Source organism: Somniosus microcephalus, chromosome 6, assembly GCF_052327205.1.
Source record: "Somniosus microcephalus isolate GS21.2 chromosome 6, FLI_Smic_1.0, whole genome shotgun sequence".
Lineage (NCBI taxonomy): Eukaryota > Metazoa > Chordata > Chondrichthyes > Squaliformes > Somniosidae > Somniosus > Somniosus microcephalus.
Window position 1 is genome coordinate 139,040,303 of NC_140992.1, and position 144,179 is coordinate 139,184,481.

Here is a 144,179-nt window from a genome sequence, read left to right on the forward strand (position 1 = left end):
AGCATCCACTGCTATTAAGAACATTGAGTCCATGAATGGACCAGCAAAATCAATATGCACCCGTTGCCATGGGGAGGAGGGCCACTCCCATGGGTGTAGAGGGGCATGTGGTGGTGCATTTTGGACCTTCTGGCATCCTGAGCAGCTCTTGGTTAGGTCCTCGATTTGTTGATCGATTCCCAGCCACCACACATAAGCCCTAGCAAGGCTTTTCATTTTCACCCCTCCCAGATGACCTTCATGAAGCTCATTTAGCACTCTCTCCCTTAACTTGGGTGGAATCACCACTCTGGATCCACACATCACTGTCCCCTGGCATACTGACAGCTGTTCTCTTCTGGATGAGAATGCTGGCAACAGTGAGTCGCCATGTGTTGGCCATCCCCTCACCGTCAAATCATATACCCGAGACAGCGTCGGATCATTGCGGGTCTCCTTCTCTATATCCGCGTTAGTTACTGGCAATCGTTCAATTATTGACGAATAAAATATCTCGATAAGGTCCACTGCTTGTGCTTCCTCCACAGTAGGCAGTGGCAGGCGTGATAGCCCATCAGCGTTTCCATGCTGTTTCGTGCCTTTATATTCTATTTCATATTGATTCGCCCCTAGAAACAGGGACCATCTTTGTAACCGTTGTGCAGTTATCACCGGAACGCCCTTCTTTGGATTAAAGATGGAGACAAGTGGTTGGTGGTCAGTCAGAAAGGTGAACTTCTGCCCGTGCAGATAGTGGTTGAATTTTTTTACTCCCCATACTAGGCTGAGGGCCTCCCTGTCAATCTGGGCGTAGTTGCGCTCGGCTGAGGTTAGTGACCGAGACGCAAAGGCTACTGGCCTCTCCAACCCATCTGGGAATTTGTGTGACAGCACCGCTCCAATACCATTGGGTGAAGCATCACATGCCAAACGAATTGGTAGTGCTGGGTTGAAATTGGCCAACACCTCTTTTGATGTGATCAATTCTTTACACTTCTGGAAAGCTCGTTTACGTTCGTCATTCCACTTCCATGGTACCCCTGTTTGCAGTAGGGTGTTCAGTGGGTGTAATACCGTAGACAAATTTGATAAGAACTTATGGTAGTAGTTTACCAGCCCGAGGAACGACCTCAGTTGTGACACATTTTCTGGTGCTGGAGCCTTGACTACTGCCTCAATCTTTTCAGGGGACTTATGTAACCCCTCTTCATCGATCACGTGGCCACAATACGAGATCTGCTTCTGGAAAAACTCGCACTTGTGGTGATTAGCTCGTAGCCCATATTCCTTTAATCTGGTGAGCACCTTCTCCAGGTTGGCGAGGTGATCACTATCATTTTCACCCGTGACCAGGATGTTGTCCAAATAACACTGGGTCCCTGGAATCCCTTGCAGGACATGATCCATCGCCCTTTGCCAAATAGCCGGAGCTGATGCTACCCCGAACACCAGCCGGTTGTATTGGTAGAGACCTTTATGAGTGTTGATCGTGAGGTATTGTTTCAAGGCTTCTTCTACCTCCATTTGCAAGTACGCCTGGGCTAGATCAATTTTGGTGAAGCGTTTACCTCCAGATAGCGAGGCGAAAATATCCTCAATTCGTGGAAGCGGATATTGTACCATGTGAAGGACTGGGTTCACTGTCACCATAAAATCCCCACAGATGCGGACCTTCTTTGGTTCCCCAGGCGTATTACTCAACGACCTCTTCATTACAGGAACGATGGGTGTAGCCCACTCGCTCCAGTCTACTTTGGACAGTACTCCTGAACGTTCCAACCCTTCCAGCTCTGCTTCGACGGCTGGTCTGATCGCATAAGGCACTGGTCTGGCCTTAAGAAACTTTGGGCTTGCATTATCCTCTATTTTAATCGTTGCTGTTATGCCTTTTAGTGTTCCGAGTCCCTCCTGGAGCACTTCTTTTGCGTCAGTTAGCATTTTTGACAGTCGTCCAGGTGTGACGTCGTCATCCTTTTTGGCCTCAACCTTCAGTCCCTGTATGGAATGCCAATCTAATTGTATCTTCCGGATCCATTCACGTCCTAGTAGTGGTGGTCCTCCATCTGGCAATACATATAGGTCCATTTTAGGTATTTCCTGGCCTTTGTATATCACTTTCACCCTTATTTTTCCTTTGGGGTAGTCTTCAAGACAATCTCTGTAGCTTTCAAGGGTATATGTGAAAATAGCCGCTTGTAGTCCCTTTGGTTTATGACTGTTAGGGCTGATCCTGTGTCCGATTCCATTTTCACTTGGACTCCGTCTATCTTGAGTGTAACCCAGATAGTCTGGTGATCCTCCATTTTGGTTACCTTATGTAGTTTCAGACAACCCAGCTCCTTGCTTCCGGAGTCTGTATCACTTTTCTGTTCGTCTGAACTACTGTCCATCACCTTATGTACCTTTTTGTACTTCTCCTGTGGAAATTTCTTGCTGTTGGTTTTCTTCCCTGACCTGCAGACTCTTGCTATGTGTCCTGCTTTTCCACACTGTCTGCACACTTTGTCCTTGAACCAACAATCCTTCTGGTCGTGTGTTGTTCTGCCGCAGCGATAACACTTCCCTGTTCCATAGGACATTTCATTGGTGCCATATTCTTGCAGTCTCCGTTGTATCTCTGCAGCGCCCCTTGCGGCTGCTTCGTGTGATACTGCCATGCTGAAAGCCTTGTCCAGCGTAAGATCCTTTTCTGATAGAAGCCATTTCAGGGTTCCTTCACTTTGAAGCCCACACACAAACTTGTTCCTTAACGTATCTGCTAGTCCCACTCCAAACTGGCAGTGTTTCGATAGCTTGCGCAGTTCCGTTAAGTACTCAGCATTGCTTTCGTCTTTATGTTGGTTCCTTTTATGGAACTTAAATCTTTCTGCTATCAGCAGCAGTGTGGGGTTTAAGTGGTCCTGTAGGATTTCTACTATGCTTTCAAAATTCTTATTCACGGGTTTCTCTGGGGTTATTAGGTTTCGCAGTAACCCATAAGTTTTTGCACCCATGGAATTTAACAAAACCAGTGCTTTCCTAGCATCTGGCACTTCATTCGCCCTGCAGTACACCTCAATACGTTCCACATATGTCGCCCAATCTTCGACTTCATTGTCGAATGTAGAGATACTGCCACTCTTTGGCATCCCTGGGTGTGATTTAACTGTCAAAAATGGCGTCTCCCACGCTCTCCCTTCTTCTCCGCTGGCACAAAATGGCGTCTCCCGCGCTTTCCTTTCTTCCTGCGCTTGCCCTTCTTCTCTGCTGTTGCTTCTAAAAATGGCGTCTCCCGCGCTCTTCCTTCTTCTCCGCGGCTCAATGGCATCTCCCACGCTCTCCCTTCTTCTCCCCGCGGACACTATTCAGCCCTTGAGCCCTGGCTGTGCTCTGCGCGTTTGTTTTTTCTGTGCGCCTTTCCCGTTTCCGCCACTCGGTCCTGAACCCGGCTGCTGATTTACCCTCTCTCTCTCTCCATTTTGCTTTTCCTCGACGCTGCTCGGTTTTCAACCCCCGGCTGTGCCCTGTGCGCTTCACCCTCTCTCTTACCCGGTCGACGCTGCTCGGCTTTTTCTCTGCCGTCGGTCGGCTCCAGCCGCTGCTGTCCGGGAAGGGTCTGCGCTGTACCTGTTGTCAGTCTGTTGCTGATCGTCATGGCTGGGGAATCAAGCCCGGCTCTCCACAGCCTCCGCTGCGATGTTCACTCTCTGCCGGACGACTGGGCAGTTGCTCGCGGTCGACGCCCGTGCTTCTGGCCTCGACTTTCTTCCACCGCCCTCCCGGAGCGAATCCTCAAAGGGAAATGCAGAGTTGCAGGTAGATTCGAATCGACACTCGTCGCCACTGTTAGATCCGTGATTCTGAGAGTATGATGTTTTTCAATAACCACACGGATGCTGTAACTTAACAATCAACAGGTGTTTACTGGAGTAGAGTAGTCTCAAGACTGGGGTACAGAGGCATGCTCAAGGCTTATATACAGGTGTGGTCACTGCCGGTACTACAGTATACAGGAGCTGCAAAAGTAGTTCTCTCTTAAAGATACATACACTACAGAGGTCTGCCACCAAACTCCCTCTCATGGGTCAGGTCCCCCTCAGTGTCTGCTTGAGAGCACCTTGCTGCACATCAGGGGGACCATGGGGACCCGTATCTGCAATGGCAGTCCTACTCAGAAGGACTTCCATGAAGGTCTGGTTTCTCTGTTCAATAGATGCCCATCGCTCCTCGAGAGATGTCATTCTATTTTGAACACTCACCATGTTTTCCGTACCCTGGCAACTAACCTCCTCCATAGCCGTAGCCCTCCTCTCCTCTACGGTAGCTAGCCTTACCACGGAGGCAGCAATCATTTCCACGTAGGTAGCCATCCTTTCCATGTTGATGCGTTCATGCGCCACTGACTCCACAAAGGGTCTGCTCATGTTCACTATGGACTCCTCCATTCGCTCCACACTTGCAGCAACCCTGGAGGCAAAACCTGCCAGAGACTCCTGCATCTGTGCATGGAGTTCCATCACCTCTGATCTTATGGATGGACCCAGAGGCAGAGGGTCGACATGCAGCTGAGCTGAGCTGGCAGAGTCCTGCGCCCTCCGACGAGGACTCTCCACTGCTGTCCCTGTCTCCACAATCTGCTGATGCTCACTTGTGAGCTGTGATACACCAGGTGACAACACTACTTTATGTCCCGAAGGTGCCCCCGAGGTGTGAGTGTCTGCACTGGTGCTGGGTGCGCTTATTTCTGCTGACGCTGCGCCCTCAGATGTTGCAGATTCCTCTGAGGAGTCTGGATTCTCAGGCTCTTCCTCCTGCACATTGGGGATGGGGGCTCCCGATGGTCCTGTGGGGGAGTAATGGAAAGAGTTAGAGATGTGATGCCAAGGTTACATGTACATTGCATTTTGCAGATGATCATAACTCCATATGATGTAGCTTCAGAATCATTATCAGCGACTCATGCAATGTCAATGAGAGAGATGGAAAACTACTCTGTCACCAGCTTGCGGGGATGCACCTGTCTGTCCTTCCCCAACTTCCACATCTGCATCAGCCCTGACTATCTCCAGGATGGCTTCCTCCCAGGGGGTCAGGTGGGCTATTGAGGGTGGCCCTCCTCCTGTCCTGGCTCGCTCTCTTTTGTTGTGAGCTCTCTTCTCCTGCAATGAGGGAGACAAGTGGAGGTTGAGTGAGAATGAAGGAGTGAGTGTAGAGATTGCATAGCATAGATACTTAGAAGGAGACAAAGATGGAGTGAGGTTACAAGACCAAGGGCCCTCTCTGTGTGTTGTCAGTTGTGATCAAAGCATCAGAGTGAGAGGGAGTGTGAAGCCTGCATGGTGGAATAGTTATGTGAATGTGAGCATAGAGAGAGAGGGAATGGGTAAGGGTGCATGGATGTGAGTGTCAAGTGGGATGTGGAGGAAGAGATTGCAAAAGCTGAGTGCTGGTGAGGAAAGGCAATGGGGATCAGATTGAGGGTGATGGAAACTTCATACTTACTTTTCCAATGCGATGAAGGTCATGGAATCTTTTCCGGCACTGTATCCACGTTCTTCCTGTGAGCCCCAAGGACTTACTTCCCCAGCCACCTGTAACCCCACAGCCTTGGTCTGACTGGGAGGCCTCTTCCTCCCTGAAGAAGGGAACAGGACCTCCCTGTGGGCCCTAGCCCCATCCAGCAATGCCTGTAGTGATGCCTCATCAAATTTTGGGGCAGCTCTTGCCCTCCCGCTGGTCATTGCTCCTGCGAGCTCCTGTGCCATCATAATGGGAAAGCTTGGAAGCCTGCAGAAGGAGCAAGGCTTGATGTGGACCTTAAAAGCAGCAGCAATGATGACGTCATATTCTACGACTTTCTGACTAGAAATACTCAATTGCCAAGGGTTCTCACATGTTGAAAATCAATTGGCCAATTGAGTTAAAATTGCATCAATCTCACAGACCCATTTAGATTCATGTGGGAAACAGGAAATTCGGGGAACCCGACAATTCCCCGCACCTGAGTTAAAATCGACCCCATTGGCTTTATTAATAGACATGGTGTGGAGATGCCGGTGTTGGACTGGGGTGGACAAATGTCCACGAAGGAGCAGCGCTCCAAAAGCTTGTGATTTCAAATAAAACTGTTGGACTATAACCTGGTGTTGTGTGACTTCTTAAATTTATTAATAGAGGCATAGAATACAAAAGCAAGGAAGGAATGCTAAATATTTATCAATCTCTGGTTAGGCTTCAGCTGGAGTATTGTGCCCATTTCTGGGCACCACACTTTAGGAAGGATGTCAAGACCTTAGAGAGGGTGCTAATGAAATTTACTAGAATGGTACCAGAGATGAGGGACTTCAGTTATGTGGAGAGATTGGAGAAGCTGAGATTGTTCTCCTTAGGACAGAGAATGTTAAGGGGAGATTTAATCAAGGTGTTCAAAATTATGATGGGTTTTGATAGAGTAAATAAGGAGAAACTGTTTCCACTGCCAAGATGGTTGGTAACCAGAGGGGACAGATTTAAGGTAATTGGCAAAAGAAGCAGAGGAGAGATGAGGAGAAATGTTTTTATGCAGCAAGTTGTTATGATCTGGAATGCACTGCCTGAAAGGGTGGTGGAAGCAGATTCAATAGTAGCTTTCAAAAGGGAATTGGATAAATACTTGAATTGGGAAAAAAATAGCAGGGCTATGGAGAAAGAGCAGTGTAGTGGGATTAATTGGATAGCTCTTTCAAAGAGCTGGCACAGCCACGATGAGCCGAATGGGCTCCTTCTGTGCTGTAAGATTATATGATTTTATAAGTTCTTCCACCATGCATTTGGCAGATGTCTGTCATTTAGCTGATAAGGAAACTCTAACGCTTGAGATGAATATTGCTGGAGTTTATGGGGTGAAAACGCACTCTCGTGTATCTAGGGCTTAGTTCCTACCATGATTGGGTTACACAGCAGCAAGGATTGTGCTGCTGAAACACTGCATCTCCAACTGATGAAACCAGTTCTCTGGGGTAAGGTTTAGTCTGTGTTCAGGAGACGTTGACAATGCACTGAGACATGTTATGCTGAGTTGTGCTGCTCACCAGCCTATCCGTGAGGCGCTCCAGGTGCCTGTTGTTCACCTAGTGAGGGATATCACCTATCAGCTTCATAGAATCATAGAATCATAGAATGATTACAGCACAGAAGAAGGCCATTCGGTCCGTCGAGCCCGTGCCAGCTCTCTGCAAGAGCACTTCAGCTAGTCCCACTCCCCTGCCCATAGTCCTGTAGCCCTGCAAATGTTTCCCTTCAGATACTTATCCAATTCCCTTTTGAAAGCCACGATTGAATCTGCCTCCACCATCCTCTCGGGCAGTGCATTCCAGATCTTAACCACTCGCTGTATAAAAAAGTTTTTCCTCATGTCGCCTTTGGTTCTTCTGCCAATTACCTTAAATCTGTGTCCTCTGGTTCTCGACCCTTCTGTCAATGGGAACAGTTTCTCTCTATCTACTCTGTCCAGACCCCTCATGATTTTGAACAGCTCTATCAAATCTCCTCTCAACCTGCTCTGCTCCAAGGAGAACAACCCCAGCTTCTCTAGTCTATCCACGTAACTGAAGTCCCTCATCCCTGGAACCATTCTCGTAAATCTTTTCTGCACCCTCTCTAAGGCCTTCACATCCTTCCTAGAGTGCGGTGCCCAGAATTGGACACAATACTCCAGTTGAGGCCGAACCAGTGTTTTCCAAAGGTTCATCATAACTTCCTTGCTGTTGTACTCTATGCCTCTATTTATGAAGCCCAGGATCCCGTATACTTTTTTAACTGCTTTCTCAACCTGCCCTGCCACCTTCAACAATTTGTGCACACATACCCCCAGGTCTCTCTGTTCATGCACCCACTTTAGGATTGTACCCTTTAGTTTATATTGCCTCTCCTCGTTCATCCTACCAAAATGTATCATTTCGCACTTTTCTGCGTTAAATTTCATCTGCCACGTGTCCGCCCATTCCACCAGCCTGTCTATGTCCTCTTGAAGTCTATCACTATCCTCCTCACTGTTCACTATACTTCCAAGTTTTGTGTCATCTTCAAATTTTTAAATTGTGCCCTGTACACCCACGTCCAAGTCATTAATATATAGCAAGAAAAGCAGTGGTCCTAGTACCAACACCAGCCGAAAAGTCAAAACCAGGGTGTGCCTGGTCCGGAAACTCACTGGAACATCATGGGGGAGCACAGCCAGAACACTTCGCACTGCAACAGTGACCCTAGTCTACTCTGCTGCAGAATACTGCTCATGGACCTGCAGCAGCCACACACAGATCATGGACGTGCAGCTAAATGCTGTTGTGAGGTCATTGTAGGGATGTTTAAGTCCACTCCAACTGAGTGGCTCCCGGCGCTGTCCCACATTGCCTCACCTGCCATTCACTACGACACCACCGTGCTCCGTGAGATGGAAAAAATCATCAGCAACATCGACCTTCCCATTCACGAAGACTTGAAAAACCCACCATGAAGGCGCTTACCATTGCGACGGCCTTTCTGGGAAACAGCCAATATTCACACAGCTGATATCGACCCACTGTCCAGATGGATGGAATCGTGGGACGCACACAACATATAGTACCAACACCTCATCACTGACCCAACAGCAGAGGTCCCTGCCATCGCCCTCCCTCGAAGACAGTGGACAGCGCTCAACTGAATCCGCACAGAGCACGGACGATGCTGCCACCTGCTCCACAGGAAGATGAGGGACGACTCGAAGTGCGACTGTGGCCATGAGTCACGGACTATGGAACACATCAACCTGCCCACTAAGATCTGTTGCTGGAGGCACCTCATTTCTCCACTCGGCCTTTCAAAAGTAGTAGTGAGGGCTAGTATCCATGCAGTGACCAATTAGTGACTAATCACCTTGTGGTGAAAGGGGGGAGACAGGTGAGTTGAGTCTCTTTGGGGTTGGGGTAACTCCAAGATGAGACAATTAGTGGCGGAAGTTCAGAAACAGGTCAATCCTTAGTAGCAGACTCAGCTAGCTGACACCTGAGACAGACAGGTCTATCTGATACCTGAGACAGGCAGGTCTATCTGACACCTGAGACAGACAGGTCTATCTGATACCTGAGCCAGGCAGGTCTATCTGATACCTGAGACAGGCAGGTCTATCTGATACCTGAGACAGGCAGGTCTATCTGATACCTGAGACAGGCAGGTTTATCTGACACCTGAGCCAGACAGGGCTATCTGATACCTGAGCCAGGCAGATCTATCTGACACCTGAGCCAGACAGGTCTATCTGATACCTGAGACAGGCAGGTCTATCTGACACCTGAGCCAGACAGGTCTATCTGATACCTGAGACAGGCAGGTCTATCTGATACCTGAGACAGGCAGGTCTATCTGATACCTGAGACAGGCAGGTCTATCTGATACCTGAGACAGGCAGATCTATCTGACACCTGAGCCAGACAGGTCTATCTGATACCTGAGCCAGGCAGGTCTATCTGATACCTGAGACAGGCAGGCCTATCTGATGCCTGAGACAGGCAGGTCTATCTGATACCTGAGACAGGCAGGTCTATCTGATACCTGAGACAGGCAGATCTATCTGATACCTGAGACAGGCAGGTCTATCTGACACCTTAGCCAGGCAGGTCTATCTGATACCTGAGACAGACAGGTCTATCTGATACCTGAGACAGACAGGTCTATCTGATACCTGAGACAGGCAGGCCTATCTGATGCCTGAGACAGGCAGGTCTATCTGATACCTGAGACAGGCAGGTCTATCTGATACCTGAGACAGGCAGGCCTATCTGATACCTGAGACAGACAGGTCTATCTGATACCTGAGACAGACAGGTCTATCTGATACCTGAGACAGGCAGGTCTATCTGATACCTGAGACAGGCAGGTCTATCTGATACCTGAGACAGGCAGGTCTATCTGATACCTGAGACAGGCAGGCCTATCTGATACCTGAGACAGACAGGTCTATCTGACACCCGAGCCAGACAGGAGTGAGGTGTTTAAAATGTTAAAAGGACTTGATAGGGTAGTTACGGAGAAATTATTCCCTCTGGTGGGGGAATCCGGAACAAGGGGTCATAATCTTAAAATTAGAGCTGCAGGAGTGAAATCAGGAAGCATTTTTTCACACAAAGGGTAGTGGAAATTTGGGATTCTCTTCCCCAATAGGCTGTGGTTGCTGGAGTCAATTGAAATGTTCAAGACTGAGATCGATACAGTTTTGTTAGGCAAGGGTAACAAAGGATATGGAGCAATGGTGGGTAAATGGAGTGAAGATACAGATCAGCCATGATTTAATAGAATAGTGGAACAGACTCGAGGGGCTAAATGGCCCACTCCTGTTCATATGTTCCTGCGACTTAGGTACAGTAATTGGGGTGTAACCTTACGAGCAGAGAATATGCAATCCAAGCAGAAACCCTACCTGTGTGGATTTCTTAGAAACTTGCTCTGGGAACCCTTAAACAGGGCGGCCACTTTCACTCATGTCATGCACTCAGCTGGCACAAGAAATCATTCTTGTTGTGAGAATCCAGTAAATTCAGTAAATGGCACTAATCGAAGTAAATGGGTATGATGTCATTGCCATTACAGAGACATGGTTGCAGGCTAACCAGAGCTGGGAACTGAATGTTCCAGGGTACTCAACATTTAGGAAGGACAGACAAAAAGGAAAAGGAGGTGGCGTAACACTGTTAATAAGGGATGAGATTGGTATAAAAGATCTTGGCTCGGCAGATCATGATGTATAACTGGAATCAGTTTGGGTGGAGCTAAGAAACAGCAAAGGGTGAAAAACATTGGTGAGGGTTGTGTATAGGCCACCAAACAGTAGTGGGAATGTAGGGCACAGTATCAATCAAGAAATTAGAAGTGCATGTAACAAGGGCAATATGGTAATCATGGGGGACTTTAATCTACATATTGACTGGGCAAATCAAATTATCACTAACTAGCTGGAGTACCCGGCATTGCCGAGGGAAATGAAGAAACCTCTGCCATGTTTATAAAACTGTTTATGAAACTGTTGGGATTGAAGAACTCTTCCTAATCACCCAGGAGAGAGAGAGAGAGAGGGAAAGAGAGAGAGAGGGGGAAAGAGAGAGGGGGAAGGAGAGAGAGAGAAAGGGGGAAGGAGAGAGAGAGAGAGAGAGGGGGAAGGAGAGCGAGAGAGAGGGAAGGAGAGAGAGAGAGGGAAGGAGAGAGAGAGAGAAAGAGAGAGTGGTAAGGATAGAGAGGGGGAAGGAGAGAGAGAGAAAGGGGGAAGGAGAGAGAGAGAGAGGGGGAAGGAGAGAGAGAGAGAGGGGGAAGGAGAGAGAGAGAGGGGGAAGGAGAGAGAGAGAGGGAAGGAGAGAGAGAGAGAGGGAAGGAGAGAGAGAGAGAGAGAGGGAAGGAGAGAGAGGGGGAAGGAGAGAGAGGGGGAAGGAGAGAGAGAGGGGGAAGGAGAGAGAGGGGGAAGGAGAGAGAGAGAGGGGGAAGGAGAGAGAGAGGGGGGGAAGGAGAGAGAGAGAGAGGGGGAAGGAGAGAGAGAGAGGGAAGGAGAGAGAGAGAGGGAAGGAGAGAGAGAGAGAAGGAGAGAGGGAAGGAGAGAGAGGGGGAAGGAGAGAGAGAATATGCAATCCAAGCAGAAACCCTACCTGTGTGGATCACTGAGAGCAACCTCTTCCAGCTTCCCCCCAACATAAAAAGAAAATGAAAAAAAATCGCTCAAGCAACGGCAGCTGAGAGCGAAGCCAGAAACTCTTTTTGCTGACTGGTACGCCAATGGGAACATGAGTAATCTCATTTTTTACTCAGATCAGTCAGCGGCTTGGATCAAAGCAATAAACATACGCTATCCCAGGGTTAAGCAGGAAAAAACCGCGAATGGGTCCAAACTGAAAATAAAGAAATCAGGGGACCCTGGTAGTGAAACCATGACGGTCAACATGTACAGAAACGGTACAATAATGGTGCAAGGCAACCTCAAAGACTTTGAAATGGCCTTCCAGAAGCTGAGAGAAATAATTGACAAAGGAAAGACCAGCCCCAGGGTAACTACCAGGGAAAAAGCCACACACACTCCCCCCCACCACTTACAGCTCACCTGGAGTAATTCAACCTGGCCAGGAGGTGAGCAAGCCACACAGTTCTGACCAGGCACACACCCTGGGGCCCCACAACCCCATGGTACATTTGACCAGCCCCAGCGGAAATATCAGCGAGAAAGCCACACACTCTCCCCCTACCACCTCCAACTCACCAAGAGAAAAGCAGCCTAGCCAGGAAGTGAGTGAGCCCTCCAGCTCCGACCAGACACATACCCTGAGATCCCACAGCCCGGTACAACTAAAGGAGAAATTTAACCAGCTGGAGACACAGCTGGTTAAACTTACAGAGGAGGTCCTTAAACTGAAAACCGACCAAGAAAACATTGTAAAGTCTGTAGGTTGTGCAGTAAATAACTTCAGAGACTTTAGAAGTACAAACAAAACAGGTCTTTACTATTCAGAGGTCTGGGCGATTTCTGCCCTAGTTAACGTATCACAACCCTTATATACTGGTGTGGTCACTATCGGTATTACAGTATACATGAGCCAATAGATAGTGCCACCCTAAAGTAGTGCTCTTAAAGGCGAACGGTTACATTCTATAGTTCCCTTAAAGGTAAACGGTTACATACACAACAAACATCATTTCAGCAATGAAACAGGAACAAAAACAAGAGAGGGAGAGACACAGGAGGGATCTGAACTTACTTGAGAAGCAGGTGAAAGAGCTACAGAAAGACAAAGAGAGACACAGGGGAGAGAGCGGCATTAGCCCAGCAGCCAGAGGCTAGAGATAAGACAGTACAGAGCCCGACTGGGCAGCTGCACTCTCACACTGAACAACAGCAGCAGACCCACAATACAGGGGAAGCCACACAGACCGACCAGCACACTGAAGCCCAGTCTGCCCCCACCACTTTGGAACCACAGCCAAGCCGCTCACAAGAGGAACGCACACACCAGACATGACCACCCCAGTCCAACACACGACCTGTGAGCCCAGATGAAAGCCACAAACCAGTAAACACCAACAAGGCTGACATCGTAATACTCATAGACTCAAATGGGAAATACCTATGGGAGAAAAGGCTCTTCCCTAGACGTAAAGTAGAAAAGCTCTGGTGCCCAACAACAGACAGAGCCCTAGAATGGCTGACCAAAACCCAATTAGGCTCCCCCCAACACATAATAATACACACCGGCAAAAATGACCTAAGGGCCCAGCAGAAAAGGGTAGCAACATCGCTCGGATCAGTGATTGAGAAGGCAAGCGACACCTTCCCAAAAGCTAGAATCACTGTAACCACACTATTGCCGAGAAGAGACTTCAACAACAAAACAATCCATGAGATAAATGCAAGCATAGCAAGAGACTGTGAATTAAAACATAACGTGCACCTGACCCAACACCCCACCCTCGATGTGGAATGTCTTTACGACCAAGTCCATATCCACAGGAAACGAATGTCAGTCTTTGCGAAGGCCCTGAAGGACATCGCTTTTAACCGGGTCCACACCCAGATCCCAAAAGGACCCCCCCCCCGATCACCAAAGACCAACGGGACACAGACCAGGACTACTACAGAGACCACCACCACACCAACCGGGACCAGAGAGGACCCCCACACACAACAACAATGTCGGACCTGCACCACTCCTGCCTTACAGGGGAACAGGACCACCCCCAGCCAGGCAGAGGGAGAGGTGCTCAGGGCGTACGCAATACCACAGGCAGAGACAATCCATTAAGAGACATAATGCAGGCGATCAGTAGCATCTACTCCCGCCTTATGGATCAGAAAAAAATAAGGACTAGTTATTAGAAAGAGTTGTAACCAATTATCCTCAGCATTTATAGACAATTGAAATGTTCTTTTTTCCCCATTTAGACACGACAAACACATATCACTATTTATCATATTTTAACCCATCACAGTAAAAGATGAATTTTAGCATGAAATCCTTATATATCTCAACCTGGAATATCCAAGGTTTACGCTCTTCTATGCTTGGCATGAAGAGTGGGACCCCAGAGTTCCTAGATGAGATTAAAGATCTAGATATTATCTTTTTACAGGAAACCTGGTGTAGAGGAGAAGGGCACACTGGCTGTCCCATTGGGTACACAGAGCTGGTGGTCCCCTCCAATAAATTGCCAGGAGTAACCCAGGGTAGATAATCTGGAGGCATACTGATTTGGATTAAAGCAGAGCTTAGGAATTACATTAAATTTATAAAAAAGGGCGAAAACCACTTATGGCTCAAAATTAAGAGGGGCATCATCTCTAGCATGAAAGATGTTTTCATTTGCACACTCTATATCCCCTCGACAGAATCCCCGTACTTCAAAGAGGACACCTTCCCCAACATAGAGAGGGAGATTATCCAATTCCAGGCCCAGGGAAATGTGCTGATCTGTGGTGACCTCAACTCAAGAACTGGCGAAGAACCAGACTTCACCAATAATCAGGGGAATAATTACATATTTGGGAATAACCACTTTGATCTCCCTTCCCATCCACACAGGCATAACTGCGACAAACAGACAAATGCTAACGGAAAACAGCTCCTGCAGCTCTGTCGAAGCCTGGGTCTGTACATTGTCAATGGTAGGTTATTGGGAGACATCCTAGGAAGATCCACCTATTGCTCACCTCTTGGCTTCAGCACCGTAGACTATATGATTACGGATCTGGACCCATCCTCTTTCAGAGCATTCACAGTCAAACCACAAACAACACTGTCAGATCACAGTCAAATTACTGCATATCTTAAAAGGACAGAAACAACCAACACAGAAACACAACCCAGTAAGCTGTACAACATTAAAAAATCTTACAGATGGGCCAAAAACAGCACAGAAAAATACAAGAAAGCAATTAGCAATCAATCAACTCAAGCTCTCTTGGACACCTTTCTGGAAAATACATACACACACAATAAAGAAGGCGTAAACCGGGCAGTGAATAACCTAAATAATATTTTTGATAATTTGGCATCAATGTCAAACTTGAAAGTTCGCAAGAACAAACCCAAAACAAAAAACTACGAAAAATGGTTTGACCCCGATTGCCAGAACATGAGGAAAAAACTCAGAAAAATATCAAACCAAAAACACAGACAACCAGAAAACGAGGAATTACGCTTTACTTATTGTCAGGCACTAACACAATACAAAAACACACTCAAAACCAAGAAAGAGCAGTATATTAAGAATACACTCATCTCCATTGAGGAATCCATTGATTCCAATTGTTTCTGGGACAACTGGAATACATTACACAAAAAACAACACGACGAACTGGCCATTCAAAACGGAGACACATGGGAAAACCATTTTGAAAAATTATACCAGAAAAACACACTAAGCCCAGAGCAATACCAAATATGCGAAAAACTGGAAAAGCTCGAATTTGCCATAAAAGATAACCAAAACCCGATAGACCCCATAATATCTGAAAAAGAGCTATTTGAAAAACTCAAGGACCTGTGACCAGGAAAAGCTTGCGGGACAGACGGCATCCTAAGCGAGATGATTAAACACACGGACGATAAAATGAAATTGGCTATACTGAAACTCTTCAACTTGGTTCTGAGTGTCGGTTACTTCCCCGATATCTGGAACAAAGGACTCATAACGCCCATATACAAAAGTGGAGACAAAGTTGACCCAAATAACTATCGAGGCATCTGTGTAAACAGTAACCTGGGGAAGGTTTTCTGTAGTATCATAAACAAAAGACTTATAAACTTCCTTGAGGAGCACAATGTCTTGAGTAAAAGCCAAATTGGATTCCTACCAAACTATAGAACATCAGATCATATCTTCATCCTACACACCCTAATTGGCAAACATGTTCATCAAAACAAAAGCAAAATTTTTGCCTGCTTTATAGATTTCCAGAAGGCTTTCGATTCCATCTGGCATGACGGTCTATTCTTGAAACTTATTGAAAGTGGTGTAGGGGGAAAAAACATATGATGTAATTAAATCAATGTATACAAACAATAAATGTGCAGTTAAAATTGGAGACATACATAGAAACATAGGAGCAGGAGTAGGCCATTCGGCCCTTCGAGCCTGCTCCGCCATTCAATGAGATCATGGCTGATCATCCAAACCCTAGCACCCGGTTCCTACACCGACAGACATCCCACCCAAGCCCTATCCCCGTAACCCCACATATTTAATCCCCCCTAACACTAAGGGCCAATTTTTATCATGGCCAATCAACCTAACCAGCACATCTTTGGACTGTGGGAGGAAACCGGAGCACCCGGAGAAAACCCACGCAAACACGGGGAGAATGTGCAAACTCCACACAGACAGTCACCCGAGGCCGGATTTGAACCCGGGTCCCTGGCGCTGTGAGGCAACAGTGCTAACCACTATGCCACCGTGCTGCAAACAAACAAACAAACAAAATACTTCCCACAGGGGCGTGGTGTGATGCAGGGCTCGCCCATCTCACCGACACTCTTTAATATTTACATAAATGAATTGGCAAAACTACTTGAACAATCTACAGCACCCGGCCTCACCCTATATGAATCCAAGGTTAAATTCCTCCTCTATGCAGATGACCTGGTTCTGCTGTCACCAACTAAGGAGGGTCTACAGCAGAACCTGGATCTGCTAGAGTCATTCTGTCAGACCTGGGCCCTGACAATAAACTCCCAAAAAACCAAAGTCCTTGTGTTCCAGCAAAGATCCAGACATCAGGGACCCAGAATAAATTTCACACTAGGAACAACTAAAATTGAACAAACCACTAACTACACATACTTGGGCTTAAAAATCAGCTCTACGGGAAATTTTCATCTGGCTGTGAATGAACTGAAAGAGAAAGATAGAAGGGCTTTCTCTGCCATTAAAAAATCAATCCAAATTGAAATCCCAATTAACATTTGGCTCAAAATTTTTAAATCAGTAATTGAACCAATTGTACTTTATGGCAGTGAGGTGTGGGGACCGCTAACACAACAAGAATTTGCAAAATGGGACAAACACCCAATTGAGATCCTACATGCAGAATTCTGTAAAAGTATCCTCCGGACTCAAAGGAAAACCATAAACAATGCATGCAGGGCAGAACTAGGCCAATATCCATTAATAATTACTATCCAAAAAAGAGCCACCAAATTTTGGAAACACCTAAAAATGAGCAACCCCCACTGCTATCATTACGAAGCCCTGAAATGCCAAGAGAGGACCATAAAGAAGAATACCCTCAGTCAACTAGTCCTGGGACTCAGTGAAGTAACTACTAACACTACTAACAATAACCAGCCCCAGGACAGTGACATCGTAGCACAGAGAATTCGACCCAACACAATTGTCACTAAGCAAAAGGAAAAATACCTCTGTTATTGGGCAGAAACAACAAAAACCCAAAACAAACTCAATTGCTACTTGGCCCTAAACAGACAATACAACATGGCTGAATACCTGACCATGGTAAAGGATAGCAAACTGAGAAAGACCTTGACAAGGTACAGACTTAGTGAACATAGCCTGGCCATCGAAAAAGGCAGACACAGACAGACCCGGCTGCCAAGAGAGGACAGGATATGCTCTCACTGCAGTCAGGGAGTGGTGGAGACAGAGAGACACTTCCTCACAGCTTGTGGAAAATATCAGGGCATCAGGGAGAATTTCTACCAAAAATTCACCAAAATATGCCCTGAGTTCAGAAATTTGAATGACGACCAAAAATTCCCATACCTACTAGGGGAACAGAGAAATTGTGTAACCTTAGCGGCACACTATGTTACAGCTTGCCATAAACAGAGGGACAACCAGTAAACCTAAGAAAAGAGTATATACAAATTATACGAATGTATATTTATACACTCAGGGATATATCTGTTTATACACTGTATGAATAGATCTGCGTTTATGTGTTCAACCATAAATGTTTTTTGATGCTTTGGCAACATAAGATGTACCTTATCATGCCAATAAAGCGATTTGAATTGAATTGAATTGAGAGAGAGGGGGAAGGAGAGAGAGAGAGAGAGGGAAGGAGAGAGAGAGAGGGAAGGAGAGAGAGGGGGAAGGAGAGAGAGAGAGGGGGAAGGAGAGAGAGAGGGGGAAGGCTGTAGTACCTGGCGTTGCCGAGGGAACTGAAGAACCCTCTGCCATGTTTATAAAACTGTTTAGAAAACTGTTGGGATTGAAGAAATCTTGCTAAGCACCCAGGAGGTGGTGCTTTAACTTCGGCCTAGAAATTGAGTAGCCTTAGCGCCGCATTTGAGGCGCTAGAGGGCCTAGCGCCGGAGTTATGGCCAGTTTAGAAATTCCCTGGGGCCCTAGAATCGGCGGGAGACCGGTTGCGCTGCGCCGGCACCGATGACGTCATCGGTGTGCGCAGCATCCCGGTTGCCATGCCGACGGGCCCCAGCGCCGAAATTCAGTTGCGGCCGCCTCGCCCGTGGCAGCCGCAACTAAGACTCTGGCAACAGAGTCTTACATCAGTTAGCGCCTGCGCCTTAAGGTCGCGCGGCGGCCGGCCGCTTTCCCGCCGGCCGCCTGCCCGCACCTCCCTCCCCGGACTCCTCCACCCCCCCCGCCGTGGAACAGATGCTTCCGGGCTGTGAGCCCGGCACTTCCCCGAGGTGCCGGGCTCATTTTTCTGATGAGTTTACCGGCCAGCGGGCGGGTGCAGGCAGCTCCTCCTTAACTGAAGGAGGAGGCCTGCACTTCCCGAGCCTGCCGCACCGCATCGGGCGCCGCAGCGCCGGAATAGCGCCGCAAAGCGGCAGGTAGCGCCCATTTTCAGGCGCAAAGACCCTTCAGTAGCGCCGGCAGCCGTTTGGGCGCGGCGCTACTGAATTTTTGGCGCGCGCAGTGGGACTTAGCGCCGGCGCTAACTTTCCGGCACTAAAGCCCTGGCGCAGCGCCAACTGAATTTCTAGGCCTTCGTGTTTTGTTAATGGGGATCGCCAGCAGCCATATACTCCAGGTTTTACAGTTTTCCGTCTATGTGAATTTGGAGGTAGCATGCAGAATTATAATTTTGCAATGTTATCATTGACATTAATGAGAGAGAGAGAGAGAGGGGGGGAAGGAGAGAGAGAGAGAGGGGGAAGGAGAGAGAGAGAGGGGGGAAGGAGAGAGAGAGAGGAGAGAGGGAAGGGGAGGGAGAGAGAGAGGGGGAAGGAGAGAGAGAGGGGGGAAGGAGAGAGAGAGGGGGGAAGGAGAGAGAGAGGGAGGGGGAAGGAGAGAGAGAGAGGGGGGGAAGGAGAGAGAGAGTGAGGGGGAAGGAGAGAGAGGGGGAAGGAGAGAGAGAGAGAGGGAAGGAGAGAGAGAGATAGAAGGAGAGAGGGAAGGGGAGGGAGAGGGTGAGGGGGAAGGAGAGAGAGAGAGAGGGGGAAGGAGAGAGAGAGAGGGAAGGAGAGAGAGAGATAGAAGGAGAGAGAGAGATAGAAGGAGAGAGGGAAGGGGGAGAGGGAGAGGGGGAAGGAGAGAGAGAATGAGGGGGAAGGAGAGAGAGAGGGGAAGGAGAGAGAGAGGGGGGAAGGAGAGAGAGAGAGGGGGAAGGAGAGAGCGAGAGAGGGGGTAGGAGAGAGAGAGAGGGGGAAGGAGAGAGAGAGAGAGGGGGGAAGGAGAGAGAGAGAGAGAGGGGGAAGGAGAGGGAGAGTGAGAGAGGGAGGGGGCAGGAGGGAGAGAGAGGGAGGGTGAAAGAGCGAGATAGGGGGAAGGAGAGAGAGAGAGAGGGAAGGAGAGAGAGAGATAGAAGGAGAGAGGGAAGGGGAGGGAGAGGGAGAGGGGGAAGGAGAGAGAGAGAGAGGGGGAAGGAGAGAGAGAGAGGGAAGGAGAGAGAGAGATAGAAGGAGAGAGGGAAGGGGGAGAGGGAGAGGGGGAAGGAGAGAGAGAATGAGGGGGAAGGAGAGAGAGAGGGAAGGAGAGAGAGAGAGGGGGAAGGAGAGAGAGAGAGGGGGAAGGAGAGAGCGAGAGAGGGGGTAGGAGAGAGAGAGAGGGGGAAGGAGAGAGAGAGAGAGGGGGGAAGGAGAGAGAGGGAGAAGGAGAGAGAGAGAAAGAGGGGGAAGGAGAGAGAGAGAGGGGGAAGGAGAGAGAGAGAGAGAGGGGGAAGGAGAGAGAGAGAGAGAGGGGGAAGGAGAGAGAGAGAGGGAGGGGGCAGGAGGGAGAGAGAGGGAGGGTGAAAGAGAGAGATAGGGGGTGAAGGAGAGAGAGAGAGAGGGGGAAGGAGAGAGAGTGAGGGGGAAGGAGAGAGAGAGAGGGGAAGGAGAGAGAGGGGGAAGGAGAGAGGGGAAGGAGAGAGAGAGGGGGAAGGAGAGAGAGAGAGGGAAGGAGAGAGAGAGAGAGGGGGAAGGAGAGAGAGAGAGGGGGCAGGAGAGAGAGGGAGAGGGGGAAGGAGAGAGAGAGAGAGGGGGAAGGAGAGAGAGAGAGAGGGGGAAGGAGAGAGAGAGAGAGAGGGGGAAGGAGAGAGAGAGAGAGAGGGGAAGGAGAGATAGAGAGAGAGAGGGGAAGGAGAGAGAGAGGGGGAAGGAGAGAGAGTGAGAGAGAGGGGGAAGGAGAGAGAGAGAGAGAGGGGAAAGGAGAGAGAGGGGGAAGGAGAGAGAGAGAGAGGGGAAGGAGAGAGAGAGAGGGGGGGAAGGAGAGAGAGAGAGAGGGAAGGAGAGAGAGAGAGGGAAGGAGAGTGTTAGGGAAGGAGATAGAGAAGAGAGGAAGACACCCTGGGGAAGGGGTTGGACTCAGAGCCCGGCCGCGGTGACCCGGAGCCCCCGTGCGCGGCCTAGCGCCTCAGGCCCGGCCTGACTCACCTCAGCCGAGCTTCCGCTCAGTGTATCTGTTTTCCCGGTCCCGCACTCACGGCAAGAGAGAGGGGGAAGGAGAGAGAGAGAGAGTGGGAAGGAGAGAGTGAGAGAGAGGGAAGGAGAGAGAGAGAGAGAGGGAAGAGGAGAGAGAGGAAAGGAGAGAGTGAGGGAAGGAGATAGAGTAGAGAGGAAGACACCCCGGAGAAGGGGCTGGACTCAGAGCCCGTCCTTGGTGACCCGGAGCCCCCGTGCGCGGCGCAGCGCCTCAAGCCCGGCCCGAGTCACCCCAGCTCAGCTGACGCTCCGGCCTGACGCCGCCGCCGCTCGCCCGCTCGCTGTCTCTCAGACCGCGCGGTTCTCTCTGTGTAGATAAATAGGAGAGAGAGAGGAACGGGGGAAGGAGAGAGAGGGGCAGACGCGCGGGTGTATGTGTCTGTGTGTGTATGCTCACTGTCTGTCGGGCTCTCGGGCCGCGTGGTTGTCTCTGTTTTCCCGCTCCCGCACTCATGGCAGGCGGCAGGATTAGGCCCAGCCCACACACGCCATGAAATGCTCCCCATGACGCACCGCGCTTCCCCCGTAGGATTGGTCAACCATCACGTCACTCAACGCTAATGAGTGGATTTTGTCCATTTTTTGAACGTTTTTTGTAGACTGTCCGAGCAATTTTTATCTGACCAAAAAGTAAATAAACCTATGACACTCCCCTAATCATAAGCTTTCTTTTGATATAATATATGTGTAGGTACGCTCTATAACTTTTGAGTTAAGCGCAGACATACACACAGACAGACAGACAGATCCATTTATATATATATATAGATAGATAGAGATAGATAGATAGAAGATAGAAGAGAAGATAGAAGATAGAAGATAGAAAATGGTGTGGAGGACGAATTCTAGGAATGCATGCAAGATGGCTTCCTGGATTAGTATGTGGAGGAACCAACCAGGGAACAGGCTATTCTGAATCTGGTACTGTGTATTGAGAAAGGGCTAATCAATAATCTTGTGGTAAAGGGGCCTTTAGGGACAAGTGATCATAATATGATTGAATTTTACATTAAGTTTGAGAGTGATGTAGTCCAATTTGAAACTCAGGTCTTCAATCTAAACAGAGGAAACTACAAAGGTATGAGGGACAAGTTGGCCATGGTAGATTGGGAGACTGCACTAAAAGGTATGAAGGTGGACATACAATGGCTAACATTCAAGGAAATAATGCATAATTTGCAACAAACATATATTCCTCTAGGGCATACAAACCCAAAAGGAAAAGTGATCCAAACATGGCTAACAAAAGAAAGTAAAGCTAGTATTAAGTCAAAGGAGGAAGCTTAAAAAGTTGCCAGAAAAAGCGGTCAGCCTGAGGACTGGGATCTTTTTAGAAATCAGCAAAGGGGGACCAAGAAATTGATAAAGAAAGGGAGAATGGAATATGAGCACAAACTAGCGAAAAACATAAAAACGGATTGTAAAAGCTTCTATAGGTATGTGAAAAGGAAAAGACTGGTGAAGGTAAATGTAGGTCCTTTACAGTCAGCGACAGGAGAATTATATTGGGGAATGAGGAAATGGCAGTGAAATTAAATAAATACTTTTTTCTGTCTTCACGGAGGAAGACACACAAAACCTCCCAGAAATATGAAAAAACCAAAGTTGTGGCGAGAATGAGGAACTTAACAAAATTATTATTAGTAAAAAAACGGTACTAGCAAAATTAATGGGACTAAAAGTCAATAAATCCCAAGGACTGGATGATCTACATCCTAGGGTTTTGAAAGAGCTGGCCATTGAGATAGTGGACGCATTGGTTGTCATCTTCCAAAATTCTATAGATTCTGGAACAGTTCCTGAATATTGGAGGATAGCAAATGTAACCCCGCTATTTGAGAAAGGAGGGAGAGAGAAAACGGGGAACTACAGACCTCTTAACCTCACGTCAGTAGTTGGGAAAATGCTGGAATCTATTATAAAGGATGCAATAACTGATAATAAGATTGGGCAGAGTCAACATGGATTTATGAAAGGGAAATCCTGTTTAACAAACCAATAGGAGTTCTTTGAGGATGTAACTAGTGGAGTAGACAAAAGGGAACCGGTAGATGTGATGTTTTTGGATTTTCAGAAGGCCTTCGGTAAAGTCCCACACAAGAGGTTGGTGAACAAAATTAGAGCACATGGAATTGGGGGTAATATACTAGCAGGGATTGAGAATTGGTTACCAGACACAAAACAAAGAGTAGGGATAAACAAGTCTTTTTCAGGATGGCAGGCTCTGACTAGTGGGGTACCGCAAGGATCGGTGCTTGGGCCCCAGCTATTCACAATCTGTATCAATGATTTGGATGTGGGGACTAAATGTAACATTTACAAATTTGCTGATGATACAAAGCTAGGTGGCAGTGCCAGTTGCGAAGAGGATGTGAAGAGGCTTCAAGGGGATCTCGACAGGCTCAGTGAGTGGGCGAGAACATGGCAGATGGAATATAATGCGGATAAATGTGAAGTTATCCACTTTGGTAGAAAAAACAGAAAGGCAGAGTATTTCCTAAATGGTGAAAGATTGGGGAATGCAGATGCTCAAAGGGACCTGGTTGTCCTTGTACATGAGTCACTGAAAGTGAATGTGCAGATGCATCAAGCCTTTAGAAAAGCAAATGGTATGCTGGCCTTCATTACAAGAGGATTTGAGTACAGGAATAAAGAAGTCTTACTCCAATTATATAGGGCCTTGGTGTACTGGAGTACTGTATACAATTTTGGTCTCCTTACCTAAGGAAGGATATATTTGCCATAGAGGGAGTGCAACGAAGTTTGACGAGATTGATTCCTGGGATGGCGGGACTGTCTTATGAGAAGAGATTGAGTAAACTAGGCCTGTATTCTCTTGAATTCAGAAGAATGGGAGGGGATCTCATTGAAACATACAAAATTATTACAGGGCTTGATAGGGTGGATGCTGGGAGAATGTTTCCCTTGGCTGGGGAGTCTAGAACCAGGGGCCACAGCCTCAGGATAAAAGGTAGACCATTCAGGACTGAGATGAGAAGAAATTTCTTCACACAGAGGGTGGTGAATCTTTGGAATTCTCTACCCCAGAGGGCTGTGGAGGCTCAGTCATTGGATATATTCAAAACAGAAGTCAATAGATTTCTGACTACTAAGGGCATCAAGGGATCTGGCGATAGGTCCGGCGAATGGAGTTGAGACAGAAGATCAGCCATGATCTCATTGAATGGCGGAGCAGGCGCAAAGGGCTGAATGGCCTACTCCTGCTCCTATTTCTTATGTTCTTATGTTTATTGTAAAGCCTGGTATTACTTGCCAATTCAGATCTAAATATGAAGTATTTGGAATGATCTGAATTGATCTGCTCAACCACACCCTCGCCACCACCTTTGATGCCCTAGTCCCTATTAAAACAATTACTCTCTCTCACCCTGGCTGTTCCCCCTGGTACGGCTCCCATCTTTGCTCCCTTAAGTCCAAGGGACACAGACTTGAACGGATATGGTGGACAACTGGTTTAGCCATTCACCGCCAGATCTGGCTGGACCACATAAAGCATTATCGGGTCCTGCTCTCGTCTGCCAAAATTGCTCACTGTTCCAGGATCATTCTGGAGTACAAAGATAGAACCTGGCTTCTATTCTCCACTGCTAAGCGTCTTCTTAAACCCCTTTTCCCTGTTTCCTTCACCCTCACCTCCGAAAACAAGTGTGAGGAGTTCATGGACTTCTTTGTCTCTAAGATTGAGACCATCCGTTCAGCTGCCTCTGCCACTCCCTTCCTTCCCCTAGCCCACCGGGCCAAACTTCCTCTAAGGTTCCCCCCCGCCCTAGCCCTGAACTCACATCTTTCTCCAGTTTCTCTCTGATCTCCCCTCATGATCTCTCCACACTTATCTTGTCCATGAGACCCACTTCCTGCTCCTTCGACCCTATTCCCACCAAACTGCTGACCACCCAACTTCCTTTTCTGGCTCCTATGTTAGTTGACATTGATAACGGTTCCCTCTCCTCAGGTACTGTCCCCCTCTCCCTCAAATCTGCCGTTATCACCCCTTTCCTCCAAAAAACAACCCTCCGTCCTGGCAAACTACCATCCCATCTCCAACCTCCTTTCCTCTCCAAAGTCCTTGAATATGTTGTTACCTCCCAAATCCATGCCCCTCTTTCCCACAGCTCCATGTTTGAATCACTCCAATCAGGTTTCCACCCCGCCACAGTACCAAAATGGCTCTTATCAAAGTTTCAAATGACCTCCTATGTGACGTTGACCATGGTAAACTATCACTCCTCATCCTTCTCGACCTGTCTGCAGACTTTGACACGGTTGACCACACCATCCTCCTCCAATGCCTCTCCTCCCTCGTCTAGCTGGGTGGGACTGCATTCGCTTAATTCCATTCTTATCTATCCAGTTGTTGCCAGAGAATCATCTGCAATGGCTTCTCTTCCCGCTTCTGCACCATTACCTCTGGTGTCCCCCAAGGATCTATCCTTGGCCCCTCCTATGTCTCATCTACATGCTGCTCCTTGGTGACATCATCTGAAAACACGACGTCAGGTTCCACATGTACACTGGCGACACCCAGCTCTACCTTACCACCACTTCCCTTGACCTCTCCACGGTCTCTAAATTGTCAGACTGCTTGTCCGACACAGTATTAGATGAGCAGAAATTTTCTCCAATTAAATATTGGGAAGACCGAAGCCATTGTTTTCGGTCCCTGCCACAAACTCTGTTCCCTAACCACTGACTCCATCCCTCTCCCTAAGATCTGTCTGAGGCTGAACCACACTGTTTGCAACCTTGGTGTCATATTTGACCCTGAAATGAGTTTCCGACCACATATCCGCGGCATAACTAAGACTGCCTATTTCCACCTTTTTTAACATCGCCCGTCTCCGCCCCTGCCTCAGCTCATCTGCTGCTGAAACCCTCATCTATGCCTTTGTTACCTCTAGACTTGACTATTCCAACACACTCCTGGCTGGCCTCCCACGTTCTACCCTACGTAAACTTGAGGTCATCCAAAATTTGGTTGCCCATGTCCTAACTGGCACCAAGTCCCGTTCACTCATCACCCCTGTGCTCGCTGACCTACATTGGCTCCCGGTTAAGCAACGCATCAATTTCAAAATTCTCATCCTTGTTTTCAAATCCCTCCATGGCCTCGCCCCTTCCTATCTCTGTAATCTCCTCCAGCCCCACAACCTCTCGAGATATCTACATTCCTCTAATTCTGCCCTTTTGATCATCCCTGATTATAATCGCTCAACCATTGGTGGCCATGCCTTCTGTTGCCTGGGCCCTAAGCTCTGGAATTCCCTGCCTAAACCTCTCCGCCTCACTACCTCTCTTTCCTCCATTAAGATGCCAAGCTTTTGGTCACCTGCCCTAATTACTCCTTATGTGCCTCAGTGTCAAATTTTTTGTCTTATAATACTCCTGTGAAGCCCCTTGGGATGTTTTGCTACATTAAATACAAGTTGTTGTTTTTGTTGAATGGGCTCACTGTGGGAGAATTTATTGACTGCCTAATATTTACTTTAACAACAGTCTATTATTTCAGTGCTCTGGGAGATGCTCACCGTTCTGGACAGAAGAGAAGCAATGGCAGTGACCACAGTGCAAAATATTTACTATCTGAAAGTGTTCAGCTTTATAGCACTGAGGGAATTGTGCAGTTAACTTTCCGGCATGGATTTTCATGTGTTTGGTGGTAAGGGTTCAATGCCAAAAGATTACCATCATGGATAATTTATACACCAGAAGTGACCTCACATTGTAAATATTTATACTTTTCAATGCTTGCTGTTCTATAAAATGGCGGCACCAATTCAGTTCCGGATGCTGCATCTCAGGAAGGATATATTGGCCTTGGAGTGGGTGCAGTTCAGATTCACCAGAGGTCAGGTTCCATAGACTAGCCTTGTATTCCCTTGAATATGGAAGATTCTAATTGAGGTATTTAAGATGATTAAAGGATTTGATAGGGTAGATAGAGGGAAACTATTTCCTCTGGTGGGGGAGTCCAGAACAAGGGGGCATAACCTTAAAATTAGAGCCAGGCCATTCAGGGGTGATGTCAGGAAGCACTTCTTCACACAAAGGGTGGTGGAAATCTGGAACTCTCTTCCCCAAAAAGCTGTTAAGGCTGGGGGTCAATTGAAAATTTCAAAACGGAGATTGATAGATTTTTGTGGGGTAAGGATGTTAAGGGTTACGGAACCAAGGCGGGTAGATGGAGTAAAGATACAGATCAGCCCTGATCTAATTGATTGGCGGGACAGGCTCGAGGAGCTGAATGGTCTCTTCCTGTTCCTATGTTCCTCTGGTATCACACCGCTAACCTCTTCACTGATGCCAGCCCAACCCAGCAATTGACTTGTGTGCCCCTTCAAATATACAACCCTATGCTCAGGCACTGCAAGCTCACGTGGGGAGCTGCTGCTGACTCCCCTCACCCGTGTGTTGTGGCACAGACTCTAACCCCCCCTCCAGTAAGCAGGATCACCCCCCCACAGACCCAGCTCAAGCCCTGCTTATTCTGCTCGTTGATAACGGGTGACTGTCAGTGTGTGCTGCGATCTGACCTGAGCAGGGGGAGGTGGGTAAATGAGCAGGTAATGGAATAGAGGGTGGCCATCTACTTACTCTTCCATGGGCGCTAAGGAGGGATGTGTGGCCAGTTCCTCAGCGATGCCTGAGACACCCCATGTTTTCAGGGAAGCACTTTAAAGGGAGGCAGTGAGATGGGCTATTATGGCTCCTCAAGCTGTGCGGCCTGTGCTGAACATTCGCACCACCCATCTGCAGAAAGAAAGACTTGCATTTATATAGCGCTTTTCACAAAGTCGGGACATCCCAAAGCGCTTTAGTACCAATGAAGTGCTTTTGAAGTCACTATTGTAATGCAGGAAACGTGGCAACCAATTAGCACACAGCAAGCTCCCACAAACTGCAATGTGATAATGACCAGATAATCTGCTTCAGTGATGTTGGCTGAGAGAAAAATATTGGCTAGGACGAACTCCCCTGCTTTTCTTCGAAATAGTGCCACAGGATCTTTTGCGTCCACCTGAGAGAGCAGACGGGGCCTCGGTTTAACATCTCATCCGAAAGACGGCACCTCCGACAGTGCAGCACTCCCTCAGCACTGCATTGGAGTGTCAGACTAGATTATGTACTTAAGTCTCTGGAGTGAAACTTGAACCCACGACCTTCTGACTCAGAGGCAAGAGTGCCACCCACTGAGCCACAGCTGACACTTGCAACTTAAGGGTTATTTCACCAGTGACAGACTAAAATTCAAAGATTTTACTGATGCAGGATTCACAAAACAGGCAACTGGTCCAGCATGAATTACATGGGTTTCACTGATTCAGGATTCTTGAAACAAATTCACGACATTGGAAAGAGTTTCATGGAATTTATTGATACAGGACTCACGACCCACCGGCATGGCATGTCTTTCATGGATTTAATAAACAGTGCGAATCTCAGTCAGCAAGAATGGCAGCAAGAGGAAGTGATAGAAACATAGAAACATAGAAGATAGGCGCAGGAGTAGGCCATTCGGCCCTTCGAGCCTGCCCCGCCATTCAATGAGATCATGGTTGATCATCCAAATTCAGTACCCTGTCCCTGCCTTCTCCCCATATTCCTTGATCCCTTTAGCCTTAAGAAATATATCCAACTCTTTCTTGAATATATTTAATGAACTGGCCTCCACCACCCTCTGTGGCAGAGAATTCCACAGGTTCAACACTCTCTGGGTGAAGAAATTCCTCCTCATTTCAGTCCTAAATGGCTTACCCCTTATCCTTAGACTATGACCCCTGGTTCTGGACTCCCCGGCCATCAGAAACATCCTTCCTGCATCTAGTCTGTCCAGGCCTGACAGAATTTTATAGGTTTCGATGAGATCCCCTCTCAATCTTCTAAACTCCAGTGAGTATAAGCCCAATCAACACAATCTCTCCTCATACGTCATTCCTGCCATCCCAGGTATCAGCCTGGTGAATCTTCGCTGCACTCCTTCCATGGCAAGAACGTCCTTCCTCAGGTAAGGCGACCAAAACTGCACACAATACTCAAGGTGCGGTCTCACCAAGGCCCTGTACAACTGTAGCAAGACATCCTTGTTCCTGTACTCGAACCCTCTTGCTACGAAGGCCAACATACCATTTGCCTTCTTAACTGCCTGCTGCACCTGCATGCTTACCTTCAGCGACGGGTGCATAAGAACATCCAGGTCTCTTTGCACTTCCCCTTCTCCCAATCGATTGCCATTCAAATAATAATCTGCCTTCCTGTTTTTGCCACCAAAGTGGATAACCTCACATTTATCCACATTATAATGTATTTGCCATGTTTCTGCCCAATCACCCAACCTGTCCAAATCGTACTGGAGTTTCATGACATCCTCCTCACAGCTTACCCTCCCACCCAGCTTTGTGTCGTCTGCAAATTTGGAGATATTACATCCAATTCCCTCGTCCAGATCATTAATATATATTGTGAACAGCTGGGGTCCTAGGACCGATCCTTGCGGTACCCCACTAGTCACTGCCTGCCACTCGGAAAATGACCCGTTTATTCCAACTCTTTGCTTTCTGTCCGCCAACCAGTTCTCTATCCAAGTCAATACCTTGCCCCCAATCCCATGTGCCTTAATTTTGCACGCTAATCTCTTATGTGGGACCTTATCGAAAGCCTTCTGAAAGTCCAAATACACCACATCCACTGGTTCTCCCTTATCTATTTTACCAGTTACATCCTCAAAAAATTCCAGTAGATTAGTCAAGCATGATTTACCTTTTGTAAATCCATGTTGACTTTGTCCGATCCTGTCACTGCTTTCCAAGTGCTCTGCTATTACATCTTTTATAATGGACTCTAGCATTTTCCCCACTACTGATGTCAGGCTTACCGGTCTGTAATTCCCTGCTTTTTCTCTACCATCTTTTTTGAATAGTGGGGTAACATTAGCTACCCTCCAATCCATGGGTACTGTTCCAGAGTCTATCGAGTTCTGAAAGATGACCAGCAATGCATCTACTATTTCTAGGGCCACTTCCTTAAGTACCCTGGGATGTAGATTATCAGGCCCTGGGGATTTATCGGCCTTCAGTCCCATCAATTTTCCTAACACCATTTCCCTACAAATACTGATTTATTTCAGTTCCACCCTTTCATCAGACCCTATGTTCCCCGGCATCTCTGGGAGGTTATTTGTGTCCTCCTTTGTAAAGACAGAACCAAAATATGTATTTAGTTGGTCTGCCATTTCTTCGTTCCACATTATAAATTCCCCTGATTCTGACTGCAAGGGACCTACGCTTGACTTCACCAATCTTTTTCTCTTCACATATCTATAAAAGCTTTTACAGTCAGTTTTTATGTTCCCTGCAAGCTTACTCTCATATTCTATTTTCCCTTTCTTAATTAATCCCTTTGTCCTCCTTTGTTGAATCCTAAACTGCTCCCAATCCTCAGGATTATTGCTTTTTCTGGCCAATTTATATGACCGCTCCTTGGACCTTATGCTATCCCTAATTTCCCTTGTTAGCCACGGTTGATTCATCTTTTTTGTTTTATTTTTATGCCAAACTGGGATGAACAAATTCTGTATCTCATCCATTCGGTCTTTGAATGTTTGCCATTGCCTATCCACCGTCAACCCTTTGAGTGCCATTCCCCAATCAATCCTACCCAACTCGCTCCTCAGACCATCGTAGTTTCCTTTATTTAAATTGAGGACCCTAGTCTCTGAGTCAACTACTTCATTCTCCATCTTAAGGAAGAATTCGATCATATTATGATCGCTCCTTCCCAAGGGGCCTCGTACAACAAGATTGCTAATTAATCCTTTCTCGTTACTTAATACCCAGTCTAAGATGGCCTGATCTCTGGTTGGTTCCTCGACATTTTGGTCCAGGAGACCATCCCGTAAACACTCCAGGAATTCCTCCTCCACAGTATTGTTACTAATTTGGTTGGCCCAATCTATATGTAGATTAACGTCACCCATGATGACTGCTGTGCCCTTATTGCACGCTTCTTTACTTTCCCTTTTAATGCCATCCCCAACCTCCGCCTTACTGTTTGGAGGTCTATATACCACTCCCACTAATGTTTTTTACCCCTTAGTATTTCTCAATTCTACCCATACAGATTCCACATCATCAGAGCTAATATCCTTCATTACAATTGTGTTAATCCCTTCTTTAACCAGTAATGCTACCCCACCTCCCTTTCCTTTTAGCCTATTTTTCCTGAATATCGAATACCCCTGGATGTTGAGTTCCCAGTCTTGTCCATCCTTAAGCCACGTTTCCGTAATCCCAACCAAATCATATTCGTTTACCTCTATTTGTGCACCCAATTCATCCACCTTATTACAAATGCTCCTCGCATTAAGACACAAAGTCTCCAGGCTTGTTTTTTGTTTCATCCTAGGGGGTGCTGCGCATGCACAGAGAGCAACATGTGGCAATGTGATCAACCATGATCTTATTGAATGGCGGAGCAGGCTCGAGGGGCCGAATGGCCGACTCCTACTCCTATTTCTTACGTTCTTAGGACATCATTGCGTGACACCAGGTGACCGATGGAGAGCCAGCAGGGCCTGCTCCGTTGCTAACCACGCTGCTTCTAAAGTTGAGGCTGCAAACGTTGCTTTTGTTCTCATCAGGCTGGAGGTTGCACCTAGGGGAAGGGGGGATGGAGGGGAAATGGTTGCATTGACTCCTTCAGCTCACTTCTAGTAAACCTGTTGCACTTACTCATACAGGAAGCTGTCACTGGGTTACTGCATGGGCTATATGGAGAATATGGTTTAATCTTGAGGACAGCAGGTTAAACCAGTGTTAAATCAGGCAGTTAACTTCCCAACCCACACAAACATCCCCATCTTACTGCAACTGGTAGCATTTAAAGTTTACCTTTGTAAGAAAAAAATGCTATTAACAGTTCTAAGCACACTGGCTCATTTTCACCCAGTGGGACTCCATCCCGGCCGTTGAGGGGAAATTTTCACTCCAATCAATCGGCAGGAAAGGGAAGCACTTCAGAACACAGGAACAGGAGGAGGCCATTCAGCCCTCGAGCCCATTCCTCCACTCAATTAGATCATAGTTGATCTGTATCTTAACTCCATCTGCTTCTGGGAAAGGTGGGACTTGTACAAGTTGGACGGTTTACACCTGAACCAGAGGGGGACCAATATCCTTGCGGGGAGGTTTGCTAGCACTGTTGGGGGGGGTTTAAACTAACTTGGCAGGGGGATGGGATACAGAGTGGAGCTATAGTAGGGGGTGATTTACAGCCAAATACGGAGGAAAAAACAAGTCAGCTGGGAAGGCAGAGCAAATATGTGAAGGCAAAAGGGAATATGGCAAGGCTGGAAGGCATTTATTTTAATGCAAGGAGTCTTGCAAATAAGGTGGATGAACTGAAGTTGTTGTTGAACACATGGGAGTACGATATTGTTGCTATCACGGAGACATGGTTGAGAGAGGGTCAGGACTGGCAGCGCAATATTCCGAGGTATAGAATCTTCAGGCGAGACAGAGGGGAGTGTAAAAGGGGAGGGGGTGTTGCAATATTAATTAAGGAGCCAATTACTGCTGTAAGGAGGGATGATATATTAGCGGGTTCCTCTAATGAGGCCATATGGGTAGAACTTAAAAACAAAAAGGGGGCAAGCACTTTGCTGGGAGTGTACTATAGGCCCCCAAACAGTCAGGGGGAGATAGAGGAACAGATATGTAGGCAAATCTCAGAGAAGTGCAAAAATAATAGGGTAATAATAGTGGGTGATTTCAACTTCCCCAATATTAATTGGGATAGGCAGAGTGTGAAAGGCTTAGAGGGTGCAGAATTCTTAAAGTGCATCCAGGAGAGCTTTTTGAGCCAGCGTGTAGAAAGTCCTACAAGAGAGGGGGCGGTACTGGACCTAATTCTAGGGAATGTAGCCGGGCAAGTGGTGGAAGTGTCAATAGGAGAGCATTTTGGCGACAGTGACCATAATTTGGTGAGATTTAAGGTGGCCATGGAAAAAGACAAAGACGGCCCGGAAATAAGGGTTCTAAATTGGGGGAAGGCCGATTTTAATATGATAAGGCAGGATCTGGCCAAAGCGGACTAGGAGCAGCTACTTATAGGAAAATCCACATCAAAGCAGTGGGAGACTTTCAGAAGGGAAATAGAGAGAGTACAACGCCAACATGTTCCCGTAAAGGTCAAGGGTGGTACCAACAAGCAAAGGGAACCTTGGATGACAAGGGATATACAAAAATGCATTAGGAAAAAAAGGGTTTTCTTTGGCAGTTACAAAAGACTAAAGACGGAGGAAGCCCTAGAGGAGTATAAAAAGTGCAGGGGCATACTTAAAAAAGAAATTAGGAGAGCGAGGAGGGGCCATGAAATAACACTGGCGAGCAAAATAAAGGAAAATCCTAAGATGTTTTATAAGTATATTAAGGGCAAGAGGATAACCAGGGAAAGGGTAGGGCCCATTAGGGACCAAAGTGGCAATCTGTGTGTAGAACCAGATGATGTAGGCGGGGTTTTAAATGAATTTTTTGCATCTGTGTTCACTATGGAGGAAGACGATGTAGACATAGAAATCGGGCAAGGGGACTGTGATATACTTGAACATATTAGCATCGAGAGGGAGGAGGTACTAGCGGTTTTAGCAGGCCAAATAGTGGATAAATCCCCAGGCCCGGACAAGATGTATCCCAGGCTGCTGTGTGAGGCAAAGGAGGAGATTGCAGGGGCTCTGACACAAATTTTCAGAACCTCTCTGGCCACAGGGGATGTACCAGAGGACTGGAGAACAGCTAACGTAGTACCATTATTCAAGAAGGGTAGCAGGGATAAACCAGGGGATTACAGGCCAGTGAGCCTAACATCTGTGGTAGGGAAATTATTGGAAAAAATTCTGAGGGACAAAATTAGTCTCCACTTGGAGAGGCAAGGATTAATCGGGGATAGTCAGCATGGCTTTGTCAAGGGTAAATCATGTCTGACCAATCTGATTGAATTTTTCGAGGGGGTGACTAGATGTGTGGGTGAGGGAAATGCTGTGGATGTGGTATACATGGACTTCAGTAAGGCTTTTGACAAAGTCCCGCATAGGAGACTGGTCAAGAAGGTAAGAGCCCATGGGATCCAGGGTGCCTTGGCACGTTGGATCCTAAACTGGCTGAGTGGCAGGAGGCAGAGGGTGATGGTCGAAGGTTGCTTTTGTGACTGGAAGCCTGTGTCCAGTGGGGTACCCCAGGGATCGGTGCTGGGTCCCTTGCTGTTTGTGATCTACATAAATGATTTGGATGAGAATGTAAAAGGTATGATCAGTAAGTTCGCAGATGACACGAAAATTGGTGGGGTGGTAAATTGTGAGGAGGAAAGCCTCAGGCTACAGGACGATATAAACGGGTTGGTCAGATGGGCGGAAAAGTGGCAAATGGAATTTAACCCTGAAAAGTGCGAGGTGATGCATTTTGGACGGACAAATAAGGCAAGGGAATACACAATGAGTGATAGGGCCCTAGGAAGCACAGAGGGTCAGAGGGACCTTGGTGTACATGTACATAGATCCCTGAAGGCAGCGGATCAGGTAGATAAGGTGGTTAAAAAGGCATATGGGATACTTGCCTTCATTAGCCGAGGCATAGAATATAAGAGCAGGGAGGTTATGATGGAGCTGTACAAAACGCTGGTAAGGCCACAGCTGGAGTACTGTGTGCAGTTCTGGTCGCCTCACTATAGGAAGGATGTGATTGCTTTGGAGAGGGTGCAGAGAAGATTCACCAGGATGTTACCTGAGATGGAGCGCCTCAGCTATGAAGAAAGACTAAACAGGCTGGGGTTGTTTTCCTTGGAGCAAAGAAGGCTGAGGGGGGACCTGATTGAGGTATACAAAATGATGAGGGGCATAGGTAGGGTAGATAAAGAGGAACTTTTCCCCTTAGTAGGGGGGTCAATAACAAGGGGGCATAGATTCAAGGTAAGGGGCAGGAGGTTTAGAGGGGATTTGAGGAGGAACTTTTTCACCCAGAGGGTGGTTGGAGTCTGGAACTCACTGCCTGAAAGGGTGGTAGAGGCAGGAACCCTCACAACATTCAAGAAGCATTTGGATGAGCACTTGAAATGCCATTGCATACAAGGCTATGGACCAAATGCTGGAAAATGGGATTAGACTGGACAGGGCTTGATGGACGGCGCAGACACGATGGGCCGAAGGGCCTCTTTCTGTGCTGTATAACTCTATGACTCTATGACCCGCCTTGGTTCCGTAACGTTGAATACCCTCGCCTAACAAAAATCTATCAATCTCAGTTTTCAAATTTCCAATTGACCCCAAGCCTCAACAACATTTTGGGGAGAGAGTTCCAGATTTCCACTGCCCTTTGTGTGAAGAAGTGCTTCCTGACATCACCCCTGAACGGCCTAGCTCTAATTTTAAGGTTATGCCCCCTTGTTCTGGACTCCCCCCACCAGAGGAAATAGTTTCTCTCTATTTACCCTATCAAACCCTTTTAATCATCTTAAACACCTCAATTAGCTCACCCCTTAATCTTCTATACTCACGGGAATACAAGCCTATTTTGTGTAACCTGTCCTCATAATTTAACCTTTATAGTCCAGGCATCATTCTGGTGAATCTGCGCTGTACCCACTCTGAGGCCAATATACCCGTCCTGAGTTAAATTGGAGCAGTTCCATTTCTTGCTGATTCCCCATTTTAGTCCTGTTGGTTTTAGCGACAGGTGACTTTCCCACCAGACTCATTGATAAATGGATCCCTGCTGGCGGTTCAAACTGCCCCTGAGCAGGGGCCTGGGGTAAAGCTGTCGGAAAGCTAGCGCGGCCCATCCAAGGTAAGTTTAGAAAAACTCTCCGGGTCCTACAAGGAAGTTCAATGCCACTGCTGCCTCGGGCACCCCCTCTCCCCAGCCACGAGCCCCTCACCATCCCGCCCCTCCCCTCCCCGCCTCCCCCTCTCCCCAGCCTCGAGCCCCTCACTAGCCCTCCCCTCCCCCTCTCCCCCTCTCCCCAGCCTCGAGCTCCTCACCATCCCTCCCCTCCCCCTCTCCCCAGCCTTGAGCCCCTCACTATCCCTCCCCTCCCCCTCTCCCCAGCCTCGAGTCCCTCACTATCCCTCCACTCCCCCGGACTCCCCCTCTCCACAGCCTCGAGCCCCTCACTAACCCTCCCCTCCCCCGGACTCCCCCTCTCCCCAGCCTCGAGCCCCTCACCATCCCTCCCCTCCCCCTCTCACCAGCCTTGAGCCCCTCACTATCCCTCCCCTCCCCCTCCCCCAGCCTCGAGCCCCTCACTATCCCTCCCCTCCCCGGACTCCCCCTCTCCCCAGCCTCGAGCCCCTCACCATCCCTCCCCTCCCCAGCCTCGAGCCTCTTACCATCTCTCCTCTCCCCCTCTCCCCAGACTCAAGCCTCTCACCATCCCTCCCCTCCCCCCAGCCTCGAGCCCCTCACTATCCCTCCCCTCTCCCGGACTCCCCCTCTCCCCAGCCTCGAGCCTCTCACCATCTCTCCCTTCCCCTCTCCCCAGCCTCGAGCCTCTCACCATCCCTCCCCCTCTCCCCAGCCTCGAGCCCCTCACTATTCCTCCCCTCCCCCGGACTCCCCCTCTCCCCAGCCTCGAGCCCCTCACTATCCCTCCCCTCCCCTGGACTCCCCCTCTCCCCAGCCTCGAGTCCCTCACCATCTCTCCCCTCCCCCTCTCCCCAGCCTCGAGCCCCTCACTATCCCTCCCCTCCCCCTCTCCCCAGCCTCGAGCCCCTCACTATCTCTCCCCTCCCCCTCTCCCCAGCCTCGAGCATCTCACCATCTCTCCCCTCCCCCACTCCCGAGCCTCGAGCCCCTCACCATCTCTCCCCTCCCCACTTCCCAGCCTCGAGCCCCTCACCAACCCTCCCCTCCCCCTCTCCCCAGCCTCGAGCCCCTCACCATCCCTCCCCTCCCCCACCTCCGCCTCTTCCCAGCCACGAGCCCCTCACTATCCCTCCCCTCCCCTGGACTCCCCCTCTCCCGAGCCTCTCACCATCCCTCCCCTCCCCCCAGCCTCGAGCCCCTCACTATCCCTCCCCTCCCCCGGACTCCCCCTCTCCCCAGCCTCGAGCCCCTCACCATCCCTCCCCTCCCCCTCTCCCCTGCCTTGAGCCTCTCACTATCCCTCCCCTCCCCCGGACTCCCCCTCTCCCCAGCCTCGAGCCCCTCACCATCCCTCCGCTCCCCCACTCCCCAGCCTTGAGCCTCTCACTATCCCTCCCTGTTGTGTATGTCCCTTTAAGGGAATAACTCTTCTCAGACTGCAGTACCGGCAGTGACCATCCCTGTATAAAAGGCCCTGGCAGGCTTCTGTAGTTTCAGTTTCGAGATTGTCTCCATTCAGTAAAGACTTGTTAAACCAACTCCTGCATTCCGTGTCTCCATTAACACATGGATTTAACACTGGCGACGTGTAAGAAACGAACTTACCTGCAACTCGGCAGCACCTCAGACGACGTTATTGAAGGTCGAAGCCAGAAAAGAAATAAAAATAATCCAAAGAAACTTGAGAAACGGGCGTCGACCGTGGGCAACCGCCCTCCGAATCATCGGATTGAAAACTTGCAGGGGAGACTGTCCAGAGCCAGGCTGGGTTCCCCAGTCTGTGGTTTCCCAGCTAATCGGGCTGGTGGCAGGTAGTGCACTGATCCTTCCTGGGCTGCGGTGGGCTAGAGCTCGATCGGGTAGCTCTGCAACGGGGCCGGGCAGCGAGTCGGGAAGTAGAGAGAGATAGAGGGTGGAGCACGCAGGGCGCGGCCAGTGCTTCGCAGTCGGGCAGCGTTCGGACCTAAGAAGTGTCCCAGAGGGTCCGCTCCACGACGGGAACGGGTAAAAATAAAAATACCGCCGAGAGCGGCATTGACAGCAGCGGCAGCGGCGGGAAAGCGCAGGAGGCGCCATCTTAACTCGGCGGGGACGAAGGAAAAGCACGGGAGAAGCCATCTTAGATTTTCAAGATGCCAAAGACTGGCGATATCACTGCCTTTAATAATGCAATAAATAATACTGGACAACGTATGTGGAAAGAGTCGAGGTATATTGCGAGGCAAACAAAATAGCCGAGGGGAAAAAGGCATCGGTATTGCTAAATTTAATGGGCGCAAGAACGTACGGCCTATTGCGGGGCCTGATTACTCCAGCCAAACCGAAGGCGAAGAGTTTTAATGAAATTGTTGCTATCCTACAGGAACACCTAAATCCTACACCGCTGCTGATAGCAGAAAGATTTAAATTCCACAAGAGAAATCAGCATAAAAATGAGAGCAATGCTGATTACCTTACGTAACTACGCAAGCTATCAAAGCACTGCCAGTTCGGAGCAGGACTGGCAGATACCTTATGGGACAAATTTGTCTGTGGACTCCTGAGTGAAGGAACCCAGAAGAGGTTACTCTCAGAGAAAGAGCTGACGCTAGATAAGGCTTTCAGCGTGGCAGTATCGTACGAAGCAGCAGCAAGGGGAGCTGCGGAAATACAACAAAAGCCACAGGAATACGGCACCCATGAAATGACACGGGGATTTGCAAAATGTTATCGCTGCGGCAGAACAACCCATGACCAGAAGGACTGCTGGTCCAAGGACAAAATATGCAGGCAATGCAGAAAGATGGGACACATTGCATGAGTTTGCACGTCTGAGAAGAAGACCAACGACAATAAAAAGTCTACTAAGGAACCGTACAGGAAAGTACAAAAGATGACGGACAGTAGTTCCGAAGACCAGATGAGCGATAGTGAATCCAGGTACAAGAGACTAAGATGTCTCAAACTTCACAACGTAATCACAAAAGAGAATCACCAAACCATTTGGGTCACCTTCACGATTGCAGGGTCTCAAGTCAAAATGGAATTGGATACAGGATCAGCTCTAACCGTCATGAATCGACGAGACTACGAGCGGCTATTCTCACACATACCCTTCAGAGAGACATCCATTGTCTTGAGGACATATGCGGGGCAAAAAGTATACCCCAGAGGAAAAATAAGGGTGCCTGTCGAATACAACGGCAAGAAAATACGGAAATTGTATCTCTACATTCTACAAGATGGTGGACCACGGTTATTGGGACGTGAACGGATCAGAAAGATAAGTTTAGACTGGCACTCCATTCAGGCACTGACGGTGGCTGGTAAAAAGGATGACGACGTCACTCCTGGACGATTGTCAACAATCTTAGCTAACGCCAAAGAGGTATTTCAACAAGAACTGGGCACTCTTAAAGGCGTAACCGCCTCGATAAAAATAGAGGAGAATGCAATTCCCAAGTTTTTCAAAGCAAGACCGGTACCATATGCAATTCACCCAGCCGTCGAGGCAGAGCTGGAGAATCTGGAGAATGCAGGCGTGTTATCTAAGGTAGACTGGAGCGAGTGGGCGACACCCATCGTTCCTGTCATGAAGAAAACGTTAAACAATAAGTCTGAGGAGCCAAGGAAGGTTCGCATCTGTGGGGACTTCAAGGTGACAGTGAACCCAGTCCTTCACACAGTACAATATCCTCTTCCAAGGATAGAAGATATCTTCGCCTCACTATCCGGAGGGAAGCGTTTTACAAAAATTGACCTAGCGCAAGCATATTTGCAGATGGAGTTTGAAGAATCCTGTAGGAAGTATCTCACGATAAACACTCACAAAGGTCTTTACCAGTATAATCGACTGGTATTCGGAGTAGCATCAGCTCCGGCGATATGGCAAAGAGCGATGGAACAAGTCCTGCAAGGGATTCCAAGGACTCAGTGTTACTTGGACGACATCCTAGTGACAGGTGAAGATGACAGTGAACACCTTGCCAACCTAGAGCAGGTGCTCACTAGACTACGTGAACATGGGCTACGAGACAATCGCCCCAAGTGCGAGTTTTTTAAGAAACAGATATCGTATTGTGGCCACGTGATTGATGAAGAGGGGTTGCATAAGTCCCCTGACAAAATTGAAGCAGTAGTTAAGGCTCCAGCGCCTGAAAATGTGTCACAACTGAGGTCATTCCTCGGATTGGTGAATTACTACCATAAGTTTTTGCCGAATTTGTCCACAATTCTGCATCCACTGAACGCCCTACTATGAACGGGAGTAGCATGGAAATGGAGCAATGAATGTAAGCGGGCCTTTCAGAAGAGTAAGGACCTAATCACTTCAAGAGAAGTATTGGCTCACTACAACCCATCACTACCGATAAGACTGGCGTGTGATGCGTCTCCCTACGGCATTGGGGCGGTACTGTCGCATAAATTCCTTGATGTTTCTGAGAGGCCGATAGCTTTTGCGTCACGCTCGTTAACTTCAGCCGAGCATAACTATGCCCAGATTGACAGAGAGGCCCTCAGTCTGGTGTGGGGGGTGAAGAAGTTCAATCACTACCTGCACGGTCAGAAATTTACTCTACTAACTGATCATCAACCTCTCGTCTCCATTTTCAACCCTCAGAAGGGCGTAACGATAATGACGGCACAACGGCTACAGAGGTGGTCCCTTTTCCTAGGGGCACACCAATATGACATCGAGTACAAAGGAACTAAACAGCATGGGAATGCTGATGGATTGTTGCGCCTACCGTTGCCGACGGTGGATGAAGAACTGGCAGTGGATCCAGTGGAGTTAATCCACTCGACTGTTGTCGAATGTCTCCCTGTGATGAATGCAAACATAGAAAAGGAAACACAAAATGACCCGACACTCTCCTGGGTCTATGATTTAACGGTGAATGGATGGCCAGCACATGGCGAACCACTGCTGCCAGCATTCTCGCCGAGAAGAGAACAGCTGTCATGTGTGGATCCAGAGTAGTAATTCCACCCAAATTGAAGGATAGAGTGCTCAATGAGCTTCATGAGGGTCATCTGGGAGGGGTAAAAATGAAGAACTTAGCCAGAGCGTTTGTGCGGTGGCCGGGAATCGATAGAGAAATCGAAGAGATGACCAAGAGCTGTACAGGATGCCAGAAGGTCCAAAACGCCCCACCACAAGCCCCTCTACATCCATGGGAGTGGCCCTCATCTCCATGGCAAAGGGTGCACGTTGATTTTGCTGGTCCCTTTATGGACTCGATGTTTTTAATTGCGGTGGATGCACATTCAAAGTGGCCAGAGGTAATAAAAATGTCCTCAACCACCGCAGAAAAAACCATCACAGTCTTACGAACCATATTCGCCAGGAATGGGCTGATTGAACAGATTTGCTCTGACAATGGACCACAGTTTGTGTCTGAAGAGTTCCGGAGGTTTTTAAAGAACAATGGTGTTAAGCATTACACATCCGCCCCATATCATCCAGCCACTAATGGATTGGCCGAGAGGTTTGTTCAAACATTCAAGAAGGCTATCAAGGCAATGTGTAATGAAGATATACCCCTACAACACAAGATGGATAACTTCTTGTTTGCATACCGGAATGCGACACATGCGGTTACCAACCAAACTCCAGCCATGATGTTCTTCAATCGAAGACTACGATGCCGCTTGGATTTGATCAAGCCAAACGTCAGAAGAGATGTGGAGAACAAGCAGTTTCAGAATATGAATGAAAGGCCGACCAGGAGTTTTAAGATAGGTCAACCAGTTTTGGCCTGGGACTACCGCACAGAGAAATGGCAGCCAGGAACGATCTGTACACGGCAAGGACCTCTAATGTATTCCGTGGACTTTGGAGAAAGCATTGTAAGACGCCATGCTGACCAGATTCTAGAGTCACTGGAAAACCTCAACTCCACACCATGATCTGATACACCTGGCGATGAAACCAAAGTACCAATTGCATCTACCGCAGAATCGGTGATATTGGAAGCAGACGAACCAAACAACGACATTGATCCTGACTCAACCTTGCCAGAAGAACCTGATATCCCAAAGAGGCGTTATCCAGACAGAATCAGGAAGCCTCCTCAAAGACTGAACTTATAATTGCTTAACTTCAACTAATGTATCTAGCAACCGTAATTGTAATTGTAATTAGTTATTATTTAGTTGTTAAATGAATGTTATGTACTGTTTATCTAAAAGGGGAGGAATTGTTGTGTATGTCCCTTTAAGGGAATAACTGGTCTCAGACTGCAGTACCGGCAGTGACCATCCCTGTATAAAAGGCCCTGGCAGGCTTCTGTAGTTTCAGTTTCAGTTTCCAGATTGGCTCCATTCAGTAAAGACTTGTTAAACCAACTCCTGCATTCCGTGTCTCCACTAACACACGGATTTAATACTCCCCTCCCCCGGACTCCCCCTCTCCCCAGCCTCGAGCCCCTCACCATCCCTCCCCTCCCCCTCTCCCCAGCCTCGAGCCCCTCACTATCCCTCCCCTTCCCCGGACTCCCCCTCTCCCCAGCCTCGAGCCCCTCACCATCCCTCCCCTCCCCCTCTCCCCAGCCTCGAGCCCCTCACCATCCCTCCCCTCCCCCACCTCCGCCTCCCCAGCCACGAGCCCCTCACTATCCCTCCCCTCCCCCGGACTCCCCCTCTCCCGAGCCTCGAGCCCCTCACCATCCCTCCCCTCCCCCTCTCCCCAGCCTCGAGCCCCTCACCATCCCTCCCCCCCACCCTGCCTCCCTCTCTCCCCAGCCTCGAGCCCCTCACCATTACCCCCCACTCTGCCGGAGTCACCTTGGAAACGGTTTTTGTGGCCCTTTCTTGAGCGGCCTGCCTTTCAGGACTGCTGGCTGGTCCGCTCGAGGACTTGTACAACGAGGCGGATCGCAGGCTCCGTCCACTCACACCTGAATTTTGCATCAAGGTCTTACAACTGGTGAAGGACTTGCTTTGCACAGTGAAGCTGCCTCACGCTAATTCAGCTGCTCGCCCCTTTACAGCATCAAGCCCAGGCCTCGGGCATTAAGGGGGCGGCTGAGATCACCACCCCCCGATTTACAGCTCCTCGCCGCCTGTTTTATAGGCACGATATGGACGGTCGTGAGTTAAATGTCTGTTGCATAATTCCAACATTCTCCCACCACTCCTGACTAACGGGGCCCTGTTGAAAGCACAAGCCACAGTCTGTATCGAATGCAAGAAATTTCTTATAAATCTGCTGCACCTTCCAGAAGATTAGGGCTCATGGGGTTGGGGGTAATATAGTAGCATGGATAGAGGATTGGTTAACGGACAGAATACAGAGAGTAGGGATAAACGGGTCTTTTTCAGGTTGGCAGGCTGTAACAAGTGGGGTGCCGCAAGGATCAGTTTTGGGGCCTCAGCTATTTACAATCTATATTAATGACCTAGATGAAGGGACCGAGTGTAATGTATCCAAGTTTGCTGATGATGCAAAGCTCGGTGGGACAGTAAGCTGTGAGGAGAACACAAAGGCCTAGAAATTCGGTTTTGGCGCAGCGAGGGCTTTAGCGCCGGAAGTTAGTGCCGGCACTAAGTCCCCCTGCGCGCGCCAAAAATTCAGTAGCGCCGCGCCCAAATGGCTGCCGGCGCTACTGAGGGGTCTCAGCGCCTCAAAACTGGCGCCACGCGCCGCATTGCGGCGCTATTCTGGCGCTGCGGCGCCCGCTGCAGTGCGGCAGGCTCGGGAAGTGCAGGCCTCCTCCTTCCGTTAAGGAGGAGCTGCCTGCACCCGGCCGCGGCCCACGATAATCTTTTTAAAAATGAGCCCGGCACCTCGGACAAGTGCCGGGCTTGCTTCTGTTCCGGGGGGGGGGTGGGGGAAGTCCGGGGAGGGAGCTGCGGCCAGGCGGCCGGCGGGAAAGCGGCCGGCCGCCACGGGGCCTTTAATGCGCCGGCGCAAAGTTCTGTAAGGCACCTCTGCCAGAACGTTGCTTGCGGCTGCCACGGGCGAGGCGGCCGCAACTCAATTTCCGAGTTCAGGCGGGTTACCATGGCAACCGGGACGCTGCGCACACCGATGACGTCATCGGTGCCGGCGCAGCGCTACCGGCCTAACGCCGATTTAGGGCCCCTGTCAATTTCTAAACTGGCCATAACTTCGGCGCTAGGCCCTCTAGCGCCTCAAAAGCGGCGCTAAGGCCTGTGAATTTCTAGGCCAAAGAGTCTGCAAAGGGATGTAGATAGACCAAGTGAGTGGGCAGTAAGGTGGCAGATGGAGTATAATGTAGGGAAATGTGAGGTTATTCACTTTGGTAGGAAGAATAGAAAAACAGAGTATTTTTTAAATGGTGAGAAACTCTCAAATGTTGGTGTTCAGAGAGATTTGGGTGTCCTCGTGCAAGAAACACAGAAAGCTAGCATGCAGATACAGCAAGCAATAAGGAAGACAAATGGCATGTTGGCCTTTATTGCAAGGGGGTTGGAGTATAAGAGTAAGGAACATAGAAACAATGGCCCAAAATTCGGGTCTCCATGGGTGAGTACACACGGGGTACTCGCCCGTAGGCCCAATGGAAGTGCCGGTTTCCTGCATGCACAGCGCATGCGCGGGAAACCGGCACTTCCGTTCCTCTGAAAGAAGGGGTTCAGAGGTCGAACGCGTGCGCGGGGGAGGCTGCGAGTGCGCATCGAACTTCGTTTTTTTTTTGCAGGTTTTCCCGGGAACGTAAGCCTGCAGAATTTAGAAATGTAAAAAGCAGGCGTAAGGTCTGCTTTTTACAAGGTAAGTGGTGAATTAATTAAAATTAAAACATTTTTTCCACAGGTTTATTATTTTTAAATACTTTAAAGCAAGGTAAGTTTATGTTTAGCCCCGTTAGAAAATAAAAAATTATTTTTCAAAAATTTAAATTATTGTTTAAAATAGTTATTTCATGTAATTTATAGTTTATTTAAAAAATGTGATTTAAAAAAAAAATTATTTGAAGATTTATTGCTATTTTGGGGCCGTAGTATTTATAGGTCTTGACAGCACTTCCTGTCAGACTTATGAATGGAGCATTCCCTGCTCCGATTGGCTCCCCATGGCCCACGTGATCCCAGGGGACGCATCGAACTAACTGCACCCCTGGGATACGCAGGCACTGCGCGCCAGCAGCTAGACCAGGCCCCGGATTGGAATTCCACGGGGGCGCACAGCTCAACAGCCGGCGCGCAAGGTAAGTGCAGATCGGGGGCTTGCACCCGCGGGAAGCCCCCGACCCGAATTTCTGGGCCATAGAGTCATAGAAGATAGGAGCAGGAGTAGGCCATTCGACCCCTCGAGCCTGCTCCGCCATTTAATGACATCATGGCTGACCATCCAAATTCAGTACCCGGTCCCTGCTTTCTCCCCATATCCCTTGATCCCTTTAGCCTTAAGAAGTATATCCAACTCCTTCTTGAATATATTTAATGAATAGGCCTCAACTGCCTTCTGTGGTAGAGAATTCCACAGGTTCACCACTCTCTGGGTGAAGAAATTCCTCCTCATCTCAGTCCTAAATGGCTTACCCCTTATCTTTAGACTGTGACCCCTGGTTCTGGACTCGCCCGCCATCGGGAACATCCTTCCTGCATCTAGTCTGTCTAGTCCTGTTAGAATTTTATAAATTTCAATGAGATCCCCTCTCATTCTTCTAAACTCCAGCGAGTATAAGCCTAATCGACCCAATCTCTCCTCATACGTCATTCCTGCCATCCCAGGTATCAGCCTGGTGAATCTTCGCTGCACTCCCTCCATGGCAAGAACGTCCTTCCTCAGATGAGGTGACCAAAACTGCACACAATACTCAAGGTGTGGTCTCACCAAGGCCCTGTACAACTGCAGCAAGACATCCTTGCTCCTGTACTCGAATCCTCTTGCTATGAAGGCCAACATACCATTTGACTTCTTAACTGCCTGCTGCACCTGCGTACTTACTTTCAGCGACTGGTGCACAAGGACACCCAGGCCTCATTGCACTCCCCCTTCTCCCAATCTATTGCCGTTCAGATAATAATCTGTCTTCCTGTTTTTGCCACCAAAGTGGATAACCTCCACATTATACTGCATCTGCCATGCATCTGCCCAATCACCCAACCTGTCCAAATCATACTGGAGTTTCTCTGCATCCTCCTCACAGCACACACACCCACCCAGCTTTGTGTCATCTGCAAACTTGGAGATATTACATCTAGTTCCCTCGTCTAGATCATTATTATATATTGTGAATAGCTGGGGTCCTAGCACCGATCCTGCGGTACCCCACTAGTCACTGCCTGCCACTCAGAAAAAGACGCATTTATTCCAACTTTTTGCTTCCTGTCTGCCAACCAGTTCTCTAGCCAAGTCAATACCTTACCCCGAATCCCATGTGCTTTAACTTTACACGCTAATCTCTTATTGCGTCTTGCTACAAATGTAGAGGGCCTTGGTGAGACCACACCTGGAGCATTGTGCACAGTTTTGGTCTCCATATCTAATGAAGGATGTACTTGCTTTGGAGGCAGTACAACAAAGGTTCACTAGGTTGATTCCTGGGATGAGAGGGCTGTCCTATGATGAGGGGTTGTGTAGAATGGGCCTATACTCTCTGGGAGATTAGAAGAATGAGAGGTGATCTCATTGAAACATACAAGATTCTGAAGGGGATTGACAGGGTAGATTGTTTCCCCTGGCTGGAGTGTCTAGAACTAGGGGGCATAGTCTCAGGATAAGGGGTAGGCAATTTAAGACTGAGATGAGGAAGAATGTCTTCACTCAGAGGGTTGTGAATCTTTGGAATTCTCTGCCCCAGAGGGCTGTGAATGCTGAGTCATTGACTATATTCAAGGCTGAGATAGATAGATTTTTGGACTCTAGGGGAATCAAGGGATATGGAGATCGGGCGGGAAAGTGGAGTTGAGGTCGATGATCAGCCATGATCTTATTGAATGGCGGAGCAGGCTGGAGGGGCCGTATGGCCTACTCCTGCTCTTACTTCTTATATTCTTATGTTCTTTTGATGTAAAATAACAAACTGAGTGAAATCCTGTCAGTGATTACATTATTGAACAATGTTAAGCAGTGTCCTGTCCCCTCCCACTCCCCACCACCTGACAGCATTCTATCACAAAACTAGTTTCCCCTCTTTCATTTTTCCCCCTTTTCCCCTGAAAGTGGAGTTTCATGCTGGAGTAGAGGCCCATTGGGTGTTGGCCACCTCCAGGTACCTCAACCCAAGTTACCTCAACCCCAGGGTACCTCAGCCCTCAGAAATCTCAGCCCCCAGGAACGTCAGCCCCCAGGAACCTCAGCCCCCAGGAACTTCAACTCCAGGTATCTCAGCCCCCAGGAACTTCAACTCCAGGAACCTCAGCCCCCAGGAACTTCAACTCCAGGTGCCTCAGCCCCCAGGAACTTTAGACCCCAGGTACCTCAGCCCCCAGGAACCTCAGCCCCCAGGAACCTCAGCCCGCAGGAACCTCAGTACCAGCAACCTCAATACCAGCAAACTCAACACCAGCAACCTCAACACCAGCAACCTCAACACCAGCAATCTCAGCCCCCAGGAAATTCAGCCCACAGGTACCTCAGCCCCCAGGTACCTCAGCCCCCAGGTACCTCAACACCAGCAACCTCAACACCAGCGACCTCAGCTCCCAGGAACTTCAACTCCAGGTACTTCAGCCCCCAGGTGCCTCAGCCCCCAGGTACCTCATCACCAGCAACCTCAACACCAGCGACCTCAGCCCCCAGGAACTTCAACTCCAGGTACCTCAGCCCTAAGTACCTCAGCCCCCAGGTAACTCAGCCCCCAGTAGCCTCAGCCCCAAAGAATCTCTGCCCCCAGGAACCTCTGCCCCCAGGTACCTCAGCCCCTAGGTACCTCAGCCACCAGGTACCTCAGCCCCCAGTAGCCTCAGCCCCCAGGTACCTCAGCATCCTGATACCTCAGCTCCCAGGTACCTCAGCCCTCAGGCACCTCAGCATCCTGATACCTCAGCCCCCAGGTACCTCAGCCCCCAGTTACCTCAGCTCCCAGTAGCCTCAGCTCCCAGTAGCCTCAGCCCCCAGTTACCTCAGCCCCCAGGTACCTCAACCCCCAGTTACCTCAGCTCCCAGGAACCTCCGCCCCCAGGAACCTCAACCCCCGGGAAACTCAGCCCCCAGGAACCTCAGCCTCCAGGTACCTCAGCCCCCAGTTACCTCAGCCCCCAGGTACCTCAGCCTCCAGGTACCTCAGCCCCCGGGAACATCAGCCCCCAGGTACCTCAGTCCCCAGGAACCTCAGCCCCCAAGAACCTCCGCCCCCAGGTACCTCATCCCTTGAGTACCTCAGCCCATCACCCTTGTGCTCGCTGACTTACATTGGCTGCCGGTTCAGCAACGCGGCAATTAAAAAATTCCCTACCTTGTTTTCAATTCCCTCCATTGCCTCGCTCCTCCATATCTCTGTAATCTCCTCCGACCTATAACCCTCCGAGATCTCGGCGCTCCTCCAATTCTGGCCTCTTGCACATCCCCGATATTAATTGCTCCACCATTGGCGGTCGTTCCTTCAGCTGCCGAGGCCCTGAGCTCTGGAATTCCCCCCCTAAATCTCTTTGCGTCTCTGTCCTCCTTTAAGACGCTCCTTAAAACCTACTTTGATGACCAAGCTTTTGGTCACCTGCCCTAATGTCTCCATATGTGTCTCGGTGTCAAATTGTCTTTGATCACGCTCCTGTGCAGCGCCTTGGGACATTTTACAACATTAAAGGCGCTGTATAAATGCATGTTGTTGTTGTTGTAGTACCTCAGCACTCTAGTAACTCGGCTCTCAAGAACCTCAATACTTTGGTACCTCAGCCTCTGGCACCTCAGTGTCTAGTACCTCAGCCCTCTAGTACCTCAGCCTCTGGCACCTCAGTGTCTAGTACCTCAGCCCTCTAGGACATCAGCCCTCTAGTACCTCAGCCTCTGGTACCTCAGCCTCTAGTACCTCAGCTCTCTAGTACCTCAGCCTCTAGTAACTCAGCCTCTGGTACCTCAGCCTCTAGTACCTCAGCACTCTAGTACCTCAGCCTCTAGTACCTCAGCACTCTAGTACCTCAGCCTCTAGTACCTCAGCACTCTAGTACCTCAGCCTCTAGTACCTCAGCACTCTAGTACCTCAGCCTCTAGTACCTCAGCACTCTAGTACCTCAGCACCTGGTGCCTCAGCCTCTAGTACCTCAGCCTCTGGTACCTCAGCCTCTACTACCTCAGCCTCTAGTACCTCAGCCTCTGGTACCTCAGCCTCTGGTACCTCAGCCTCTGGTACCTCAGCCTCTACTATCTCAGCCTCTAGTACCTCAGCCTCTACTACCTCAGCCTCTAGTACCTCAGCTCTCTAGTACCTCAGCCTCTGGTACTTCAGCCTCTAGTACCTCAGCCTCTAGTACCCCAGCTCTCTAGTACCTCAGCATCTGGTGCCTCAGCCTCTAGTACCTCAGCCTCTGGTACCTCAGCCTCTGGCACCTCAGCCTCTGGTACCTCAGCCTCTACTATCTCAGCCTCTAGTACCTCAGCCTCTACTACCTCAGCCTCTACTACCTCAGCTCTCTAGTACCTCAGCCTCTGGTACTTCAGCCTCTAGTACCTCAGCCTCTAGTACCCCAGCTCTCTAGTACCTCAGCATCTGGTGCCTCAGCCTCTAGTACCTCAGCCTCTGGTACCTCAGCCTCTGGCACCTCAGCCTCTGGTACCTCAGCTGCTAGTACCTCAGCCTCTAGTACCTCAGCTTTCTAGTACCTCAGCCTCTGGTACCTCAGCCTCTAGTACCTCAGCCTCTAGTACCTCAACCTCTAGTACCTCAGCCTCTAGTACCACAGCCTCTAGTACCTCAGCTTCTAGTAACTCAGCCTCTGGTACCTCAGCCTCTTGTACCTCAACCTCTAGTACCTCACTCTCTAGTACCTCAGCCTCTAGTACCCCAGCCTCTAGTACCTCAGCCTCTAGTACCTCAGCTCTCTAGTACCTCAGCCTCTAGTACCTCAGCCTCTAGTACCTCAGCCTCTGGTACCTCAACCTCGAGTACCTCAGCTCTCTAGTACCTCAGCCTCTAGTACCTCAGCCTCTCATACCGCAGCCTCTGGTACCTCAGCTTCTAGTACGTCAGCCTATAGTGCCTCAGCCTCTAGTGCCTCAGCCTCTGGTACCTCAGCTTCTGGTACCTCAGTGTCTAGTACTTTGACCCTCTAGTACCTCGACCCTCAACCTGGACAATGTGCTCAAGTCACTTCTGCCTCAGAGGGGAGAGAGCGACCACTAAAATAAGGCTGACATCCAAGTGATAGTGATTGTGATCATGGTGCAGGGGCCAGGAACTTTACAGGGGGAAGAGTCACCTTTGGGACATTACATACCCCTGCTGGCTGCCAGTTAGAAAGCAGCACCAGCAGAAATGAGGAAGTGCCTGTTATCTGGACAGCTGTATCTGGTGCAAAATACCCAAAGAAAGGGTGAAAATAAAATACAATTATTCAAACAATTATTTAGTCAAATAGCATAGATGCATTTAAGGGGAAGTTGATAAACACAAGAAGATTTACTGAACAGGCTGAAGCTTTTTTCTCTGGAAAAGAGAAGGGTGAGGGGTGACCTGATGGAGGTCTTGAAACTTGAACCAGTCCCCACCCACCACCACCCTCCTCCGCCTGGCTGAACTTGTTCTCACATTGAACAACTTCTCCTTTGACTCCACTCACTCCCTCCAAATTAAAGGTGTTGCTATGGGAACCCGCATGGGCCCTAGCTATGCCTGCCTTTCTGTGGGACATGTGGGTTTGATTGGGTAGACATAGCGAAGATGTTTCCACTCGTGGGCGAGTCCAAAACTAGGTGTCATAAGTATAAGATAGTCACTAATAAACCCAGCCGGGAATTTAGGAGCAACTTCTTTACCCAGAGAGTGGTGAGAATGTGGAACTCACTGCTACAGGGAGTGGTTGAGGCCAATAACATACATTTAAGGAGAAAGTACATAAACATGAGGGATAAAGGAATGGAAGGATATGTTGATGGGGTGAGATGAAGTAGGGTGGGGAGAAGGCTTGGGGGAAGCATAAACACCGGCATAGACTTGTTGGGCCAAATGGCCTGTTTCTGTGTGGCACACTCGATGCACGGGAGTACTATGGTGTAATGGTGAGGTGATCGCACTGTTATTTGTACTCTCTAGCGTGTGCTGCTTTTACACTAACTGGGGTAGGAAGAATGGTTCGTTCAATCCCTCTACACCTCCATCCCTCACCAGGATGGCCTTAGAGCTCTACGTTTCTTCCTTGAACAGAGGCCCAACCAGCCACCACCCACCACCATCCTCCTCCGCCTGGCTGAACTTCTTCTCACATTGAACAACTTCTCCTTTGACTCCACTCACTTCCTCCGAATTAAAGGTGTTGTTATGGGAACCGGCATGGGTCCTAGCAATGCCTGTCTTTCTGTTGGATATGTGGAACATTCTTTGTTCCAGTCCTACTCAGGTTCCCTCCCTCACCTCTTTTTCCGGTACATTGAAGACTATCGATGCCATTTCCTGTGCTCGTCCCGAATTGGAAAATTTCATCAACTTTGTTTCCAATTTCCACCCTTCCCTCGCCTTCACATGGTTCATCTCCGACTCTTCCCTTCTCTTCCTTGACTTCTCTGTCTCCATTTCTGGCGATAGGCTATCGACAAACATCCACTACAAGCCCACTGACTCCCACAGCTACCTGGACTAAACCTGTTCGCCTCGCTACCTCTCTTTCCTCCTTTAAGACGCTCCTTAAAACCTACCTCTTTGACCAAGCTTTTGGTCACCTGTCCTAATTTATCCTTATGTGGATTGGTGTCAAATTTTTGGTCTTAAAATACTCCTGTGAAGCGCCTTGGGACGTTTTACTACATTAAAGGCGCTATATTAATACAAGTTGTTGTTGTTGTTGTTGGACTACACTTCCTCCTACCCTGCTTCCTGTAAGTACTCTATTCCATTCTCCCAGATTCTCCGTCTCCTTTGCATCTGTTCTGACGATGCTACCTTCCATACCAGTGATTCCGATATGTCTTCCTTTTTCCTTCAACTGAGGATTCCCCTCCACCATGGTTGACAGGACCCTCGACCGTGTCCGTTCCACTCCGCTCAATGCTCACCGGGGGATCACTCGACGTTACTGCTACGAGCAACACAAGTTCACTGGTGTATCCAATTTAACAAGCACTAAATTCACTGTTGATTTCCTCATTTAAAAGCCTTCTTTTTAAATAATATTTTCTCCAATTTTCATCCTTCAGGGCATTGACTTTTTTTGTGGGGTGGGGGGAGTGGGCGATGTAGTCCCTCAGGCCCCTGTCAGCCCCATAGTACCTTATAAAAGGCCGCGATTCATGTGTCAACCAAGGCAGTGAGTAGTGGCAGGTTAGTCGACTGTGGCGAACATCGCAACCATGATCCCCACCCCGCCCTGTTGAGCACAAATGCACGGCGGGGTCACTGGACAGAGCTAAAGAGTGAAGCCAGGCTGATCCTTCCTCTTCCTAGCCCAGGGGAGGTGCTGCAGCCCCAAATGCTACCTAGGCTGCGATCACCTGACTCTGCACAGTCCGGGGATCGAAACTGTGTGACCCCACGTCGCTTTAACCATCAGGCCCCTTTCCACATTTTAATTTCTAAATAAAATATAGATTGCCTTTGGTAGTTTCTGTTAGTGTGGAGAGGTATTTAACACATTATGTAGTCTTTGTTTAAGTACGTAGTGTGGAGTTATTCGATGTTAATCAGTCCCATGGTGCCCATACTCTACACTCATTCTTTACCTACTTGTTGGACTGTTTGGCCCTCTAGTTTGAACTTTGAATGAAATGTGACTGACTCTGACTACTAGTACCAGAGCAGGAGAGAAACTAGTTTTAATTAACAGACACAAACCGATTTAAACAGATTATAAAAAAGTGCTTTGGGGGGAAAATTGGCTCGCGCCCCCTTTGAGGCGATAACTTCGCCGGGGCACTACTTTAAGCACCCTAAAAACGTTAGCATCCCTGCGCCCGAAATTCGATGGTAGTGTCCCAAGCAGGAGGTGGGGCACTACTGGAAGCACTCCCCATCCCTCTTGGGGTGCTACCATTGAATATCGCGGCACTACGTGCAACAGCTCCATGCCTAGCGCAGCGCGAACCGGGGCCCAGATGGACCACCAGGGAGTGGGCTGCTGGCAAAAGAGCCCAGCACTCAAGAGGAGTGCCAGGCTGACCGATTGTGGCCGGCACCCTGCGGGAGGAGGCATAGAAAAACATAGAAGATAGGAGCAGGAGTAGGCCATTCGGCCCCTCGAGCCTGCTCCGCCATTTAATGAGATCATGGCTGATCATCCAAATTCAGTACCCTGTCCCTGCTTTCTCTCCATATCCCTTGAACCCTTTAGGCTTAAGAAATATATCCAACTCCTTCTTGAATATATTTAATAAGTTGGCCTCAACTGCCTTCTGTGGTAGAGAAATCCACAGGTTCACCACTCTCTGGCTAGCGCAGTCTGTGCGGGATCTCGGGACTGATGAGCGGTCTATGCCGGACCTCGGGACTGGTGTGCGGTCTGTGCGGGACCTTGGGACTGGTGTGGGACCTGTGCGAGACCTTCGGACTGGTGCGGGACCTGTGTGGGACCTCGGGACTGGTGCGGGACCTCGGGGCTGGTGAGCAGCCTGTGTGGGACCTTAGGACTAGTGAGCAGTCTGTGTGGGACCTTGAGACTGGTGAGCAGTCTGAGCGGGACCTCGGGTCTGTCCCGAGGTCCCGCACAGGCCTTGCACCAGTCCTGAGGTCCCGCACAGACTGCTCACCATTCCCGAGGTCCCGCACAGGCTGCTCACTACTCCCGAGGTCCCACACTGACTGCTCACCAGTCCCGAGGTGCCACACAGACTCCTCACCAGTCCCGAGGTCCCACACAAACTACTCACTAGTCCCGAGGTCCCTCACTAGTCCTGAGGTCCCTCGCCAGTCCCGAGGTCCCGCACCAGTCCCGATGTCCCACACAGACTGCTCACTAGTCCCGAGGTCCCGCACCAGTCCTGAGGTCACGCACAGGTCCCGCACCAGTCCCAAGGTCCCGCACAGACTGCTCACTAGTCCCGAGGCCCCTCAGTAGTCTCAGGTCCCTCACCAGTCCCGAGGTCCCACACAGACTGCTCACTAGATCCGAGGTCACCCACCAGTCCCAGTCCCACTCCAGTCCCGAGGTCCCACACAGACTGCTCACCAGTCCCGAGGTCCCGCACAGACTGCTCACTAGTTCCGAGGTCCCACACAGAATGCTCACCAGTCCCGATGTCCCACACAGTCTGCTCACTAGTCCCGAGGTCCCGCACTCTGAGACTGCTCACCAGTCCCGAGGTCCCACACAGACTGCTCACCAGTCCCGAGGTCACGCACAGACTGCTCACTAGTTCCGAGGTCCCACACAGAATGCTCACCAGTCCTGATGTCCCACACAGTCTGCTCACTAGTCCCGAGGTCCCGCACTCTGAGACTGCTCACCAGTCCCGAGGTCCCACACAGACTGCTCACCAGTCCCAAGGTCCCACACAATCTGCTCACTAGTCCCGAGGTCCCACACAGACTGCTCACCAGTCCCGAGGTCCCACATGCAGACTGCTCACTAGACCTGAGGTCCCACACAGACTGCTCACCAGTCCTGAGGTCCCACACAGTCTGCTCACCAGTCCCGAGGTCCCACACAGACTGCTCACTAGTCTTGAGGTCCCGCATAGACTGCTCACCAGTCCCGAGGCCCCACACAGACTGCTCACCAGTCCCAAGGACCCACACAGACTGCTCACTAGTCCTGAGGTCCCTCACTAGTCCTGAGGTCCCTCACCAGTCCCGAGGTCCCTGTAGGGGGTGGCGGGTGGGGCGTGCCCCCAGACAGTTATGCCCCTGACTGCCTGTGAGCAGTTCGAATCGCTCCCATGCTCCTGGGTTCTAGACACCGGACTTAGATGCAGGCGGCGATGCAGAAAAATCGAGTAGACAAGTGGTTTGGTGTAAGAAAACCAAAGATTTCATTAAAATAGAAAATCAAACACAGTCTTATGAGAAATTACTGGTAAACAATTACGGGTATGAAAAAATAACTATACTTATGTAGGGAATGGGGAACACAGCACATCAAGGGAAAAACAACTACTTTAACAATCCCCTTGTCCTTATCCCACCCCCTATACCTAACTAGATTAAGCTATGAGGGGCCAGGAATTCATGTTCAGCAATCCAAGGCTTGTTGCCTTAACCATTGTGAGTTTTGAGGTTTGGCCTCCTGTCCTTAGGGGTACTCCGTTGCCACATGTTCTCAGGGCGCGGTGCTGGAGCTGTTGCTGCAGCACACTTTTCCTCTCCTCACCGTCGTCATCTCGTCGCGATGGGTTCTCTTCTTCTTCTCCCTCGGACAGTCGGTGGCGGTAACGTTGCGTTGGCAGTCTTTACTGCTTAGATTTTTCTACCCATTCTTAGAATGCCGGTATTATTCATTTAAGCTCTTCGCCAAGCGCCAGCTTATAACTAGGCGCTCGGCCTTTATCAATGCGTCTTTTGCTGTCCTTCTCTGCTCTTGTCGGGTCTCTACCTTGTTCTTCGTCTCGTTTCATTTCGCCTCGATTCCTCTGCCCTCTTTCGTGGCCCGGGTGTCCTGGGTGACTTTGGACTCGGGTCTTGTTCCCCTACTCCACGCTTGGTATGGATGTCCTTCGTTGCAAACTCATGCGGGGAGCGAGAAGAGAACCCTCCACGAGGCCAGGGCACGAGTACGGGCGGCAGCAGCCCAAGAGGTCAGAGCAGAGCAAGGGACAAGAGTTAAGAGTAAGAGAGCAATTGGTACTGATGGGCCTACAATTATACTCCTTCGGAAGGCCCTAATCTGCGCAACAAATCAGGTCAGTTCATTGTTTAACTTCCGGCGGGCTGTTTTAAATGGTTATACCAATCTAAACTAACTGGATTTAGATGGCCGTTTATTGCACTTGATGGCCTGATGTCCGAGCTGTATTGTTATTAATGCATTTTGATCGGCCTGTCCAGCCTTGTTGGCTTCCTTAAGCTGTTTCCGATTATTTATGCGGACAAACTAATGGCTTTACGCTTAGGCCTAACTGGGTTGATCTGGTCCAATCTGACAAAATGCATATTCAGTGTTCGCTTAACTGTCTGGGTTTTCAAACACAAAAGTCCTTTTCACAGAAGTGCATTTTAAGTTTCAATTTCCTGAAACTGCCTGCTCTGTGCTGCAGCATCCAACCTTTTAAAATCTTACAGGCTGTTGGTCACGAGGTGCGGACGCCATCTTTTGGGTACCCTTTTTAAATTGTCCATGCAGTGTCCCTTTTATTAATAACCTTGGGGGAATTTGGGAATTTTGCGAATGCTACACTCCTCCCTGTGATACTTAAACTTGCTTGAAGTATTGTGGCGTACCGATCACAGAAAGGACACAATCCGCTTTTCGGTCCGTAGACTATAAATCAGGCGTCATGCCTTTAAGAAGGATCACACCTTTAAGAAACTCGATCTGCAACATAGTTAAGCCCAGAGCGGGGGAGGGGCAGTCAAAGCTGGGGACTGAGTAAAGGCAGTCGGACTTGGTGTAGTCTCTGACGCCATTTTTGTGTTCAACATGTGGTCTCAACAATTAAACCTTTTCTGTTGAACCTCTCTGAGTTCAGTATATTTTGTTAGGAGTACGTAGACTCCTACATTGGTGACCCCGACGCTCAGGACGACTCCTAAGCGTAACCATGGCTGACACAAACGCAGTTTCTGTGAAGCTGCCAGAGTTCTGGGAGAACCTAGCCACCGCCTGGTTCCTTCAAGCCGAATCGCAATTCCGACTCCGCGGCATCACCGCCGACGCAATGATGTACGACTACCTCCTCGCCTCCCTGGGCAGCTCCACAATCACGAAAGTCTGGACAACACTACAAAACCCTTCGGAGGAAGGCAAGTATGCACATCTCAAGGCCGTGCTCCTTAAAAAATTCACAGCCTCCCAATTCGTGCGCAACTGCCACCTCCTCGACCTCCCGGGCCTTGGTGACTCCACGCCTTCAGACTTGCTCTCACACATGTTTGCTCTGACCGACGAGAAACCGCCTGGCTCCCTCTTCCACACGCACTTTATCTGCCAACTACCCCCCAGCATCCGCCCGGCGATCGTGGCGTCCAGCCTCACGGACCTCGAGGACCTGGCCGACGAAGCCGATAAGCTCCTGTCCGCCGGCTCCAACCACGCCGTCGCCCCCGACCTGGCCTCCGCAGCGTCGGCACGCGCTCCCCCCTCTATCGCGCGGCCACAGTGCTCGGCCACGAGGCCCCCCAGGCCCCCACGTCCCCCAAGCCCTCCGACCCTGGGCTACTGCTACCTCCATACCTGGTTCGGCGCATGGGCACGCCGCTGCAGCCATCCCTGCACGTTTCCAACCGCCCCCACATCGGCCTACACGATGGCCGTGGGGCAAGCAGGCGCGCTGATGTACGTTACGGACAGCGCCTCCGGACGCTGTTTCCTATGCTACACGGGCGCGCAGCGCAGCATCATCCCCGCGTCCGCCCTTGAGATCCAGCGAGGAGGCCGCGGCCCTGCGCTGGCTGCCGCCAACGGCACCGACATCCGGACGTACGGCACCCGCACCGTCACCATCGACCTCGCAGGCCGCCGCTACCACTGGGAGTTTATCACCGCCAAGGTGCTCTCCCCGCTCCTCGGTGCGGATTTCCTGTGCGCCCACGGCCTGTTGGTCGACATGCCTCGGCGCCGCCTCGTGGACATGAACACCATGTCACCTATCCCGGGCGCCATGCCCCCCCCCAACCCACCAAAATGGCGTGGCAGTGCCGCGCCCGCTCAACGGACGACTACTCAGCACTCCTGGCTGAGTTCCCAGCCCTCACCAACCCGACCTTCTCGCGAAAGTTGCTAAGCACGGGGTAGAACACTTCATCCCCACCACAGGCCCACCGGTGTATGCCCATGCCCGCAGGCTGGACCCGGCCAAGCTGGAGATCGCGCGGGCCGAGTTCACCACAATGGAACAGCTCGGCATCATCCGCCACTCCAACAGCCCCTGGGCCTCCCCACTCCACAACGTCACTAAACCCGACGGGGGATGGCACCCCTGTGGGGACTACCGGCGCCTAAACAATGCCACCACGCCGGATCGGTACCCCATACCGCGCATTCAAGACTTCTCTGCTAGACTGGCCGGCCGCTCAGTCTTCTCCAAAGTCGACCTGGTGCGCGGTTACCATCAGGTGCCAGTCCACCCCACGGACGTTCCCAAGATGGCCATAATCACCCCTTTTGGGCTATTCGAGTTCCTCCGAATGCCCTTCGGCCTCAAAAACGCGGCCCAGGCCTTCCAGCGGCTCATGGACTCGGTCCTCCAGGACCTGAAGTTCCTCTTTGTCTACCTGGATGACATCCTGGTAACTAGTTCCTCCAAGCAGGAACACATCGAGCACCTCCGCACCCTGTTCCAGCGGCTCAGTGAGCACGGGCTCATCATCAGCCCAGCCAAGTGCCAATTCGGCCTCAGCAGGATCGAATTCCTCGGCCACCACATCACGCAGGACGGAGCCATTCCCCTGCCCGCCAAGGTGCAAGCCGTCCAGCAGTTCCCCCGGCCTACCACCATCAAAGGCCTCCAGGAGTTCTTGGGGATGATCAACTTTTACAACCGCTTCATTACCGGAGCGGCCTCCCTCATGCGGCCCCTATACGAAGCCCTCCGAGGTAAGAAAGACAGAATGGCGATCGAGTGGTCGGCGGACATGTTGACCGCTTTCGACTCGACCAAAAAGGCGCTCGCCGACGCCATCATGCTCGTTCACCCACAGCCCAATGCCAGGGTGGCCCTCACCACGGACGCCTCCGACCACGCGATCGGCGCCGTGTACAAACAGTGGGTCGACGGGGCCTGGCAACCGCTGGCCTTTTTCAGCCACCAACTGCGCCCCCCGGAGGCCAAATACAGCGCCTTTGACCGTGAGCTCCTCGCACTGTACTTGGTAGTCCACCATTTTAGATTTCTTCTGGAGGGCCACCCCTTCACCGCGTTTGTCGACCACAAACCCCTGACATTCGCGATGGCAAAATCTGCAGACCCGTGGTCAGCCAGGCAACAACGCCAGCTCGCTGCGGTGTCCGAATTCACCACGGACATCCGGCACGTCTCCGGTCGAGACAACGTGGTCGCCGACTGCCTATCCTGCCCCGCCGTCCACGGCGCCCACCTGGTAGTGGACTATGCTCAACTGGCAGCAGAGCAACGCACCGACCCCGATCTGCTCTCCGCGCCCACAGCCCTCCCAGGGCTGCGACTGAGCGACGTCGCCTGCGGCCCGTCCGCCGTCAGAGTCAAATGCGACACCTCCTTGGCGCAACCCCGCCCCGTAGTCCCGGCGTCCTGGCGAAAACGGGTGTTCGACATCGTCCACGGCCTCTCACACCCCGGCACCCACGCGCCCATTAGATTGGTGGCCAACCGATTTGTCTGGCGCGGCCTGTGCAAAGATGTGTGCGTCTGGTCCAGATCCTGCATGGCTTGCCAGCGTGCCAAAATCCACCAGCACGTCAAAGCCCCACTCGAGGAGTTCACCGTGCCAGAAGGAAGGTTTGACCACGTCCACATCGACCTCGTCGACCCCCTGCCGCCATCACAAGGTCACACGCACCTGCTGACAATCATGGACCGTACCACCCGCTGGCCCGAGGCCATTCCACTGACGTCCACCACCACCGCCGACATCGCAAGGGCGTTCATCGGGACCTGGGTCGCTCGGTTCGGCGTCCCCTCCGACATGACGTCGGATAGAGGCCCGCAGTTCACCTCTGATCTGTGGGCCGCCATCGCCTGAAACCTCGGGGTGGCCGTTCACCGCACCATGGCTTACCACCCCCAAGCCAACGGACTGTGCGAGCGATTCCACAGGTCCATGAAGGCGTCCCTTCGCACCAGCCTCGAGGGCAAGGCTTGGATTGACCGCCTCCCGTGGGTGCTACTTGGCCTACGCTCCGCGGTCAAGGAAGACCTGCAAGCCTCGGCGGCGGAACTCGTGTACGGCCAGCCGCTGCGCGTACCCGGAGAGTTCCTGCCCACCGCCACGACCCCCTGGTCGGCTGACCAGCAACGCCGTGCTTTCGCCAACCGAGCACAACAGTTCGCTACGGTACCCACCGGCCGGCACGGCGAACCAGCAACCTGCGTACCACCTAGCCTGCACATGGCCAAATTTGTTTTCGTGCGCCATGACGCCCACCGAGGACCTCTACGGCCCCCATACGACGGACCCTACAAGGTACTCCAGACGGGGAACAAGTTCTTCCTCCTCCAAGTGAGCGGCAGAACTGACAAGGTGTCGGTCGACCGGCTCAAGCTGGCGCACCTAGAGCCCGATGAACCCGTTCAAGTGGGCCAACCCCCACCGCGGGGCAGACCGCCTAAGAGCCCGACGGGTCCGACCGACCCGCTCCCGACATCAACCGCCAAGAGCCGTTCCGGCCGTGCCATCAAGCCACCATGCCGGTTCATACACTCCCTACTAGCGGATTCTGGGGGGAGCTGTGTGGCGTACCGATCACAGAAAGGACACAATCCGCTTTTCGGTCTGTCGACTATAAATCAGGCGTCATGCCTTTAAGAAGGATCACACCTTTAAGAAACTCGATCTGCAACATTGTTAAGCCCAGAGCGGGGGAGGGGCAGTCGAAGCTGTGGACTGAGTAAAGGCAGTCGGACTTGGTTTAGTCTCTGACGCCATTTTTGTGTTCAACATGTGGTCTCAACAATTAAACCTTTTCTGTTGAACCTCTCCGAGTTCAGTATATTTTGTTTGGAGTACATAGACTCCTACAGTATCATCCTTATAAGGTGAGCAAAATTTCTGACCCTCCATATTTAACCTTTCCCTGCAATTACCTATCTAATATACCCACAACACATGCACTTCCCATTCTGTGAAAATGTAGTGTACATAAGTATACATAGAACAACTACAGTCTTTGACACACATCCAAGCATGGAGGGGGTCCAACACCCCTGCACCAATTGGTACACATACATCTTTACTAACAACGCATCGCAAAATCTTTATTAAAAACAACAAACACAAAAAAAAACAACAATCTTTAATCAAAATACAAAAACTTCAAACAGGCATATCTACCTCCACCTTCACATAATGTGCCTTCCAGATCCTCTGGTTTTGGAATTCTAGCATCTGACCTTTTCTCTTACATTGAATGCAAACTAGATACAACACTATCCCTAACTGGCAAACCACGAGAATGTGGGAAGCCAGTCTGATCCACGAAGGGACCTCTATGTTATTGAAAATGTCCCACCAGGGTGGAATCACAACATACAATATCTTAGTCCCTATCTCTGATGTTTTCTGCTCTAGAGTGTAAAAGTGTTTCTGTGAAACAATAATGGCTTTGAGTATTTTGGTAAGGTGTCCAGGGAGAGGGGGAATTTCGTAGCCGAAATGCGCTACGTACTTTTGCAAATTGGTAAAATTCTCCTTCACAGTGAGGTGAACAGTGGAGGGTTCAGGAATGGGGACAATTCTTTCCTGGGCCACTTGAACTTCTGCCTCGAGTTTAAAGCAGAAACTGCTGTCACTAATTATGCTGTCCATGCTGGTAGTGGGACGCACCGGTGGTGACTCAATATGTCCCACCTCCTATATATGCTACCTGTGGGGGAACATGGCCTTGTGCCATTGCCTCCATGGTACAATTTATAGGTTTCGCGCCAGCAGCTCTGAACCCGCACTGCGGTTTTGAATAGGCATTCAAGTGCTGGGGACACAGGATTATGTGTGCTCCTTGGCTCTGGCACCCTCAGAGGTCAGTACCTATTATAGCGTGCTCCCACTTTATGACGTAAGATGGGACCGCTGTGAAACGAATGTGTGCACCCCCTTGAATGACTCCAATGTTCTCAACCCTGTATACCGGTGCAGGTCGGGCTGTCCTACCCATGACTGGCATCGTAACTAGTACTCCCATGATGGTGTGGCTGGACCGTCCACAATCCACAGGGACTGGGTAGGCTTCGGAAGCTAGCCGGAGTTGGCATAGGCTTAATGCATTCTCAAATGGATGGAGGGTGTGAGGTGTTTATTGCTTATCCAGGAGGGGACTAAACCCTGCTTTAAATCCTCCAGATTACTGCGGCCTTCGCCCATCAACCATGCCCCATATAGCATGCACACCTTGTTCTGCGCAGCCTGGTCAGAAGCATTTCTGTCCTCCCTTTATGAGGGCATTTACCGTCTTTGCGTGCTTCTCCAACTCCGCTATAATCTCCTTTAAATGGACCGTCATGGCCTGGACCTCATGCAACTCCGAGTCCACTACCTTGTTCTCATCCATTAATATCTTCCTTAACTATGTTTTTAAACCATTTATCTGGGCCTGCAGCTCTATGTCATCCAGACTGTTGATGACAGAGGACCCAGTGTTAAACGCAGTAAAAACATTATTCCATACTCCCCTTCTTTGTCTCCGTGCGTTACCCAAAAACTCGCGGTGTGTGGTATACAGTTCAGTATTGTCAACATGGGCGAAATCGAACTCATAAAACTTCTTGAACATTGTGGCGACACGCCACCACTGGACCTAATCCGCTCACGGTGGCACGGACAGTCTAAGCAGAAGCCCCCAGCCGGGGGCCCTTTCCTCCAGCAACTTGTTTCCCGCAGGGACAGGCTGCCGGGAGCACTTCCTGTCTGGGAAGTATTTAAGTGGATGCGCGGGCTTTTCTAGTTCCTGTTTGCCATGTGGTTAGAATAAAGCAGTTGTGTTTTCAATAGCTCTGGTCTCGACTCCCATGTTTGCCGCGGTATCTCAACACTGGTGACCCCGACGCTCAGGACGAATCCTAAGCTAGCATGGCGGATACAAACGCAGTCACGGTTAAATTACCAGACTTTTGGGAGAACCTCGCCGAAGCCTGGTTCGTTCAAGCTGAGTCCAGATTCCGGCTGAAAGGCATTACAGTCGACGCCACGAAGTACGACTACCTCGTCGCCTCGCTCACCTACGCTACAGTCCCCAAGGTTTGGGCAGCGCTGCAGGATCCACCAACAGATGGCAAGTACGAACATCTGAAGGCTGCGCTACTTAAAAAATTTCAAACGTCCTCTTACCAGCGCCACTGCCAACTCCTGGACCTCCCCGGCCTTGGTGACGCTTCACCATCAGACCTGCTCTCCCACATGCTGTCCCTCTCAGACGACAAAAATCCCGGCGCCCTTTTTCGCACGCTTTTCATTCGGCAGCTCCCCGCCAGCATCCGCCCGCTCATTGTGGAGTCTGGCTCCACGGACCTGAATGATATAGCCGAAAAGGCCGACCAGCTGCTCTCTGCACAGGCCGCTCGCGACGTCGCGCCTGACCTCACGGCAACGACCACGCAGTCTTCCCGGCCCGTTAGGCCCGACCGCCCTACCACTCTGGGTCACTGCTACTACCACACCCGTTTTGGCGCTAGGGCTCAACGCTGCACGCCGCCGTGTATCTTCAAAACCCCCCCCGCACCGGCCCCCGCGATGGCCGCGGGGCAGAAGGAGCCCCTACTGTACGTCACTGACGACAGAACCAACCGCCGATTTCTGTGCGACACAGGGGCCCAGCACAGCATCACCCCCGCCTCCGCCCTCGAGATCCAACGCGGCACACGGGGTATCACACTGGCTGCAGCCAACGGCTCTGAAATCTGCACATATGGCATCCGCATGGTCACGCTCGACCTCGCGGGCCGCCGCTACCGCTGGGAGTTCCTCACAGCCAAGGTCCTCTGCCCACTCATCGGCGCCGACTTCCTACGCGCCCACGGCCTCCTCGTCGACGTTCCGAGGCACCGCCTCGTCGACATCAACACTATGGCCCCCATCCCCGGCGCTTTTACCCCGGCCCGTTCGGCCAGCCTGACGACCTACTGCCTCGCCAACGCCACGGACGACTACTCGGCACTCCTAGCTGAGTTTCCCGCCCTCACTAACCCGACCTTTTTGGCCAAAGCCGCAAAGCACGGTGTGGAACACTATATCCCCACCACCGGCCCCCCAGTTTCTGCCCACGCCCGCAGACTCAGCCCGGCCAAGCTGGAAATCGCGCGGGCCGAGTTCGCCACCATGGAACAATTCGGCATCATCCGCCGCTCCAGCAGCCCTTGGGCCTCGCCCCTCCACATCGCCCCCAAGCCCGGCGGAGGCTGGCGCCCTTGCGGGCACTACCGCCGCCTCAACGACGCCACCACCCCCGATCGATACCCGGTGCCACACATCCAGGACTTCTCGGCCCGACTGGCCAGATGAACCGTCTTTTCCAAAGTCGACCTGGTGCGCGGTTACCACCAAGTCCCCGTACACCCCGCGGACATCCCCAAAACGGCCGTCATCACCCCATTCGGCCTGTTCGAGTTCCTGAGGATGCCCTTCGGCCTCAAGAATGCAGCACAGGCTTTCCAGCGCCTTATGGACTCAGTCCTCCGGGACCTGAACTTCCTATTCGTCTATCTAGACGACATTCTCGTGGCCAGCTCCTCCAAACAGGAACACCTCGAACACCTTCGCATCCTGTTCGGGCGCCTAGCCCAACACGGGCTCATCCTCAGCCCGGCGAAGTGCCAATTCGGCCTCACCGAGATCGATTTTCTCGGTCACCACATCACCCCTGCTGGGGCCGTCCCCCTGCCCAACAAGGTGCAGGCCGTCCAGCAATTTCCCCGCCCCACAACCATCAAGGGCCTCCAAGAGTTCCTCGGGATGGTGAACTTCTACAACAGGTTCATCCCCAGAGCTGCAGCCCTCATGAAGCCCCTATACGACTCCCTCCGAGGAAAATCCGGCAAGATGGATGTAGCCTGGACCACTGACACGGCAGCCGCCTTCGACGCCACCAAAAACGAACTCGCCGACGCCACTCTGCTCGCGCACCCGAGGGCCGATGCCCGGGTCGCGCTCACCACAGACGCCTCCGACCACGCGGTCGGGGCCGTGTTCGAGCAGTGGGTCAATGGCACGTGGCAGCCACTTGCCTTCTACAGCTGCCAACTGCGCCCCCCGGAGGTCAAATACTCCACTTTCGACCGCGAGCTTCTCGCGCTCAACCTGTCGGTCCGCCATTTCAGGTTCCTCCTGGAAGGCCGCCACTTCACCGCGTATGTGGACCACAAGCCACTCACGTACGTGATGGCCAAGCACACCGAACCCTGGTCCGCTAGGCAGCAACGCCAGCTCGCGGCCGTGTCCGAGTTTACTACGGACATCCAGCACGTCTCCGGTAGAGACAACGTGGTCGCCGACTGCCTTTCCCGTCCCGACGTCTGTGCGAATCACCTCGCGGTCGACTACGCACAACTAGCAGCGGCCCAGCTCACGGACCCAGACCTCCTCTCGGTGGCTACCAGCCTGCCAGGGCTACGCCTAGCCAAGGTCGTGCACGGGCCCGAAGCCACGGCAGTCACTTGCGACGTCTCACTCGGCCAACCCAGGCCGGTCGTCCCTGAGACCTGGCGCCGCCGTGTTTTCGACGCGCTCCACGGGCTCTCTCACCCGGGTTCCCGCGCATCCGTCAAACTCCTCTCCAAGCGCTTCGTCTGGCGCGGCCTCAGCAGAGATGTTCGGACTTGGGCCACCTCCTGCCTCGCCTACCAACGGGCTAAGGTACAGCTGCACACCAAAGCACCCCTGGGAGACTTCGAGGTACCCAGCTGCCGCTTCGACCACGTACACGTCGACATCGTCGGTCCCCTGCCGCCATCGCAAGGCCAAACTTATCTCCTCACGATGGTCGACCGCTACACACGCTGGCCTGAGGCAGTGCCGCTTACCTCCACCACCACAGCCGACATCGCCAAGGCGTTCGTTAACACCTGGGTTGCGAGGTTCGGCGTACCGGCCGACATAACCTCCGACAGAGGCGCCCAGTTCACCTCCGAACTCTGGACGGCCACAGCACGCAACCTCGGGGTGACGCTCCACCGCACCACGGCGTACCACCCGCAGGCCAACGGGCTTTGTGAACGCTTCCACAGGTCACTCAAGGCCTCACTCCGCGCCGGCCTGCAGGACAGTACCTGGACTGACCGCCTACCGTGGGTGCTACTCGGCCTACGCACCACGGTCAAGGAAGACCTCCAGTCCTCGGCAGCGGAGTTAGTCTACGGACAACCGCTGCGCGTCCCAGGCGAATTCCTCCCGGAGCCTAACAAGCCTTGGTCGGCCGAACAGCAGCGGCTCAACTCTTTCTCTTCCGCTCAGCAGTTCGCCCCACTTCCGGTCAACCGACACGGCGAACTCGCACCTCACGTCCCGCCAAATTTACAGCAGGCGTGCTTCGTCTTCGTGCAACACGACGCGCACCGCGGGCCCCTGCGACCCCCGTACGACGGACCGTACGAGGTACTACAAACCGGGGACAAGGTCTTCAAGCTGCGACTCGGCGACAGGGTCGACACAGTCTCCATCGACCGGCTCAAACCAGCACACACAGAACCAGGGGAACAGGTCCCCGTGGCCCAGCCTCCAACTAGAGGCCGTCCCCCCGGCAAGCCAGCACAGCCGGCGGCAAACTGCCCGACCCAACCAACTAGACCGGCGACCACTCAGAGCCACTGCAGCAGAACCATTAGACCACCGTCACGACTCGTCCACTCCTCCTAAGCGGATTCTGGGGGGAGCTCTGTGGCGACACGCCACCACTGGACATAATCCGCTCATGGCGGCACGGACAGTCTAAGCAGAAGCCCCCAGCCGGGGGCCCTTTCCTCCAGCAACTCGTTTCCCGCAGGGACAGGCTGCCGGGAGCACTTCCTGTCTGGGAAATATTTAAGTGGATGCGCGGGCTTTTCTAGTTCCTGTTTGCCATGTGGTTAGAATAAAGCAATTGTGTTTTCAATAGCTCTGGTCTCGACTCCCACGTTTGCCGCGGTATCTCAACAACATGTCCTTTAATAGGGCCTGGTATAGCTGCTCTGTTTCTTTGGGGCACCACTCCGTTAAATGTACCTCGGTGAGATTTAAAATCACGGAGGCAACCGCGTAGTTTACCCCCTGGTACAGCATCTTGTCTGTACGCACTAGTACCAACCCATTCCCTGGTCCCTTGGTGGTGGTGGGGCACCCTTCCCTGGGTAGCCTCATCGCCTGCGCCATGGGCAGGGGCTTTCGGGGGTGGCGGGTTACAGGCTCAGTGGCATTGACTGGGATCGGGGAGTATGGGACCGCGCACACCTTCAGGATGGTATCCCACTTCATCCCCTCCCCAGTGTCTCACCACTGTCGGTGGAAAACAATGGATATGCCTGAGGGGCAGACCTTCTCTGACCCCCACATACAGATGTAAATCCCTTGATCCGGTTCCCACCACTTGTCCCAACACACGCTTAATCCCCCGTGAGTCCTTGTAATCATCCAGTGGGTATTGTTCCCCAACCGTTCCCACTCGACTGCGGGGTTTCTCATATCTTTGCTCAGCTTTCTAAGCCACCACCACCTATCCAGAGGAATGTGTCCCTTGCACGTTAAACATACACGCTTCCCTACGGTGACGCTGACCCTTGTGGTAACGACCCACACCCTGGGGCACAGGAGGGAGGCCTCCCCGTACATGAACCTGGTCTGGCTGGAGTACTGAGACGAATTGGACCCCAGCCACCCTGGCCACCTTCCCTCGTGGATGTAGACGGCGGTCTCCTCTGCATCCCGTTCGCCGCTTCCGTCGGTTGCTATCGGCGCTCTATCTCCGGAGCACCCATAGATGTGGGATTCTTCCACGTCACCCCTCTTTTCAGGCTCAGTCCCATCAGGGCGAGTAGGATTACGATCCCCTTCATTCTGAAAGTCTTTCTGCAACAGATGCAAAAACATGCAGCCAGGTCCCCAAGAGATTCTCTGTCTTGGGTGAAGCATAGTCGGGTCCCGCGACCTTGACTCAAATACACACACTCTTAGCAGATTACTACTTAATTAAAACTACCCATCGCCTTACTTAACTTAAGCTAAAACACCCGAACTTAAGCTAAATGCCTAACTGAAAAATATAAATTTACATTACCTAAACTATATACATCCGCCGCCCGTCTCCGGGCGGCCAGGCTAATTCCTGGTTCGACTGCGGCACACCGCTTCCTCAGGTGTAGCCGCACCATCCTGCACTGTTGGTCCCTCGCCGCCTGTGGCTGCTGGTTGGGGACCTCTGTCCTCAGACCTCCCACTAACTCGAGGGGCAGCCCTTGGTAACTGGAGAGCTGGTGACCATGGCTTTCTCGGCTGGGGTGTCCGCGGGGACCTTCTAGGGACTTTGGCGGGTGGGGCTTTCTTGGCTGATGGGCCTTTAACCCGAACCGCTGCTCCCTCAGGCTTGACCTCTCCCGAACCTGGGCTAGGTGCAGGTAACTCTTCGCAGCCTGTTGCTGCAAGCTGAGAGTCTCCGCCCCCAGGTCCCAAACCTTGGTCCGGGGCGGGGTATTCGCCCTCGGGTCCCTCCTCCTCTAAACCTGGGTTAGGGGCGGGGTTCTCGCCCTCGGGTCCCTCCTCATCTGGAACACAGAAGAGCGGGGGAGTGTCCCAATTGATGGGCGGGATGGTCCCTCCCTTTAAGCAAGCCACAGCGCCTGCCTGTGCAGTCTGTGAACTCGCTCCTGCTGCAGGCTGAGGATTTTTATCCTCAGACCTTACCCCAACTGGCTGTTTTCCCCTTTCAGCTTTAAACAGTTTGCACTGGTTAATGTGAAACCATTTTGTGCGCCGGGGCTTCTTCACAGCGTATACCATGGGGCTGGCTTTATCTACAATGCTGTAGGACCCTATGTATAATGGTTCCAAACTCCCTACTCGGGCATAGTTCCTCACCATGACCTGATCTCCTACCTCCCACTCGTGGTGCTTTCGGGGTTCGAGCAGCAATCGGTTGCTCCGGTGCTGCTTTCCCATGTTCCCAGCCGCCTGCTCGTGGAACTGCTTCAGGTGCTTAAAGAGGTTTCGGGTGTACCTGTCCCAGTTTACCTCTCTGAGCTGACCCTCCGTGAGCACCAGGGCCAGTACATGGGTGGGGGTCCGCATAACCCTGCCAGTCATTAGCTCGTACGGTGAGTATCCCGTGCTTTTAGACTGGTTGGCCCGGATCCCCATCAGAACAAACGGTAGGACCTCGGCCCATTTACGGGACGAGTCCACCATCTCCTTCCTCAGCCTTTCCTTTAGTGTCCTATTCATTCTTTCCACAATCCCTGATGACTGTGGGTTGTGGGCCATGTGCCATTTCCCCATAATGCCTAGCAGCATAAGGGTATTCTGCATCACCTGTCTGGTGAAGTGGCTCCCTTGGTCGGACTCCACATACTGTGGTAGTCCCCACCGCAAGAACACTTCCCGGACCAGGATCCTGGCAGTACCCAGAGCTGTGGATGTTCTGCAGGGGAAGGCCTCTACCCATTTGGTGAATTCATCCACCAGGACTAGGCAGTATTATAGCCTCCCTGGGCGGTGGGCAGGGGCCCAATGTAGTCGACTTGTATCGACTGCCATGGTTCCTCTACCCTCCTGATGTGTCCCATAGGTACCTTCCTTTTGTGGGGGTCAGGGTTATTAGAAGTGCACACGAGACAGCCTGCACAGAACTCGCGGACACCTTCCCTGAGTCCCGGCCACCATCCCGCCTGTTCCACCCGCTGCCAGGTGGTCTCAGGCCCGGGGTGCCCTCTCCTGGCCCCTCATGGGCCAGTTGAAGGAATTCCCTCCGGTGTTGCTGAGGCACAACCCACTGTTCCCCCCGGAACAGCATGCCCTCTTTCACGGAGAGGGTTGCTGTGCCATAGGGACCCTCTACCCTTTATCCCTCAGTCACTGCACTGAGGACTGCTTTGAGGACGGGGTCTTGGGCTTGGACTGTCTTAAGGTCCAGGGTTAACGCTACCCCTGCACTCCCTTGGGTCCTGTCCCTACCTCTGACCGTTGCCATGGGTCTGGACCCAAATGGGTCCCAGAAAGTGCCTGTGCGGGCACCCTCCTTGGCGAGCATGTCAGCCTGCTGGCTGCCTTGTCCGCTGGATTCTGTGGAGGAATGGGCTTGCATCTTGTGGATGAAAACATCCCCTTCCTCCCCCACTGCTGCCAGGATCTTTCCCAGCAGGGGTTTTACTGTGAGGGGTCTCCCGTCGGCGGAGGTGTATCCGTGACGGGACCAAATGGCCAGGTACTCCTTACATGAATTGCACGTGAACATGCTGTCCGAGCAAATCGTGTAGGGGGTGGGGAAGATTTCGGGGTGTGTACCGACGTACACTACCGCAACAGTTCAGCCTGCTGGGCGCTCATGGTGCTGAGGAACTTAATCACCAGGGCAATGTTTGCCGCTAGGTCGTAAACTCCACACCCCGTGAGACGCTCACCAGCAGATACCGTGCTGGAACCGTCCACATAGATCTCACAGCCTGTGGGATGTATCCCAGCCCATAAACCTATGTTCACTTCTCAAACTCCTTCTATGGAACACCGGTGGGCTGTTCCAGGATATACCAGGTTGGCTGCGAGCTTTAGCTAACACAGACCCTTCACCTTAAGATCCATCTGCGAGAGGAGCAAGGTCCAGCGGGCAATGCGGGCACTGCTCACTGTTCCACCCTTGATCCTCCTGTCCAGAAGCATTTGGGTGGGTGTGTGATGGGTGAGGAGGCTGATCAGAGAGGTGCCTGTGAAGACCAACGATCTTTTCACAGCCCAATGTGTGGCCAAGAGGTGCCGTTCACAGTTGGAGTAGATACTCTCCACATACGTGAGTATCCTGGAGGAGTAGACCACCGACCTCAGCCTGCTGTACTGCTCTTGGAGCAGCACAGCACTCAGGCTGTCCCCGCTGGCTGCTACCTCCAGGAAAAACTCTTTCCCCCTATCTATAGCCCCTAGAGCTGGTGCGGTCTGCAAGTCTTTCTTGAGCCTGACAAATGCTGCCTGGCAACCCTCATCCCAAAGCCACTCCACTCCCTTGTGTAGGATTCGGAGCAGAGGGGCTGTTGTGGCTGCATAGTCCTCAATAAAATCTCTACATTACCCGGTTAGCCCTAGAAACGACCTCACACCCGTTACTGTGTTGGGGACTGGTAACTCTTGTACCGCTTCTCTCCTAGCCTTATCTATGGCCCTTTCTCCAGCACGCACGGTCAGACCCAGAAATTTCATCTCCTGCTGGCCGATCTACGCTTTCTTGGGGTTTACCTTAAAACTCTTTTTGCCCAAGCAGCTCCAGCAGTTCGGCCAATAGTGGGCCATGCTCCTCTCTCGAATCGGTGAACAGGAGCAGGTCATCCACATATTGTATCAACTGTCTGGGCTGGCTGAAATCCTTTAAACTGTTTGCCATGCACTGATGGAAAATGCTGGGGCTGTTGTGGAAACCCTGAGGCAAGCAGTTCCACGTGCACTGTTGCCCTTTAAACGTAAAGGCAAACTTGTACTGATCCTCCCTCCTTAAAGGGACGGACCAAAACCCGTTGGAAATATCCAGCACCGTGAAAGTGGTCGCGGATGCTGGGATACTTCCTATCAGGTCGGCAACTGCTGCTCCCGTGGGTGCACAAGCTGGGATGTTACTATTGAGCACTCGATAGTCCACCGTGTCCCTCCAGGAATTGTCCGGCTTTCTAACCGGCCACAATGGAGAATTCACGTGGGTAGCTATCGGTCTCAGAACTCCCTGCTGTACTAAAGAGGACATGGCTGCTTCCATGCCTGGCTCTGCTTCCCTAGGGAAATTATACTGTTTCTGTGGTCGGGCCACGGGGTCCCCGTCTATGCTGACCTCAAACCCTTTGACCCTCCTGTAGGGGGTTTCTCTTGCTCGTTCTGGTCTCCTACCAGGCTTCGTGCAATAATTACCCTTGAGTGGTTCGACCCACTCTTCCCTACGGTTCTAGACCTTGGACTTAGGTGCAGGGAACTGTAGTGCAGAGAAAAACTCAATAGACCAGGTTGAATAGCACGAAATGGATGCTTTTATTATTAAACAGTTTGCAGCATTATAAAATACATGTCATAAGCACAGATTAAAGTAACTACAAGTATGCACATATCTATAAACTTAACTCTATGGAAATGGGGAACACACGGCACATCGTAAAAGGGGAAACACATTACGATTACCCTTAACCCCCTTCCCTAGTGTTAAGTCTGTGTGTTCTAGTTATTGTTAATAAGAATCACTGCACACAGACCACAAGAATAAATTCAACAGGTCTTTACTAGTCGAAGGTCAGGCTGAACTGCCCAATAAATCATTACACAGCACTTATATACCGGTGTGGTCACCACCGGTATTACAGTATACAGCAGCCAAGATAAAGTAGTGCATCTCTTAAAATAGTTCTCTTAAAGGTGGAACGGTTACATACACCACAATCCTCCCTTTTTAGCTTAACAGTATATATTTCCCATTTAACATAACATAATAACATATATACACAACTTCATGTAAAAACAGTTCACAGATTCAGTCTCTGAGGAGGCCTCCTGATCCGAGACGGATAACGCCTTTCAGGGGTCTCTGGTTCTCATTGCTGGGGTGACTCATCGAGTTGATCCCCTATGGATAGGACATCATCATCAGGTATATTCACTTCTGAGGTAGATGCTTCAGGTTCACTAACTTCCTCCACGGTTGTCTCTGTCGTAACCATGGGCTCGACCCTTGTTCTCGATCCCGCCAGTTGGTCAGCATGACGTCGCATTACGTTTTCACCAACATCTACCGTGTACATCAGGGGTCCTTGTCTGGCCCGAATTGTTCCAGATTGCCATTTCTCGTTTTTATAGTCCCTGGCTAACACCGGTTGTCCTATTTCAAAACTCCGAGTGGGCTTGTTATTGATATGCTGGAACTGTTTGTTTTCGACTTCCCTCCGCACATTTGGTTTTAACAAGTCCAAACTGGACCGCAACCTCCTGTTATAGAACATCATGGCAGGACTTTGGTTTGTTGTTGCATGGGTGGCGTTTCGATATGCCAGTAGGAAATTGTCCACCTTGTGTTGCAGTGGAATCTGATCTTCGCTCATGGCCTTTATTGCCATTTTGAACGTTTGTACAAACCTCTCGGCCACCCCATTCGTAGCTGGATGATATGGGGCAGAGGTATAATGTTTCACCCCATTCTTCTTCAGGAATTTCTGGCATTCCTCTGACACGAACTGTGGTCCGCTGTCTGAACATATTTGCTCTGGCAATCCATTTCTTGCAAATATCATTCTTAGCACCGCGATCATCTTCTCCGAGGTAGTGGTAGTCATTTTAATTACTTCTGGCCATTTAGAATGTGCGTCCACCGCAATTAAAAACATGGAGTCCATGAATGGACCAGCAAAGTCAATATGTACACGTTGCCATGGGGTTGAAGGCCATTCCCATGGATGCAGCGGTGCAATTGGAGGTGCATTTTGGATTTTTTGGCACCCTGAGCAGCTTTTCGTCAGATCCTCTATCTGTTGGTCGATACCCGGCCACCACACATAAGCCCTAGCAAGGCTTTTCATCTTGTCTCCCCCCAGATGACCTTCATGTAGTTCTTTTAGAATTCTCTCTCTTAACTTAGGAGGGATAATGACCCTTGTTCCATACATCAATGTTCCCTGACAGATGGGCAGCTGTTCTCGTCTTGCTGAGAATGCCGGTAACAGTGGATCACCATGGGCTGGCCATCCCTTTACTGTCAATTCGTAGACCCGGGACAGTGTCGGGTCATTCCTAGTCTCCCTTTCAATATTTGCATTGGTGACAGGTAAACATTCGATGATGGTCGAGTGAAATAACTCCACCGGGTCAACCGTCGGTGCCTCCTCCTCAGTAGGTAGTGGCAGGCGCGACAGCCCATCAGCATTACCATGCTGCTTTGTACCTTTGAATTCTATCTGATATTGATGTGCCCCTAGGAAAAGGGACCATCTCTGGAGCCTCTGTGCTGTCATCACCGAAACACCCTTCTTAGGGTTAAAAATGGATACCAACGGCTGGTGGTCTGTCAGCAGTGTAAACTTCTGGCCCTGCAGGTAATGATTAAACTTCTTTACTCCCCACACAAGGCTGAGAGCCTCCCTATCTATCTGAGCATAGTTGCGCTCAGCGGAGTTCAGTGATCTGGATGCAAATGCGACTGGCCTTTCCAAGCCATTTGGCAACTTGTGTGAGAGTACTGCTCCAATAGCATAAGGAGAAGCATCACAAGCTAAACGAATAGGTAGCGTTGGGTTGAAGTGAGCCAACACTTCCTCTGAGGTGATCAATGCCTTGCTATTGCGAAAGGCCTTCTTACAGTCCTCGCTCCACTTCCATGGTACTTCCTTCTGCAAAAGAGCGTTCAGTGGGTGCAGCACCGTGGATAGATTTGGCAGAAACTTATGGTAATAGTTAATCAACCCTAGGAACGACCTCAACTGGGATACATTTTCCGGAGCGGAAGCCTTCACAACAGCTTCGATCTTGTCAGGTGACTTGTGCAGCCCCTCCTGGTCAATGACATGACCACAGTACGAGACCCGTTTCTGAAAGAACTCACATTTCTGGCGATTAACTCGAAGTCCATATTCCTTCAATCTGGTGAGCACCAGTTTCAAATTTGCAAGGTGTTCCTCATCGTCATCTCCTGTAATCAGGATATCATCCAAGTAACATTGAGTGCTTGGAATTCCCTGTAATACCTGCTCCATGGCCCTCTGCCAAATTGCTGGAGCCGAAGCCACTCCAAAAACCAGTCTATTATATCGATACAAGCCTCTGTGCGTGTTGATTGTGAGATACTGGCGCGACTCTTCCTCAACTTCCATCTGTAAGTACGCTTGCGCCAGGTCTATCTTGGTGAAGTGTTTCCCACCAGACAATGAAGCAAAGATATCCTCAATCCGCGGAAGCGGATATTGCACCGTGTGAAGCACCGGATTAACCGTGATCTTGAAGTCTCCACAGATGCGGACCTTCCCCGGTTCCCCTGGCTTGTTACTCGATGAACGCTTCATGACGGGAACAATGGGCGTGGCCCACTCACTCCAGTCCACCTTAGACAGTGCTCCTGAACGTTCTCGCCCTTCCAGCTCAGCTTTCACAGCAGGTCGTATTGCATAAGGTACCGGTCTGGCTTTGAAAAATTTTGGGTTTGCATGTTCAGCAATCTTGATTTTTGCTGTAATTCCTCTCAGTGTTCCCAGTCCCTGTTGGAACACCTCTTTAGCCTCATCCAATATTCTGGACAATCGTTCAGGTTTGACATCTTTTTTTCCGGAATCTACCGTTATTGCTTTTAGGGAGTGCCAGTCCATATTTATTTTCCTGATCCACTCCCGTCCCAGAAGTGGTGGACCTCCCTCAGGTAGTACATATATGTCCATTCCTTGGTGTTCTTTGCCCTTGTGTACCACCTTGACTTTTATCTTTCCGATGGGGTATACTCTTTGCCCCGTGTATGTTTGTAATACTAACTCCGTATCCCGTGGGGGAATATGTGTGAATAACCTTTTGATATCTTGCTTATTCATGACCGTCAATGCCGATCCGGTGTCCAATTCCATCTTCACTTGGACTCCTGCTATCTGAAGTGTGACCCAGATAGTTTGTCGGTCAGCTTCCTTACTCACATTGTGAATTCTCAGACTACCCAGTTCCTTGCTGTTGGAGTCTGAATCCGAATTCTGTTCATCCGAACTCTTCTCAGCCACCTTATGTACCTTTCTGCACTTTTCCTGCGGTGACTTTTTGTTGCTGGTCTTCTTTCCTGACCGGCATACTTTAGCTATGTGACCAAGCTTGCCACATTTTCTACATTCCTGATTTTTAAACCAGCATTGGTTCTGATCGTGTGTTGTCTTTCCACAACAATAACATTTCGCTGTGCCCAAACCCATTTGATCTACGCTGAGTACCGTTGCCTTCAGCTGCATTTCTGCAGTGCCTCTCGCTGCGGCTTCGTGCGATGCTGCAATAGTGACAGCCTTATCAAGTGTAAGATCATTCTCTTCAAGCAGCCGCTTTTGTGTTCCTTCTTTCGACAATCCACACACGAATTTGTCTCTCAGTGCCTCTGTCAGTCTTTCCCAAACTAACAGTATTTCGCTAGCTTATGCAGTTCAATTAAATACTCCGCGTTGCTTTCCTCTTTCAGTTGCGTTCTCGCATAAAATTTAAATCGTTCCGCTAACATCAGCGGTGTGGGGTTCAAATGATTTCTCAGGACAGCAACAATATTAGCGAAAGCCTGATCCGCCGGTTTAGCTGGTGATAGAAGATGCTTCAATAGCCTGTATGTCTTCGCACCCATTGAGTTTAGTAAGGTTAGTGCTTTATCTTCATCTGATATTTTATTTGCCTTACAATAAATCTCTATGCGTTCTACATACGTGGCCCAATCTTCAACATCGGCATCGAAATCGTTGATGTTACCATGCTTAGGCATCCTCGCAATCTTCTTGAGAAACAAAAAGACATTTTTTTTTTTTTTTTTTAAATGGCGGTTTCCCGCGCTTGTCTTCTTCCCCCGCTTACGAAAATGGCGGCTTCCCGCGTTTGCCTTTCTCCCCCGCTGGCTGTAATGGCAATTGCCATATTGCTGCGTTCGCCCTCCCCAGCGGTTCTCAAATCGTGCCTCCCAGCCCCTCTTGCAGTCCGGTCCTTTCCCCCGGCTGCGGCTGAGTTCTCCGCGGTTTTTTAAAATTTTTATTTTATTATCTTCTCCCGCGCCTCGCGGCCTCGGTAGCTGCCCGGCCTTTTTCCCCGGTCGCCGTCGAGGTCTCTCTCGACGCTGTTGTGTCTCCCAGCCCGCTTGCAGCCCGGTCTTTTACACCGGCTGCGTTTGCATTCACCACGGCTACCGTGCCTTACGCTGCCCCAGTCTCAGCGCCTCTAGCCCCGACTTCTGTCCGGCTCTTTTCCCCGGCCGTGGTCGAGTTCTCTGCCCTTATATCCTCCGTTTTTCCCTCCCCTACTTCACAGCCAACGTGGCCGACTTGCTGCTCGTCGCTGATCGGCTTACCCACCACCGTGATAGAAGGGACGATCACTGCCTGTTGCTGATGGAAGGCTTCGTGTCAGGATTCTTCCTTGCTCTTCAGACCCGAGTCTTTTCTCAGCAGGATGATGAGGGCGGATGCCTCTTCTCAACGCCCGTTAAACTGCCTTGGATATATCTCTGCCGCAGGGTAAGATCGTCATCGTTGCCACTGTTAAGTCTGTGTGTTCTAGTTATTGTTAATAAGAATCACTGCACACAGACCAGAAGAATAAATTCAACAGGTCATTACTAGTCGAAGGTCAGGCTGAACTGCCCAATAAATCATTACACAGCACTTATATACCGGTGTGGTCACCACCGGTATTACAGTATACAGCAGCCAAGATAAAGTAGTGCATCTCTTAAAATAGTTCTCTTAAAGGTGGAACGGTTACATACACCACACCTAGACCTAAACTAAGTTTCAACTTGAGGAACTCGGGATCATGCTCACCACTTTCAGATTCGCGAAAAGGGGGTTCGCAGCCTTTTTGGCACAGCTTTCCGTCGTCACGTGGATTTGGAAACTTCTGGCGCAGTTTGTTTTCTTATGTGATGCAGCAGCAGATACAGCCTTGATGAGCGCTCGTCATGGATGAAAATCCATTAAACCTGTGTTACCTTTACTGAAAGGCTGCCGAAGAACTGGATGCACATGTAGACTCTGCTACCGATGTGATGTTGTAGATTTGCACATGGAAGGTCCGTTACCGAATGGGATGTTGAGGCACTGGAGTGCTAGGTGTTAAGTCTGTGTGTCCCAGTTATGCTTATTATAAATCACTGGACACAGACCACAAGAATAACTTTAACAGGTCTTTACTATTCGGAGGTCAGGGCTGAACTGCCCAGCAAATCCCTACACAACACTTATATACCGGTGTGGTCACCACTGGTATTACAGTATACAGCAGCCAAGAGAAAGTAGTACATCTCTTAAGGAAGTTCTCTTAAGGTGGAACAGGTTACATACACCACAATCCTCCCTTTTTAGCTTAACAGTTATATCCCCATTTAACATAACATAATAACATATATATATATACAACTTCATGCAAAACAGTTCAAAGATTCAGTCTCTGAGGAGGCCTCCTGATTCGAGTTGGATAACGCCTTTCAGGGGTCTCTGATTCTCGTTGCTGGGGTGACTCATCTAGTTGGTCTCTTATGGATTGGACATCATCATCAGGTACATTCACTTCTGAGGTAGATGCTTCAGGTTCACTAACTTCTTCCACGGTTGTCTCTGCCGTAACCATGGGTTCGACCCTTGTTCTCGATTCTACCAGTTGGTCAGCATGACGCCGTATTACATTTTCACCAATATCTACCGTGTACATCAGGGGTCCTTGTCTGGCCCGAATTGTTCCAGATTGCCATTTCTCGTTTTTATAGTCCCGGGCTAACACTGGTTGTCCTATTTCGAAACTCCGAGTGGTCTTGTTATTTATATGCTGGAACTGTTTGTTTTCAACTTCCCTCCGCACATTTGGTTTTAACAAGTCCAACCTGGACCGCAACCTGCTGTTATAGAACATCATGGCAGGACTTTGGTTTGTCACTGCATGAGTGGCGTTTCGATATGCCAGTAGGAATTTGTCCACCTTGTGTTGTAGTGGAATCTGATCTTCGCTCATGGCCTTTATTGCTTTTTTGAACGTTTGTACAAATCTCTCGGCCAACCCGTTTGTAGCCGGATGATATGGGGCAGAGGTATAATGTTTCACCCCATTCTTCTTCATGAATTTCTGGAATTCTTCTGACATGAACTGCGGTCCGTTGTCTGAACATATTTGTTCTGGCAATCCATTTCTTGCAAATATCGTTCTTAGCACCGCGATCGTCTTTTCCGAGGTAGTGGTAGTCATCTTAATCACTTCTGGTCATTTAGAATGTGCGTCCACCGCAATTAAAAACATGGAGTCCATGAATGGTCCAGCAAAGTCAATATGTACACGTTGCCATGGGGTTGAAGGCCATTCCCATGGATGCAGCGGTGCAATCGGAGGTGCATTTTGCACTTTTTGGCACCCTGAGCAGCTTTTCGTCAGATCCTCTATCTGTTGGTCGATACCCGGCCACCACACATAAGCCCTAGCAAGGCTTTTCATCTTGACTCCCCCCAGATGACCTTCATGCAGTCCCTTTAGAACTCTCTCTCTTAACTTAGGAGGAATAATCACCCTTGTTCCATACATCAATGTTCCTTGACAGACGGACAGCTGTTCTCGTCTTGCTGAGAATGCCGGTAACAGTGGATCACCATGTGCTGGCCATCCCTTCACTGTCACTTTGTAGACCCGGGACAGTGTTGGGTCGTTCCTGGTTTCTCTTTCAATACTTGCATTGGTGACTGGTAAACATTCGATGATGGTCGAGTGAAATAACTCAACAGGGTCAACCGTCGGTGCCTCCTCCTCTGTAGGTAGTGGCAGGTGCGACAGCCCATCAGCATTGATGTGCCCCTAGGAAAAGGGACCATCTCTGGAGTCTCTGTGCTGTCATCACCGAAACACCCTTCTTAGGGTTAAAAATGGATACCAACGGCTGGTGGTCTGTCAGAAGTGTAAACTTTTGGCCCTGCAGGTAATGATTAAACTTCTTTACTCCCCACACAAGGCTGAGAGCCTCCCTATCTATCTGAGCATAGTTGCGCTCAGCGGAGTTCAGTGATCTGGATGCGAACGCAACTGGCCTCTCCAGGCGATTTGGCAACTTGTGTGAGAGTACTGCCCCAATACCATATGGAGAAGCATCACAAGCCAAATGAATAGGCAGCGTTGGGTTGAAGTGAGCCAACACTTCCTCTGAGTTGATCAATGCCTTGCTTTTGCGAAAGGCCCTCTTACAGTCCTCGCTCCACTTCCATGGTACTCCCTTCTGCAGAAGAGCGTTCAGCGGGTGCAGCACCGTGGATAAATTTGGCAGAAACTTTTGGTAATAGTTAATCAACCCTAGGAACGACCTCAACTGGGATACATTATCCGGAGCGGGAGCCTTCACAACAGCTTCGATCTTGTCAGGAGACTTATGAAGCCCCTCCTGGTCAATGACATGACCACAGTACGAGATCCGCTTCTGAAAGAACTCACATTTCTGGCGATTAACTCGAAGTCTATATTCTTTCAATCTGGTGAGCACCAGTTCCAAATTTGCAAGGTGTTCCTCGTCATCATCTCCTGCAATCAGAATATCATCCAGGTAACATTGTGTGCCTGGAATTCCCTGTAATACCTGCTCCATGGCCCTCTGCCAAATTGCTGGAGCCGATGCCACTCCAAAAACAAGCCTCTATGCGTGTTGATCGTGAGATACTGGCGTGACTCTTCCTCAACTTCCATCTGTAAGTACGCCTGCGCCAGGTCCATCTTGGTGAAGTGTTTCCCACCAGACAACGAAGCGAAGATATCCTCAATCCGCGGAAGCGGATACTGCACCGTGTGAAGCACCGGATTAACAGTGATCTTGAAATCTCCACGGATGCGAACCTTCCCCGGTTCCCCCGGCTTGTTGCTCGATGAACGCTTCATGACGGGGACAATGGGCGTGGCCCACTCACTCCAGTCTACCTTAGACAGTACTCCTGAACGTTCTAGCCCTTCCAGCTCAGCTTCCACAGCAGGTCGTATCGCATAAGGTACCGGTCTGGCTTTGAAAACTTTCGGGTTTGCATGTTCTTCAACCTTGATGTTTGCCGTAATTCCTCTCAGTGTTCCCAGTCCCTGTTGGAACACCTCTTTAGCATCGTCCAATATTCTGGACAATCGTTTAGGTTTGACATCTTTTTTACCGGAATCTACCGTTAGTGCTTTTAAGGAATGCCAGCCCATATTTATTTTCCTAATCCACTCCCGTCCCAGTAGTGGTGGACCTCCCTCAGGTAGCACATATAAGTCCATTCCTCGGCTTTCTTTGCCCTTGTGGACCACCTTTACCTCTATCTTCCCGATGGGGTATACTCTTTGCCCCGTGTATGTTTTCAATACAATCTCCGTATCCCGTAGGGGAATATGTGGGAATAACCTTTTGTAATCTTGCTTATTCATGACCGTCAATGCCGATCCAGTGTCCAATTCCATCTTCACTTGGACTCCTGCTATCTGAAGTGTGACCCAGATTGTTTGGAGGTCCGCTTCATTACCAACATTGTGTACTCTTAGACTACCCAGTTCATTACTGCTGGAGTCTGAATTTGACTTCTGTTCGTTCGAACTGTTCTCTGTCACCTTGTGTACCTTTCTGTACTTTTCCTGCGGTGACTTTTTGTTGCTGGTCTTCTTTCCTGACCAGCATACTTTAGCTATGTGACCAAGCCTGCCACATTTTCTGCATTCCTGATTTTTGAACCAGCACTGGTTCTGATCGTGCGTTGTCTTTCCACAACGATAACATTTTACTGTACGCCAGACCATTTGATTGGTGCTGAGTTCCGGTGACCGTAGCTGCATTTCCGCAGTGCCTCTCGCTGCGGCTTCGTGCGATGCTGCAATAGTGACAGCTTTATCAAGCGTAAGCTCATTCTCCTCAAGCAGTCGCTTTTGTGATCCTTCTTTTAACAATCCACACACAAATTTATCTCTCAGCGCATATGCTAGTCCTGTTCCAAACTGACAGTACTTTGATAGCTTATGCAGTTCAATTAAAAATTCAGCGTTGCTTTCGTCTTTCAGCTGCGTTCTTCTGTAAAATTTAAATCGTTCCGCTATCATCAGCGGCGTGGGGTTTAAATGATTTTTCAGGACAGTAACAATATTCGCGAAAGTCTGATCCGCCGGTTTATCTGGTGACAGAAGGTGCTTCAATAGCCCGTATGTCTTCGCACCCATTGAGCTTAATAAGGTTAGTGCTTTCTCATCATCTGATACCTTATTTGCTTTACAATAAACTTCCATGCGTTCTACATACGTGGTCCAATCTTCGATATCGCTATCAAAGGTATTAATGTTCCCATGTTTAGGCATTCTTGCAAGTTTTAAAATTTTTCTTTTTCTCAAAATGGCGGCTTCCCGCGCTTGTCTTCTTCCCCCGCCTACTAAAATGGCGGCTTCCTGCGCTTGGCGGTCTTTCCCGCGCTCGTCTTCTTCCCCTGCCGACTACAATGGCGGATTCCCGCGTTTGCCTTCTTCCCCCGCTAGCTGCAATGGCGATTGCCATGCTGCTGCCGTTCTCGCCTCCCCAGCGGTTCTCAATTCCCCGACGCTGCTTTTACTCCCCCGCGGTTCCCGTGGGCATTCATGCTTCCCCTGCTGTTGCGCCTCTCAGCCCCGCATGCAGCCCGGTCCTTTTCACCGGCCGTGGTCGAGTTCTCCGCCCTTTTTCCTCCGTTTTCCCTCCCACACTCCACAGTCAACGCGGCCGACTTTCTGCTCGTGTCGCTGATCGGCTTACCCACCACCGTGGTAGAAGGGATGATCGCTGCCTGTCGCTGATGGAGGGCTTCGTGGTCAGAATTTTTCTTTTTAACCCAGGTTCTCGATGCCTCCCGTGTGATGGTGCTCAGCAGGATGATGAGGGCGGATGCCTCTTCTCGACGCCCGTTCTGAGGACGAAGCTGCCTTGGATGTAAAACTGCCGCAGGGTAAGATCGGACTCGTCGCCACTGTTAAGTCTGTGTGTCTCAGTTATGCTTATTATAAATCACTGGACACAGACCACAAGAATAACTTTAACAGGTCTTTACTATTCGGAGGTCAGGGCTGAACTGCCCAGCAAATCCCTACACAACACTTATATACCGGTGTGGTCACCACCAGTATTACAGTATACAGCAGCCAAGAGAAAGTAGTACATCTCTTAAGGTAGTTCTCTTAAGGTGGAACAGGTTACATACACCACACTAGGCCTGGAGTGTCCTTTCATACAGTCATAATGATTGTCCTTCTGAGGGTCTTCCCCGGGACAGGACGCTGATACCGAATTGCTTTCTTTATGCAGTCATTGTTATCCTTTGAAACAGAGCTGGAGGGTGTCTTCTCCTTCGGCCTGGGTCGTCGATGATCTCCCGACAAAAGTACCCGGGCAACCGTTGTCGTCTTCCCGTCGTGGCCGAGCCTTGCCTGGCCGAACACCGACCACGTTCTGAATCCGAAGTGCTGCCTTAACTGGAGAGTCGTAGAAGTTCCGAAGTGAAGCGTGAAGTGAAGCGTAGCGTCCAGTGTGTCGTTGATGGACTTTTCAAATCCATAGTTATACCCTTTTGGGACAGTCTTATCTCCCGCCAGATCATAGTCCTGTCTTTGTAATATTTTTGGCGGGCAGAAATCTCTGCAGGGGCGCTTTGTCTTGTAACGGGAGCCGGTGATAGCTTAACTGGCCTTCCTGGGCCGATAATGTCTTTTACTTTGTCATCGTAACTCGGTTCGTATATTGATCGGTCTGGAGATTGCCCTTGATGGCTGTCAAACGGTTTTCCTTTGTACAGTAAATGGGTTTAAGTGTTCATTCAATTGTCCGCCCATTTCTTGATGGGCCTCATCCTGTAACCCAAGGCTGTCCTGTACTTAGAATCCAATTAATATGTATGCTCAGTTCCCTGAGTTTCGTTTTCCCGATACTGGCTTTCGCGGGCTTACTGTCCTCAATCCACAAGCCTGTCTGGCTTGCAGTAACAGAAATCAAACGGTCCCCGAAACCGATCACGAGGTCTGGCGGCCATTTTGTATGCCCCTTTATCAAAGGTTTTTCTGTACAAGCTTCCTTTGGTCAATAAAACTGTCTTATTAACCCTACTTTCTTGCGTGATTATTGCTGAAAATTTCGAATCTTACAGTCCCCCCTGTGATACTGATAGCTTGCTTAAAGTATCAACAATCCTTGGTGAGCAAATTTTCCCTGATTCCTCACATCCAAACATTCCTGGCAATTAACTATCTATGACCCTCACGACACATGCAGTTCCCATTTCAGAAAAACTACCTGTGTACAATTGGACAATCATAGACAGTATTATCTTAAACTATAACACATTCATCTTTCAGATGTGAAGGGGGCCAATACGCCTTGCACCACCTGCATACATCTTTTATTAATCAAAAACCGAAAATTTTATCAACGGCCATAACACAACAGTATTCACACACTTAAATCATGCAGTGGCTAAAATCAAGAGTGGAGGGACGCTTTAACTTTTAATACTTAGCAGCTTAAACTGGGGTGTCCTCTTCTCCCACTCGTACATAGTGTTCTCTCCATTCTCCTGTGTTCTCGTGCCTCTGGAGGCGTTTGCCTCTCTTGCAATGCACGAACAGTAGGAATATTACAATTAAAACCTGACACACTACTAGGATGTGGGATGCTATTCTAATCCAGGCCGGGATCTCTATATTAGTGAACAGGTCCCACCATGGTGGGGTGACTATGTCCAGTATGTCTTTCCCTATCTCTAATGTCTTCTGCTCCAGTGTGTAGAAATGCTTCTGTGAAACTATAACGGCTTTTAAAATCTTGGTGAGGTGTTCGGGGAGAGGGGGAATGACATAACCAAAATGCACAATGAATCGCTGGAAGTCCGTGAAATTCTCTTTTACAGTTAGGTGAACGGTGGAAGGTGCAGGAATGGGGACAATTCGTTGTTGTGCCACTTGAACTTCAGCCCTGGGTTTGAAACAGAAACTGCTGTCACTGACCGGACACCACTCGTGCTGTCTGTGGCGGCAGTGAGGCGCTGCAGTGGTGACACAGTATGTCCCACCTCCGATATATGCCACCTGCGGGGGCACATGGTCCTTTGCCATTGCCTCCATGGTGCAATTTATCGGCTTCGCGCTAGCGGCTCTGAACCCGCACTGTGGTTTCAAAAAGGCATTCAAGTGCTGAGGACACAGGATGATGTGTGCTCCCTGGCTACGACACCCCGAGAGGTCGGTGCCTGTCATCGTACGCTTCCATCTGATGACATAAGGCGTGAACACTGCGTAACGAATGTGCGCACCCCCCTGAATGACTCCAATGTTCTCCACCCTGTATACCGGGGCAGGCTTTGCTGCGGGACCCAACACCGGCATCCTTACCACTATTCCCATGATAGTGTGATTTGAGCGTCCGCAGTCCACTGGGACTGGGTACGCCTCTGCAGCTAGTCTGAGCTGGCACGGGCTTAATGCGTTCTCAAAAGGGTGGAGCGCTTGCAAATGCTTGTTGCTGATCCAGGACGGGACCAAACCTTGTTTTAAATCCTCCAGATTACTGCGGCCCTTGCCCAGTAACCACGCCCCGTATAGCACACAGGCCTCGTTCTGCGCAGCCTGATCGGACGCATTCCGATCCTCCTTAATGAGTGCATTTACCGTTCTAGTGTGTTTCTCCAGTTCAGCAATTATTTCTTTTAAGTGTAGTGTCATGGCCTGGTCCTCATGTATCTCAGAACCCACTACCTTATTTTCGTCAGTCAGTATGTTCCTTAACTGGGTTTTTAAACCAGTGATCTGTGTCTGCAGCTCCACGTTGTCTCGAGCGTTGACAACAGACGTCCCGGTGTTAAAAGCAGTGAAAATGTCATTTACAGTACCCCTTCTTTGCCTCCCTACCCGATCCAAAACTTCCTGTGGTGTGGTGTATAATTGGGCCTTGTCGACATCGGCAAAGTCAAACTCGTAAAATTGTCTGAACATTCGGGTTAACAGGACCTGGTACAACTGTTCCATCTCCTTGGGACACCACTCCAGCAATCGTACCTCAGTGAGGTTTAAAATCACTGAGGCCACCGCGTAGTGTACCCCTTGGTACAGCACCTGACCGGTGGGTACCAATACTAAACCATTCCCGGGTCCCTTTGTGGTGGTGGGGCACCCTTCCTTCTGGGCTAGTGCTACCGGAATCGTGGGCAGGGGCTTGCGTGGGCGGGTGATGAGTTCAGTGGCGTTTACCGTAATCGGGGAGAATGGGGCTCCGCACGCTCGAGTGCTGACATCCCATCTCATCCCTTTCCCTTCATCCTGCCACTGCCTCTGGAAAAAGATGGATACGCCCTTGGGGCAAACGCGTTTTGAACCCCACATACAGACATGTATCCCTTCATCTGGTTCCCACCATTTGTCCCAACACACACGTAATTGTCCGTGAGTCCCCGTAATTGTCCGATGGGTATTGTTACCCAGTCGTTCCCACTCGATAGTAGAGTTCTTCACGTCCTTTCCCAGCTTTCGCAGCCACCACCATCTACTTAGCAGTATGTTCCCATTACACACCAAACAGATCCTCTTTCCCACGGTAACGCTGACTCTGGGTGCAAGGATCCTCACCCGAGGGCATGATAACGAAGTCTTTTGGCAGGCAAAACCGAAATTGCTGGAGTATTCCATAGAATTCGTCCCCAGCCATCCTGGCCATCTCCCTTGGTGGAAGTAGGTGGCGGTTTCCTCAACCTCTCGCTTCCCCGTTCCATCCGTTGCGATGGGGGCTGTGTCCCCGGAACATCTGAACACGATGACGTCTTTGGTGCGGCCTCGGTAGGCCAGCCCGCACCCGATCGCCGCGAGCGCTACGAGAATCCTTTCCATTGTATCCCTGGTTTCTGTAATCGATAAGATGATGTAGCCAGGCTCCCAATAGGTGCTGGCTTAATTAAATGGACGCGCGGGTCCCTTGACCCCGCTTCCAAACAACCACACATTCTGGGCAGACTTCGAAAACTACCTTTTAAAACACCCCCATCATCTTAAACTTTACATACCTTAAACTATCATTATAATTACCTAGCTTAACTTATCATTACCTAAACCTATGTACGGCGCCGCCCTCCTTCGGACGGCCTACTTAATTCCTGTGAGGGCTGCAGCGTGCCGCTCCCTGTGGCGGGGCTGCACTGACCTTCGGCTTTGATCCCCCGCAGCCTGTTGCTGCTGAACGGGAACCGTGCCTTTCCTGGGCTGCTCTGGAACGAGGTTGGGGGAAATAAGGAGAATTTGGCCAAGGCTTTCTGGGCTGAGGCGTTCGAGTCGACCTACGAGGGGATGCCTTGGGCGAGGCTCCCAGGGCTGACGGACCGGGGGTCGGGACTTTCACCGTCACAGCCTGTGGTTCCACCACAGCTGCCGGCTCCGGCTCCCTTCCCTCTGGCTCCGCCCCCCCAGGGCCGGGATTTGTGGCATCCGGCTCCACCTCACCTGTCCCTACAGGTTGTGAGTCTCCGCCCCCAATCCCTACCTCCCCTAAGCTTGAGTCAAGGGCGGGATCTTCGTCCTCTGACTCTTCCTCCTCCATGATCGGGTTAAGGGCGGGGTCGAGCTGTTCGGGCTCTTCCTCGTCCGAATCCCAAATTAGAGGGGAGACCTCCCACTCCATTGGGATGACTCCTCCCTTCACGCAGGCTACAGTTCCGGCCTGTGTAGTCTGTGACTCTGTCGCAGGCTGAGGATTTTTGTCCTCAGACTTGGCCCCTGTTGTTGGCCCTTGTGCACCTGGCTTAAACAGCTTACACCGCTTCATGTTAAACCACCTTTTGCGTCGGGACACCTCTACTGTATGAGTGGCGCAGACCGGCGGATTTTGCACTGATTCCGGCTCATCCTCCTGGTCTACGGTTCTCTCGCCAGCGCATAGGGTTAGACCCAAGAATTTTACTTCTCGCCGGCCAACCCGCGCCTTCGTAGGAGTTTCCTTAACACTTTCTATCTCCCTCACACTCGTACCCTCTCCCCAGAGACAATGATTTCTCAGGTCCACGTGGATCCCGTGGGCTACCAAGAAATCAGACCCCAGGACTCCCGTTCCACCTCCCACCTCCTACTTCATCAGGATACACTTCCACGTGGTGCGGAGCAGTCCTAAACGAATGGAGAGGGGAAGGGAATGTGCGCCAGCCTGTTCTTCGCCCGTGAAGCCCAACAGACGATATGGGACACCGGTGGACAGAGGCGAGGCGGTGGGGTTATCTGCGTGGATTACGGTGCACGATGCTCCCGTGTCCAACAGATAGGTTTCCTTCACTTCCTCTACCTCCATCTCTACGAGGGGTCGTCTCCATGCATCTTAGCGGAGCGGACACAGGTAGACGGGCTGCGCCGACTCTAGTCACTTGGGTACAGCGATCGGAGTTTCGGGAGCGCCAAGGCCGGTGGTGACAGCTATTTTCCCCTGCGAGGTCATCAGAGACCGCATTGTCTGTATGATTGACTCGATTGCATCGGGATGTATCGACCCCTCGGCTCCTTTCTCCCAGATGGGTGTTTGGGCTGGGGCTGGGGAAGTTTTTCCCTTTAAATCCTTCCAGGGATTTTTACAGTCTCGGCGCCAATGACCCTCCTTCCCACACCCGTAACAACTGCTCTTGGCTTGGGGAGGGCGATTCCCCTCCTGATGCCATTCCTTTTTAGCAGGAGCTGCAGGCCTCGCCTCATGCACCTTTCCCTTTGAGGAAGGCACATCCCTACTCTTGTTGTTCCTGTAACTTATCGTGAGCTGATCAAGTACTACGTCCTCCGTGGAGCGGGGGTTAGTAGGGTCAAACCATGCTTTGGCCTACTCCCTCACCGGTGGCAAGCAATTGGCGACCAGACACCGGAGCCAATGAGCCCTTTGGTCATCATTCAGCCCGTTCCGGTCCGGCCCGCCCGGACAGCTGCGCCGATACACTGGCCACAACCTTCCGGCGAAAACCCGTGGGGGTTCTCCCTCTAGCTGTACCGTCCTTTCCAATTGGAGGAACGGAGTTCTGTCACTCTCCCCTATAATCTCCAGGATCTCGTCCCGTAACTCCTCATACTCCTTGTGCCCTCTCTTGCTCTCGTCAGGGAGACACTGGAGGAGCGAGCTGTCCAGGGAGAACAGCAGCATTTTGGACTGTTCAACCCCGTCGCAGTCATTAACTGCTGCGGTCTGCTCCACGTCCCTAAAATGGATGGAGGGATCTCCTGACTCGGAGAGTTTTGGGATGTGACTGATCATTTCCCTTAGCTGTCATGCGCTATGGGGCATTATGATCTGGTTCACAAGGGGTCCGTCCTCGCCATCATTGGCGCCTGGACCGAGCCTCCGGTGTCGCGTGGGACACATCGGTGCCGGTCCCGACTCTACTACCTGGTGTTGCTCTACCTCAAGAACCTCTGTGTCTGACTTCTCCATTTCCTTCCCCGGAGTCCAAGACTCAGTATAGGCGGGAGTTGCCGAGGGCTCGGGGGTTGGTACCCCAACTGCCTCTTGTGGAATCGGTCTTTTGGATTCCTTGGCTAACAGTAGCTGGCTCGCTGTTGGGTTTATGAGACACACCAAGCCGTTTGCCTTTGCTAGGGCCGCTCTCAGGTCCTCCAGCTCCCTGTGGCAAGCGCTATGGTTGGTGTTCCCAGATCTATCCTCCATGGCCATCTTATATGCTGCCCTAGCCCCCAAAATACTTTCCTCCTGTGCCGCTATCTGCTTAGCTAGGCGGAAACAGCTCTCTCTCATTCTACCTTCACTGGCCTTGGCCTCAACGACCTGACACTCCAAGTAATCTATCCTGGTCTCATGGCGGTGAGTTACAGATTGGCGTTCCTGATTCAGCGCGTTAAGCGATTGAATCAGTTTCTGGCCTCCCGCAACCTTTTCCTCTACTTCTGTTAGTAACCCTTTGATCTGGGCTGTCTGTGCTACAACGACCTGGTCCAAAAGCTGGACTTGCTTCTTGTAGCACATCAGCCAAACCACCTTTTCTAACGATTTCTTATGCTCTTTGCTTTCTGTCCACTTGATGGCTGCGTCTAGCGGGTGCCTATCCCTTAATAGGTCAGATATCCATTGTTTTGTAAGGTTTACCTTCCCAAAAACATAATCCGCTATTCTCTCATCCATCACATTTCGTTTATTCAGACCTTGATCTAACACACTACATTCCTGCTGCCAAGGTCCTGCCGTGGTCGCCATCTCTGTAGGGGGTTTCTCTTGCTCGTTCTGGTCTCCTACCAGGCTTCGTGCAATAATTACCCTTGAGTGGTTCGACCCACTCTTCCCTACGGTTCTAGACCTTGGACTTAGGTGCCGGGAACTGTAGTGCAGAGAAAAACTCAATAGACCAGGTTGAATAGCACGAAATGGATGCTTTTATTATTAAACAGTTTGCAGCATTATAAAATACATGTCATAAGCACAGATTAAAGTAACTACAAGTATGCACATATCTATAAACTTAACTCTATGGAAATGGGGAACACACGGCACATCGTAAAAGGGGAAACACATTACGATTACCCTTAACCCCCTCCCCTAGACCTAAACTAAGTTTCGACTTGAGGAACTCGGGATCATGCTCACCACTTGCAGATTCGCGAAAAGGGGGTTCGCAGCCTTTTTGGCACAGCTTTCCGTCGTCACGTGGATTTGGAAACTTCTGGCGCAGTTTGTTTTCTTACGCGATGCAGCAGCAGATACAGCCTTGATGAGCGCTCGTCATGGATGAAAATCCGTTAAAACTGTGTTACCTTTACTGAAAGGCTGCCGAAGAACTGGATGCACATGTAGACTCTGCTACCGATGTGATGTTGTAGAATTGCACATGGAAAGTCCGTTACTGAATGGAATGTTGAGGCACTGGAGTGCTAGGCCTGGAGTGTCCTTTCATACAGTCATAATGATTGTCCTTCTGAGGGTCTTCCCCGGGACGGGACGCTGATACCGAATTGCTTTCTTTATGCAGTCATTGTTATCCTTCGAAACAGAGCTGGAGGGTGTCTTCTCCTTCGGCCTGTGTCGTCGATGATCTCCCGACAAAAGCACCCGGGCCACCCTTGTCGTCTTCCCGTCGTGGCCGAGCCTTGCCTGGCCGAACACTGACCACGTTCCGAAACCGAAGTGCTGCCTTAACTGGAGAGTCATAGAAGTTCCGAAGCAAAGCGTGAAGTGAAGCGTAGCGTCCAGTGTGTCGTTGATGGACTTTTCAAATCCATAGTTATACCCTTTTGGGACAGTCTTATCTCCCGCCAGATCATAGTCCTGTCTTTGTAATATTTTTGGCGGGCAGAAATCTCTGCAGGGGCGCTTTGTCTTGTAACGGGAGCCGGTGATAGCTTAACTGGCCTTCCTGGGCCGATAATGTCTTTTACTTTGTCATCGTAACTCGGTTCGTATATTGATCGGTCTGGAGATTGCCCTTGATGGCTGTCAAACGGTTTTCCTTTGTACAGTAAATGGGTTTAAGTGTTCATTCAATTGTCCGCCCATTTCTTGATGGGCCTTATCCAGTAACCCAAGACTGTCCTGTACTTAGAATCCAATTAATATGTATGCTCAGTTCCCTGAGTTTCGTTTTCCCGATACTGGCTTTCGCGGGCTTACTGTCCTCAATCCACAAGCCTATCTGGCTTGCAGTAACAGAAATCAAATGGTCCCCGAAACCGATCACGAGGTCCGGCGGCCATTTTGTATGCCCCTTTATCAAAGGTTTTTCTGTACAAGCTTCCTTTGGTCAACAAAACTGTCTTATTAACCCTATTTTCATGCGTGATTATTGCTGAAAATTTCGAATCTTACACTCCCGCAGTCGTGTTTGTGTGTGGCAAATGTGGCCAGGTGGGCCTGCACAAATGCCTGAAACTCCTGTGGGGTGTTACTGACCATGAGCTTGAGGTTATAACCCTCTTTGGGTTTCATGGTGCACACGGTCCCCTTCCCTTCCTTTCCTGGTATCACTACTACCTCACCGTTCTTTCCTTTACCTGCCCCCCATAGGCAATGATTTCTTAAATCTACTAGGATCCCGTGGCCAACAATAAAGTCGGCTCCCAGGACCCCTCTTCCACCCTCCACTTCCCATTTCATCAGGGCACAGGTCCACTTAGAGCGGAGCAGTCCTAACGGAATGGCGAACAGGATGGAAAATGAGCTGGCCTGTTCTTTGCCTCTGAACCCCGACAGACTGCATGGGACCCCGTTAGATAGAGGCGAGGTGGTGGGGTTAGTTGAGTAGACCACGGTGCATGATGCCCCTGTGTCCAACAGATAGGTCCCCGTCACCTTTTTGACCTCCATCTCCAAGAGGGGTCTTTTCCATTCATCATACCGGAGAGAACACAGGTAAACAGGCTGTGCTGGCTCTAGTCAGGGCTGCGGGTTGGATGGGGCCAATGGGGGCAGAGCACAGGTAACGGCTGCTACTCTCCCCTGGCCAGTTAATAAGGACCTCATGGTGTCCAAAAGTGACTCGACTGCTGCGGGAGGGATTCCTGCCTCCGCCTTTTGGGCTGGGGCTATGGAATTCTTTCCCTTGTTATCTTTCCAAGGGTTTTTGCACACCTTCTGCCAGTGACCTTCCTTCCCACACCCGTAACAATTCGTCTTTGTGTTGGGGGGGTTATTCCCTTCCTGGTGCCACTCTTTCCTACCCGGTCTGGGTTTTACCACATGCACCTTCCCCTTGTGGGTGTGCATCGGCTCCCCTACCATTTTTATAGGCCAGTGTCAACTGCCTGATCACCGTAAGTTCGGTGGTCTGGGGGTTCTTGGGGTTGAACTAGACTTCTGCCTTGACCCAGACCTGTGGCAAGCTGTTCGCCACCAGGCAAAGGAACCAATGGGCCAGGGGATCCCCGTTCAGGAACACTCGGTTCGGCGTCTCTGGGCAGGCCCTCCGGTACACCGGCCATAGCCTGTCCGTGAAAGCCTGCGGGGTTTCCCCTGCGAGCTGGACCATCCTCTCCACAAGGGAGAAAGGACTTCCCTCGTTCATCCCCATGGCCTCCAGAACCGCATCTCTAAGCTCCTCGTACCCGCTCTACCCAATTCTTACACTCATCAGAGAGGGATTGGAGGAGACTACTCTCCAGGGAGAATAGCAGCATCTTGGCCGGCTCAGCGCCATCGCAGTCATTGATGCTGGCTGCCTGCTCTATGTCCCTGAAGTGGATCGAGGGGTCTCCTTTTTCGGAGAGCTTTGTGATATGGTTCACCATAGCCGCAAGCTGTTGGGTGCTATAGGGTAATACGAACTGGTTTTGGAGGGGTCCCTCATCGTCACCATTAACGGGTGGGCTGAACCTCCAATGCCGTGATGGGCACATCGGTCCCGGCTCGTACTTCTCTGGCGGGGGTTGCTCCACCTCTGCTCCCAGCTCTGGCTCCATCCCCCCCTTGCTGCCAGACCTCGCTGAAGCTTGGCGCTACGGGTGGTGGTCATGAGACCTCCTGTCCCTCAACCGGGTTGTCCCTGGGCACTACCGGTGATGTTGAACTGTCCTCCCCTCATTCCCCATAAACTCCGCCTGACCTGCCTTCGGGCTTATGAGGCACAACATGCCTTTTGCCTTCCTCAGAGCCAAGCTCAGATTTTCTATCCGCTCTTTACAGGGGCCGTGGTCTGCCTCCTCAAACCCCCATTTGCTCGCTAGCTTGTAAGCTGCCTTTACCTCCTGTACTTTCTCCTCTTGTTCCCTAACCTGACTTGCCAAGCTGGCGTTCTTTTCCCGCAACCTGAACTCAATTCCCTTGGCTTCAGTGACTTGGCACTGTAGGTATTCCAACTGGGCCTTGTGTTCTCCCATTAAATACAGTCTTTCCTGATTCAGGGCCTGCAATGCTACCAATAACTTCTCCCTGCTGGAGCCTTATCCTGGATCTCCAGTGTAATGATATCAGCAAATAGAGATGGTATTTGCCTGTTTGATTATGATGCCTTACCAGCATGTTTGCATGTATTGATTGCTTGTGCCTGACCAGCAGTGGGCATGTGACCGAGACAAGCAAGGCAGTTTAGTTTAGTTTCAGTTTCGTTCTGGATGCATCACTAGCATGATGTCTCCTGTAAATGCTGTTAAAAGAGTTGAACAAGCTTTAGATTAAAAGACATTCTCTTTCATAAATGTCTCGTCATTGAACCCACAAAGAAATTAATACATGGTATCAGAAGTGATTGAAGGAGATGAAGAGAAAAAATCTGAAGTTAAATCAGCTCTCCACAAATTAGCAAGCCAAAAGAGAACATCGTTGCTTACCATTGGAGAATAGCTAACGAAGAGAAAAAATGGAAGGTTTACACCCACCGGCGATGCTTCAGTTGACAGGTAATGTGGCTGAAAATTGGAGGAGGTTCAAACAACGTTTGGGGTTGTATTTATCAGCAATCGGAGCTGACGAAAAAGGTGATAAAATGAAAGCGTCACTGTTCTTACATGTCGTGGGTGATGAAGCGCTGGAGGTGTATAATAACTTCACATTCGCTGCTGATGGAGACAAAATGAAGTTAGATAAAATAATGGAACAGTTTGAGGCCTACTGCATACCTAAACGTAACGTGACGTTTGAGAGGCACAGATTTTTCACATGTGTACAGAAAACGGGAGAGACTATTGATCAGTATGTGACTGAACTGAGAAACCGAAGCAAAACATGTGAATTTGGGGGACTGACAGACTCGCTGATAAAAGACAGACTGGTGTGTGGTATTCCAGATAATGGTCTAAGGGAAAGACTGCTAAGAGAGCAAGATCTAGACCTGGGAAAAGCCATAGCACTGTGTAAGGCTACAGAGACTGTGAAGTCGTAGGCAAAGGAGCTGTTCAGTGACAATAGCTGCAACGTGGATGCAGTGAGAATGAATGGATACAAACCGTTTAACAAAAAGAGCGCCAATGTGAATAAAGAGGCGTGGCCAGTGAACAAAAATGAAAGGGGCAATCGAAAGTCATGTAGTCGATGCGGTACACAGCATCCACCAAAAAAGTGTCCAGCATATGATAAAACATGCAATAGTTGCAACAAGAACAACCATTATGCCCGTTGCTGTAAGAACCAAGCGCAACAAAGCAAGGTCCATACAGTAGATGAAAGTGAGATAGAGGAGTTCTATGTAGATGTTGTGTCTGAAAACAAAAAGGAAGAAAGAGACTGGATGTTGACACTAAAAGTGAATGACATACACATTCCATTTAAATTGGATACTGGAGCACAAGTTAATGTGATATCAGAGACTGATTTTAAGAAAATTAGACCCAGACCAAAGATACATGGAATAAAAGTGAAAGTGACAGGATACTCAGGTACTGATATACCAGTGAAAGGAAGATGCATTGTCAAAGTAACACACAAGGACAGAGAGCACACGCTAGCATTAATCGTGGTGCCAAAGGATGTGCAAGCCATACTAGGTTTAAAAGCCTGTGAGAGACTGAACCTGGTAAAGAGAGTCCTCGTTGTGGAAAGGGAAGGAGAGACAGTCTATGATGAACTCATGAAAGAGTACAAAGACCTATTTAAGGGTCTAGGCTGCATTCCAGGAGAACACACGATCAGAGTAGATAAAAGTATGACACCGGTCATACATCCATGCAGAAAAGTCCCGTTTGCTCTTCAAAAGCAACTGAAGGCAGAGTTGGACAGGATGGAAAGTCTGAACATGATTCGGAAGATAGATGAGCCAACTGAGTGGGTGAGTTCCCTCGTCGTAGTGGACAAAAAGAATGGAAAGCTCAGAATTTGCCTGGATCCAAGAGATCTAAACAGAGCAATAAAGAGAGAGCACTTCAAGCTTCCTACACGTGAGGAAATCATGGCACAGTTTGCAAATGCAAAGTATTTCAGCAAGTTAGATGCATCATCAGGATTTTGGCAGATGAAATTGGACGAAGCAAGTTCAAGACTGTGCACGTTCAACAGTCCATTTGGCAGATACAGATTCCTAAGGTTACCATTTGGCATTGCCTCAGCTCCTGAAGTGTATCACAAAACTATCCATATGATTTATGAGCACCTGGAGGGAGTTGATTCATCAATGGATGACATCATAGTATGGGGAACCACGAGAACTGAGCATGAAGAGAGACTGAAAAAAGTGCTGGAAGCAACAAGGAAAACAAACCTGAAGCTCAATAGAGAGAAATGCCAGCTCGGGGTGACAGAACTGACATTCGTGGGAGATATCCTTAGCAGTGAGGGCATCAGACCAGATCCCAGAAAGGTGTCCGCCATTGAGAATATGCCAAAGCCACAATGCAAAAAGGACGTGCAGAGGTTTAATGGAATGATCAACTACATGGGGAAATTCATATCCAACCTCTCAGAAAAGATGGTGCCACTGAGAAGACTAACTGAAAAGAACATAGAAAGGGAATGGAATCATGAGCATGAGAAGTCATGGAGCGATCTAAAGAAACTGCTCACAGAGGAACCAGTTCTGAGGTTTTATGACCCAGCGAGACCCATCAAGATATCATCAGATGCATCACAGAGTGGGCTCGGTGCCGTTCTTCTGCAACAATATGACTACTGGCAACCTATTGCATATGCATCACGCTCAATGACAGACGCGGAGACGCGATATGCTCAAATAGAAAAGAAGCTGCTCAGCATCACATACGCCTGTGAAAGATTTCACCAGTTTGTGGCAGGACAAGCAATCAGTGTAGAGACTGACCATAAGCCCTTGATTGCATTGTTCCAAAAGCCACTAAATAGCTGTCCGCTTAGAATACAAAGAATGATGATCAGGCTGCAATGCTATACACTGAATGTTGCGTACACACCGGGTAAGCTGATGTATACAGCAGACATGTTGTCCAGAGCTGTTGACCCAAGTGAGCCCGCAAGCACCACAATGGATGAAAAAGTGAACGCCTACGTGGACATGATCACAAGTGCACGGTCCATAGCAGATGCAAAAATGGAGCTCATAAAGACTGAGACAAACAAAGATGAAACAATGAGACGACTGAGGAAAAGCATCTTGGATGGATGGCCCAACATGAAGCAAGACTGCTCACCTGACATGGCAGAGTACTGGAACTGCAGGGCGGAACTATCAGTGGTCGAAGACATCATCTACAAAGGAAGTAAAATAGTTATCCCAAAGAGTCTGAGAAAAGAGATGTTAAAAAAGATCCATGGAGGACATCTGGGAATCGAAAAGTGTAAGAAAAGAGCACGAGAGGTGATGTGCTGGCCACGAATCAACCAAGATGTGACAAATGAGGTGTCAAACTGCACAATATGCCTGAAATATCGAGCAAGCAATCCGATAGAACCACTAAAGCCACACCCAGCGCCAGACAGACCTTACCAGAAGGTAGGCGCTGACCTATTCGTATGTCAAGGGAAGGACTATCTTGTAGTCACAGACTATTACTCCCTGTATCCAGAGGTTTGTAGACTGTACACCACCACTGCAGATGCTGTGACAACATGTATGAAAGCCATATTCTCCAGACATGGCGTGTCAAGTGAGGTCTTCACAGACAACGGACCCCAGTTTTGCAATGCAAGTTTCCGACACTTTGCCAAAGAGTGGGACTTTGTCCACACAACGTCAAGTCCTTACTATCCACAGTCCAATGGACTAGTGGAAAAATCGGTCCAGACAGTGAAAAGACTGATGTACAAGGCAAAAGACAGTGGAACTGACTTCTACCAAAGCATGCTTGTATACCGCACAATGCCGCTCGAGTGTGGTAAGTCACCAGCCCAACTCCTGATGGGACATCGGCTAAGGTCAAACCTACCCATCCCGGAGAACCTCCTGAAAACATAAGAGGGGGAGAAAGTGAGGAAGTTCAAAGAACAACAGAAAGAAAAGCAAAAGTACTACTATGACAGAGGAACACAAAACCTACCTGAACTCCACACTGGTGACCAAGTAAGGTTCAAAGACAAAACAAACACATGGACTCAGAAGGGAGCTGTCCTGAGTGAAGTTCAACCAAGATCATACACCATTCAGACAGATGAGGGTGCTGTTCTGAGAAGAAATCGTCGAGATCTTCTCATGGGACCAGCCACAGCAGGTCAAGAGACTGATACTGTTGAACAACCTGATCACACAGCTGAGAACCAATCATCTGAGGCAACAACTCAGATTCAAGGACAATCAATCAGAAAATCCTCAAGACACGTGAAGCCTCCTGAGAGACTCATTGAGCAAATTTAAGGACTATTGTTATAGAAGGAAGTAATGTCATCTTATTCTTTCTTCAAGTTCTAGTGTATTGACATATTTCATGTGAACACACAAAGCAAAGTTAAAAAACCTTGATCATGATAATGATAATGTAAGTTCATTAAGTGTTACAGTTAAAATGCAGATTAATACAAAGAAAACATGTTGTTAGTTAAAAGTAAAATACTTTTGTTTTAAGAAAAGGAGATGTAATGATATCAGCAAATAGAGATGGTATTTGCCTGTTTGATTATGATGCCTTACCAGCATGTTTGCATGTATTGATTGCTTGTGCCTGACCAGCAGAGGGCATGTGACCGAGACAAGCAAGGCAGTTTAGTTTAGTTTCAGTTTTGTTCTAGATGCATCACTAGCATGATGTCTCCTGTAAATGCTGTTAAAAGAGTTGAACAAGCTTTAGATTAAAAGACATTCTCTTTCATAAATGTCTCGTCATTGAACCCACAAAGAAATCAATACATCCAGGGCTGACTCCTTTAACTCGGCTGCCTGTGCTGCAACGAGCCTGTCCAAAAGCTGGACCTGCTTTTTGAAACACAACAGCCATACTGCCTTCTCTAAGGACTTCTTGTGTTCCTTTCCCTCTGTCCACTTAGCTGCTGCATCTACCGGATGCCCAACCCTTAACAGAGTGGTGATCCACTTCTTTGTGATATTCACCTTGCTAAACACATAATGAGAAACCCTTTCCTCCATCATGGTTTGCTCATCCGAACCATTGTCTATTGCATCACAACCCTGCTGCCGGTGTCCTGCCGCGGTCACCATTTTTTGTAGTGGGGTGGCGGGTTGGCACCTGTGCTCAGTCAGTTATGCCCCTGACTGCCTGTGAGCGGTTAAAATCGCTCCCACGCCCCTGGGTTCTAGACACCGGACTTAGGTGCAGGCGGCGATACAGAAAGGTCGAGTAGACAAGTGGTTTGGTGTAAGAAAACCAAAGATTTTATTAAAATAGAAAATCAAACACAGTCTTATGAGAAATTACTGGTAAGCAATTACAGGTATAAACAAATAACTATGCTTATGCAGGGAATGGGGAAAACACAGCACATCGAGGGAAAAACTATTACGTTAACAATCCCCTTATCCTTATCCCACCCCCATACCTAAATAGATTAAGCTATGAGGGGCCAGGAATTCATGCTCACCAATCCAAGGCTTGTTGCCTTAACCGTTGCGAGTTTTGAGGTTTGGCCTCCTGTCCTTAAGGGTACTCCGTCACCATGTGGTCTCAGGGCGTGGTGCTGGAGCTGTTGCTGCGGCACACCTTTCCTCTCCTCAGCTACCGTCGTCACCTCGTCACGATGGGTTCTCTTCTTCTTCTCCCTCGGGCGGTCGTCGGCGGTAACGTTGCGTTGGCAGTCTTTACTGCTTAGATTTTTCTACCCAATCTTAAAACGCTGGTGTTATTCGTCTAAACTGTTCCCCAAGCACCAGCTTATAACTTGGCGCTCGGTTTTTATCAATGCATCTTTTGATGCTCTTCTCTGCTCTTGTCGGGTCTCTACCTTGTTCTTCGTCTCGTTTCATTTAATCTCGTTTCCTCTGCCCTCTTTCGTGGCCCGGGTGTCCTGCGTGACTTTGGACTCGAGTCTCGTTCCCCTCCTCCATGCTTGGTATGGATGTCCTTGGTTGCAAACTCATGCGGGGAGCGAGAAGAGAACCCGCCATGAGGCCAGGGCATGAGTACGGGCGGCAGCATCCCAAGAAGTCAGAGCAGAGCAAGGGACAAGAGTTAAGAGTAAGAGAGTGATTGGTACTGATGGGCCTGTGGTAAACCACTGTTACCGTTCACAACCGTTCACTATTGTTACACTGTTGTTATCACTGTTTACACTGTTGTTATCGCTACACAAGGTTACCTCTTGCCACGCACACTGCTATACCTGGGCTTACCTCAGCTGACTCCGCCCATGGCTCCGCCTGCTTGCCCAGGTATAAAGGTGACCGCTTGGCTAGTATTCTCCCTTGTTGGAACCGATCGCCCACGAGGGTGGGCTCTGTTATTTAGCCAATAAAAACCTATAGTTACTATCTTAACTCGTCGCTTTTCATGGAATGAATTGATAGGTATATCAATTTTATTGGCTAAATTTTGAAATGAGTGGATCGGAGCAGCCAAACGACCAGCCAAACGGCCAGCTACAACAGCCAGAGCAGCCGGCCTGGCTGCGAGCCCTCCGACCGCTGTACCTGGATCTAAACCCACAGGCAGCGAACTCAGCCCTCGACTTCGAACACTGGCTGAGCTGTTTCGAATCCTACCTGGGAGAATCCGGCGTGCCTCCGGGATCCAAACTAAGAGTTCTGACCGCCCAGGTGAGCCCTAAAGTATTTGCATTCATCCGGGACCTTGCTACTTACGAGGACGCCCTCAACCTGCTAAAAGAGCAGTACCGGAGCCCTGTGAATTCTATGTATGCCAGACGTCTCCTAAGATCCTGCTCGCAACAGCCAGGAGAGTCTGTAGATGAATTTTTACGGGCGCTACAAACACTCGGCAGGGACTGTGACTTTAAAGCTGTAACGGCTGCAGAAAATACTGAAGGAAATATCCGCGATGCCTTCGTGAAATGCCTTCGGTCCGACTACTCACGGCAAAGACTGCTCGAATCAAAGGACCTCGACTTGAATACAACTGCAGCCCTCGCTCGCTCTCTGGAAGTGGCCCATCGGGACCTCGAGGCGTACTCCAGGTACTGTCCTGCGCGACCCTGGGACTCGGGCCCGACTCCGGCCGCAATTCCCCTCGCACCGCCACCCCTGGGACCCACCACGGCATCGGTGTCCCGGAATCGATCGGGACCGCCACCCCCGGGACCTGCTGTGGCAGCGGACCTCCGCGATCGGGCCACCAGCTGCTTCTTCTGTGGCCAGGCGAAACATCAAAGGGCGCGCTGCCCTGCAAGGAACGCGACCTGCTCCGGCTGCAAAAAGAAAGGCCACTTTGTAAATGCCTGCAGGGGGAAAGCCACAGATGCCAGCATTGCCTCATGTGAGTTGTGGGGGTGGCCATCTTTGATCAAGGCCACAGACGCCAGCATTGCCTCAGGTGGGTCGTGGGGGCAGCCATCTTTGATCAAGGCCACAGACGCCAGCAGTGCCTCATGTGAGTTGTGGGGGCGGCCATCTTCTCCGCCATTTTGTCCAACTTCGTGGGGACCCGCGTCATGTGCGCCGCCATTTTGTTCGCCGCACTCTGCTGCCGTTTTGCCTCCAGACCCGACCACCACCTCGCCTGCAGACTACAGCAGCTCGCTCAGCCATACACTGGCCTCCATCACGCTTGACCAAGCTCTCCCGCATCATCTGTCCAAGTCCATGATGGACATCGAAGTAAACGGCCACGCCACGTCCTGCCTGTTCGACAGCGGAAGCACGGAGAGTTTTTTTCATCCAGACACGGTGAGCTGCTACTCCCTCACTGTCCGGCCAGCGCGCCATCGGATCTCGATGGTGGCGAAGTCCCATTCAACAGACATTAGCGGCTACTGTGTAGTGACCCTGTTGGTTAGGGGCACGGAATCTAAAAATTTTAAACTTCTCGTCCTGCCCCAGCTCTGCGCTGCCGTCCTACTAGGGCTGGATTTCCAATGCCACCTTCAAAGTGTCACTTTGGCTTACGGTGGACCCCTCCCCCCACTCACAGTCTACAACCAGCAAATTTTAAACCGCCCACCGCGTACCACCTGCGGCCTCTCCACCCTCAAAGTCCCGCCCCCTTCCTTGTTCGCTAACCTCACCCGTGACTGTAAACCCGTCGCCACCAAGAGCAGGCGGTACAGCGCCGGGGACAGAGCTTTTATTAGCTCTGAGGTGCAGCGACACCTGAAGGAGGGCATCATCGAGGGGAGCACCAGCCCCTGGCGTGCCCAGGTCGTAGTCGTTAAGACCGGCGATAAACACCGCCTGGTCATCGACTACAGCCAAACCATAAACCGGTACACCCAGCTGGACGCATACCCCCTTCCCCGCATATCTGATATGGTCAACCAGATTGCACAGTACCAGGTATTCTCCACCATCGACCTCAAGTCAGCCTATCACCAACTCCCTATCCGCCCTGAGGACCGCCAGTATACCGCCTTCGAGGCGAACGGCCGCCTCTACCACTTCCTTAGGGTTCCCTTCGGCGTCACCAACGGAGTCTCGGTCTTCCAAAGGGAGATGGACCGGATGGTCGACCAGAACGCGCTTCAGGCCACGTTCCCTTATCTAGATAACGTCACCATCTGCGGCCGCGACCAGCAGGACCATGATGTTAATCTGGAGAAATTCCTCCGTACGGCCCAACGGCTGAATCTCACTTACAATAAGGATAAATGTGTGTTTAATACCTCGCGCCTTGCCATCCTCGGCTGCGTAGTATAGAACGGAGTCATTGGCCCCGACCCCGAAAGAATGCACCCCCTCATGGAGCTTCCCCTCCCCCACTGTCCAAAGGCACTGAAGAGAACCCTGGGGCTCTTCGCTTACTATGCCCAATGGGTGCCGAATTATGCGGACAAAGCCAGACCCCTCATGAAGTCCACCTCCTTCCCCCTGACAGCAGAAGCAGGCGCAGCCTTCTCCCTCATAAAAGGAGACATTGCGAAGGCCACAATGCACGCAGTGGATGAGTCCATCCCCTTCCAAGTGGCGAGCGATGCCTCCAACTTCGCTCTAGCGGCAACCCTTAACCAGGCGGGGAGACCTGTGGCCTTCTTCTCAAGGACCCTCCAGGGCCCTGAGATCCGACACTCTTCTGTCGAGAAGGAGGCCCAGGCGATTGTGGAGGCGGTACGACGCTGGAGGCATTACCTGGCAGGCAAACGATTTACCCTCCTCACCGACCAGCGTTCGGTTGCTTTTATGTTTAATAACAAGCCGAAGGGCAAAATCAAGAACGACAAGATCTTGAGGTGGAGAATTGAGTTCTCCACCTACGATTACGATATCTTGTACCGGCCTGGTAAACTCAACGACCCCCCGGATGCTCTATCACGAAGTACTTGCGCAAACGCGCAAGTTGATAGACTACGGACCCTCCACAACGACCTCTGCCACCCCGGGGTCACCAGACTTTACCACTTCATTAAGGCCCGCAACCTGCCCTACTCCATCGAGGAGGTCAGGACCATGACCAGGAACTGCCAAACCTGTGCTGAATGCAAACCACATTTCTATAGGCCGGACAGAGCAAGCCTGATCAAGGCCACCCGCCCCTTTGAGCGCTTGAGCATCGATTTTAAGGGGCCCCTCCTGTCCTCTGGCCGTAATGTGTACTTCCTTAAAAATTATTGACGAGTACTCCCGTTTCCCCTTTGCCATCCCCTGCCCAGACCTGACCAGTACCACGGTCATCAAATGCCTGAACGACCTCTTCGCCTTGTTCGGGTTCCCGAACTATATACATAGCGACCGGGGCGCATCCTTCATGAGCGAGGAACTTCGCCAGTTCCTGCTCGCGAGAGGTATTGCTGCGAGCAGGACCACCAGCTACAACCCCCGGGGGAACGGCCAGGTGGAAAGAGAAAACGCGACAGTTTGGAAGGCCGTCCTCTTAGCCCTAAAGTCTAAGGGCCTCCCAATCTCTCGCTGGCAGGAAGTCCTCCCGGCAGCACTCCATTCCATCCGGTCACTGCTTTGCACTGCCATTAACGCCACCCCCCATGAACGAATGTTCATTTTCCCCAGGAAGTCGACTACGGGAACCTCGCTACCAACATGGCTGACTTCTCCGGGGCCCGTCTTGCTGCGGAAGCACGTGAGGGCCCATAAAACGGACCCCCTGGTCGAGAGGGTTGACCTCCTGCACGCCAACCCCCAGTACGCCTATGTGGCATACCCAGATGGGCGGGAGGACACTGTCTCCTTGCGAGACCTCGCACCCTTGGGCATCCCCAAGATACCACCGTTACCCCCTACCACTCCCCCAAATCCAGCTCCTGTAGACGGCATGCCGGAACCCCAGGAGCCTTCGTCGACCACGCAGACACCAGCATTACCATCGGATACTGCACCACCGCCGCCGCTGCTGCGCCGATCAGAAAGGCTTACGAGGCCTCCTGAGAGACTGACATACACAAACTGGTAGTACACTTCACCCCGCCGGACTCAATTTTAAACAAGGGGTGAATGTGGTAAACCACTGTTACCGTTCACAACCGTTCACTATTGTTACACTGTTGTTATCACTGTTTACACTGTTGTTATCGCTACACAAGGTTACCTCTTGCCACGCACACTGCTATACCTGGGCTTACCTCAGCTGACTCCGCCCATGGCTCCGACTGCTTGCCCAGGTATAAGGGTGACCGCTTGGCTAGTATTCTCCCTTGTTGGAACCGATCGCCCACGAGGGTGGGCTCTGTTATTTAGCCAATAAAAACCTATAGTTACTATCGTAACTCGTCGCTTTTCATGGAATGAATTGATAGGTATATCAGGGCCTACAATTATACTCCTTTGGAAGGCCCTAATCTGTGCGCCAAATCAGGTCAGTTCATTGTTTAACATTTGGCGGGCTGTTTTAAATGATTATATCAATCTAAACTAACTGGCTTTAGATGGCCGTTTATCGCACCTAATGGCCTGATGTCCGAGCTGTATTGTTATTAATGCATTTTAATCGGCCTGTCCAGTCTTGGTGGCTTCCTTATGCTGTTTCTGATTATTTATGCGGACAAACTAATGGCTTTACACTTAGTCCTAACTGGGTTGATCTGTTCCAATCTGACGAAATGCATATTCAGTGTTCGCTTAACAGTCTGGGTTTTCAAACACAAATTCCTTTTCACAGAAATGCATTTTAAGTTTCGATTTCCTGAAACTGCCTGCTCTGTGCTGCAGAGTCCAAGCTTTTAAAATCTTACAGGCTTTTGGTCACGAGGTGCGGACACCATCTTTTTGGTACCCTTTTTAAATTGTCCATGCAGGGTCTGCTCACTAGTCCCAAGGTCCCACACAGACTGCTCACCAGTCCCGAGGTCCCACACGCAGACTGCTCACTAGTCCCGAGGTCCCGCACAGACTGCTCACCAGTCCCAAGGTCCCACACAGACTGCTCACTAGACCTGAGGTCCCACACAGACTGCTCACCAGTCCCAAGGTCCCACACAGACTGCTCACCAGTCCCAAGGTCCCACACGCAGACTGCTCACTAGTCCCGAGGTGCCACACAGACTGCTCACCAGTCCCAAGGTCCCACACAGACTGCTCACCAGTCCCGAGGTCCCACACGCAAACTGCTCACTAGTCCCGAGGTCCCGCACAGACTGCTCACCAGTCCCGAGGTCCCACACAGACTGCTCACCAGTCCCGAGGTCCCACACGCAGAGTGCTCACTAGTCTCGAGGTCCCGCACAGACTGCGCACCAGCTCCTGCCACTGGAAGAGACACCGCACAACAAATTTCCAGGGACCATGCATGTTGGTGAGAGCAAAGTGCTAAATTGGTAAATTAAAACAGGCCAGCTCATAGTGTTGAGCATCACTCACACTTCCAGCCGCCCAATAATTATAAACATCAATTCAGATATTAGTGGCAGAACCGCTCGAGACTTTTGAAAAACACCTTTTCAAAAAACTGAAGAATATAAGAAATAATTAATGGAGACTGGCGCCACAGCTCGCCAGTTCATCAAATGTCACCAGAGAATGGGGGATGCAGGTTTATGCCCATTGCCCCTCACACAGCATGTCCTTAATCTCCACTGGGTTGTCAGCAGAAAATGAGCATGTCCCCACAAGGAAGCATATTTGGAGGGTGAGACCCCAGGGGTCACAGTAAAATGGCACTGTCAGAGATCGGGGAGCAGGTTGTCCTCCTTTTCTCTCAGCTGAGAATGCATTCATTGTGTGCAGGGACCTGAAGAGACAAAAACCACCACAACAAAAAGTAAAAGGCAAAAAAGAAAACTTGAAAGGTTTTGCTTAAAGTAAGAAATTACTGCCTTTGTAAAATAAATGCAGATTGTTCTTTAGTTAAACTCTTATTTATTCAAATAATCATATTCCAATAAGTGGTATTGCAGCTTGCTGTTGATGATAATTAGTGATGTTCTTTGTAGATAAATAGTGTTTGAGGTTTAAAAGCATAAAGCTTCCCACTTGGGCATTCATATTGCTGCGGGACTGCTCAGGCTGTTTCCATCGTTATTTTATTTTCCTTTTGGCCATTTTTTAGAAGTTGCCCTTCTAGTTCAGGTATCCTGGGGGTAATTTGAACCTCACCCACCTGAGGGGATTGAAGTGACTGCCCGTTTTACACTTTCCCCCATTTTACTGTCCACTGATTTCAGCAGAAAGTGAAGTCGGGCGGGTGTAAAACAAGGGGCCGATCTGATCGCATTAGCTTCCTGTCGGGTGCGTTCGGTTAAAATTACCCCCGTTGTTTCCAAACACAACCCAAGCAAATTTCTGCTTACAATAGTTTTGTTCTGATCCTTAATAAAGCTACCCTTATCACCGCAATTGCTTTAATTCTGACATTTGGCCTGTGATCTGATAGCAAAGCAGTGATCTCTTCACACGCAGTGAGCAAGTGGCAATAAACTGGAGGTGCACTGTGGATGAAGAAACCCATACACGCGACTACCTTTCCTCTCATTTTAAGATGGGCATTGTTGAAGAGGAGAAGATAGCTTGTAATGTGGAGGACAATCTGGTGTCAGGCAGTGTGCTTGGAGATGTTCTCCAAATATTTATCATCTTCCAGTCTGGTCCTCCGCATTGAAAACTCTTCAAACATCTTGGATTTGTGAAACATTAGGTTGATTTTATTGGAAATATCAAACTCGGCGCTGATTTGAAAACCTTTATTATTGCAATGCTCTTGCCATTGAGTTGCATTAGTCAGCTGAATAACGTAAATTTGATATTTTCAATAAATACAGGGTTCAGTTGCATATTTCCAAATATAATTGGCATTCCAAGTCCATTAAACACTACAGATCAAATCATTCAGTCATGCTCATTTTCAAAGAAAGGCTCAATTGCAACTGCCACATGCACAAGAATGGAATGTAGATACTTCTCTTGCAGCTGATCGGGGATCTTGGATATGCTTGACATCGCTGTGAGATTGCTGAGCTTAGACTTCTTGGGCCCGATTTTCACTCTGGGTGGACATCGGGCGAACTGTGCAATGATGCAATGGTCCAATGTCCTTGGCGAGTGGGCCGAGCTATTTTGATGGCCGGGGGGGGAGGGAGATGCGAAATTGGAAATTTGGCAGCACCTCCATGGAACAGAGCCAGACACATTGATGTGGCGAACGGCAGACCCAATTTGCCTGCCTCTGTTTTTGGTTATGACTCCCCTGCTGGGAGACCATGACCCGCCTCCTGACGTTAAGTGGGACGGGGGTCAGGCTAGGGGTCAGGCTAGGGGTCAGGCTAGGGGTCAGGTGCGGCGCACGTTCGGCCTCGAAGTCAGGCCTTGGCGGGCCGGATTTAAACCACTGGCAGGCCGGATGTGGCCTGCAGGACGTATTTTTTCTGCCACTGTATTAATCTGTTCTTTCTACTATATATTTTCAACATATTTGCGTTACGTTTCAGTTCTCCAGCATGTTCACTGTTTCTTTTCTTTTTTAAAATCTATCTATAAGAAAGACTTGCATTTATATAGCGCTATCCACGTCCTCAAGATGCCCAAAGCACTTCAAATAATTTTACAGTTAATGAAGGCTGGGCATCCTGCGGCGAGTGTCTCATCTCCTGACTCCCCAAAGCCTTTCCACTATCTACAAGGCACAAGTCAGGAGTGTGATGGAATACTCTTGACACCATGCAAGAGAAAGCAGCCCGCTTGATTGGCGCCTCATCCACCACCTTAAACATTCACTCCCTCCACCACCGGCGTACCATGGCTGCAGTGTGTACCACCTACAAGATGCTTTGCAGCAATTCGCCAAGGCTTCTTCGGCAGCACCTCCCAAACCCACGGCCTCTGCCACCTAGAAGGACAAGGGCAGCAGGCGCCTGGGAACACCACCACCTCCAAGTACCTCTCCATGTCTCACACCATCCTGACTTGGAAATATATCGCCAATCCTTCATCATCACTAGGTCAAAATCCTGGAACGCCCTCCCTGACAACATTGTGGGAGTACCTTCACCACACGGACTGCAGTGGTTCAAGAAGGTGGCTCATCACCACCTTCTCAAGGACAATTAGGGATGGGCAATAAAAGCTGGCCTTGCCAGCGACGCCCATATCCCAGGAACGAATAAAAAACATTTTTAAAAATCAGTTGAGACAGAGTTCCCATTGTTGGTCGCTATCCTGCTGGAAACGGCATGTTCACCGACTGGATTGGGCTCGCTTTGATGTTCCCCATGGTTGCATAGCCTGCCGACACCCATTGCGCAGGCTGACACACAAAGAATGGCTAGTTGGACAAGGCCCTGGAGGGCTGCTGGTGAGCGTGGAAACTGTAGGCCTGGCTGAGCATCAGGAGCATATGGCAGGAAATCGGAGGAGGGAATAAAATCAACAAGTAACGTATGTCATGTTTTTAATACCAGGCAGACATTATTAAACGGAATATTTGGAGCTTCACTTGTGTTTCTGTTCCTTTTAACCAGTCGTTGGGCGGGGGCATATTGGCAGGCGGCCTCATTCTGAAGGTAATTTGCTAAAATTAGAGCCATCAGATGCACGATTTTGATGTTGTGCAGCTAGTTTGAACTCGGAGAATAAGCCTATACAGGCCGGGACTGTCATTATTTCCACACTCCAGCTCATATGTTGACATTTTTATTAATGTGCTTCTATCGTGGAATGTATGTAATGAGCAAATGCTGTACCCCTGACAAAAGTGTGCTGTTTTATGCGAGATCACACCAGGGACCGCTGTGAGGAATAGCACGGCCAGTACAGTAACTGATTGTGGTGCTTGCATCCTGCTCTCTGACTGGACCTTCCTAATGGGCCTGTGGAACGCCCTAAGTCTTCACATTCTTGCAGGGCTGGCAAACTTCGAGCAAACTCTGGGGCAAAGAAACAGCATCTCCCACAGCCCCAGCGACCACCGACTCGCCTGCGTCCCACGTGAGGAAACAGCAGCTCCCACCATCCCGTGGCTCAGTGGGCAGCGCTCTCGTCTCTGAGTCAGAAGGTTGTGGGTTCATAGTCCCACTCCAGAGACTGGAGCACATAATCCAGGCTGATACTCCAGTGCAGTGCTGAGGGAGTGCTGCACTGTCGGAGGTGCTGTCTTTTAGATGAGACGTTAAACCGAGCCCCCGTCTGCCCTCTCAGGTGGGTGTAAAAGATCTCACGGCACTATTTCAAAGAACAGCATAGGAGTTCTCCCCAGTGTCATGGCCAATATTTATCCCTCAACCAACATCACTAGAACAGATTATCAGGCCATTATCATATCACTGTTTGTGGGAGCTTGCTGTGCACAAATTGGCTGCCACGTTTCCCACATTACAACAGTGACTGTATTTCAAAGGTCTTTCATTGGCTGTAAAGAGCTTGGGGACATCCTGAGGTTGTGAACGGCGTTATATAAATGCAAGTCTTTCTTTCATCCTTCATGAACAGGCTACTTGACGTTGGCGGGAATTTCAGCGGCAGCAGTGGGGCTATAAAAGGCTCCAAGAGACCAGGTAGGCCTCACAGCATCGGCAGGAATTTCAGCGGCGGCAGCGGGGCTATAAAAAGCTCCAAGGGACCAGGTAGGCCTCACAGCGTACTAAACTCCAATCTCACAGTGAGGGAGAGAAGTAAAAAGAAATCGATGTTTGACGTCACCAGAAAGTAAGTAAGTGAATGGTTGGTGAGTATTTCTCTATTTTTAAACTTTAACTCTGTGGTTTATATTCTCTAAGCTCTCTGTGGTGTAGCGGGGACTGTTTGTAAACCAGGACCCTTAAATATATCATTTAATTGTAGTGAAATTGGTGGGATTGATTTGATTTAATTTAATTGCAATTAACTAAAGGGTAAGTCATGGCAGGACAGCCCGGTGCCATGGTATGCTCCTCCTGGGATATGTGGGAACTCAGGGACACTTCCTGTGTCCCTGACAACCATGTGTGCAGGAAGTGTGTCCAGCTGCAGCTACTGGCAGACCGCATTGGGGCGCTGGAGCTGCGATGGGATTCATACTGGACCATTCACAATGCTGAGGACGTCGTGAATAGCACGTTTGATCAGTTGGTCACACCACAGGCAAAGGTTGGACAGGCAGAAAGGGAATGGGTGACCAACAGACAGAGTACTAGGCACAGGCAGGTAGTGTAGGGGTCCCCTGTGGACATCCCCCTCTCAAACAGATACACCACTTTGAGTACTGTTGGGGGGGATGGCTTATCAGAGGAAGGCAGCAGCAGCCAAATTCCTGGCACCAGGGGTGGTTCTGCTGCACAGGACGGGAGGAAAAAGAGGGGTATTCTATTGTAAGGGGAATAGATAGGCGTTTCTGCGGCTGCAAACGAGACTCCAGGATGGTGTGTTGCCTCCCTGGTGCAAGGGTCAAGGAAGTCTCAGAGCGGCTGCAGAACATTTTGAAAAGGGAGGGTGAACAGCCAGTTGTCGTGGTGCATATAGGTACCAACGATATAGGTAAAAAATGGGATGAGGTCCTAAAAGCTGAATATAGGGAGTTAGGAGGTAAATTAAAAAATAGGACCTCAAAGGTAGTAATCTCAGGATTGCTACCAGTGCCACGTGCTAGTCAGAGTAGAAATAGAAGGATATTTCAGATGAATACATGGCTAGAGGAATGGTGTGAGGGGGAGGGATTCAAATTCCTGGACATTGGAACCACTTCTGGGGGAGGTGGGACCAGTTCAAACCGGACGGTTTGCACCTGGGCAGGGCCGGGACCGATGTCCTAGGGGGAGTGTTTGCTAGTGCTCTGGGGGAGGGTTTAAACTAAAATGGCAGGGGGTTGGGAACCTGAGCAGAGGGACAGAGGAAAGGGAAACAAGGATAAAAGAAAAAGATAGGAAGGAGAAAAACAAAAGTGGCAGTCAGAGAAATCAACAGTTTAAATCAAACATGGCCACAGTAAATAATAATTCTAATAGGTCTAAGAGCGTTAAAAAAACAAGCCTGAAGGCTTTGTGTCTTAATGCGAGGAGCATTCGTAATAAGGTGGATGAATTAGCTGCGCAAATAGAGGTAAACGAATATGATTTGCTTGGGATTATGTAAACATGGCTCCAGGGTGGCCAAGGCTGGGGACTCAACATCCAGGGGTATTCAATATTCAGGAAAGATAGGCAAAAAGGAAAGGGAGGTGGGGTAGCATTGCTGGTTAAAGAAGGGACTAACACAATTGTAAGGAAGGATATTAGCTCTGATGATGTGGAATCTGTATGGGTAGAACTGAGAAATACCAAGGGGCAGAAAACATTAGTGGGAGTGGTATATAGACTTCCAAACAGTAATGCGGAGGTTGGGGATGGCATTAAAAGGGAAAATAGAGAAGCGTGCAATAAGGGCACAGCAGTCATCATGGGTGACTTTAATCTACATATAAATTGGGCTAACCAAATTAGTAACAATATTGTGGAGGAGGAATTCCTGGAGTGTTTACGGGATGGTTTCCTGGACCAATGTGTCGAGGAACCAACCAGAGATCAGGCCATCTTAGACTGGGTATTATGTAATGAGAAACGATTTACTAACAATCTTGTTGTACGAGGCCCCTTGGGTCAGAGCGATATTAATATGATCGAATTCTTCATTAAGATGGAGAATGAAGTTGTTGACTCAGAGACTAGGGTCCTGAATTTAAATAAAGGGAACTACGATGGTCTGAGGCGCGCATTGGGTAGGATTGATTGGGGAATGTCACTCAAAGGGTTGACGGTGGATAGGCAATGGCAAACATTCAAAGACCGCATGGATGGGCTACAGAATGTGTTCATCCCAGTGAGGCATTAAAATAAAACAAAAAAGGTGACTCAACTGTGGCTAACAAGGGAAATTTGGGATAGAATAAGATCCAAGGAGAGGACATATAAATTGGCCAGAAAAAGCAGTAAACCTGAGGAGTGGGAGCAGTTTAGGATTCAACAAAGGAGGACAAAGGTATCAATTAAGAAGGGGAAAATAGAATATGAGAGTAAGCTTACAGGGAACAAAAAAACTGACTGTAAAAGCTTTTATAGATATGTGAAGAGAAAAAGATTGGTGAAGTCAAGCGTAGGTCCCTTGCAGTCAGAATCAGGGGAATTTATAATGGGGAACAAAGAAATGGCAGACCAATTAAATATATATTTTGGTTCTGTCTTCACAAAGGAGGACACAAATAACCTCCCAGAGATGTTGGGGAACATTGGGTCTGATGAAAGGGAGGAACTGAAAGAAATCAGTATTTGCAGGGAAATGGTGTTAAGGAAATTGATGGGATTGAAGGCCAATAAATCCCCAGGGCCTGATAATCTACATCCTAGAGTACTTAATGAAGTGGCCCTAGAAATAATAAATGCATTGGTGATCATCTTCCAACATTCGATGGAATCTGGAACAGTACCCATGGATTGGAGGGTAGCTAATGCTACCCCACTATTCAAAAAAGGTGGTAGCGAGGAAATGGGGAATTAAAGACCGGTAAGCCTGACATTGGTAGTGGAGAATATGCTAGAGTCCATTACAAAAGATGTGACAGGATCGGGCAAAGTCAACATGGATTTACAAAGGGTTAATCGTGCTTGACTAATCTACTAGAATTTTTTGAGGATGTAACTGGTAAAATAGATAAGGGAGAACCAGTGGATGTGGTGTATTTGGAATTTCAGAAGGCTTTCGATAAGGTCCTGCACAAGAGATTAGCGTGTAAAGTTAAGGCACATGGGATTGGGGGCAAGGTACTGACTTGGATAGAGAACTGGTTGGCAGGCAGAAAGCACAGTGTTGGAATAAACGGGTCTTTTTCCGAGTGGCAGGCAGTGACTAGTGGGGTACCGCAGGGATCGGTCCTTGGACCCCAGCTATTCAAAATATATATTAATGATCTAGACAAGGGAGCTAGATGTAATATCTCCAAATTTGCAGACGACACAAAGCTGGGTGGGCGTGTGTGCTGTGAGGAGGATGCCGAGAAACTCCAGGATGATTTGGACAGGTTGGGTGATTGGGCAAAATCATGGCAGATGCAATTTAATGTGGATAAATGTGAGATTATCCACTTTGGTAGCAAAAACAGGAAGGCAGATTATTATCTGAATGGCAATAGATTGGGAGAAGGGGAAGTGCAATGAGACCTGGGTGTCCTTGTGCACCAGTCACTGAAGGTAAGCATGCAGGTGCAGCAGGTGGTTAAGAAGTCCAATGGTATGTTGGCCTTCATAGCGAGAGGGTTTGAGTACAGGAACAAGGATGTCTTGCTGCAGTTGTACAAGGCCTTGGTGAGACCACATCTTGAGTATGGTGTGCAGTTTTGGTCGCCTTATCTGAGGAAGGATGTTCTTGCCATGGAAGGAGTGCAGTGAAGATTCACCAGGCTGATACCTGGGATGGCAGGAATGACGTATGAGGAGAGAAGGATCGATTGGGCTTGTACTCGCTGGAGTTTAGAAGAATGAGAGGGGATCTCTTCGAAACTTATAAAATTCTAACAGGACTAGACAGACTAGATGCTGGAAGGATGACCCTGATGGTCGAGAGTCCAGAACCAGGGGTCACAGTCTAAGGATAAGGAGTAGGCCATTTAGGACAGAAATGAGGAGGAATTTCTTTACCCAGAGAATGGTGAACCTGTGGAATTCTCCACCACAGAAGGCAGTAGAGGCCAATTCATTAAGTTTATTCAAGAAGGAGTTGGATATATTTCTCAAGGCTAAAGGGATCAAGGGGTATGGGGAGAAAGCAGGGACCGGGTACTGAATTTGGAATGGCAAACATTCAAAGACCGAATGGATGCACTACAGAAGTTGTTCATCCCAGTTTGGCATAAAAATAAAACAAAAAAGGTGACTCAACCGTGGCTAACAAGGGAAATTAGGGATAGCATAAGATCCAAGGAGAGGACATACAAATTGGCCTGAAAAAGCAATAATCCTGAGGGTTGGGAGCAGTTCAGGATTCAACAAAGGAGGACAAAGGGATTAATTAAGAAAGGGAAAATAGAATATGAGAGTAAGCTTTCAGGGAACATAAAAACTGAATGTAAAAGCTTTTATAGATATGTGAAGAGAAAAAGATTGGTGAAGTCAAGCGTAGGTCCCTTGCATTCAGAATCGGGGGAATTTATAATGGGGAACAAAGAAATGGCTAACCAACTAATTACATATTTTGGTTCTGTCTTCGCAAAGGAGGACACAAATAACCTCCCAGAAATACCGGGGAACATAGGGTCTGATGAAAGGGTGGAACTGAAAGAAATCAGTATATGTAGGGAAATGGTGTTAGGAAAATTGATGGGACTGAAGGCCGATAAATCCCCAGGACCTGATAATCTACATCGCAGGGTACTTAAGGAAGTGGCCCTAGAAATAGTAGATGCATTGCTGGTCATCTTCCAGAACTCGATAGACTCTGGAACAGTACCCATGGATTGGAGGGTAGCTAATGTTACCCCACTCTTCAGAAAAGGTGGCAGAGAAAAAGCGGGGAATTATAGACCGGTAAGCCTGACATCGGTAGTGGGGAAAATGCTAGAGTCTATTATAAAAGATGTAATAGCAAAGCACTTGGAAAGCAGTGACACGATCGGACAAAGTCAACATGGATTTACAAAAGGTAAATCATGCTTGACTAATCTACTGGAATTTTTTGAGGATGTAACTGGTAAAATAGATAAGGGAGAACCAGTGGATGTGGTGTATTTGGACTTTCAGAAGGCTTTCGATAAGGTCCCGCATAAGAGATTAGCGTGCAAAATTAAGGCACATGGGATTGGGGGCAAGGTATTGACTTGGATAGAGAACTGGTTGGCAGACAGAAAGCAAAGAGTTGGAATAAACGGGTCATTTTCCAAGTGGCAGGCAGTGACTAGTGGGGTACCGCAAGGATCGGTCCTAGGACCCCAGCTGTTCACAATATGTATTAATGATCTGGACGAGAGAATTGGATGTAATATCTCCAAATTTGCAGATGACACAAAGCTGGGTGGGAGGGTATGCTGCGAGGAGGATGTCATGAAACTCCAGTACGATTTGGACAGGTTAGGTGATTGGGCAGAAACATGGCAAATGCACTATAATGTGGATAAATGTGAGGTTATCCACTTTGGTGGCAAAAACAGGAAGGCAGATTATTATTTGAATGGCAATAGATTGGGAGAAGGGGAAGTGCAAAGAGACCTGGGTGTTCTTGTGCACCAGTCGCTGAAGTTAAGCATGCAGGTGCAGCAGGCGGTTAAGAAGGCAAATGGTATGTTGGCCTTCGTAGCAAGAGGGTTCGAGTACAGGAACAAGGATGTCTTGCTACAGTTGTACAGGGCCTTGGTGAGACCGCACCTTGAGTATTGTGTGTAGTTTTGGTCGCCTTATCTGAGGAAGGACGTTCTTGCCATGGAAGGAGTGCAGCGAAGATTCACCAGGCTGATACCTGGGATGGCAGGAATGACGTATGAGGAGAGATTGTGTCGATTTGGCTTTTACTCACTGGAGTTTAGAAGATTGAGAGGGGATCTCATCGAAACCTATAAAATTCTGTCAGGCCTAGACAGACTAGATGCTGGAAGGATGTTCCCGATGGTCGGGGAGTCCAGAACCAGGGGTCATAGTCTAAGGATAAGGGGTAGGACATTTAGGACTGAAATGAAGAGGAATTTCTTCACCCAGAGAGTGGTGAACCTGTGGAATTCTCTGCCACAGAGGGCGGTGGAGGCCAGTTCATTAAATATATTCAAGAAAGAGTTGGATATATTTCTTAAGGCTAAAGGGATGAAGGGATATGGGGAGAAGGCAGGGACAGGGTACTGAATTTGAATGATCAGCCATGATCTCATTGAATGGCGGAGCAGGCTCGAGGGGCCGAATGGCCTACTCCTGCTCCTATCTTCTATGTTTCTGTTTCTATGGGAGCATCACAACTCACCAATGTGCTCTTCCCAGTAGGGGTCATCAGGCAGCTATCAGGAGCAGGAACCAAAGCAGATTTTCCCCTCCGCTGCTCTAACAGTGGTTCTGAGGCCAATTGTTTCAACCACACTGCCACACTGGCTGAGACCAGCACAGATTGGGGAATGGCCTGAGGCCTTTCTGGTCTGCATTGCTCATGGTCATGCCAAACAGAGCACTTAAGCAATCACGAGTAAGTCAGCATGTGTATTGAGTGAGTAGCAGCTTATACAAACCAGGAGGACCCCAAAATCAGTCGTACGCCTATGTGGAGTTAGTTGATAGCAGCTGGTAATGGCAGATACCATAAATCCCAGTGCTCCTGAATTGAGGATGGAATTATCTCACTCCTAATCATTACACGCCATCCGTGTAGAGTGTGTGGACGTTGGGTGAGGGCAGGTTTGGGCTTGTTTGTGATGGGGAGGGGAAACAATTGACAGAGAAAACAACATTCTGGCGATAACAATGTATAAAGCCGACAGGGGAGGGCTGGCTGCCATTTTAAATGTGTGTGTTTGCTGTACTTTGGCAGCCATTTTGGAATGAATGGCACTGCGATGTCAGACCCTGGGCAGACCGCAGAGAGTGAGTGGCAGCAAAGGGCAACACTCATCCTCAACAATTCATATCAAGGACAGGAGTCTCGAAAATTATATTTTTAAATTTATATTTTTTAAGGTACCTTTGTATAACCAGCCCTTTTGATCTTTTATTATATTATTACCCAGCTCTATACAGAGTCATCCAGGCCTCAACAGTAGGTTTATAAATGGAAAGCCTTAATCAAAGGTCACGGTAAACATTCCAGCAACCACAAACACCATTCATTATTATATGCTTCAATCGTACTTGTGCTTTTGAATACTTTTATTGGCCTAATGGCCTGCGCTTCACTGTTCCTGGTCTGATGTATGCATGGATCAGATCGATTCCATTTTGAGCTGTTGCATTAATGAAAGCAATGGCAGTCTCCGAGAGAACTTAGCTGTGTGCCCGAGGCCTCCACACCGACACATAGCCCTTCACCATGGTAACATCTACACATGGTAACTATACCGACCTCTACTTCCTGTCGTCCATCAGGCTAAAACTCACCCTCTTTATCCTCTTGGAATCGAGCATGATTGGGAGAATGAGCAGAGGTCACGCAAAGCAGGACAAGCTGCTAGAAGAGGGAGGAGGAGGAGGGGGAGAAGGGCTCTCAGCAGGAGGTCATATCCACCCAGGGTGTTCATGGAGCAATTATCCTACTTGAGCCTCAGCGAGGACCAATGTGTGAGACCTCTGCGCTTCAGTAAAGGCATCCTCACTGAATCCAGCCCCCTGCTGCAGCCACAACCCCAACCTCAGGCCAAGGACCACATTGCCAGTGGCTGTGAAGGTGACCGTGGCTCTGAACTGTTACACGTCTGGCTGCTTCCAGGCTGGAGCTGGAGATATTAGTAACATCTCAACAGTTTGCTGTGCACTGCTGCATAAGGGAGGTCACTGAGGCTCTCCATTAAAAGAGAACTAACTTCATCTCATTCCCTCTTGCCAGTCACAAGCAGGTGGAGTGAGCACAAGGGTTTGCTAGGATTGCAGGCTTCCCCATGGTGCAGGGTGCCATTGACTACATTAACATTGCTTTTTAGGCACCGCATGTCAACTCTGCCATGTACTGGAACTGAAAGGGATTCTACTCCCTCAACGTGCAGCTGGTGTGTGACCATAGGCAGCGTGTTATGCAGGTCAATGCCTGGTATCCAGGCAGCAGTCACGATGCCTTCATTCTGCGGTAGTACGCTGTGCCAGTTGCATATCAGCCACCACGGCAAACCAAAGGGTGGCTACTGAGCGACGAGGGCTATCCGCTGAAAACATGGCTCATGAAACCGGCTCGCAACCCATGCACACCTGCGCAGCATGCATACAAAGAGAGCCATGTTGCCACAAGAACTGTGATAGGGCAGACCATTGGCTTGCTGAAGCAACGATTCCGCTGCCTGGACTGCTCTGGAGGAGCCCTGCAGTACTTGACTGAGTGGGTCTCGATTGGTGGTGGTCTGATGCATGCTGCACAACCTTGCCATCATGAGGGGCAGCCCTTGCCACCAGCTATCAGGCGAGAAGCTGAGGAGCAGGAGCATGAGGAGAAGGAGAAGGAGGAGGAAGAGGAAGGGAGGCTGCAACCTATACAGCCCCTTTCTGCCCGGGTTGTATGTGAAGAAGTAATTCAAGTACGGTACCCGTGTCCTTAACCCCAATTCCCCATTTCACTAACTGTCCCACACTCCTTACCTTCATTCTGTCACTGACCATCACAGCATCCTCCTGGCCGAAATGCGAAAATAAAATCCAACACAAAATACACATTCCAAGTCAAATTTATAAATGAAATCATGCCATATTGCATACAACCTTAAACTAATCACCCTTGTGCATTCCCTTAGTGCCTCTTCCGTGTGCCTTTGCCTATCCTAGATCTCCTATGCAGTGCTACCCAAGTGGCTGCTGCATGGCTGGTGGAAGGCTGCTGACCTTCAGTGGGGAGACTGCGAATGGCCTTGGAGGATGACCTCTAGCAGCTCTGGGCCTATAAGACCTGGCTTTAGACTGCACCATCTCAGCATGGGCATCTGCAGTCTAGACTGGCTGGCTGAGAGGCAACAGCAAGGGCACCGGCGGAGTGGTAGGGGTGAGAGGACTAATTCTGTCACATCGAGAGAGGACAGCAGGTTCGTGCTTCACGGAACCACTGCCAATCCCCCGGGGCAGCGCCTCAGCAATCCTAGTACTGTATTATGCTGGAGGACAGGTTGCTGGACTGCTGTGACACCCTGCAAGCCCCTTTGCACACTGAAATCTAGTGCCATGATGGCAGACGTCTGAGCTTCCACTGCAGCACCCAGACATTGGGTGGCTTCTGCTTGTGCTGCAATGGAAGCTGAGACATCGGCCATCAGACGCTGCATCATGGTTGTGTCCACAAGTGTGTTGATGGAAGTGACCGCCGCTACATGCTGGAAAGGATGGACTCCAAGCTCTGCACAAAGCCCTGTGCCAAGTTGTTGTTGACTCCACCATGCTCCTTGACATTGGATGCAGGCTTTCTGGCACCAAGCTTTTCATTGTGTATACCCATTATAGAAATCTGGGATGTAATGTTTAAGTTATCCACCAGATGGAGCCAAATATTAAGGGTTCACATTCACCAGTATTTAAGGTAATGGGTCATGTATTCAATGTCCTGGTACACCAGTTAATATGGTAATGTGGCATTGCATTATGGGTATGACTCAGAGGTTGATCCTCCACCTTGGCTCGTGCAGTAAGAAATGTGCCTGGCCTCCAGCTTGTAAGAGATATGTTTCTGTGCTACACCGTGTAAATAAACAGTTGGGTTTTGTTCCTAATATCTCGCTTCTCTCAGTTTCTGACCTTACCACTTGGATATTACATATTGGCGACGAGGATCAACAGATCACATCTTGACAAAGAAAAAAAAAGAAAAGGAACACTGAATAACGGATCATGGCTGCTACAGTAGGAAAGGTCTCTGCTTTTGATGTTAAGACGCAGACCTTGGATGAATACTGTGAGGTGTTGATGCATTTCTTTGAAGCAAATGATATAATTGATGTCAGAAAAAGGAGCGCTATTTTGCTCACTTCCGTGGGAAGTCAGACGTATAGTTTAATGAGAAACTTATGCAGTCCTGCAAAGCCTGCAGACAGATCATTTGCTAACTTAGTGGCCTTGCTGAAGGACGATTTCAATCCCAGACCGAGTGAGATTGTACAGCGTTTCAAATTTAATTCACGGAACAGAAAACCGGGAGATAATGTGTTGGATTATGTAGCGGTGTTGCAAAATTTGGCACACGATTGCAATTACGGCAACAACCTGAAAGACATGCTGAGAGATAGGCTAGTTTGCGGGATAATGGATGATCGAATGCAACGGAGATTATTGTCCGAGACTGGGCTTACGCATGAAAAAGCGTTGGAACTTGCTCAAGCCATAGAGACAGCGAACTGAGATGTAAAAGAAATACAAGGTTCAGACTGGGCTACTACAAAGCAGGTTGCAGGTCAGGTTATTGTGCACATGTTAAAAATGCATCAGAAACCACAACGTGAGCATGTGAAGGCATGTTACAGATGCAATGGCGATCACCTGGCGAGTGAATGCAGGTTTCTGGAGGAAAAGTGCCACAAGTGTGGGAAAAAAGGGCACATAAAATGTGCATGCAGGGCAAAAGCAATCGTGGAGGAATGCAAACCAAGGAAGAGAAGTGAGAAAACAGGGAGCACATCACATCAGCGAAGAAGCTGAGAAAGAAGACGACATGGTCATAATGCATAATGGTAGAGAACATTCCAAAAGTGGATCCTATCACTTTGCAACTGACAGTAAATGACTCTAAGGTCAACTTTGAAGTGTAAAAAGTCACACAACACCAGGTTATAGTCCAACAGCTTTATTTGAAATCACAAGCTTTCGGAGCGCTGATCCTTCTTCAGGTGAAGTGGAGAAATGCATAAAGTGTTTATGCATTTCTCCACTTCACCTGAAGAAGGAGCAGCGCTCCGAAAGCTTGTGATTTCAAATAAAGCTGTTGGACTATAACCTGGTGTTGTGTGACTTTTTACATTTGTCCACCCCAGTCCAACTCCGGCATCTCCACACCATAACTTTGAAGTGGATACAGGATGTGGGGTAACCATAATGAACAGGGAGGAGCACTCAAAATTGTGGAACCGTGCAAAAGATCCAGAGTTAAAGTCTTGCTCTATGCAGCTTAAAACATATACCAGTGAATGAGTGGCGACATTGGGTACAGCTACTGTAACTGTGCAACACAGGGACACCGTGGAACAGCTACCTGTAGTTGTAGTATCGGGTTCTGGACCAAACCTGTTAGGTCGGGGCTGGATAAAAGAACTTTAATTAGATTGGGGAGCAATAAATCAAATAGAGGGAGGCAAACAGTTGTCTTTGCAAGAAGTGTTGATTGAACATGAGAACGTGTTCAAGGAAGAACTTGGCACATTTAATGGTCCCCCAGCTAAGATTTATGTAGACAAGGAGTCACTGCCAAGGTTTTTTAAACAACGACCTGTGCCGTATGCCATGAAACCAAAGGTAGAGGTTGAGCTTGATCGTCTTTTGAGAGAGAACATACTGGAACCCGTGAAATGTTCAGAATGGGCAGCTCCCATTGTACCTGTTTTAGAACCGGACAATTCGGTAAGACTCTGTGGAGATTATAAATTGAGAGCAAATAGGGTGTCTAAATTGGAACAGTATCCTATTCCCAAAATAGAGGATCTCTTTGCGAACTTGGCTGGAGGGAAGAAATTCACGAAGCTGGATATGAGTCATGCATACTTGCAGATTACACTAGATGAGGAATCCAAGAAGTATGTAACCATAAATACACACAAGGGGTTGTTTACCTATAACCGCTTACCATTCGGTGTCTCATCTAGACCAGCTATTTTCCAGAGGACTATTGAGGGTGTACTGCAAGGGATCCCACATGTTTCAATCTATCTGGATGACATTCTGGTGACGGGAAGAACCGACCAGGAGCATCTGAGCACTTTGAGAGAGGTACTACAAAAATTGGATAAGGCTGGGTTACGGCTCAAGAGGAGTAAGTGCACTTTCCTGGGGAATGAGGCCGTGTTCCTGGGCCACAGAGTGGATGCCACCGGGCTCCATCCAATCAAGGAGAAGGTGCAAGCATTGCAGGAGGCCCCAGCTCCTACCAATGTGACTGAGTTAAAAGCTTACCTGGGACTGCTAAACTATTATAACAGATTTTTACCAAACTTGGCAACAGTGTTAACACCTCTTCACAAACTTCTGCGCAAGGAGACACAGTGACAGTGGGAAGAGGAACAGAGGGTTTCATTTGAACAGTCCAAGAAACTGATGCTGTCCTCGGATGTGCTGGTTCACTACAATGCAGAGAAAGCCATCATTCTTTCTTGTGATGCTTCACCTTACGGGGTGGGGGCAGTTCTTTCACACAGCTTGGAAGATGGAACAGAAAGACCAATAGGGTTTATGTCTCGAACTCTGACACCGGCGGAAAAAACTATTCCCAGTTAGATAAAGAGGGGTTAGCAGTAATGTTTGGGTTACAGAGGTTTCACGAGTACATATATGGCAGGAAATTCACCATATGCACCGATCATAAACCTCTTCTATCTCTTTTTAATGAAATGAATGCAGTACCACAGATGGTGTCACCCCGGATCCAGAGGTGGGCAGTGACTTTGAGGGCATATGAGTATGTCATCGTTTACAAGGCAGGCAAGTACCATGGGAACGCAGATGCCTTGAGCCATCTTCCACTGCCAGGTACACCTATCCGTGCAGCTCCAGAAGATAGAGTTTTGATGTTGGAGGACACGGACATGGCAATTGTGACCGCAGAACAAGTAAGGACATGGACCGGTAAAAATCTAGTACTGTCTAGAGTCCGAGAATATGTGATGAGGGGTTGGCCACAGCATCCGGAAGGGACTGATTTCATACCTTACAGTGTCAGGAAGACAGAGCTGGGTGTGCAGGATGGTTGCGTGTTGTGGGGAGCACGAGTGATTATTCCACAGCCAGCACGACAGTCTATCCTAGGGCAACTACATCAGTGTCATCCTGGAGTTTCGTGTATGAAAGCCTTGGCAAGGAGTTACTTGTGGTGGCCAAAGCTAGATGAGGAGATAGAAAATCTAGTCAAGGCATGCAGCACTTGTCAAGTGCACAGGAAGGCACCAGCAGCGGCTCCTCTCCACCCCTGTGAGTGGCCGGATAAACCATGGAGAAGATTACATGTAGATTATGCGGGTCCATTCATGGGAAAGATGTTCCTCATAATCATTGATGCCCATTCCAAATGGATGGATGTTTATCCTATAAATTCTGCTTCATCTACTGTTACTATAGACTGCCTGCATAGGAGTTTTAGTAATCAAGGGCTACCGGAGATCGTAGTAAGTGACAATGCCACGTGTTTTGTGAGTGCAGAAACAAAAGAGTTCATGAGAAACAATGGCTTAGTGCACGTGACATCAGCTCCATATCATCCGTCTTCAAATGGAGTTGCGGAGAGAGCCGTACAAACATTTAAGGAGATGATGAAAAAAAGTGCGGAAGGGAGTTTGGCAGCCAAGGTGTCACGAGTTCTGTTCAGCTACAGAATAACACCTCAATCTACCACAGGACTCTCTCCTGCTGAGCTTTTGTTAGGATGTCGATTACACTCCACTCTTGACCTGGTTCACCCAGATCTAAAAAGGAAGGTGGAAAACCGACAAATCAAACAAAAGGAGAACCATGACAGAAGGACAAAGAGCCGTAGTTTTGGAGAAGGAGATGCCGTCCTTACCAGGAATTTCAGTTATGGTCCAAAATGGATTCCTGGCATCATAGACTCAATGACCGGTCCAGTATCATATATGGTCATGGTGGGAACTGGTCAGGTAGTACGCAGACATGTAGGTCAGATACTGACCAGACCAGGGGAAATCAAAATGGAGGTTCCAGAGGAGATGTCAGAGGCCAAGCTGGCCCCCAGTTATCCAAATGCATCGGTGGTACCACCACCACGAACAGAGCCAGTTCCACGTGGACCCCTTCGTCAAGAAGAAACCATCATAGCAGAGTCAGATACTCTGAGTACTGCTCAGGAGCAGCAGGTGGCTCTACCACAACCAAGCAGGGACTTGATTGTAAGACGTTCACCAAGGACTCACAAGCCGCCAGAGAGATTGATAACGACCTGCTAGATTCGTTCAGTATGGACTATCATTAAAGGAGTTTCCTTATGGGACTTTTTAAGAATGTTGTTAAGAAATTAATGTTCAACTTAAGAGGGGAGGGCTATAGTAATCTGGGATGTAATGTTTAAGTTATCCACCAGATGGAGCCAAATATTAAGGGTCCACATTCACCAGTATTTAAGGTAATGGGTCATATATTCAATGTCCTGGTACACCAGTTAACACTGTAATGTGGCATTGCATTATGGGTATGACTCAGAGGTTGATCCTCCATCTTGGCTCGTGCAGTAAGAAATGTGCCTGGCCTCCAGCTTGTAAGAGATATGTTTCTCTGCTACACCGTGTAAATAAACAGTTGGGTTTTGTTCCTAATATCTCGCTTCTCTCAGTTTCTGACCTTACCACTCGGATATCACACCCATCAGTCGCATTTTGTAGCCTGGCCCATTGAAGTCCTCATCTGACTTCTCTGCCGCAGAATCTCTCTCGTGAGCTGGCATCTGCACTATCCTTGCCCCCTGCCCTGGCACAGCGCACTTGTGCCCAGTGTCTCACCAGTGCAGATCCCGCCTCTAGTCTATCCTCTAAGATACGCAGTGTGTCACTATGTGAGCTGGTGACTGCGAGTGTGAAATCAAGTGTCGGTGTGTCTTCATCATCACTCTCTTCTTGGTGTCCCTCCACTACCTGGCCAGGTTGCACTTCTTGGGTATCTGAAAGGAAAAAGAGACAAGGGTTAGGTTGTGGTGAGAGATGGGGGGTGGGGGGGAAGTCAGAGGTGCATGCTTACACCAGCTGCAGCTTGTAAATCAGAAGAGTGTATGGGATCAGGGTGCAATAGGATGTGAGAAGGAGGATTAGGTATGAGGATACCATTATCCTCAATGGTTTCAGCCCTGCTGCTGGCCCTTCCGATAATGGCCAACACCGTCTCCTCCACGGGGGTTAGATAATGCAGGCATGCCTCTCCCCCTGCGGTTGGTTCTTGCTGCCTTCAGTTGTGTGCCACCTTTTCCTGCAAAAGAGAGGGAAGCGTGTCAGTGAATGTGGTGCAATATGTTTGGGTGATGTAGCTGTCATGGTTGAATAGCTGCCAGTGTGTGCAAGTTGTGAGATGTGAGTGTGAGGCTTAAAATGGTGCTAAGTGTGTGAGGGTGAGGTGAAGCTATGAAAGTGAGGTATGAGTCCTGATTGATAGAGATTGTTGGTAGGTGAGTGATATGGTGAATTGAGAATTGGCTGAGGCTAGTGGTGCATTTGGTGGGATATGGCATTTGAAGAAGCATTCACTGACCTTGACCTCTCTTAAAAGATCATTAAACTTCTTCCGGCACTGCAGCCAGGTCCTGGGGGCTAAACACCTAGGGGTAAAAATTGGGTAGTGCCCCCGCACTACCTTCACCGGGGCGCTAATTTTAGTTAGCGACTGGAAGCGCCCCGCGTCTCTCTTGGGGCGCTGCGAGCCAATATCGTGGTGCTATGTGCGCAGCGACATGCACTGCAGCACATTGTGCCATGGTACTGCAGGCCTTCCTCCCCTTATTAAAGGGGAGGGGTCTGGTGCAGCGCGTCCCGGCTGGGCCACCAGGGATCGGGAGTGCTGGCAAACGAGCCCGGCACTCAAGAGGAGTGCCGGGCTCATGGAGAGCAGCCGGCACCCCATGGGGGGGCTTCACGGGCATCTGGGACAGCAACGGGGGTAGGTGCTGGCAGGTGGCCAGCAACAAAAATGGCCGCTCGCCACCTCCCCTTTAACTAGCGCTGCCCTGGCCACAGGTAGGCCCCCCTGACCCCGGCGGACATAGCGTCTGGCAGTAAGTTGGGGGCGTCACCCAATATTACAGCTGGGGCGCGAGCAGGGCACTGCACACGGCGATGATGTCATCGCCGGTGGCACAGCGCCGCATGGCGCTAATGGTTAGCACCGCCGCTAACCTCCCGCTGAATTTCGCAGGAGGCGTTAGCGAAGCCGCACCCAGGCACTAGTTGATTTGCACCCCATTAGCACCCTCTTAGGGTGCTTACGGGAGGCACAAATCCCCCCAACATTTACCTCTACAGCTATCTGTTCACACTGCCTTCTGAGCATGTGTCTGGAGGACCTCCTGCCCCCTGTGGATACAGGACATCTCTCCTCCTTTCCACCTCCTCCACCAAGACCTCCAGTGCAGTGTCGGAAATCCTTGGTGCCTGCTCCCTCCCATAGTCAGCCATTGTTGATTGTTGCACAGCACACTATTCCCAATGATCTCAGCACCTCCAGCAGCCAGAATGCGCCTTCCCTTTAAGAGGTGCAGGGTAGCTTTAAGCTGTGAAGGCTAGCTTTAAGTAGTGCTAGCAAGCAATGATATTGACCACCCCCTGCTGATGTGTGCAGCTAATGAATAGCACAGTTAGTGCTGTCTGCACGCATCAATCATTGTAATAAGCAGGCAGTGCCAAGTTGGCGTGCTGCCTGCATTACACTGAACGGGCATGGGTTAATTGCGCATCATGATCCCCGCGCCCGCTTTCGGGGGCTATCCAATTTAGTCTCTGTTTGTTTTAAGAAGCATCTTAAAGGAGGAAAGAGAGGTAGAGAGGCAGAGATGTGTAGGGAGGGAATTCCAGAGCTTAGGGGCTGGGCAGCTGAAGGCACGGCCACCAATGGTGGAGTGATTAAAATCAAGGATATGCAAGAGGCCAGAGTTGGAGGGGAGCAGAGATCTGAGGGTCGTGGGGTTGGAGGAGTTCACAGAGATAGGAAGGGGCGAGGTCATGGAGGGATTTGAAAACAAGGATGAGAATTTTAAAATCAACGTGTGGCTTAACTGGGAGCCAATGTAGGTCAGCGAGCAGAGGGGTAATGGGTGAACAGGACTTGGTGCGAGTTAGGATACAGGCAGCAGAGTTTTGGATGACCTCAAGTTTACGGGGGAGGCCGACCAGGAGTGCGTTGGAATAGACAAGTCTAGAGGTAACAAAGGCATGGCTGAGGGTTTCAGCAGATGAGCTGAGGCAAGGGCTTGGGGGTGATCTTATGGAGGTGGATGTAGGCGGTCTTAGTGATTGCACAGATATGTGGTCAGAAGCTCAGCTCGAGGTCAAATACGACACTAATGTTTCAGTCTGTTTCAGCCTGAGCGAGTGGCCAGGGAGAGGAATGGAGTCAGTGTCAAGGAAGGGGAGCTAATGGTAGGGGAGGTAAACTATAGCTTTAGTCTATAGCTTCAGTTGGAGGAAAGCTTGACTCATAACTTGATGTTGAACAGGCAGTGTAACAGCATGGAGGTAGTCATGAGGTTGAGGGAAGAGGTGGAGAGATAGAGCTTGGAGTAATTAGCGTACAGACCCTAAATCTGCAGATGATGTCACCACAGGGCAGTGTGTAGATGAGGAAGAGGAAGGGGCCAAGAAAAGATGTTTGGGGGACTCCAGCAGTGATGGTGCGAGGGCTGGAAGAGAAGCCATTGCTGGAGATGCGCTGGCTGCATTTGGACAGATAGCAGTGGAACCAGGTGAGGGCAGTCCCACCAAGCTGTACAACAGAGGAGGGGGGAATAACGGAGGATGGTGTAAGAGTCATGAAAGTTTAAGAAAGAAAATACTTTAAAATATTGGTTAAATAGTATAATACAGTTAATTTACCTGACTGACTTATTGTATTGAGAAATCCCCTCTTTTCTTGTTACAATAGTATAGGCTGAGTGACCCCCTTTATTCTTGCTACAATGGTACAGTCCTTAAGCTTGTCACATGGTATCCAGCCATTTTACAGCTCAAGCACCACGAGGCTGGAGAAGGCAGAAGCTTTGAGGGCTGGAGCAATACAGTTTTTGATCGTATGCGTTTAAACGTGTTTTGCTTTGTAATTCTGTTTGTAAGGTGTTAAAGTAAACAGTTTAAAGATAAAGTTATGGTTTGGAACGTTTTATTTCGACACGCGCCTACTCATTGCTAAAGCCTCAAAGCTCAGTGGCTGCATGTTTGGAAATTACGAAGCGCCACTACATTAGTCAAAAACTAGCTCCCTAAGAAGGAAAGGACGGAATTGTCGGCGAACGTATACATGAATGGTCACGGAGCCAGACGACAATATAAGAAAGCGAAGGTACAGTGACTGTTACTTGCCTTGTTCATTCTATTGAGAAGCTAAATAAGAGCTGTGGGTAAAATGGCCGAGGCCTTATGGAGCCGTGAGGAGCTTCCCCCAGCCAGAAGGATTGTTGGCCAAAAGAGGGAAGTAAAGCTCACCCCAAAGGCAATGGAAGAGAAGTTACATAGAAGCATAGGTGCAAGGAGGGCTAAATTAGCTCAGATAACTGGAAAAATGAAGATAATTGATTGTCTCATGGAAGATAATGCTACTATTAAGAAATTTGAAGACATAATGCATTATGATTTCTCCAAGTTGCATGAAGAATTTAATGTACTCAATGAAGATGTATTAGCACTTCTGTCTGAAGAAGAGGGAAACGCTGATCAGCACAACTGGTTTGATCTTAAATCATCCAGCATTAAGGACTATGTCAAGGCCACAGAACAGTGGATGTTAAAGATTCGTCAAGGTGCTGATACAGCAGAGAAAGATAAAGATGACGATGAAGTCGGACCAGATGATAGCATTTCAGAGACTTCAGCCAGACTGAGCAAAAATCAAAAAGAAGGTAGCTCTGTTTCTGGACACAGGTCAGTCGCTTCTACCACATGCTCATCGCGACGCATGAGAGAGGAGGTTGAACGGGCAGCGTTGATGGCGCGCGCAGCATCTTTAGTGGAGAAGCAAGCTCTTGAATGGGAAGAGGCCCAACTGCAGGCCCAAGAGGCCCAACTGTAGGCCCAACTGCAGGCCCAACAGGCCCAACTGCAGGCCCAACAGGCCCAACTGCAGGCAAAGAAAGAACAGCTGGAGCTAAAAACAGATATTGCGGTCTCAGATGCCAAGGTGAGTGTGTATGAAGATTATGAAGGCTCACAGGATGGCATGAACGAATACTGCCAGTCAATGCTGTCACACAGAGTTGGATCCAGGGCACCTTCAAGAGTTAAAAGAGAGTCTGAAGGCCATCTCCTGACATTACAGCATGGAAGAGAGGCCTCTCCACTAACAGGAGCACGTGATGCTACCCCAGACGTCAGATGGTCTAGACTAGACCCTGCTGATGACCACCAGGGGCCTGAAGACACAGAGAGAAGCCTATACCGAGTGCTGCAACGTCAGAACGAAATTACAGAGATGCTTGTAAAACAACAGAGTCTGTTTCGACTCCCTCAAAGAGACATACCAGTGTTCCAAGGCGACCCACTCAAGTATAAGCCCTTCATCAGATCCTTCGAACAAGCCATTGACTCCAAAACAGAGAGCAGCAGTGATAAGTTGTACTACCTGGGACAGTACACCAGTGGTAAACTACAAGACCTGATCAGAAGCTGTGAACACATGAGACCGGACCGGGGATACATAGAAGCCAGGAAGTTGCTGCAGGAGCACTATGGCAACGAGCTGAAGATAGCCACTGACTATATTGAAAAGGCTTTCAAGTGGCCACAGATCAGATCAGAGGACGGGGAGGCATTGAACACATATGTTCTTTTTCTCATAGGATGTCGCAACACCATGGAGGATGTTGAATTCATGGAAGAGATGGACAATCCTACGACTATGAGAATCATCATCTCTAAGCTTCCTTACAGGATGAGATAACAATGGAGAAGAACAGCCTTTGAGATAATGGAGAGACGGAAAAGTAGAGCCAGGTTTGCAGACTTAGTGAATTTCATAGACAAACAGGCTAAAATTGCTAGGGACCCATTGTTTGGAAACATCCAGGGTGTCAGCCCAACTACTGATGGAAGAGTGAAAGCCAAGCCTGCTGAATCAAAGACTCTCAGGAAAGGTGGTTCCAGGGGAAGCAGCTTTGCAACTATCGTCACTCAGGCTGGGGAAGAAAAGTCTCAGAACTCATCTCCCAAAAAGAGCAGCACAGTGACGCCTGCTAATGCCTTTCAGAAGCCATGTTTATTCTGCCAGAAGAATCATACATTGGATTTCTGCAGTGACATCAAAGCACAGCCACATAAAGATAGAATCGAATTTCTGAAGTACAATGGTCTATGTTTTGGATGTCTCTCTCAGGGGCACCTGAGTAGAAACTGTAAGCAAAGAACAACATGCAGAGAGTGCACTCGGAAACATCCCAGTCTGCTGCATATCCACAAAGAAGAACAAGTCTCTAAGAAGAGTGAAGAAAACAATACCGACGAGAAGGTTGTTTCAAGTGCTCTGGTGTCACTAGAACCAGAGACTTGTGGATTCACTGGGGCCGGTGACAGTGATTGTATTCTTGCCATCGTACCTGTAAAGATCAAGTATAAGAGGAGTGAAAAGTTTGTGGAGACTTACGCCTTCATGGATCCAGGTAATTCAGCAACGTTCTGCACAGAATCACTCGTGCGACAGCTGAACGTTAGAGGCAGAAGAACAGAAATCCTATTACGCACCATGGGTCATGAGAAGTCAATGCAAAGTTATATCCTGTCAGACTAGAAGTGTGTGGACTTGAAGAGAAGGACTTCATAGACCTGCCTAATGTTTTCACACAGAGGGAGATTCCTGTTAAAATAGGGAACTTAGCCCTGCAGAAGGATGTGGAGAGATGGCCTTACCTGGAAAAGGTGCGCCTCCCATATATTGAAGCAGAAATTGGCCTATTAATTGGAACCAATGCCTACAAAACTATGGAGCCATGGCAGGTGATAAACAGCAAGGATGATGGACCCTATGCAGTCAGGACAGCCCTTGGATGGGTAGTCAATGGACCAGCCAAGAGAGATGATGGCAACAAGGAGCAACGAGAAAATGTAACAGTTAATCGTATCTCTATCGCAAGCATTGAAGAGCTGTTGATACAGCAGTTCAACGCAGACTTTTCAGAACGCAGCTGTGAGGAAAAGACAGAGATGTCACAAGAAGACCATCAGTTCATGGATTTGATGACAAGGTCTACACAGTTCATTGATGGCCACTATCACATTGGTTTGCCACTGAGAAGACAGACCGCGAAGATGCCGAACAATCGCTGCATAGCCGAGCAGCGCGCCATCAGTCTAAAGAGAAAGCTGAACAAGAACCCTGACTTTCACGAAGACTACAAAGGCTTCATGAGTAACATCATAGCGAAAGGCTATGCTGTAAAAGTGCCCGAGGAACAGTTGAACAGAGACGATGGAAGGGTCTGGTACATTCCTCATCACGGTGTGTATCACCCAAAGAAGAAAAAGATCAGTGTAGTGTTTGGCTGCACCACCTCATTCAGAGGAACTTCACTGAATGACCAGCTGCTTCAAGGTCCTGATCTTACTAATACCCTCATTGGCATCTTGACGAGGTTTAGACAAGAGCTCGTTGCCATGATGGCAGATATAGAATCAATGTTCTACCAAGTCAGAATCCCTGATGAAGATGCTGATCTTCTGCGTTTCCTTTGGTGGCCAGATGGCGACGTTAGTCAAGCTATGGTGGAATGTAGAATGGCTGTACACTTGTTTGGAGCCACATCATCTCCCAGCTGTGCAAGCTACACTCTCAGAAAAACTGCAGAAGATGGCAAAGGCAAAGCACCATCAGAGGCTGTGGAGACAATCTTCAGAAATTTTTACGTCGATGACTGTCTGAAGTCCGTGTCAACAGAAGACGATGCCATTGCACTGTCAAGAGACCTTAGAACTCTGTTCGAATGGAGGATTCCATCTGACTAAGTGGATAAGCAACAGCAGAGCAGTTCTAGCTTCTATCCCAGAAAAGGAAAGGGCCACTGAAGTCAAAGATCTGGACCTGAGCCACGATGTCCTTCCTATCGAGAGAGCGCTTGGTGTACAATGGTGCATTGAGTCAGACACGTTCAACTTCAGAATAATGATGAACGAAAGACCATCCACAAGATGAGGGATTCTCTCCGTGGTCAGTTCCATCTATGACCCTATTGGATTCCTGGCACCACTCATTCTGCCGGTGAAGCTGATCCTACGAGAGCTGTGTAGAGACAAGAGAGGTTGGGATGAAGATATCCCAGAAGGTCAAGCTCAGAAATGGCTCAGATGGTTGACAGATTTGCAACAACTTTCCAGCTTCAATGTCAGCAGATGCATCAGGCCTGTGAGTTTTGGAGTTACAAAGACGGCTCAACTACATCATTTCTCAGACGCCAGTGAGGACGGCTATGGCACGGTTACTTACCTCTTGCTGACAAATCAAAAGGGCCGGAAACATTGTTCCTTCCTCATGGGGAAATCCAGGGTGGCTCCGCTGAAGCAGGTCACCATCCCAAGACTGGAGTTGACGGCAGCGGTTGTTGCAGTTAAAGTTGACAAGGTGATGCGGAAAGAGTTATAGCTCCCACTAGAAGAATCTGTCTTCTGGACGGATAGCACGACGGTGTTGAAGTATATAGAGAATGAGAAGATACGCTTCAAGACCTTCGTAGCAAACAGAATCTCATCCATTAGAGAAGCTACACAACCATCTCAATGGAGGTATGTAAACACCTCATTAAGCCCAGCAGATCAAGCCTCACAGGGATTGAAGGCTGAAAACTTCATGAGGAGTGAAACTTGGATACAAGGCCCAAGTTATCTGCTGGAAACAGAGAGATCATGGCCAGAAAGACCAGATATGCCAAGTCAGATTGCTGAAGACGACGTCGAAGTCAAGAGATCAGTCACAGCAAATCTCATAACTACGAAAGAGAACTTTGACACAGTGAACAAGCTTCTTAACCATTTCTCAGAATGGCACCAGTTGAGGAAAGCAGTTGCATGGTTTCTAAGGTTGAAAGAGTTGCTGCTACACCTGAGCGGTAAGAGAAAAAAGTATCGAGCCACTATCCGTCAGTCTGAAAGTAACCCTGATAAGCAGAGAATGCTTCTACAGCAATACATGCACCAGCACAAGACCACATTGGGTAAAAATTCATTGACCATGGAGGATTTGGCCAAGGCTGAGATGGAGATAGTTTGCTTCAGTCAAAGACAAAGATATCCAGAAGAAATTGAAGCTTTACAGCGAAATACTCCAATCAAGAAAGGTAGTCATATCTACAAGCTGGACCCTACACTGCAAGATGGAGTACTGAGGGTGGGAGGGTGACTAAACAAATCTGCTATGCCAGAGGAGGCCAAGCATCCTGCTATCCTTTCTAAGGACCTCCGGGTTGCTACTCTCATTCTTCAGCATATACACCAGAGTATTGGACACAGTGGGAGGAACCACGTGCTTGCAAAGCTTAGACAAAGATACTGGATTCCAGGAGCTAATTCTGTAATAAGAAAAATACTCTCTGAAGGCATTGTTTGCAGACGGTTACACGACCCTGGAAAGACCGATCACAAAGCTCTGCCTGCTACAAGAAGCAGCGTGAAAGGTTCCTGAACAAAAAAAAGTGGACATTTATATTGTAAATATGTTGAACTCATTAGTTTATGACTCTTAAGAATGTTTGAGTAATTGATATGCTTCATGTGCCTAGTCAATTAGGGGCCGGAATGTAAGAGTCATGAAAGTTTAAGAAAGAAAATACTTTAAAATATTGGTTAAATAGTATAATACAGTTAATTTACCTGACTGACTTATTGTATTGAGAAACCCCCTCTTTTCTTGTTACAATAGTATAGGCTGAGTGACCCCCTTTATTCTTGCTACAACGGTACAGTCCTTAAGCTTGTCACATGGTATCCAGCCATTTTACAGCTCAAGCACCACGAGGCTGGAGAAGGCAGAAGCTTTGAGGGCTGGAGCAATACAGTTTTTGATCGTGTGCGTTTAAACGTGTTTTGCTTTGTAATTCTGTTTGTAAGGTGTTACAGTAAACAGTTTAAAGATAAAGTTATGGTTTGGAACGTTTTATTTCGACACGCGTCTACTCGTTGCTAAAGCCTCAAAGTTCAGTGGCTGCATGTTTGGAAATTACGAAGCGCCACTACAGATGGTGCTGACAACCTTAGCAAACACTGCAGAGAGGTTGAGGAGGACAAGAAAGGATAATGCATCATGGCCGCAGTCACACAGATGCCGTTCATGACCAGGGGACTGTGAAGAGGCCAAAAGCCGGTCTGAATGTTTCAAACAGGGAGTTTTGGGCAAGATGGACGCAGAGCTAAGAGGTGGCGATGTGTTTAAGGGCCTCAAAGAGGAAAGGGAGCTTAGAGATGGGATGACACTGACTGGCCATACCATGCAAGACTGCCTGAGAATATTTATCCTTTTGCTCAACTTTTACTGTATCTGCCCCTCCTGCATGCACATCTGTGGGGAGGGTGCACTTGGGCCACAAACAAACCAAACCCCTTTCTTGTATTCCTGAGGGCTCTGAACTCAGGGGCTCTAAAGCCGATGGCTCGGGAGTCAGGGGCTTGGGAATCGGGGGCTCGGGAATCGGTGGGGCTTGGGGTGAGAGAGGAAGACTGGGGACTGGGAGTCGTTGATTGGGGCTCTAGTGGGGGAGAATGGGAATGGGGAATGGAGGGAAGTGACTGGAGGTTTGCATTTTGTGAGTGGAATTGGAGACTGTGGCATGGGGCGGGTGTGGGATCCCAGTGTTTCCTGCAGAGCTGGGAGCAGCAGCAGCAAGGTGGTGAGTGGGAGCAGTGCTGAGAGGAGCAGCCGGGAAAGGGTTTTTTACAAAAATGGTAAATTAGATGCAATTTAGGCGTTTCAAATATGGCTGTAATGCAGCAATGAAAGTGTTGTTTGTGGAAACCTGGGGACTTTATTGTGGGTCAATAGTGAAATTGTTGCATTGGTGGGCGAATGGGTAACTGGAGAATGGAAACCAAGCATTATCACTAAAAGATCCAAAGGGGAAGGGATGAGGAAGGATCTTTAACATGAGGGCTATTAGACTTTGGGATTCTTCACCACATGTGGCTATTGGGGTAGAGACATAATTTAAAAGGGACGGGAATAAATAAATATTTGGAAAGGAGGAATATAAAAGGATCTGTGGGGAATGGGGTTACACAAGAGACTGGGAGTGGTTTGGAAATGTCGGCGCTGAGCTGAGTTTAGGAAGATGTGCCCTGTGAGAACTGCCCCAAACACTGAACCCACTGCCCTTTGGGCGCTCTCTTGGTTTGATTCAGGTCTGGGCAGTCCGGTTTTGACGTGTGAAGTCCAAGTACAGATCGGCTCCAACTGAGGCTCCCAGTTCAGAGTTGTCACCTTCACATGGAACCAGAGTCCAAAACAGAGTCCAACGAGTTCGAGAGAGAGATCAGCCCTGTTGAAAGTGGCCAATTGGGAGCCTGACCGCGTCTTGTCTTGTACAGTGTAGGGGGATTCTATCTAGGGTTTCAGTTCGCCTGTCAGCTGTGGCTCAGTGTTAGCACACTCGCCTCTGAGCCAGAAGGTTGTGGGCTCAAGCCCCACTCCAGAGAACTCAACACAAAAATCCAGGCTGACACTCCAGTGCAGTGCTGAGGGAGTGCTGCACTGTCAGAGGTGCCGTCTTTCAGATGAGATGTTAAACTGAGGCCCCGTCTGCTCTCTTAAGTGGACGTAAAAGGATCTCATGGCACTATTCCAAGGAAGAGCAGGGGAGTTATCCTCGGTGTCCTGGCCAATATTTATCCCTCAACCAACATAACAAAAATAAACCAGATTATTTGGGAGCTTGCTGTGCGCAAATTGGCTGCCGCGTTTCCTACATTACAACAGTGACTCCACTTCAAAAGTACTTCATTGGCTGTAAAGCACTTTAGGACGTCTTGAGGTCGTGAAAGGCGCTATATAAATGCAAATCTTTCTTTTTTGAATAGCAGTGGATTATAGGATTACTACTAGTTACAGATAGGCTATCGGAGCATTACACCTCTTCCTATAGACTATCAGTGAGTTATTGTATTACTGTTGGTTATGAGGGAAATCTGATTGTTATTAGTATTACTATTATTTTTCAGTGAAATTTCAGTGAGTTACCATTAGCTATTGGTGGAATCAATCAAATCTTCCAACCTCTGGTTCCCCCACTGTAAATTGCTTCCCCACCCTCAGTTTTCCCTCTTCCCCACCCTCAATTTCCCCTCTTCCCGCCCTCAGTTTCCCTACCCTCAGTTTTCCCTCTTCCCCACCCTCAATTTCCCCTCTTCCCGCCCTCGGTTTCCCCACCCTCAGTTTTCTCTCTTCCACACCCTCAGTTTTCCCTCTTTATTGCTCTCGGTCTCCCCTCTTCCCCACCCTCACTTTTCCCTCTTCCCACCCTCACTTTTCCCTCGTCACTGCTCTCGGTTTCCCCTCTTCCCCACCCTCAGTTTTCACTCTTCCCCACCCTCACTTTTCCCTCTTCCCTGCCCTCGGTTTCCCCACCCTTAGTATGTCCTCTTCCCCGCACTCAGAGTTCCTTCTTCCCCACCCTTGGTTTCTGTGCTGTAGATTCTATGTAATAAAGCAGGTTAATGCGTGGCTGGAGAACTGATGCAGGAGGGAGGGCTTCAGATTCCTGGGGCATTGGGACCAGTTCTGGGCAGGAGGGACCTGTTCAAGATGGACGGGTTGCATCTCAACAGAGCTGGGGCCAATATCCTCGTGGGGTTTGTGGTAAACCATTGTTATACCTGCCTGTGTGGGTGTTTGTATTCCACTGTGTACATGTCTGTACTTGCCTCGGCTGACTCCTCCCACGAGTCCAGGTATAAAGGTGACTGCTCCACAGTCCCTCTGTATTCTGGACTGGTCGACCACTTGAGGCACACCTTCATTCTCTTGTTAATAAAAGCTTGTTAGTTACTCGCTTAACCTCAGTCTTTTGAGTAATTGATAGCGCATCAATTTTATTAACAAGATTTTTTTATAATGGAGAAGATCCTCACACCAGCATGCCTGGACTTAGACCATCGGGAGGCGGACGCATCCACCAAGTTTGCTCACTGGCTTAGGTGCTTTGAAAGATTCCTGATCGCCTCCGCTGCAATGGTCAAATCGGATGAGGACAAACTGGATGCCCTGAACTCCAAAGTGAACCACCGAGCGTACTCGGTCATCCAGGACGCGACCTCATACACGGCTGCTCTGAAGCTCCTCAAGGACCAGTACACGCACCCAGTGAATGAGGTGTACGCCAGGCACCTCCTGGGGAGTCGTAAACAACAACCTGGGGAATCGACCGAGGAATACCTTCAGGCACTGTCTGTGCTTGGCCGGGCCTGTGGTTGTAAGGATGTAAAGGCCGCCGTGTACACAGAGGAACTTATCCGGGACGCTTTTGTAGCAGGCCACAGGTCCAATTACACCCGACAGCGACTGTTGGAGCAGAGTGACCTCGACCTCAACAAGGCCTCTGAACTCGCACTATCATTGGACGCAGCCTACCGGGGCATGGATGCGTACTCCTCTGCACCGTGGACGTCGCGGGGAATGACAGCCTGGGACACGGTAGGACCGTCTCATAGCGCCATGCCACCCCAGCCACATCCCAGCAATGGCCCAACTACCGCAGCAGTGTCCCAAGGCCAGAAATGCTACTTCTGTGGCCAGGCCAATCACCCCAGAGCGCGCTGCCCGGCGAAAAATGCGATCTGCTCGGGCTGCGGGAAGAAGGGACACTACGCCAGCATCTGCAGGGCCAAAACCACCCCGAACCCCAGCAGCGCCGCGTGTGGGCCGTGCGGGCCGCCATCTTGGGCCTCCCCAGCCATGTGCGAACCACCGGAACAGCAGCCATTTTGGACGCCTTCAGCCACATGGGGTTCATGGACGCCGCCATCTTGGACACCAGCCGGGATGCAGCAGGCCCCCAACACCGCCTCATCTGATACCCGCAGCGACACACCGACCCCTACGCTGGCCTCCGTTATGCTGGACCAAGCGAGACCGCACCAACTGGCCCGGTCCACAATGGACATTAAGGTAAATGGTCACGAAACAACCTGCCTTTTTGACTCTGGGAGCACGGAGAGCTTCATCCACCCCAACACGGTGCGGCGTTGCTCTCTCCCAGTCCTGCCTGCGCACCAGCGGATTTCTATGGCCTCCGAGTCCCAGTCGGCGGACATTGGCGGCTACTGCGTGGTGACAGTCTTAGTAGACGGGACTGTGTACGATAATTTTAAACTTCTGGTCCTGCCCCACCTCTGCGCTGCCGTTCTACTGGGGTTAGATTTTCAGTGCCACCTTAAAAGTGTTACGATGGCGTATGGTGGACCCCTCCCCCCACTCACAGTCCGCAGCCAGCAGCTTCCAAACTGCCCGCCGCGCACCAGGTGCAACCTCTCCACACTCAGAGTCACCCCCCCCCCCACTGTTTGCTAACCTCACCCCCGACTGTAAGCCCATTGCCACAAAGAGCAGGCGATACAGTGCCGGGGACAGGGTTTTCATTAAAACCGAAGTGGAGCGGCTCCTGAAGGAGGGGATTATTGAGGGCAGCACCAGCCCCTGGCGAGCCCAGGTTGTGGTCGTTAAGACCAGTGAGAAGCAGCGCCTGGTCATCGACTACAGCCAGACAATAAATCGCTACACCCTGCTAGACGCTTACCCACTCCCCCGCATAGCTGATATGGTCAACCAGATCGCGCAGTACCGCGTCTTCTCGACCATTGACCTGAAATCAGCATACCACCAGCTCCCTATCTGCCCTGAGGACCGCCAGTATACTGCCTTTGAGGCAAACGGCCGCCTCTATCACTTCCTTAGGGTTCCCTTTGGCGTCACCAATGGGGTCTCCGTCTTCCAAAGGGAGATGGACCGGATGGTCGAGCAAAATGCGTTGCAGGCCACTTTCCCATATCTGGACAATGTGACCATCTGCGGCCATGACTTGCAGGACCATGACGCAAACCTCGAAAAATTCCTCTGCACCGCCCAACTCCTGAAACTGACGTATAACAAGGAGAAGTGCATATTCCGCACAACCCGCCTCACCATCCTTGGCTGTGTTGTGGAACACGGAGTCATTGGTCCCGACCCCGACCGGATGCGTCCCCTTATGGAACTCCCACTGCCCCACTGCCTCAAGGCCCTGAAGAGGTGCCTAGGGTTTTTCTCCTATTACGCCCAGTGGGTCCCCTACTATGCGGACAAGGCCCGTCCGCTGATCAAGTCCACCTCTTTTCCCTTGACGGCAGAGGCCCGCTTAGCCTTCCACCGTATCAAGGAAGACATTGCCAAAGCCACCATGCACGCAGTGGACGAATCCATCCCCTTCCAGGTGGAAAGCGACGCGTCCGACTTTGCCCTGGCCGCTACCCTTAATCAGGCAGGGAGACCGGTGGCCTTCTTTTCACGAACCCTCCAGGGCCCGGAGACCAGACACTCCGCTGTTGAGAAGGAGGCCCAGGCTATTGTGGAGGCTGTGCGTCATTGGAGGCACTACCTGGCCGGAAAACGATTTTCCCTGCTCACTGACCAGCGTTCAGTTGCTTTTATGTTTAACAACAAGCAGAGGGGCAATATCAAAAACAACAAGATCTTGAGGTGGAGAATCGAACTTTCCACCTACAATTATGAGATCTTGTACCGGCCCGGGAAGCTCAATGAACCCCCAGATGCTCTATCGCGTGGCACCTGCGCCAGCGCGCAGATCGATAGACTGCGGGCCCTCCACAATGACCTCTGCCACCCGGGGGTCACCAGGTTCTTCCACTTCATCAAGGCCCGCAACCTGCCTTACTCCATTGAGGAGGTCAGGACCATGACCAGGAACTGCCAAGTCTGCGCTGAGTGCAAACCGCACTTTTATAGACCAGACAGGGCTCACCTGGTAAAAGCCACTCGCCCCTTCGAGCGCCTGAGCGTTGATTTTAAAGGGCCTCTCCCCTCCTCCGACCGCAATGTGTACTTCCTCAACATTATTGATGAGTACTCCCGTTTCCCGTTCGCCATTCCCTGCCCCAGTGCCACGGTCATTAACTGTCTGAATGACCTCTTCACCCTGTTCGGTTTCCCCAGCTATATCCATAGCGACCGGGGCTCATCGTTTATGAGCGACGAACTCCGCCAGTACCTGCTCGCTAGGGGTATTGCCACAAGCAGGACCATCAGTTACAACCCCCGGGGGAACGGACAGGTGGAAAGAGAGAATGCGACAGTTTGGAAGGCCGCCCTGCTAGCCTTAAAGTCTAGGGGCCTTCCGACCACCCGCTGGCAGGATGTGCTCCCCGATGCGCTCCACTCTATTCGGTCACTGCTCTGCACTGCCACTAACGCCACCCCTCATGAGAAAATGTTTGTATTCCCAAGGAAGTCCACATCGGGGACATCGCTACTGCCATGGCTGACATCCCCAGGGCCGGTCCTACTGAGAAGACACGTGAGGACCCATAAAATGGACCCCCTGGTCGAGAGGGTCGACCTCCTCCACGCCAACCCCCAGTATGCTTACATTGCGTACCCAGACGGGCGGGAGGACACAGTCTCCATACGAGACCTCGCACCCTTGGGGGCCCCAGTAACCCACTACCCACTACCACCCCCCCCCACAATCCAATATCCAACCCCAGCAGACGGCACGCCTGGGCCCCGCGACCCGCTCGACACCCACGAGGACTACACACCAGTGCCCCAGCCTACACGGGACTCGACGCCGGAAGCTTCACTACCCCTGCTGTTGCCACGTCGATCACAGCGGCAGACAAGACCTCCGGAGAGACTCCAATACACAAACTTTTAATACACTTCACCCTGCCGGACTCATTTTTAAACAAGGGGTGAATGTGGTAAACCACTGTTATACCTGCCTGTGTGGGTGTTTGTATTCCACTGTGTACATGTCTGTACATGCCTCGGCTGACTCCTCCCACGAGTCCAGGTATAAAGGTGACTGCTCCACAGTCCCTCTGTATTCTGGACTGGTCGACCACTCGAGGCACACCTTCATTCTCTTGTTAATAAAAGCCTGTTAGTTACTCGCTTAACCTCAGTCTTTTGAGTAATTGATAGCGCATCAGGGTGGTTAACTAGTGCTGTGGGGGAGGATTTAAACCAATTTGGCATGGGGAGGGGCAACAGGATGAAGCATTCGAGAGGAATTACAAGGATCACAGAGGACTGGGAGAGGCAAACAGCATTATAATAAAGAATAGTTCAGAAATTGGAGAGATCAGACAGAGGGGAAATATAAAGCAGATTAAGATGGATTTGTAGTGCATGTTTGTAAATGTCCGGGGCATGGTAAATAAGGCTGGTGATCGGCCAAGTCACAAGTCAGCACATGGGGCTGTGATATCGTGATATCGTAATAACAGAAACCCGGCTCAAAGAAGGGCAGGAATGGTAACTTAATATACCTGGCTTCACTGTATTCAGGGGGAATAGGGACAGAAAAGAAGATGGCAGCATTGATCAAATATACTTAGCCAAATCTTGCTAGAAAAATGGCAGGGTGTTAACAATGCAGGCTGCTATTAATGTGCAAATTGACCAGCGTTTCAGGGGATTAAGAGGTACGCCGTGAGTTACCAATCTTCAGAACTTGCTGGTGGATTTACAGCGCTCCACCACTTTCCTCACCTAAATGGCATCACACCCTTCGACTCCCTGTTATTTTCACAAAGTTGCTGGAGTTGGGCATTAATTGTTCATTAGACTCACTGCAGAAAGTTAGGGCTGGCGATTAACAACGTTAAGTTCCTTTTTAACAACATGATAATTGCTAATGCAATGCCAATCATTCTCTCCGACCCAGAAAGGAAACAATTTAAATTGTTCAATCTCCCTCCTGCAGGTAGTAAATTCTACTTAGAGACTTTAAAAATATAAAATTTAAATTACTTTTCCTTTCTGACTCTTATTTCTCTCTCTCATAATCTAATCTTTATTTCTCTTTCTGTATCTGTTTGAATCTAATTCACCATCCTTCTCCATTGTTCCTCTGTTTCTTTCTCAGTCATTAAATCTCATTGGTTAAGGAGATAGACTATTGGTGCCACCGTTCACCGAGGTCCCAGATGCCCCATTGCCCTTGCCGCGCCATTATCAGCTCACACTGCCAGCAAGTTACGGTGTAAAGGTCTTTCGAGTGGAAGGGTGAGGGAAACAGCCTAACTAATGGAACACGCTGCGAGATGCCCCACTCCAGCAAGATTTGGTCCAATGTAACAGCCCTGGAAAGGGATGATGTGCTTGAGGGTTGAAAGACACAACGGGCTCGATTTTGCCAGTGTGGGCGGGCTGTGGCGTGTCAGGTAGCATTCGTGTCAGGACACCGACTCCAAAGTGAAGTGGGGAAAAAGTGCGATTTTCCCCTAATTGGGCAATTGATTTCCAGCGTGTGGGAACCCCTGGCCCAATAAGTTTTTTTATACAGAAAGTCGCCTCCGATGACGTAATCAATGCTGCTGGATTTAAGGCCTGCTAGCAGACTTGCTTCTTCTGGAGACTGCAAACTTTATGGTGATTGTAGTAAGGAATTCATTGATCGACTATGTCCACCAGCAGGCAAAAGTGTGCTCCACGCTTCGAAGAGCCCTCCCTCCAAGCTCTGGTGGAGGGAGCAAGATCGAATAAGGAGGTGCTCTTCCCTTCCTCAGGGAGAAAAAAGCCACCCCAGCAGACTAAAGCTGTGTGGCTGCAAGTGGCCCAGGAGGTAAACTCCATATCAATGAGCCGCAGAACCTGGCTGCAATGCAGGAAGAGGTTTCATGACCTTCTCCGCACAGGAAAAGTGAGTATGACTTTCCCATCTCCCTCAATCTGATCCCCATCACCTCTCTTCACCAGCACTCTGCTTTGCCGACCTCTTCTTCCACATTCCACTTGACACTTACATCCCTGCACCCTTACCCATTGCCTCTCTCTCTATGGTCACATTCACTTAACTATTTGACCATGTAGTCCTCACACTATCTATCACTGTGATTCAACAACAACAACAAATTACAACACACATGGAGGGCTCTTTATCTCCTTCTAAGCATCTATGCTATGCATTCTCTACACTCACTCCTTCATTCTCACTCAAACTCCACTTGTGTCCCTCATTGTAGGAAAAGAGAGCCCACAATAAGAGGGAAAGAGCAAGGACAGGAGGAGGGCCACCCCCAGTGGCCCAGCTCACCGCCTGGGAGGAGGTGGCCCTGGAAATCGCTGGGATCGTGGATGATTCCCAAGTGGGTGATGGACAGACGGGCGCATCACAGCAAGCTGGTGACAGAATAGTTTGGCATCTCTCTCATTGACATTGCATGAGTCACTGAAATGGATCATTATGCTCTAACAGATTGACTTATGATCATCTGCACTATTCAATGTGCATGTAACCTTGACCTCACATCTCTAACTCTTTCCTTTACTCCCCCCACAGGACCGTTGAAAGCCACCATCCCCACTGCCCAGGAGGAACAGCCTGAGCTTCCAGATTCCTCAGAGGAAGCTGCAACCACTGAGGGCACAGCATCAGCAGAATTCAGCGCACCCACACCAGCACAGATACTCACACCTCAGTGGGACCTTCGCGAGATAGAGTAGTGTTGGCACTTGGTGTATCATAGCTCACAAGTGAGCATCAGCAGATGGTGGAGACAGGGTCAACAGTGAAGAGTCCTCATCAGTGGGCGCAGGACTCTGCCAGCTTGGCTCAGCTGCCTGTCGACCCTGTGCCTCCGGGTCCATCCAGGAGAAGAGCGGTGCTGGAACCCCAGGAACAGGTGCTGGAGTCTCTGGCAGGTATTGTCTCCAGGGTCACTGCGAGTGCGGAGCGAATGGAGGAGTCCATGGCACACATGCGCAGAGCCTTTGTGGAGGCATTGTAGGGGGTGGTATGGGGTGGCGCATATGCCCAGTCAGTTATGCCTCTGACTGTTTGTGAGCAGTTCGAATCGCTCCCACGCCCCTGGGTTCTAGACACCGGACTTAGGTACAGGCGGCGATACAGAAAAGACTCGAGTAGACAAGTGGTTTGGATGTAAGAAAACCAAGATTTATTGAAAGAGAAAGTAACACAATCTTATGAAAAGGTACTAGTATAAAATTACAGGCAAATACAAAATAACTATACTTATACAGGGAATGGGGAACACACAACACATTGAGGGACAACGACTATCTTAACAACCCCTTATCATTATCCCACCCCCTATACCTAACTAGATTAAGCTATGAGGGGCCAGAATTCATGCTCACCAATCCAAAGATAAAAGCCAACTGTTAACGAGTGCGTGTTTTGAAGTCTGGTTTCTGGTCCTTCTAGGTACCCCGTCGCCACGTGGTCTTCAGGGTGCGGCGCTGGGTCGACTACTGCGACAACACCTTCTCCCATCCGCTACCGTCGTCGTCCCGTCTCGATAGGTTCTCCTCTTCTTCTCCCTCGGGCGGTCGTCGGCGGTAACGGTATATTTATTGGACTGTCACCAGTCGTTACCGTTTAGATTTTACTATCCATGCATCAAACGCCTGTATATTAGTCGTGCCATAGACACCTGCATTAACGCATTGTTCAACAAGGTGTTTTTCTTCACTGTCCTCAAGGACTTTCTTCCCCAAGCGTCAGCTTATAACTAGGTGCTTGGTTTACTTATCGATACGTTTTTCACTGCCCTGCTCTGCCCTTATCGAGTTATTATCGTCTTCTTCGTCTCCACTCATCTCGTCGGACTACTATACTAGTCCTGGGCTACCTGCTCAACTTTGTCTCGCCCCTTTCTGCGGCCTGGGCTTCCTGGATGGCTGTGGACTTGGGCCTCGCTCCCCTTCCTAGTAGTTGGTATGGTGTTTCTGGCTACTGAAAATCTGCTCCGGGGAGAGAACCCGCCACGAGGCCAGGGCACGAGTACGAGTGGCAGCCCAAGAGGCTGGAGCCACGAGAGCAGAGTCAAGAGCAAGAGAGAGCAAGAGAGAGATTGCTACCCGGGGCCAG